At 37.9% G+C, this 137434-nt stretch overlaps 8 protein-coding genes across 13 annotated transcripts; 3 read left to right on the forward strand and 5 right to left on the reverse strand.

Moving 5' to 3' along the window:
* Window positions 1-3546: 3546 nt before the first annotated feature.
* On the reverse strand, window positions 3547-40716 carry LOC121652088. Its single transcript, XM_042004637.1, has 27 exons — window positions 40613-40716; window positions 40067-40083; window positions 36528-36610; window positions 18873-19070; window positions 16534-18736; window positions 16247-16453; window positions 15843-15963; window positions 15203-15296; window positions 14761-14847; window positions 14413-14529; window positions 14204-14302; window positions 13875-14026; window positions 13415-13553; window positions 12619-12741; window positions 12332-12529; window positions 11478-12199; window positions 10774-11220; window positions 8615-8864; window positions 8433-8522; window positions 7767-8087; window positions 7495-7665; window positions 7231-7408; window positions 7000-7116; window positions 5881-6159; window positions 5465-5697; window positions 5256-5314; window positions 3547-4703 (listed from the first exon to the last, which is right to left on the reverse strand). The coding sequence occupies exons 1-26, from the start codon at window positions 40714-40716 to the stop codon at window positions 5276-5278; spliced, it is 6789 nt and encodes a 2262-aa protein (XP_041860571.1). The 3' UTR covers window positions 3547-4703; window positions 5256-5275.
* Window positions 38216-59186, reverse strand: kif5aa (kinesin family member 5A, a). Its single transcript, XM_042004779.1, has 29 exons — window positions 58589-59186; window positions 54596-54683; window positions 54433-54506; window positions 53880-53984; window positions 53692-53740; window positions 53493-53548; window positions 53281-53368; window positions 49717-49841; window positions 49416-49520; window positions 48632-48780; window positions 46715-46863; window positions 46392-46570; window positions 46070-46138; window positions 45655-45861; window positions 44950-45096; window positions 44628-44816; window positions 44326-44443; window positions 44170-44231; window positions 43756-43865; window positions 43453-43554; window positions 43111-43171; window positions 42946-43017; window positions 42639-42743; window positions 42068-42284; window positions 41760-41934; window positions 41361-41440; window positions 41234-41273; window positions 40968-41053; window positions 38216-40719 (listed from the first exon to the last, which is right to left on the reverse strand). Exons 1-28 carry the CDS (start codon window positions 58715-58717, stop codon window positions 40975-40977), a joined length of 3129 nt encoding a protein of 1042 aa, XP_041860713.1. The 5' UTR covers window positions 58718-59186; the 3' UTR covers window positions 38216-40719; window positions 40968-40974.
* Window positions 59187-59912: 726 nt separating this feature from the next.
* mbd6 (methyl-CpG binding domain protein 6) lies at window positions 59913-80093 on the reverse strand. Of its 6 annotated transcripts, none has more exons than XM_042003412.1 (14): window positions 79840-80093; window positions 78841-78897; window positions 78690-78751; window positions 78201-78340; window positions 77143-77245; window positions 76547-76718; window positions 71158-73482; window positions 69288-70264; window positions 66809-66917; window positions 66521-66666; window positions 65637-66398; window positions 65504-65556; window positions 65253-65319; window positions 59913-61641 (listed from the first exon to the last, which is right to left on the reverse strand). In XM_042003412.1, the coding sequence occupies exons 4-14, from the start codon at window positions 78314-78316 to the stop codon at window positions 61570-61572; spliced, it is 4902 nt and encodes a 1633-aa protein (XP_041859346.1). In that variant the 5' UTR covers window positions 78317-78340; window positions 78690-78751; window positions 78841-78897; window positions 79840-80093; the 3' UTR covers window positions 59913-61569. The 6 variants fall into 6 exon arrangements, with proteins under 6 accessions (XP_041859346.1, XP_041859347.1, XP_041859348.1 ...); XM_042003413.1 differs by lacking the exon at window positions 79840-80093 and adding an exon at window positions 79689-79818; XM_042003414.1 differs by lacking the exon at window positions 79840-80093 and adding an exon at window positions 79689-79707 and having other exon boundaries at window positions 78825-78897.
* Window positions 80094-83534: 3441 nt separating this feature from the next.
* Window positions 83535-88769, forward strand: stac3 (SH3 and cysteine rich domain 3). Its single transcript, XM_042003415.1, has 13 exons — window positions 83535-83873; window positions 84578-84618; window positions 84904-84982; window positions 85406-85562; window positions 85705-85802; window positions 85993-86053; window positions 86280-86377; window positions 86569-86638; window positions 86811-86860; window positions 86980-87062; window positions 87199-87250; window positions 87343-87480; window positions 87684-88769. The coding sequence occupies exons 2-13, from the start codon at window positions 84611-84613 to the stop codon at window positions 87789-87791; spliced, it is 1002 nt and encodes a 333-aa protein (XP_041859349.1). The 5' UTR covers window positions 83535-83873; window positions 84578-84610; the 3' UTR covers window positions 87792-88769.
* A 3114-nt stretch (window positions 88770-91883) lies between these two features.
* On the forward strand, window positions 91884-96517 carry LOC121651474 (neurexophilin-2-like). Its single transcript, XM_042003709.1, has 2 exons — window positions 91884-92013; window positions 95288-96517. The coding sequence occupies exons 1-2, from the start codon at window positions 91936-91938 to the stop codon at window positions 96128-96130; spliced, it is 921 nt and encodes a 306-aa protein (XP_041859643.1). The 5' UTR covers window positions 91884-91935; the 3' UTR covers window positions 96131-96517.
* A 91-nt stretch (window positions 96518-96608) lies between these two features.
* LOC121651473 (serine hydroxymethyltransferase, mitochondrial-like) lies at window positions 96609-107645 on the forward strand. Its single transcript, XM_042003708.1, has 12 exons — window positions 96609-96805; window positions 97628-97813; window positions 99200-99279; window positions 103780-103980; window positions 104371-104452; window positions 104571-104693; window positions 105447-105586; window positions 105685-105847; window positions 106051-106150; window positions 106544-106699; window positions 106950-107057; window positions 107193-107645. Exons 1-12 carry the CDS (start codon window positions 96683-96685, stop codon window positions 107318-107320), a joined length of 1590 nt encoding a protein of 529 aa, XP_041859642.1. The 5' UTR covers window positions 96609-96682; the 3' UTR covers window positions 107321-107645.
* A 3819-nt stretch (window positions 107646-111464) lies between these two features.
* On the reverse strand, window positions 111465-119180 carry LOC121651053 (NADH dehydrogenase [ubiquinone] 1 alpha subcomplex subunit 4-like 2). Its single transcript, XM_042002906.1, has 4 exons — window positions 119000-119180; window positions 114143-114228; window positions 112293-112353; window positions 111465-112173 (listed from the first exon to the last, which is right to left on the reverse strand). Exons 1-4 carry the CDS (start codon window positions 119039-119041, stop codon window positions 112117-112119), a joined length of 246 nt encoding a protein of 81 aa, XP_041858840.1. The 5' UTR covers window positions 119042-119180; the 3' UTR covers window positions 111465-112116.
* Window positions 119181-124898: 5718 nt separating this feature from the next.
* On the reverse strand, window positions 124899-129698 carry actr5 (actin related protein 5). The gene is made up of 9 exons (XM_042005090.1): window positions 129285-129698; window positions 128701-128939; window positions 128354-128523; window positions 127934-128151; window positions 127551-127715; window positions 127002-127106; window positions 126668-126807; window positions 126381-126513; window positions 124899-125935 (listed from the first exon to the last, which is right to left on the reverse strand). Exons 1-9 carry the CDS (start codon window positions 129666-129668, stop codon window positions 125615-125617), a joined length of 1875 nt encoding a protein of 624 aa, XP_041861024.1. The 5' UTR covers window positions 129669-129698; the 3' UTR covers window positions 124899-125614.
* Between the last annotated feature and the right edge of the window lie 7736 nt (window positions 129699-137434).

Consider the following 137434-nt stretch of genomic DNA (forward strand, 5'->3'; position numbering starts at 1 on the left):
AAACATAATTGTAATGCTTAGGATATGATGATCATGTGGTTTTTTTATCATGTGGCCTCTTCACACTAAAAACGAAACTTAAAGACGCTGGCCAGATCTCTTGTAGCCTCCCCTTATTCTGTCTACTATCAGGGTGAAGTAAGGGACAAAAGATCATGAACTTACCCAAAGTGCGTCTAGTTTCATTTTATGTAAAACTCTCTCCAAATAGTTCCGTTTTACGAAGAACTCTTTCTAAAAGTTGCCCTAGCAACAGCTATTGATAGATATCTCCATCAAGTCATGATGATGATGATGACAGTTGGCGTGATCAGAAACCTATATAACTTTGTGACACTTCCTTGTTTGTCAGAGAGATCTCTCTGCATGCTTGACTGCATGGTTTTTTTATATTTCTCTTTGCTGAAATAAACTTGTAAAAGACAGTTTGACTCGGCATCATTTTTGATTCTCCCCACGAAGATTTTTTCCAGCACAAAAGTACATGGAGGTTTTAGAGCAACATGACGTTAGTTTGACAGGTTTTTATGAAAAGAAAATTTGAATCACAAATGTTAGGGGAGTAAAGTTGGGCAGATTTCCCAATCTGGACAAAATATGACTTAGACGTTTTGAGGCGAATGAGATTTTTTCGTCCACACAACATCTCTTTCAGGGATGGCCTTGCAAATTTTAGCAAGACAATGTTAAACCACTTATTTCATCCATTGCAACAGCATGGCTTCACAGGAGAAGAGTGGTGCTGAACTGGCCTGCCTGCAGTCCAGGCCATTCATCAATACAGGGTGTGCAGAATTATTAGGCAAGTTGTATTTTTGAGGATTAATTTTATTATTGAACAACAACTATGTTCACAATGAACACAAAAGACTCATAAATATCAAAGCTGAATATTTTTGGAAGTTGGAGTGGGGCCCTTTTTAGTTTTAGTGAGCATCCTATAGGCAAACTCTATGATTGGAGGACACAGGACTGAGGAATTTTCTTTGTTTAAACCCTATATAAGACAGAAGGACACATCAAGTCTTTAGGTCTTCGTTCTGGCTTTGGGACCTCCAGATTTTGCTGCAGAAATCTGTTTTGATGTCTGAACTTTTGTAATAAACTTCTTTTTATTATTCAAGTCAGCGTCCAGAGACGTTTTTGCCTGAAAGACAATTTTTCCACATCTGATCAAGACACATCAAATTTTAGGAGGATATCTGTGTGTGCAGGTGACTATTACTGTGCATAATTATTAGGCAACTTAACAAAAACCAAATATATACCCATTTCACTTATTTATTTTCACCAGGGAAACCAATATAACAACTCAAAATTTACAAATATGCATTTTATGGCATTCAAAAACAAAACAAAAACAAATCAGTGACCAATATAACCACCTTTCTTTGCGAGGACACTCAAAAGCCTGCCATCCATAGATTCTGTCAGTGTCTTGATCTGTTCACGATCAACATTGCGTGCAGCAGCAACCACAGCCTCCCAGACACTGTTCAGAGAGGCGTACTGTTTTTCCTCCCTGTAGATCTCACATTTGATGAGGGTCCACAGGTTCTCTGAGGGGTTAAGAGCAGGTGAACAAGGAGACCATGTCATTATTTTTTCTTCTTTTAGACCTTTTCTGGCCAGCCACGCAGTGGAGTACTTGGATGATTGTGATGGAGCATTGTCCTGCATGAAAATCATATTTTTCTTGAATGATGCTGACTTCTTCCTGTACCACTGCTTGAAGAAGGTGTCTTCCAGAAACTGGCAGTAGGACTGGGAGTTGAGCATGACTCCATCCTCAACCCGAAAAGGTCCCACAAGCTCATCTTTGATGATACCAGCCCATACCAGTACCCCACCTCCACCTTGCTGGCGTCTGAGTCGGAGTGGAGCTCTCTGCCCTGTACTGATCCAGCCACGGGCCCATCAATCTGGCCCATCAAGACTCACTCTCATTTCATCAGTCCATAAAACCTTAAAAAAAAAATCAGTCTTATGATATTTCTTGGCCCAGTCTTGAAGTTTTATCATGTGTGTCTTGTTCAGTGGTGGTCGTTTTTCAGCCTTCCTTACCTTGGCCATGTCCCTGAGTATTGCACACCTTGTGCTTCTTGGCACTCCAGTGATGTTGCAGCTCTGAAATATGGCAAAACTGCTGGCCAATGTCATTTTGGCAGCTTCACGCTTGATTTTCCTCAGTTCATGGCCAGTTATTTTGCGGCTTGTTTTTTCAACACACTTCTTGCGACCCTGTTGACTATTTTGAATGAAACGCTTGATTGTTCGATGATCACGCCTCAAAAGCTTGGCAATTTTAAGAGTGCTGCATCCCTCTGCAAGACATCGCACTATTTTTGACTTTTCAGAGTCCGTCAAATCTCTCTTCTGACCCATTTTGCCAAAGGAATGGAAGTTGCCTAATAATTATGCACACCTGATATAGGGTGTTGATGTCATTAGACCACACCCCTTCTCATTACAGAGATGCACATAACCTGATATGCTTAATTGGTAGTAGGCTTTCAAGCCTGTACTGGTTGGAGTAGAACAACATGCATAAAGAGGATAATGTGGTCAAAATACTCATTTGCCTAATAATTCTGCACACAGTGTAGAAAAAAAGTTGGTGCATCATGAAACCAAATTTTGGATCCTAAAGCCAATAGCCAACAGTCTTTTGGGTCTGATCTACAATGATTAGAATAGTATAAACAAAAGCCAAGTTTAAAAATGTCTGCTTTTTTTCTACTTCTTTCCATTAATAATAGGGATGCATTTTTTCTTTTTGTTTTACAATAGTTTACTACATCCTAACTAGTTTATAAATGGGTTGAAATGTTTAAAAAAAAAAAAAAAAAAAAAGAAGACCACAGCCAAAAGTGTTTGCATAAGTTTTTATATTATAAATTATGATTAAACAAAAAGAAAAAGGTTGAATTTCAGTTTATGATGCAAAACACATTCTCTGTCCTTTTCAATTTAAAGGCAGAAAAATTAATCAGTTTTCCTTCAGTCAACATGTAATATTTAAAGTTGGACTTTAGGTTATTGGAGGAAGGTGTGGGTACAGTCAGGACAAATTCTTATGTTTGGCTTATAGATGAAATTTAACAGTTACAGCCAAGCAGAAGAACTCAAACAAGAACAAATCAAGAAGTTACTGAAAATTCAGTAGAAAGAAGACGTGTGTATTGAACAATAAAAAAAGTGGAAATATCTGGAGAAAGAAATATAAAATAGGTTTTATCCTTCATGAATCACTATCCTCTCTGCTATCACGCTAGCTACTTTAACCATCTTGTTCTTTTTCTATTTCTATGTTGCTTCCTTTATTTCAAAGTTGTTGAGAAATGCTGACTTGTTTTAGTTCTACCAGAAACTTAAGCAAACAGTGTCATGTCATCAGTTGTGTGTGTAGGGGTGTGTGTGTGGGTGTGTGGGTGAGGGGTAGTTTAAGTTAAATGGTTGCAGTAATGCAAAAGCAAAAAGAATTTGGAATATAATGTTTTTTCTTTTGATCTTTACCAATTATAGTTGCTTATGGTGTTATATCTGACCTATATAATCCAGTTTTATTGTTCCATAACAACCTGGGCATGCTCTACAGACTCTTTTGCAATATGTGCCAAAAGCTGTGCCCCTGAGGAATCGTAAGAATTGTGTAAGAAGGAAATTGGGTCACCACCAGTCTGGAACCACATCCTCATATTACTGCAACCAATGCCTCTGAGTTCAGTGGAAAAAAAAAACAAAAAAAACAACACAAAACAAGATATGAAAATGACCTTACAGAGGCCACATGTAATAATCAAATACAATACATACAATAAAATATTGATAATAATAAATGACAAAGATTAGGAGCAAGAAAGCAATAACAGATGGAAATCAGAAAAATATGACTCTCCATGTCACAAAACGTTGGTGCCTTAAAAACAGACCACACCAAAGTGAACCTTGTGGGCTCAGATGTCCCTGCCAAACTTTACATTTTGCACATAAAATGAAACAATATCTTACAGCTTAAAAAAATGTAGTATTTTACACATTTAACCTTCAAGAAAACATAAACAAAACCATTTAAACAATCTGGAAAACACTTGAAATGGTCATTTTCAGTTAGTACCTTGATCAGTATGTGTGGACCCTAAATGAGAGCGAGCAGTTTTTGTCTGCAATCCTGTGTGTACTCATATAATGTGTGTCCATTAGCTTGTTGTGTTTTGTGTTGCTTCCTTGGAGATAATAATTATGTGTACAGCCCAGCCACTGAGGATCATATCTCTGTGTGAAATACAGAATAAGAGAAACTCAAACACACAGGTTAGTGGTCTGTCCCTTCATTAGGAAAACCACTGCAATGTGATAACCATAAGATAAAAATAAAAGGTAAAAAATTCCTAAGATGGTGTAAGACAAAACAGAAACACCTTTATAATGTATATAATTTTCCATATAATAATCATTACTCCTAAAAAAATGTTACCTTCCCTTTGATACAGTATCCAAAGGTTTTACCTTTTATGGGCAACCTCTTCAAGTCTTTGAGTCTTCAACTTGTCCTGGGCTCTTGGCCAGTGGATGATTCTTTTCTTGATGTTTTGGCCTTGTTATGAAAACAATATAGGTCTTCTGACATGAGAATGTTAACACAGCAGCTTCTTAGGCAATGCTTTCATTACTGTCCAACAGATTCTTGAAAGATGCTGGTCCTGGTAAAAAAGATTTAATGACAGTAATAAATAAATCTTCTGTTGTTTGATCCCTGCAAATCAAGAACTGTACAAGTTGTACAGAAAAGAAGATCCCATGATGCATAACACTAGTTCCTTCAGTAAGTCATTAAAATGAAAAAGAAGTCCTAATAATGAGAAAATAATGGGCTTAGTGAATGAAAAAGGATTTTATTCAGGTATTCCTTCCATCTGCAAGATGATGACAGCAGGACTTGCTCACCACTTATCTTCATTCATAATGATAATAATAATAAATCTTATTCTATTAGCATCATTACAAAATCAAAACTAGCTTCATGGTTGACCCAAATTCAACCAAATATTGATGCCAGTCTATAAAAGGACATTTAGTTAGTAATTGTTTAATATGGGTCTTTGTGTTGTGGCTTTTATTGATTTTTGAAAGTATTTTGAACAATGTCCCACATATTCTAATTAATCTCAACATACACTCAGATTTAACATTATGATAAAAATGTAATAAAATTAACATTCAGATCTTCGCTTTCACAGATTTTTATACTTTACCTTCTGCTGTGGATCCACTGTTAAACCTCTGTGGATTTTCCAAGTATAATTTTATTTCCCTGCAATGCAAATTAAAAATATTTATGTGACATTTCAAAGAAAATAGTAAACCAGCCCCATAATTTAAGCTTCTGTGCCCTAGTTAATGATGCCATATTGAAATTTGACTATTGATTCCACCAGGCTGTTTTATTACACTTTTACTGCACCTGAGCTGTAGCCGGCTGTGGAGGTTTTGGGGGGACACCTGGCTTCTTTTTGGTAACAGTAGGTGAGCCATTTCTCCTCAGGCTGGGGGTCCGACAAAGTTGGGGTTGATGCTGTGAACTCTGGGATAAAACCGAAGAGTTGTCCATTATCTCTCCACTGATGGCAGACAGGCAGCTGTGGTCTGAGCTGATGAATACATTTGTGCTTTCCCCAGATGACTCAGTGCTGTCCACTAAAATACAAACATATCAGTTTTAGTATCAATTAAGCCTGTTAGAGGAAATAGTCTTAAAAATGCATTTCCATATTTAAATGTAGCCCTGCCATGGGATAAATTCAGATACTTGTTCATGGAAAAAAATTCAACAGCTAACAAAAACAAAAATATTTGTCAAAAATACAGATACACACTCACTCAGAGGATGGAGGGTTTTCCACTTTTCACAGCGATAATGAAGATGATGCTGCTGATGATTGTTGGGCTTATTGTTAGTCACACTCTCAGGTGAAGAACAGACGGTCAGGTTGATGTCCATGCCCTGTGACAGGTTTCCAGGATAACCAGCGGGAGGCAGCGAGCCACGGCCGGATGAGGAGGATGACTGGCTGAGGGTGGTGGAGGCGGTGCTGCCGGAGCCAATGGAGTGCGGTCGGGGATATTCTAAACCCCTGTGTGAACAACATGCCACAGGGACTGACAACACACATAGACAGATGTCATCAATGAAAATATAAAAGGCTGGATTAGCGACAAATGAGGACTGTTGTGTTGACTTTGTGAGCTAGAACTGATTTAGCTTAAAATAATAACAAAATGTTGATGGGGAAAAAATGTAATTAATGGGTGTAAGAAATTCTACCAAATCATGGCAGTCAATTCTCTATTTAGTGAAAGCAATCTCGAGGAGCACACTGGTGCACTACCAGTCATGCAGCATTACAATCATTGAAGCTGCGCTGCTACACTTTGTATGAGGTGTTAATCTCAGAAAAAGTTCAAGCCATGGTCAAACATTAAGGGTTAAATTTACCCAATTAGGTGGCAGAAATAGTGGTGCAAAGATTAAAAGATGAGTAAATTCTGAATGGTCACGTAAAATCCTGCTGGACTGTGATACAGTCATACGATGATATTTGTAGGTTTGATGTCCCACCCACAATATTTAATTGAGTGGTACTAGTATTAATTTGAAGTTTAACAGATGCAACATTTGCCTGCTATTACCTTTCAAGTCTTTTTTCTGATGATAACTTTTTCAAGAGACATGAAAAATGTCCTATGATTTTCTAAATACTGTTAAACATAAGGGCTGAGTCAGTATTTTACAACAAAATATGAACACTTAACAACTAAACCATATTTTATCTAATACTTTTGTTCTTTTTTTAACATGACAAAATAAAAGAGGGCAATTTTTAAATGCTCAATTAAACCCTTGGGTCTTGGAGCATATATATATATATATATATATATTTATATGTTTTTTTAACAAGGCCTGTAATGAGTTAAAATTTTCTGTGTACAGATCCTTACTTTTCCCAGGCAGGACACAGCCAACGGCTCGATCACAAATTGCAGAATCACTGGGTTGAATATCCATGAAAAGTTTACGGCCCATTCCCATGAACACCCTCTCCTGCAAGCGCAGCTCTAGAAGGGAGTATATCAATAATTTGTCATGAAATCTGTAAGCATTTAATGAAATGTGTAGGTATGCGCTTAATAAAGAACAAATACACTATATGTTTTTGTTGTAGTGATAACCTCTACTGTGAGCAGCCTGATCCCACAGTAATCTTTCCAGGTCTGTAGTCCAGGCTTTCTTCACTTCTATGTTGGCAGCCTTTAAAGTGTATGTGTCTTCACTTTTCCTCCTGCGGAACCAGATCTCAAAACATAGGCCACTCACACCAGAGTTGTGGGTCATCCCAATATCATTTGTCTGGAAAACACAAAGAGACACACAAAAATTATAGGAATATAATAATAATAATAATAATAAAAATAAAAGAAATGGTGGATGCAGACCTTAAATGATTGCTTGTAGACATAAACATCATTTCCAACATCTGTCCTCCTGGTCTTGCTGAAAAGAATCAAATCTTCGAAAAGGAAGATGCGGCGGACACATTTCTTCTTCCTGAAAAAAACTGTGAATTCATCCTGGCGAATCAGCTGCCCCTGCTCTTTTAAATTAACCTGACAGAGAGGAGAGAGGAACAGAAAAAAAAGCAAGTCTGTTAACACGATCTAACTGCTGTGACTCAAGTAAAAGTGACCTTCCTTTTTTATTATCTTACATCGCAATCCTGGATAGCATCCATTGTGAGCAAATCGTTGCCATGACGCATCTGAAATCGAACCAGATCAGCAGCAGCCTGGATCTCAGCCCTCTCTCTCTCATTATTTGTCAAATCAGACTTGTAGGCAGCCATTCCACACAGGTTTTGTGTGCACACACTGGTTACTGATGTTGTATCCTGAATCACATCTTTTGGCCTGCATGATCTGGTCAAAGACAGCATGTCCTGAAGCAGGAGGCTGTATTTGCTGATCCTCTGGATGGGCCTCAGCAGGTAGGAGGACAGGTCCATCATGTCCCCCAGCTCCTGCTGCTTTTTCTGTAAGGCAAAACAAAGTTGGACTGTAAAGCTGAGATCATTTAAATGAAACATAATGCTGACACTTCTTAACCTCTGAGCACCCTCTGTGTTGTGTAGCTATAAATACTCACAAAATGTTCAGAGCTTTGATTTAAAGCTTAGTCATTATATAAAGATTGAAAGAAATTAAATATACTATGTCAAACAGAATAATAACATGCAACATTTACAAATCAGTGTATTTAATTTGAAAGGACTGCTTGGGTTTTTGATAAATAATATAGCGTGCAATTTGTGTGTTTTCTTTAATATTCAAGGCGAAATTCACACTGTAGACTGTGGTAGATATAAAGATAAACTGACCTTGAAGATGTCATGGCGACGGTGCAGGATCAGAGCATCTGACTGAGGTTTGTTCTTGCTGTACAAAGCATACAGGCCAAAACTTTCACTCTGTAAAAAGACAAATCAACGCACTAATGTCTCTGGAAATATTCTGGAAAACATGGTGAAGAAAAAGGTACAAATATGGAGTCAATACTTACATGTCTGAGAAAGCAGCGAGCCACCATGGCAGGGTTCCTCTCACAGGCCTCTAGCTCTGGAAGGAAATAGTGGCTGTGAAAGTCGTAAAGCTTTTCCAGGTTACCAAAGATGACTCCTCGTTTTCCCCTGAGCTCCTGGGGGATGTCTATCCTGTCCATCAAGGGCAGGTAGTGAGTCAGGATATAACCAAGTGAGCGCACATACTCCTTCTCTGTGAACACCAGCTCCTCCATGACACGCTGCAGCCTCCTGGTAACAAAAAGAGAGCATCCACTTTAGCAAAGTAATACTGGGCATCCATCAGAATACAAATACATTTTTACTGTATTCTTAATGGCATGCATGCATATACAGATAAATGCTTAATTTATTTTATTTACCACACTATTTCCAGAAATTTAACAGAAACAAGAACCTATTATCAGTGTGTTAACAGCTTCAGTGTATTTAGAAAATAGTTACAATAGTTATATAACGTAATAGTTATCAGGTACAATTCGATGTCAGCAACGGACTCAAAACCACTTGGATCAGAGGTGTGTTTATCATTGTTACACATCCCCCCTCTTTATAATTACACTTTTTGCAGTTCTTTGGTAAATAAGAATACTATTTTTTTCCAGCTTTAAAGGAGCAATCTGTGTTCACTCTTGCTGAACAAAAGATTTTTGCTGCTAAACAGTCAGTAGTGTGTGCTTTTGACTGCAGTTTAGCACACGTGAGGTCTGACATTGTTCAGCTGTAGTAAGCTCTTGGGAAAAGAAGTCACCTAAACGGTAGCATAAATCTTTCCAGTACTGCAATATACAGTACATTAATGGTATTTTATGCTCCCCGTGCCATCACAGACAATGGTCTTTCTTGTCTTTGGCATGAGGAGTCAGATGTCAGTTCTTTTCTAAAAAGACTCAAAGATTGAAATGTTGACTCATGACTTCAGAAAACATGTCCATTGTCTTTCTGCTTATCTTAGATGAACTTATGGCCAGAGAACCTGGCAGTGTTTCTGTGCTCCCTCTTTGAATACAGCTTCAAGTTCCATTTCTGAATGCAGCAGTGGAGTGTGCTAAGTTATAATAGTTTTCCAAAGTATTCCTGAGTAATACAGTCCAGCTGAGGAGCACACATACATGTGGCTACAATTCTAGCTTTTCTTGTTTACCTTTAACACTAATTTCTTCTTTAATTTTATTTTAATGGAATTCTAGTGGTGAGCCATAACCCATCCTTGTTTGGATTAGTGGATTCTCCCTTTACACCCAAACCTGACACCCTCACCCGTAACCATCTGATGACTGTAGAATCTTCCGGGTGTTTATTGTATATTATATAAACTTTTCTTTCTTTCTTTGCCTCTCTGCTACCTTTTTTAAGTGTATTGTTGGCATCAACTTTTTATTTTTTATTTTGCTTAAATCTAATGACATGAGGTTGGTCAGTTAAAACATTTAAATAATTTCCTTTGCACTTGTCTCAACTTGTCTGAGAAGAGTCTGATGATTTTATTTTTTCAAAACTCCTGTTTTGTAAAGGAACAAACTATTGGTCTTTAAGAAAATTTGAACTTTTGTGCGTTGTTCTTTTTTGGCATAAAAAGACAGCATTTTGTACTGTTCAATTCCTTGTAAGGCACACATAAAAGACATTTCAAAAGACAAGACAGTGATATGGCTTGTTGTTTTACCATCTACTTGCATTGTAATATGGAGGAAAGAAGTCAGGCATGGCTCTTGGGAGCAAGCTTACCTACAATTTGTCCCAGCTTTAAAACAAATTTCTATCTGCTTCGTTAAGCTTATTTTAGTCATGCTGTAGCCTCAGCAAAGCCTGGGAAACTGTTAAAGATACCACTAATTTTGCATGATCCCATTAACTTGATAGCTCAATGTCACTTAAACCTGCGGTGAAGGTGGTTGTTTTTTAATCCACCCATGATAAAAAAAAAAAATTTAAAGAAAGGAAAAGAAAAAAGACAATACCTGTAGTTCTTCATTGACAGCTTAGAGACAGAAAAGATTCATGAAATATGACTGATTAAAACTCAAAGGAATTGTAAAATTAATATCATAGCATCAATAACTTCATTGCAAAGCAAATCTTTAAAGATTTTTTAAATGAATAAAGCAAGCCAACCCTCAGCCTAATTTGTTACACTTACAGGGCACTGCTGGAGCTCTCCTGTGGTCTTGGCAAACAAAACTCTCCCTCATATCTTGTGATGGGCAGGCTGGAGTGTTTGCAACATACAGTCCTATTACCCCCTGCAGCCCCTTGGTCACTCATATAGGAGTCGTCCGAGCAGAAGCTCCCATGGCGGGAGATCTGAAACTTCTGAGCTTCCTGGAGGATTCGACATGAAGGCTGACCGTGGTGGGAACAAGATGACGGTGGCCGAGCCTGCTGCTCTGGAGGAGTGGACGACCCAGCTGTGGCAGCTCTTGTGGTGCATGAGTCCTGGCTCACTGACCTTCCTCCAAGACCCCGTCCCCATGAAAACCACTGGCAGCCGACAGTATGGGACTGAGACACAGCAGCAGCGTCTCTTTCGCTTCTGGCTCTGCTTGTTTGTCTCCTCCTCACCTCTCGTTCTGTTTTCTTTGGTGACCTATTCAAGAATGACACAAAGACACAAGGATTACAGCACAATGTGTTTCTGCAGCTTGGCAACTTAAATGGTCATAGAAAATCTTCTCAACCAAACTAACCATCTGGGGGTCAGACAGGTGAGTTTTTTTGGGTACCAACTCAAAAATGTTGTCAAAGTCACAGAACTTTATTTAAAATACTAGTGGAAGTTCACATAACATAAAATAATACAATATCTGTCAAAAGCTAAATAGATTAACAAAGAAGCTGCCTTACCTGTGAGGTGACTGTAGAAAGGCTTTTGACTCCTTGCTAGTTCCAGCATCACTGTTATCATCAGATTTGATGATAATGTTACAGCAGGCTACAGTTGTTGAATTAGGATTGTTACCACTAAGAACTGGCCTCTTCTTCCCTAAATCCACCACTCCTGATACAATACCCTCCCACTGAGGATGCCGAGGACCAGGGGTTGACTGTACCACCAAATTCTGTCCACCAGGAGATGCTATTTGAACATTGGTACTCAACACATCAACAAAATGCCCTTCACTCCAAATGCTGGAGTCTGCTTGTTGGTGGTAAACCTCATCCAGATCCTGCATCCTCTCCTGAAGCTGCTGACGTGCTTCCTGACATTTCAACCAGGCAACATTCCAGACTCGCATCCCTCGAGTGCCTCTCAGAGAACAGGCCTGGGCTTTTACTTCCTGGAATTTCTCTGGACTGAAGTGCAGGAATCTTTCGTGGAAAGCCTGGAGAATGAAGCTATCACTAGAAGCTGATGAAACCTTGGTGGTGATTGGGCCTGAGCAATGTGGTGCATGAATATCAGACTGACATGGAGAGGCAACATTCAGGTTGGAGTCTTGGTTTTGATGTTGAACTGGATGGTTACTTTTTTGATTGACTTGTGAGTCTCTGCCATGGTCTTGCTCTGTGTGGATTCTGGACTGACTGTTCAGGTAATCTGTACATTCACTGGCCAGTGTTGTAGCCTGTTTGTGAAGGAAATTTTGAATAAATAGAAAAATTTTCACGCTTAGACAAAAGTGCTGCAACTTAAGTCAAGTGCCACTCGAGTGGAAGCAAGATTGTACTTAAATGTGAATGTTTCATGTTTATCGTACCTGCTCACAAAAATCACACAAGTTGACCATGATTTGTAGCTCTCGACCACATGCCTCTGCCCTGCAAAGAAAATCATCCAGATCTGACTTGAAGGTGCAGACAAACGTCCTGAAAGTCTCCGTCTCTGGGTAGGAGAGCCCGCTCTGCTGGAGCCGCTCTGCCTCTGACACTAGTGACATGGCATGGTGTCTGCGGTCCTGGGGGAAAAAGGACAGAGAGATTCAAACAGCTTGAAAGCGGACACAAATACAGACAGAATTTGCAAATATGCAAACTTAAGACTCACATTAGCTTCAATTAGGAAACCAGTGAAACTGTTTAGGATCTGCTCCATTCTGTCTCCTGAGTCCTCAACTGATTCAGCCTCCAGCAGGTGGCGCTCTCCTTCAACAGTAAACCACTGCTGGATCTGCAAAGTGGGAAGAAAGAAAAAGTACTGAATTCAGTACTGTACGAAGTTTTATGTAATATGATTTTATTAGGTTCTTTTAAAGAAATGACACTTTAATGGTAAAGTAAACGGAACAACAATAGCACTTTAGTGGCAACATGAGAACGATTCTTCCTTTCCTTCATTTTGCTGTTGGTTTCTTTGTGATGTATTGTCTGCTTTGGTAATCTGCATACTTAATTTGAAAAAAATTTCATCTTTACCTTGACTTCTAAAATAAATATAATTTTAAAAGTTATATTTAGAGTAAACATAACTTAAGTGGATCAAGAGTAAGCCTACACTACACAGAAAGTACTGCAAATTTCCATCAGTACCCGACTAAGACATGTAATATTGGGACATAAAATGCAGTAACATTAAAGAAAGCCATTGAATACTATACTACTACACTACTGAAATGTATCAGTCCCCTAGCTTATGTTATAAACAGACAAAATGAAGAAAAAACAAAACAATACAAAAAAAATCATGATTTGGAAATTCTACCTTTCATTCAAACATGGTCAGATTGTTTTAAAGAAGTAAATGGCTTAAGATCATGAGCACAGGCTCAAAATGGACACCATAAAACAAATTATGAAAATAAAAAATACCTAATTTGATAATCACATAATTATGTATAATGCACCTGAGTGAAGTGCCCCTCCATTTCTCTGAGTTGCAGCAGGTATTCCAGGTGTTCCAGGGATATGTTGGTCCTTTGCACAAGGACATGTGCCTGCTCCTCCACATGGTTGTACAGGCTTGTCACTGAATCCACTGCATCACTGTATGGAGAAAAAAAGATTAAAAGCTCAGATTTCAGCCAGGTAAGTGTGACTTACCCAATAAAAGAAAAGTAATATGGATAAACACTAATGCTAACTCCAACAGAATAAAATACTTGGCTTCCTTCAGAAGTGTCTCATAGCAACTTAGTCATTAACTTTCATTATATGTGCTGTTGGTTCCACAGCTTCTATGCTGAATTAAAAGTGATGCTTTTTTAAAAACTCCATTTAGATTAATAAAAGTAAAATACTTAATATAGTCAAGTGGTGTTAGAGCAAAACACATAGGAATGTTAGAGGAGGATGTTTGTTGTTTACCTAAGGTCTTCACAGTGAGGGTATTTTAAGTCACTCTCCTTTCTTAGCCTTGCCAAGATGGCCCCGCCTTCCCTCTGCAGACTGACCAATCGGATATCCTCCAAGACATCCCTCATCAGAGTCTTCTGGTCAGTCATGCACATCCGCACAGTCTGCCAGATAAAATCTATTTCAGTCTGATACAGTAACCTCTGTGTATGTAACTGGGATTTTCTACTATCATTGGGCTATATAATCAGTGATGACACAGTTATTTACAATGGGATAAACTAAGTAATTCAACCCTAAATAGTAAGGTGAGAAATCACTGAGGGGAAGTGCTATGTTACCTGTACAGTGTCTGTCATCTGGGGTTCCTTTAATTTACTGGTGGCTCTCAGCAGCAGGCTGGATGCCTCATGGAGATCATTAACAAATGGGAAGAGTTTCTAAAGAAGAAAATATTTTTCATGTGTGTAAACTGCAAGCAATCAAGACCAGCTTGTGCATCACTGTTAGTCTTGCAGAAACAGGTAATCTATTCATTTTAGTGTCCCACCTGGTACAGCTCTATCCAGCTGCAGTGGCTGTGAGACGCTGTGCCATTTAGACGGGAGCTCAGGTTGTTCACCTCAACCAGTTTGAGGAAGGCTTTCATTGATGTCACCACATCAGTCTGCCTCAAGACAATATGCCAAATTAAAAGTGAAATCCCTCATTTAACTACTAACTACATTAACCATTTATTAAACAAAACAAATTAAAAATGGTTTATTACCTTCATGGCTCAACAACACTTTAATTTAAGAGAGTAGTAAAAATGATCCTGAATAACTCCTGTTTATATTAAAACACAAACAAAGATGCATTTGGATATAAAGTCACATGCATAAGTGAAAAAGTTCACCTGAATACCAGGACATTTTTCAGGACGAAGGGTGTTCTCTTTGTCCACCAGCAAAACCAAACTGTTCACTGCACTGGGACACCCCTCCTGGAACAGATTAACGCTACATAAATCCCACTAAGATTCATAAATACAGCTTCATTTTCAGTTTGTTGTTTTCAACTACAAATAAATCCATTCATATGTTACGAAAACGTAACAGTGATATTAACAACAGAAAACTGTACAATACTTGAAAATGTGCTACAAACTATTATGATACTTGAATAATAAGAAACATTTTCTTTTCATTATATACTTTTCAATACAAATAAACTGATTTGATAAACCACAGTGGAATACTTGCTTGTATTTCAGAGCTGATAGATAATTAAGGACAGTACCTTTAAAAAAACAACTCAGATCTGCTGTAGTTTGGTAAAATAGTTTGTGTACTTTTTACCTGGAAAGCCATCAAAGCCTTGTAGAGCTGTGGCTGAGGATTTGTCCTCCTAGCATCAAAAATTAGCGTCAACCCAGCTTCTCTGATCTCCTTTCTGAATACAGATAGAAACAATGTGGGCAAGGTTACTTTTAGAATACAGTCTTTTGCACATTATTAGTAGCCATGTACAAAATGCAATATAATTACTAATGTAATTATACAAATGACCTTATAAGGAACATAGCACATATAACTACAATTTTTATGACTCCTCTAATAAATGTTTCAGATTAAAGCAACCAAGCTTAAAAGTCCTCGCCTACTTTTCATTGTGCTGTACACAAAATTTGTTAATTTGTTAGCCAGCTTTGTCTAGAAATTTGTCAAAAGTAGACATTGCTGCATCATTACAAGAGGTGCAAAGCAATGAAAGAAATTTTACACAATGTTTAAACTTGTTTATCAAAGATAATTATGTTGTAAATCATTACAATTATATTTATTTGCTAATTTATAATACACAACTCCTGCTTTCAAACACTGGATGCAGAGGTTTAAAGTAGTGCATGAATGTATTGATGATGTAGCAGAAAGGACCACAGAAATGGAAAGAAATGTTCCATTCTTCATGTGGCCAACTTACTTACTCCTTCCTTACCTGGTGATGGAGTGGAAGAACAGCAGCATCTGGAAGAGCTCCTGGCTTGTTACAGCTGTTCGCCATCCTTGGTGGTCTCCATAGAGTTCAATAATTGCCCTGCCTGTTCTGTCTTTGCAGCCTGGATGAGTAAAAGAAAGCACAGATCATAAAGATTTACATTAACCTGAGGACCCACCCCCACATGTAAAATGGAAGAAAGCTTTAGTTGATTTGGGAGTAAATGGCTAACTGTCAATACTGTACCGAAACAGTAAAACTACCTGGTTCTAACACATAAAAGAATTCATACAAGTGGATTTCTTCTGTGTATTGTAAATGGTTTTGTAAGACAGTTTTTGAGTTGACAAACTTTGCAAAAGATTGACAATAAATGGTTGCTTATTCACTGAATCTAAAATTACCTGTTAGGCATGCTACTCCTAGATAAAGAGGATGGGCTCTGGGGTCTGGGGATCCCAGGGGCAAGTGGTCAGGTCTAGGACGAGCAGAGACACGCTGGGAAATCCTCTGTGTCTCTGGCATGGGAGGTGAATCTGTCTTTGACAGGCTCTGATGGTCATTGCCACTTGTTACAGATGTACTTCCAGGCTGCTCGCCAACTGTAGAAACTGTAATATTTGGTGAGAGTGAAGATAACGCAAACTGATTCAAATTTGATGGTAAACTCAAAACCAACATAACTCTGTACCTGTAATCTTCTTCCTGTTGATCTTGGGTGAAACCAGTCGGAAGGCTGTGCTATTTTTACATTTAACCACATGTAGCTGGGGGATCTCCGCACAAGAGTTGGTGTTTTCTTTTCTCCTGATATTTTTTCCTTCAACAATAACCAGTTCACACTTTTCTGAAGTATTCACCACCGCTGTGGAGAGGGATGAACATCTTCTATCTGATATGTCTTTTTTGTTTTGCTGTGCTGTTTGACTTGAAAGGTTTGAACACATCCCTGTAGAATTGGTTTGGTTTTCTGGCCTTTCAGGAGTCATGAAGGTCATGCGTGTTCCAGAAATATGACTTGAAATAAATGGTGATGCATGGTGTTTGGTAGAGACATCCAAATGTGTAAGACCATTTGCAATTGGCAGAGCATTAGTAGTGTTTGTCCTTACGTTGGCTACTGGAAGTGTTTCACTCGTGTTGTGTAAGCTGGCATAGGATTTGGCAGATTGTGAATCCTGGTAAATAAATGGTACTGTAGTCCTCTCAGACGTCTGTTTTCTTTGCTCAGAATATAGCAAAGAATTTATCTCCCTGTAATGGGAAGAAGGATCTGAATCTCCTGGTTTCCAGAGTGGAACTGTGTTTATTTCTCCAGACTCTTTACAAATATCTTCAGCAACAGAAGGAGGAGACTGGTTTTGTAATCTAGGATTGCTCTTTATTCCTTGAACATCACACCATGGATCTCCTGTTTCAGTCCCCAGTGGTCCCTGTCTTTTATCCATCTGTGAGAAATCCCCATCCTCTTCCACCACTGCTAACATCTTCTCTCTGTCTTTCTCTGTTTTAAAGGTGACAGGATTTTGGATAGCAGCCTGGTAAGAGTCCCTGTATCGACATCTCAGTTCTTGAGCTCTGGAAGCCATTCCACCCTGGCGTCTTTTCATGCATGGGGTGCAGGGCTTCTCTGCAAAGCGGACAGTACGGACACACTGAAGAGGTTCAAGGAGGTCAGAATAAGAGTGATGTGTTTGGAAATGCTGGGGATTGGATGGAGTTACTGTTTCTTCAGGAGCCACATATTTAGAATGACTTGGTGATTTTGTAGGTAACTGCACATGTCCTTGTGACTGTGTGCAAAGTGGTGACTGTGTGACTGCCTGACTTTGTCTATGTGGATATCTTTGCATTTGTGCTTCATATTGTATCTGTGGTTGGATTTGTGCATGTAATTGTTCTTCAGTAAAGGACTGATCTTTACCAAAAAGCATGCTGGCCTGTAGTATATCAATATATTCCCCTTCAGCAATAGTTTGGGCTGCTGGCCCACTTCTACTCATATCTTGTACCTTTTCTTGCAGTCTGTTTTCAGAAACAATTACACCTGTATTTTCAGCCTTGCATGCAGTTATATTGCCGTTTGTAGAAGTGCATATATCTGAAACAGTGTTTGTTTTTGATGTTGTATTTGCATTTGCCCCAGAAAAGCGGCTGTCCCATGTATTGGGGGACACCCAGCCTATTGGTTTAGTCTCTATTTCAGTTTCTTTAACTTTGACCAGTTGGGATGAAGAAGCAGTGCTTGCATCCACCAGACAAAGTGACACAGCAATGCCGTGTCTTGCTGGACAAATTCTAGTTTCCACAGAGAAGGCAGGTGGCTGTGAGGAAGATGTTAGATTAGAACTCTGAATGGTTTGAGGATACTGTTTTAGTGTAGATCCTTTAGAAGAAGTAGTTGATGAAGGAAAAGTTTTATTAGATGAACAATCCAGAGGTTTAGGAAGAGAAAGTGTAGGTGATAATGGAGGATAAGGCAGGGGAACAGAGGCCATACTACTCCCAGCACTTTGTGGCACGTCCACAAAATCAGGCAAGGCCACCCGTTCCCATGGTAGCCTCACCAAGCCTTGCTCAGTGGCAAGCAGACATTGCCTGAGAGCTGTCCCATGACGACCATGATTGATCTCATCTAGCCAGTCACAGCTAAATATACAAGGATATGATGTCTCAGGGATTGGGGTCTCCTCTGTTTCCACAGTAAACCCTTCCTCTTCCAAGAGGCTGCAGACCACAATGCGAGCTGATTGGTCACAGAATGGTGCTACCTGGAGATAAAAATCACCAGGCTGAAGTAGCAGGGCGTCGATGGGAGCAAGGTGGACAACAACTTGGTCATGTAAACACAGAGGCCAGCCTTCACAGAGGAAAAGACCATCGGAGTACTGAGCCTTAAGAGAACAAAGTCATGGACAACATATAATTTCAATAAAAATTCATGTTCTTTAAGTGTTTAATCAAAGATTCTCCATTTTTAAACAACATCTCTCACACAAGGTCAGAACACAACACAACATAATTACTTACACATGCAGCCTGCTGCACAGTGTCTAAGATGTGCTTGGCTGGAACCAAAAAGTCCAGAAAACACCGCAGGGCGTCTCCCTGGTAGTGACTGTCAATGATTTGGAAGAGCTGGCTAAGCAGAGTGGGAGCGGTTGCATCGAAGGGCGGGTATAGCACTGAAAGAAGGTTCTGGATGGAGCCTTCTACAGAATTAAGGTTCTACAAACAAAAGAGACAAAGGAAGAGTTAAACAAAACCTTTGTTTATAGTTATAATGCAGGAGAGTTGCCAATAATAAACAGATGTTACTTGCATAAAAACTTCATGATAAATCTCAAATTGCAAATTTTGCATAAAAATGATCTCAAATCTAATGTGCACACTAATGACCTATGGCACATCTTGGATTATGTCATTCGTATCCTTCTAAGTAATATACTGTATGTCATGCCATATGTTCATGTCCACCTGCTGGAAAAGGAAGACACAGACAAGGACCTCCAGCAGTCAAAATTTCATTTAAAAGAAGATGATGATAACTTTACCAGTTTGGCATTCAAACTAAATATCTATAGTAAGTCAGACAGTAAGGCCTATAAAATGTAAAAGAAATATTTAAGATCATGTCTTTTCATGGGTTTTCTTTTTTATGTTTAGTCTAAAACCTAAATATATCCTATATCTTATTTAATAAAGCCAATTTAAAAACAAGAAAAGCAGATTTCTCACATTCAGGATGCTGGAAAAACATTTTCAGTAAAAATCAAGGATCTATTTTTTTCCGTTCAGTTATCAAGTTATCAGGTATTAGTTATTAAGACTGACTTTTATGTGAACTACATAGGTAAACACAGGTTCATGAAACTCAGATTGTTTTTTTTTTTTTTTTTTGTACAATTCCTTTTCCAGCGATCCTACTCTTGTGTTCCATCCGAAATCAGGTTTTCTCATCGAGATAATGCCAAATTCAGATTTTTCCATTCATCACTGGAATACATTTACCTGTAAACTATTTAGTCTATTATTATTATTATCCTCTGCTTATTGTACTACAGAAGAAATGCCAGTAATTTTTTTGCTACCAATGTCTCATACTAAATTTTGTATTCCTTGTCTTCAAAGTCTCAATCTCCCAAGAGAATAGCTACACGAACACAAATAAACCTTGCTCATCTTAACATGTAGAAGCAGCTAACCTGACAACAAATATCAAAGTAAACATGGTGTGATGGCTGGTCCCAAGGCTAGCTAGACTTCTGGCTTATGGTTTCACATTCCCTTTGACCTGAACTTGTGGCCTCCTACCCACTTTTAGGCTTTGCTTTATTTAGCTCAGCAAAGGCCACAGCAGCAGACTTTAGATGCTTGATGTATGCATGCATGACTGAGGCTTTGCAAGGAGAATTATAGCTTCAGGAAAAGTAATGTGTGAATGTTAATGCATAGTGTGAACACTGTTGTTTTTTTTCTCCCTAGGTAGGTTTTCAGTGTAAGGTTTATGACAGAAACAGACATAATGTGCTTATTAACCAAGCTCAAACATGCTAGAAGATGGATTGTTTTTATCAGCCAGGATAGTCATTACTTCAAGTCATCATGCCAAGCTAAGCTAACTGTTGGCTAGCTGCAATGCAAACAGAAAGATGTGAGAGTTTTATGGCTGTGATAATTTTATTTATTTACCAGAAAGCAATTAAGCAAACACTATATTACAAGAAAATCAAAGTTTTCAAAGACATGAAAACAGGACAAAAATTGTATAATCTTTTTGAGATGATGTTAATTATAACATAAGTAAAAAATAATAAAACACAGCTCATTTGTTCCAAGCTGTAGTGAGAAAGAAACACAGACATGAACAAAAAGACAGAGAAGCAGGCATATGTGTCAGGTTGTGAATAATCTTCCCTTAAACCATCACTAGCTTCCTGCCTCCCCTGCTCTGCCATAATTCCCTCTGTGGCTCTAACATTAAAATGAAGCTTCCTTGCTCCACATAAAGCCTTAACACTTGTTAAAAAGGCAGCACTGTGCATTACGTCCTTCTAGGTTTGTTGTTTCTGTATTTGCGATAGCTCATTCTAATTTTTTCCTGCTCAACAACCTTCTTTGGAATCTCAAGCTCTTACATTATTATCTAAAAACCTTTTACTCAGTTTACAGTCCCGCACCTCCAGAAGCAACACTATGACTCAGAACATTTTGGTCAGTTCTGCCACCCCCCACTGGGGCAAAACTCAACAATGGTCATCATAATGACATTAAGGAGAAGGAAGCTAATTATGGAAACAGTGGTGGGGGCTTGTAGAATGGTTGGAGGGAGCCCAGAAGCACACAATGTAGTTAAGTAAACTTAGATCACAGCTCATGAATTTTAAATGAAATGTTTTCTTGAAGACATTGAACACCTGCTTCAGCAGCTCTTTAATACCATCAGTAAAAGTAGTTGTGGAAGATCTATATTTGGGCCTTTGGGTCTTGGCAAAGAGGAGCTGAAAATAGTGGAAATTTAAATCTTTGTAACCTTAAGAAGACAATTGAAAAGTGATATTGGTTCAGGTCATCTGGCAACAGCAATACACGCCAAGAGGAAATGTTAATCTTTAAAATTAAATTAAAATAGTATTTTTTCCGCACTACTGCTGATAGATAATCAGCCATTAGTCAGAAAAAAAAGAAACAAAAATGCTTTGTTGATGTCAGAGATTAAAATTTAAACAGGCAGACTTGTTGGAAATGATAGATAGGCAATAGTTAGTCAAATAACAACTGGTTACAACCAAGGTATGCCGAATACTTCTGAGTGCACAAAACCTTGAAGCAGACATGCTACAGGAGCATAAAACCACACCGTGTGTGGTCTTATGCTCCAGTGTGTGCTCTTCACTGGTCAACATACTGTTGCACATTCACATTCATTCGCTACACATTCACCAGGCTCTATATAAACACCTAGATCTTTCTCACTCAACCACTGAAATAAATGACGATGCTCACATAACTGTGGATAAGATGTCTCAGTGCTGCAGTTGAAGACAGTTTGAATATCTCTGTCCAGTATCATTATGACACAGAAATAGTCCTTAAACATTCTTAAAATAGGCTCCTGCCTGGGTAACAAAAAAAATCTTCAATAATAAAAACAAAAGAAAGCATACAGTGTATTATACTGTTGTGACATAGTGACATGACTTATTTTAGTATGTTTTAACTCTACTAGTCTTTTTTAGTTGATAATATCTGGTGGGGAGTGACAGGAAACATCGGAAGAGAAGATGGCATCCCTGGCCGGATATAAACAGAGATTCTGCAGTTACATGGTGTTTATTTAGGACCATTAAACTAGGCCACCAGGATCATTTCCAACCAAATTATTATATAGGAAATTATATTATTATTATTATTATTATTATTATAGAAGTAAAAATTTTGACAAATCAGAATGACAATATCAAGATTCTGTATTTAATTCATTATTTAAAATTTAGGAAAGACAAAACAAAAGAAGAACTGCTCAAATATTAAAGTTTTTGGTTTAAACAAAGTAGTCCTCATGAGTGCCCACTTCAAGAGCAAATGTGTTTTTCTACCCTATCTGTTATTTATATCACTACAGCCCCCCCTTCTTTTTTTGTGAGTCTAATGATGTATCCTTTCAAATATCCACCCCTGTAATACACATAAACAAAATGCCTGAGAAATATGTGACACAGTAAGCATAACTGTGCTGATTTGGCCAAACTTCAACATCTCAAAATTAAAATAAGCATTAGAAGCATCAGTTTCCTGTTTATGTCTGCTACTTTTCATCCAAGTTAATACACACACATTCCCTACTGGACTACACAAACTGCATAAAGAGGGGATGTGGAATCATGTCAGTTACACAGGAGGGAGCTCTGTCCTCTCTTCTTATTAAAACCACCTCCAAATGAAATTATGAGTAGATAAAAATTTGAAATTTTCCGGATATTCTATTGTTTTTAACTTAAAAAAAGTTCATACACTTAAATAAGGGTTTTTAGGGAACCTGTAAGACTGATTATGTATGTGAAAATTTCCCAATCAACTAAAAAATAAATTGGCCTAAATCAGAACATTTGTTTTTAGATGTTAATTTCCAAATGTTCTATAGGGAAGATCATGTTAAAACGCTCAACAGACCAATGGGTCTAGTCATGGCAAATGCTCTATTTTCTACTTTTTTTAATCTTTTCATAAAAGAAAAATACTCTCAAGATGCCACACTTCACATTTGAGGCTGCAAGCATCTTTATTCAACTCTTTTGGAGCCACCTGTCAATTCCAGGAGTCATTTCAGTAAGATGCCAATGGGTAAGGAACACTAATCATTAGCCATAAACACATGAATTAAAATTTAACAAGTTTTTAACAAGAATCTACAAATCTCACCAGAATGCATAAGTTACAGCTAACAACAGTGACAAACGTTATTAGTATGAAACTAAAACTTTTTTTTTTACCACTGCGTAATCTCTTGAAATACATTTAAAATACATTTATAAATAAATGTATTTCAAGACTGTTTTGCCACATATAAGCTGTGCTCCTGTGGAACTTAATATTTCTATCTTTCATTTCTTTTATTATGATTTTTTTCCACTATGTAAAACCTCAAAAACAAACCAAATATCAGGGCAACATGATAATGCACTCTTGTCTCTCCTGTCTGCTCCTCTGTAGAGACATTCATTGAAAACTGACACATTTCTGAATGACAACAGCTGTTGAAAACATGTGAGGCAACACTTATGGAGACACAACTGAATGAAATTCAATTTTAGTGACAAAAAACAGAACAATGAACAGACCACAGCAGAGTTTCATGCAACCCATGACACACAGGACATGAAATACTTTTCTCATTAAAACTTTGCATAAAAATTCAGATTATTTTAAGAGTGGAAGGAATGAGCTGAAAGTAGAGAATTTTTAAAATACATTCTTTAATTGTGCACCATCTTCAAATGTACTGAATGTGCTCACCCACCCACTCGAAGCTTTATTATCTTTCTGTGTCTTTTTAAAATCCAGTGAAATGTTAATATTAACTTATTTTTGTTGTTTTTATTTCTTTACTATTAGGAGAAAATGCTACAATGCACAATTACAAATAAATATGGGTCTGTCCCACTTTTTTTGTATTGCTTTAGTATGTGTACCTTAAACTTTTTCTTCCACAACACAGATACGTGATAAAAATACATTGCATGTCTCGCTAGCATTTTATGCATAAATAATTTACTATTCTGTGCTATTTACAGCTTTCAGCAGAAAGGAGATTACTCAGTGGGGTAAAGTACCAAATTCCATCCTTTTTCAGAATAGCACTATTTTTTCTGACTAAATGGATTTAGTAGATAAAACACTCTACCTTTTAGCCTAAAAGCTGCACTTCTGGGTTAAAAGGTACATATAGTGTCACAAAAGTTTCTTTTTCGCTTCAAGTCTTTCTTTTCTTGAGTTGTTCCTCCTTAAATCAACACATCTGGTGACACCTGAGCTCAAGCACAAACCAAATCAGAGTCGGGTCAGTTATAAACACTACGTAACCACAGAGGCACTGAGATGGCCAGACAGTATATTTAAAAGCTACACATGGTTTAGAAAATCGGAGCTTGTGGGAGGCAAATACCAATCATGGTGACCTTGATCAGCAAAGCAGTTTGAAAGTGGCTGTGAAGTGTCAGTCAGGAGGGAACGAAACCTGTGTTTAGGTCATTAAAAACACGTCAGGGGATTATGAATGAGCTGAGCCTTTGAGCGCATCTTTAATATCATCATGAGCAGTCTGACGTGTCTGTGCATGAGGTGTGTTATTATATGAAAGAGTGGCTTAGCTTTCACTGACATGCTCATCTCATCTGTAATTAGCCCACAGCTGTGCTTAATGTAACTAACACCAGCAGATTTCATGACAAACAACCAGAAACAACCACTTAGTTACAGGACAAACAGGTGAAAACACAGTTAATGATAACAAACTTTGAAACATGTAATCCTGACTCCTGAAAATGTTTTTATACACATTTAAATATAACTACATTGATTAGGACTATTTGTTGTTATTTTTTTATGATGAGAAGCATGGTAAATGTGGAAAAATGTTAACATGTTGGATCTTAGAACTAAGCAAGAAAGTGTGTTCTGCCAATAGAATAAAAATGAAAACTTAGCAGTTGTCCACCCTCATCAGAGTTAAACACTTTGAACAGCTGCCATAGAGCTATATCAGTTCAGTCAACACATCAACTCAAACTGACTGACTTCCTGTATCATCACAAATGTTTCAGTGTCCTCTAAATACAGATGGCACCTGAGCCAAAGCAACACATCAGTGAGTTATCCAGGTAAAAGGGAGGTGATGATTTGTAGTTTTGCAAGCGGAGTTGTTGACCTTGCTGTTGTGTATTTTCTATTGAATCATCTGGATGGGACAAGATGTCTTTTTACAGAGAAAAAAGATGCTCTGTGTAACCTGGTCAGCACAGGAACAAATACCAAAATATTGAGGTCACTCTGAAAACAGGAATAGTCATAGTTTAATGGACTCTGGTTTTGACGACATGGCAAATATGCAGGGAAGAGGGCGGGGAAATTTACACACACACATAAACAGAGAGTCCTGCCAAGTCAAACCTACGAGAGAGATGGGCGGGCAATTTTAAAATCCTAACCCAGTCAGTGCCAAACAAAATGGACTTTATGTACAAATGGGGCACACCCTCTCTGTAATGCACATAGGTGTAACAACACATAAAAAACACATTCATTCAGGATTTTACTCATCTGGATATGGAGGCTGAGACAAGAAAAAAAGGTGGAAATGCTGGTTAAATTTAAACTCAACTTTAAGGCAACACTAATATCCACCATCACCTCCCTGATGCTAAACGATGCCTTCTGCTTGGTCTCACATGACATTTTACATGCCAGTAACAGGAAAGTAGCAGATAAAGTACAGTGGCTGGTTTGTGAAACCTGCCTGAAAGCTTGGAAACCTAAGATCTTCACCTTGAGACAGAGCAGCAGCCAGTGTAAGCTATGGAAGAAATGCTGCATGTAGTATCCAGTCAGAACACATGGTTGTTACAGCATAAAGGGCCACTTGTCAGGACATAATAAATAAATGACTCTGTGGCACTATTTTAAAAAGCAGACAGGGCTGTAACTGTCATGTCCTCTACATGTTATGAGGTAAAACTACATGTATGAATATTTTAGGTATGTTAAACAGAGTCAGGTGTTTTTTACAAGACATGTAGGGATGAGAGGAATGATGTTCATGATTTTTATAGATCATTTAAATTTAGTTTGACATTACTGTGATATTTGTATATATTGTATATATATATTCAATTCAATTTAAAAATAGAGAAAATGAGAAAAGCAGAAACTTTACATGTTTTAGAAATTAAACCAGTTACTACAGTCATTTAGCAGTCCAGCCTCTGCAGGTCTCAGCATCTAAGCAGTTCAGGATTATTGTTGCCTATTGACAACCTGAAGACCTGTAGGAATTAGTAGTGTTTAAGTGCTGATGTGTCATGTGACAGAGGCAAATATAACAGGAATTTATATATTACAGTATTACTTTCAGAATGAAATAAACAACAACAACAACAAAAGAAATACCAGGATAAAAGAATGCTAGCAACATGGCACGAGTCAAAGATGCATTCATTCAACCTTTAATGCTACTTAAGAACAGCACATAATAAAGTTTAAATATGAGTCTAGTTTGGCAGATTTGCTAAAAACCACTGGATATGAAAGAGAAGGTATCTTGCATTCACTCTGGACAAGCACTGAAAGAAAGTTAACACATCTCACAGAAAAAAATGACAGATTGTCACATTACCATCTTCTCTTCTGTTTGCTGTCTTTCCAGTTCATCACAACAGCTGCATTTTCTGAAATAATCCAAAAGGAGTGACAATCATCCAAAGAGCTGCTGCTCCCGCTCAGTGGCTGCTGGACCAAAATAAAATCCATTCTGTTCAGCCACTCGTTCACAGCTGAGTCACGGAGGGCTGATGAGCATTCGTCAAGTCTTCAGCCAGTCCACAAAGACTCTCTCTCTCTCTCTCTCTCTCTCTCTCTCTGTGGTTTACTAGTGAGTTGACTGCTTTCTGTTTTTCTGTCTCTGTTTGTTGTTTCCCTCTCTGAGCACCTCAAGTGCTGGGTGCTATGTTTGTCTGAGAGAGGCAGTGAGACCAAACATGAGGAGAGCTGACAGGGAGGGAGGTAGACCCCTACACTCAGTCCAAGTAGGTACATGCAGTATGGGTGGTAACTAATTCCAAATGAACAAGCACTTCAGATCACTTACTGCTCTAGCAAGTAACACAATATAGTTTTACAATTAATCATCTATTTTTGTTACCTTTACAAAGAAACATCTTCTGTTAAATTGTTAAAAATATTTATAATATCCATTCTTGTTGTTTCTATAACTCCAGCAGCCTGAGTATGTAAATCTTTTCCAAGGCTGGATTTAATTTTTTTATAAATATATAATCATTTTATACATGCATCCAGACTGACATTAAAAATGAATCACTTCTAAATCTGGCTACATGCCACCTCTGATGAAATTATCACATAAAACCAACCAGAAGTTTTTAAATCATCCTGCTAGAATTACATAACAACATGCTTGGCAGAGATGGAAATAACCAGGAAGAGAAAACCTCCAATGTATTCATATTGAATGATTAATGATAAATCTTCCATTTACCATTATTGGTAAACATGAGAAACAGTTGTCTCTGTTTCTCATGGTAAGTAGCTTTATTCTGGTATATAGTATCCAATCATAGGTTTTATCAGTGAGCAAGTTAGTTGGCAAAGACATCAGATTTGGTGGTTTCATGATCTTGAGTTTGTAGGTGAAAGTAAAACCACAACAAAGTGTGGGTCATGCCTGTGAGACCACCTCCAGCACCTAAGTTATGTACAGCTGCTCTCACTGTTGGCAAGGTCTGTTGTGGAGCAGAATGGCTTTTTGATTTCACAGCTAAAAATTAATAAAAATTAAAAAAAAAGAAAAAAAAACTGTCTAAACTGGCTTTGACCTCCATTCAGGGGTAAATTAACAATAATGTAGCTGGTTTTCTGGAAGCCTCAATGCCGCCCTCTTAATTAACTTAAAATACCATCAAGGAACTTGATCCTCGATCCGATCAAGCCACTGGTAACTGGAGCAATATGATATCAATTCTGACTTTGTGTATCCCTTTCTATAGCTCACCCTGTATGCACAAGACATTTTGTCAAACTATACTGTACAGATACTCACAGGGATATCAGAAGCTGGCGTCCTCAAAGTTAAAGCACTAAACTGCAACTAGATGCTTTGACTTTAGCTTAAAAGTGGGGCTGATTAAACATGGAGCATGTATCATTAAGATAAGACCACAGCTCCAAAAAAGTGAAGAGATATCAGGCAAAAAAAAGATGCAAAAACAAGAAACATTAATTAAATTAATTAAAAAATGTACATTGTAAGTATGTATGTAATGTGTCTGCATATTTTAACGAGGGGCAGATGTTCTTGTTGACAGTTTCCGATATTGTTTTCATTTGGGAATTCACAATAGCTTTAAATTCATGCAGATTACATTTTAATAATTCTAAAATTCAAAGAAATCTTATAACACGATGATGGCATCATTCGCATCAACAAAGCTACAACTACAGACTGATACCTGTGCAGAGGGAGTGTCTCCAACATCTTGTGACAGAAAGAGCAATGCTGTGCTTTTGCTGAGTCATTAAGAGAAGTTGAACAACAAATGAAAGGAGGTGAAGACGTGCCAGAAGGAGAAAATATGTTTAAATGGAAGAGGTGATGCTGTTTAGCGAAACATTATATAGATGGCAGCAGCAAGAATATCTCTTCTGTATCTTTGACCTGGTCATGTCAAAGAGTGACAGAGAGCGAGAAAGAGTGATATTGAGTTCTCACTCCAACCCAGACTATGGCAGACAGAATCCATGCAACACATTCCTCCACAGTTTTTTTTAGTGCGGGGTTAACCTCAACCTGGCTGACTGTACTGAGCATAAAGCATGGGCATAACAATCTGAGTTTCATTTCTTTAGGATATACTCTAGTGGTGGTGATTATTCTGAAAAGCAGTGTTTACCAATTTTAAACTTTTAGCAATTAAGATTCATAATTGTCAGTATAAATTTGTCCTAAAATTACATTTGCATGTCATCACATACGATGAACACATCATATTGTTTGTATGCATATGCACCAAACATTGGCTTACAACTTGTGTGTTGCACCAATTACATAAGGAAAGGAAATAGCAGCATCTTACCCTGCAAGAGAAAAACTTGCTCATCTTAACGATATGCAAGAGTTGCGTGCTCTCTGCCTCAACTTAGCTGAAAACAAGCCTGGGGAAAAGCACTTTTTTTTTTTTGTATATTATTATTTCTGTTGTCATATACTGGAGCGATAATTGTTATAATCTGCTTCTTGTTCTTTCTCCCTTACAGTGGTCCTCCTTCAGGCTCTGTTAATGCAGTGAATCTACTGGGTAACAAGGCAAATGGGAAGTCACAAAGGGACATAGAAAGACAGAGAGAGGGAGGATGGGAGTAAAAAGCAGTAGGGAGGGGGGATGAGGAACAAAAAGAAATGTGTGTGTGTGACAGCATGTCTGTGGTATTATGCTTGAGCTGAGCGAGTATGTCCTAGCCAGAGGAGAGAAGCTGTTGATTCAACTGGTCGCAGCCAAGGCCTTGTTGTCCTTGTCCTTATCTCTCTGTCACTCTCTCGCTTTCAACATACACACACACACACATACACCCTTGGTCAGATTGTCATTGTGAATTATAATCTGAAGAGAAGCAGCTTGCCTGATTAAAAAAAAAAAACATATACAGAAGCAGTGTGCATGATTTAGACACATCTAGAGGTGATGTTGCAGATTGTAAGCAACTGAATACCCCTGTTTTAACACATGAATACTACAGATGCAAAGCAGAAAGAAAAGTAAAAGAAAAAAGGCTTGTATTGGGGCAATATTTGTTTTTTTTATTTCCAATCTGGGCAGTTGTAGTAACATGGTGTTGCAACCTGACATCGATTCACACAATCAGAGGTGTATTTTTAATTTATTTGTAAGTTTCAAAGCAACATATAGAAACAAGCAACACTGAGAGAAGGGACATAACAGACTTTTTCAACACATTTGTTGGTCATTTGCTGCAGACATTTGTCTCTTTTGTGATATTTTCCCTTTTCAAAAGGGTTTTGTAGATTGTGAGAAGGTGGTCACTTAAATTCTATGAGACAGATAAATTAAAGAAAGCTCTGTAAATTTGAAAAGGGGTCTGCAATTTGTGTATTGTGTGATTTCATATGAAATAACCAATTCCCGTTTAATATAACTATTACAAACCATTTAATTTATATTTCCTTAAATTATTGGTCTCATATTCAAAGGTATCAGCGTAGTTGTTAAAGTGGATGCAGAAACTTAAGAGAATGCACTTAGAGAAAGATTTTATTGTTATAAACTTTGCACACAGTCAACATCTACCTGTATCTATAACGACACATCACTACTATTTAACCCTTTTTATGCCACGTATATCATATTTGATATATACAGTTTCTGAGACCTTTTACATCCCTTTATGTTAAAAACTGCTCAAAATGCTGCTGCGTAGTCTGATACTTGTCTTCTGCCCCCTAGTGGATGCCTTTTTGCACCACAACAGTTTTTACATATCACACAGTAACAAACAGTAAATAATTTAAAAGATGTCTTAATTTTTTTATTTTTTATTTTTGTTAAAGGACCAAATAATGACTTCCGATTAAAACAATTTGAATTTTCTCCCCATTCTTGCTTGCGTTTTAAAGAGTGCAGCTAAAAAAAGCTCTTATACAAGGTTCAAGTAGCACATTCATTTTGCCCTCCCAAAAAGAATTAGCCCAAAGAGCTTTGCCTCACACATGATAGAGGGGTAGGAATAAGAGTTATAAACAAGCATTCGACTGGGCCAAAATCTTCAAATGTTCACATTAAACAGGAGCTGGAGTTTCAAGTGCCAATATGCTGAAGTATTTGATGCGCACATCATTCTAAAAATCTTGATCTGTTGGACATTTTCCTGACAGAAATCTTTTACATATTACATAAGAGCAATTCTTAGACTTTATACTAAGCCTGCAAAGTGTCACCTGGATTTTCAAAGCTTGTCTGACATCTCCTGCAGGATACGACATCATAAAGAGTTTTTGTGGGTTGTATCTTGTCTATGCAATTCACCCTGTCAAGTTTTTTTTTATATCCCCACCGAGAAAGTCTGTGCAATATTATCAACTGCACAACAACCGAAGACAACCAATAAAACAAGCTCATGTTCTGAAAGTCAGCACAGACATTTCTGTATTTGGAAGCAGTGTTGTCAATGTAAAACTGTGTCAGCACATTTTATGAAAAGGTATGTGTGTTTATGAATATGTGCACTTTGCTGCAACAGTCTAATGGAATGGGGTGTTTAGAAGCTGCTAATCCCAGACAGTGATGGAAACAAATGCACCTCCAGATTTGGCCTTCTATTTTTACCCCCAGTATCCTCAGCACTCTGAGCATGCATCGTCCCAAACTCTAGCTTAGACACCTAGCACCTCATTACCATTCTGCAGAGCAGTTAGCATAGCAAGATGCATTTCCTCCAATGAGTAATTGGGGGTCAGAAGTTCACATTACAGACAGCTTTATGACCAACTGGCGGCTTCAGTGTTTCTTCAGCTTTTTTTTGTTTTTTATTAAACTCTACATCAACTACATAGCTACAAATTGGAGAATCAATATACATTTTTAATTGGACAAGACTTCAGAGACTAAACCTATTAAGTATTTTAAAAAATTATTATTTGTTTCCCTCTTTTTATTTTTTATTGAATGAAACTGCGATGAATATCATGGTCTTACTGTATATTAATTGGCATTCAATGGCTTACTTGTAGTTAATCTGAGTAAAATATCATACAATATTTTAGTCTTTGATCAGATGCAATAGATACTCTATCTATATATTTATGTACCCTCTCCTAAGCAGACTACACAGCCTTTGATTAAGTGTATAAAGGAGAAATTCAAACAATAACAAGCTTTTTTCATTTTCTGGCTGTCCACAATGAAGAGGCCTACAACAGTGGTCTGAGGCCCATCATTATACCTTCCCTGTTGGAAAATTATGTCAAAGGTTTCCACCTAAGAACTGTATGTGACTAGCTGAGTGAGAAGAGCTTGGGTATTGTAATCAGAAAAGATAGTGGCAATGACTGTGAATACTGGAAGAAAAATGAGAAGAAAAGGAAAGTAAGACAGAGGAAAAGACAATACAAAAAAAGACAATAAAGGAAAAATACTAACTCCAAAACTACCCTGTGTTTTCATTCCTGACTCTGTGTGTGCCTCTGTCTGTAATCTGTGGTAAGAGGACAAGGATGTTACTGGCAAGAAACCCTGTTGTTTTTCTGCTGCAAATTCACTTCGCTTTCACAACATTTCATTCTTGAATCCAAATGGGAAGGAAGCTCAAGCTTCCGTAGCTATATTATAAACTATTAGAGAGATGTTTTTTCTGACATGTTTATTCTTATTGACAAGTTTGTGGGTATTTCTGCATCTCACTGCTTAGCTTTCTTTGTTATACCCTTTCTACACAGGTTTAGGGTACTGTTGTGTCTAAGTCCATATGGTAAACCGATACTGTGAACTTATATAAACTGGCCCACGTTGCAAAGGTGTAGACAAGCTTGGAAAATGTCTTCATTACAGTCACAACACCCGTGTGACACAAAACTTTTCGCTATTCCACTACATGCAACATAGCACAACAAAAGTGCTGTGCTACAGAAAAACTCACACAGGGTCAAACTTGGTGATCTACCCTGTGTGATTCACCACATGGTTTACAGTGACAGCTCTGAAACAAATTGACCCCGTGGGGGGAGAAGGGGAGGTGTCTATTTTGGCCATCCAACTGACTGTGTGACCCTCTTGCAGCCTCCTCTGGAGCTGACCCTACCAGTCCCCAGTCAATGCCATCAATCATTATAGGGTGTTTGGGTTCCTCACAATGAGCTGCCTGGATGTTTTTTTTAAATGTATTGTTGTAATAAAGTTGTTTATGTGTTTTTGAGTGTTTGCATTTGAGACTGAAATGGACGGGACAAGGATGGTAGTAGACATGTGGACAAACAAAATAGGCAGCAATGCAGATCAAAAGCTTAGATATTATCTAAAGAGAAGACACACTGTACATTATTAACAAACTATTATTTCAGCTCAGTCTTGACCAGTTCTGCTCCACTGGCGAGGTCTCATGGTCCTTTATGCTGACTCATTCAGTACATGTTCTTTAGCCTGAATCAAATGCTGACTTCAATGTGATTCACATACAACCCTGACCTTGAGAGTCAAGACACATCAGACCTGAAGTTCTTGATCCAATCACCAATGAACACCAGCAGAGGTTCAGACACTATTTTTCCCTGTTTTATATACAGGTTTTACAGTAAAATGGCACTATCATACCTAGAGAGGACAAGGTTATATTCTGGTTCAGTCTTTATCCTAAAATATATTAAACGTCTACTAACAAGTATGTAGATTTATCATTCGCTCCAAATCTTCTACTTTTCTTTACTGTTTGAATTACAAGTTAAGCATTTTATTAACTTTGATATGACTCATAGCCTGCCCTTAAAAATGGATTTAACTACCATGATGTCACCCACAGCTTTATTTAATGTCATTTGGAAGTGTCAAATTCTGCATTCTGCCTTTGCTATCTTCATCGTGGTAATGCTCACTAACAATAAATAAAAAGACTACTTTTTATATGATAGAAATAAATGGTTTTTTTTTAGACAACATGCAATCACATGCTATGTTATGATTTAATCTTAAAAGAGCACTATCTCCAGTTACTCTCAAAGCATGCAGTAACAGTGACAAAGTTCTGTATGTTTTAAGATCTGTTAGATACCGTTTAAAGTACTGTATATGGAACGCAACTGAGAACAGAGACCCTACTTAGTCTAAGTAACCGTCTGTAATAGTTACTGACATCTTGTGGCCAAGCTGGAGTTGGGTGCCATCTCAAGTGCCATCCACCCACTATCTAACAAAATGTATTCAAACTGAATTTCCTTTCAAAGAGAAAACAGAAACTTTGGTGTCACACCAAACACCTTTGTTCTTCATCATACATCTATTTTTTTTTTAAGTGTCTCCTGTGTTTTTTCTGGTTGGCTGCCTGCCTATATTGCAAATTTGCTTCCCCAATCCTGTTTTCACTTCTCTGACAAGGTCAACTGATTTTCCCTTATTTATTCTTCCATGACATAATTATTGTGGCTCTCCACAACCAAATATCTACCTTACAACCCAATTTTCCTCATCACTGTCTTTGATGGCAATAGGCATCCCAAATGGTGCAACATTGCGGTGCAAATATGGCTGTTCTCCTGTGTACACACATGTAAAAGGTGTAATTTGTCTGCTCAAAGATCAAAACAAAAACTTCTAAATATGAGTTCCTAGATTTGTCTCTGTTGTGAGTAATTTCAGTACATTTTCTCAATGGATCCAGCTCATAGTCTGGAGTAAGTCATTGCAAACCCAAACTTTCTGACTTTCATATTTCATCTTAAAAAAAATATATATTTACAGCAAATACAACGATTTGATTTTACATCACAAATCAAAGCATGTGTCTTGTTTTCTCAGTCTTGTGGCTATTTCTGCTTTACTTGCAAGTGTTTTGAAAATTAAACACTAAAATGTCAGGAAGGAGACAGGTGAAGCTGACGCAACACAAACAAACTGACACACTTGAGGTAAAATCTGGGTGGTAAGTGCTGGCAGGCAGTGAACAGGTCCGAGGACAGCATCTATAGGCCATGAAGTACACCTGCACTCAGACGAGGCAAACAAGCCTCCCCAGCAGCTGATTAAACAACACACACACACACACGCAAAAAGCTTCCAACCTCTTATTTATATCCTCGCCCACACAGCAAAGAAGACCCCGAGCAGAGAGGAAGCTGCACAGACAGACAGTAACAGCTGGCTACAGGACGGTAGCCGCAGCATTCAGGTCACATGGGTGGAAGGTTAAAAATCAGGCTCAGAATGAAACAGAAAGAGCCACTTACACTGTTTTTTTTTTTGTTTGTTTGTTTAAAATCAAAAGACAAAATACTTTAAAGTACACTGTAAAATTGAAAGATTATTTCTTTTAAAAAATTTTTTTTTAGCATAAAGAACTTAAACAACCATTTATTTAGTTAATTTAGGCTGATACATGACTGAAGCAATTGGTGAATACTGACAACCATCAACCGTCTATAATTAATTATTAAACTCTGTATTAATTTTCTTAACTTTATTTAATCTATTAATATTTTTACAGCTTAAAAATAAAACTATAAACCTAATTTTAAAGGAAGATAATTATACAAATTGATGGAAAACCAAATTAACTGAAGATATGTTAAAAACATATTAGTTTCACTGGAAGCTTCTCTTTCAGTCTCAAACTAACAGCTACATAACTTTTATTATTCATGTTAAAGTTATAGCACCTGTATAGTTTTGACATGACTTATCAAAGAAGTGACAAGTAATAGTAATCTCATGTATGTATGTCCCCTAAGATAAAAAATAAGTAGTGAAATCTAAAATAAAGAAATGTTGGACAATAAGTATCAAATTTTCAATCATGATAATTTGGATTCATATATCACACCTAGCTACACTTCCCTGGATGTGTGAGTGTGTCTGCATGCATGTCATCACATCATCTGTCTTACGTTTATGTAACTGACCCAACTGACCAGAGTAAATAGCTGGAAAGATTATCACTGGCTCCTTGGCTCTTGATAAAAAAAGAAAAATAGCTTCATGTCAATCATTTTAATACTGACTTTATAAAGGTAAAATGCTATTGCCAGAGTGCTGCTGTGTGACAATAAATAATGATATATGTTTTAGCACGCACACAGTGAAGGTATATAACTCCGGTACTACTACTAATATACTGAAAACGATCTGCTTTCTGTGCTTAAATGTCATGTCACAATAATCATCAAAGATCAATTATACCAACGTCCAGCCGCTGTGTTTTCACTTAACTTTATGTTTGACAAAATACCCATTTCATCATGGGGGATCTGCAGCAACATAAGTCTTCTGAAACACATGCGGAAAGTATATCCATTTTCCTCTCCATTAAATGCAGGGAGCCTCTCGAGTTGAAGCACTCTGTCCAAATAAACCAGCAGCACCCATTTTCTTACATTTCTAGAGATACGCAGATCAGTGCCCAGGGGTGGGATTTTCAAAGCGCTTAAGTAAAAGAAATTAACGTGTGACCAGAAGTTTAATAACCAATTAAGAAATACGATGTTTGTGACTCACCAAATGCCAAATTGTTTGCTCAGCTTGACATCATCATGCGGCATGTCCATCACCAATTTTCTGCTGCATCAGTTTAACTACACTGTTGTTGCTATTTAGAATTTGGGTTAACACATTAGAGGAAAAAAGGGAAAATACACTTGCCCTGTCTTGTACAGAACTAGTCATTAGCTCATCAGTAACTAACCTGCAGCTGGTCTCTCTTCGTCTGGTGGAGTGTGCGTGTTGGAGTTGCAACAGCAACGCGCCGCAGTAGCGCCGTCAGATAACCTACCAGAGGCTATAAAAACTCTGCCTGTCCGTGTCTGTGTCCACCTGGAAAAGTGAAGGGTCTCCCGTCGATTGCTCAGGTCCGCAGAGCAGCGTCCCCGACTTGCGCCTAATCAGTCCTACAGAGGTGCGGCGGCGCGCAGCGGGGATGCGCAGAGTTCAAATCGATTAGTTTTAGTGAGGGAGTGAAAATAAACACCGGAAAATCGTTTTCTGGAATACTGCGCGTAACCACGCCAGTCTAGGACGTACTAGAACTTATTTGTGAAATAATTAATTTAATTTTTTTGGTCAAAATTTGGAGTGATATGATCATTTTGATTTGCCATGTGAAATATATTGATATTGTAAATTAAATTTTAAATGTCACCATAACGTCGTTTGTAAATGTTAACTTTAGAAGTTGTCCACCCCCTCAACCCCACCCTCATTTTTATGACAAAGTCCACGTTCAAAATTGTTCACACCCTTTCTCAGTAATCAGTGGTGAAGACTCTCCTCGCTATCACACTAATCAAAGAATTCACATAATCTCATAATTGCGTTTTATGGGTGTTAACCAGGTTTTGGATCTCTCCTCTTATGCAATTCCAGGTCTTTGAGGCTGGAATTTTACTTGTCAAAAACCTCAAATGGAATCATTTCTAAACTCTGGTTGAACCTTTGTAAATGGCTTGATCACCTGAAATTAACTGGTTTGATATACAGAAAGTACATCACGGATACAGTACACACACACACACACACACACACACACACACACACACACACACACACACACACACACACACACACACACACAAAGGTCTGAAGATGCTTCACACGCCTCTGCTGTTTACATCACTGCTTCCTTTCTCGTGGGAAAGATAAAGAGCAGCTTATTATAAGAGGACGAAAAGGAAGTTCCTCTGCAGAGTAGCTGCCATCACTTTTACAGAATTTAAGGAATGTTAGTGATTGCTGAGTTTATACATAGAAAAAAACAAAAAAACAAAACAGTGTTATTAATGTGTCAGTCCGATACATGTACAGTTACAGTAAAGATTCAGTGCATGACTTTACTTTCCACATCCTATAATTATTGGTAATGAATGTAGATGAGTTCAGAGATTTTCTCTGTCGACCATCTGAATCTTGCTGCTTCCCACAGCTTTTCTACAGCCAACTTAATTTTCATGTCATAAATTTTTTTTCTGCCAAAGGTCTTTCATAGAAATTTTTCTAAATCAATTTCCTGTTTAGGTCAGAGGTTGTAACAACACTGCCTGCAGCATTCTCTCTAGCACTCACTGAAACCAGTTCACTTTATTCCCTTAACAGTTTAATATTACAGTTGTGAGATGTGGCATATGTTTTTTTTTATTTATTTATTTTTTAATTCGATCTCTTGGCATAGTTGATGGCAGCTGTTTTATCTCAGAGGCAGCTCTGCATGGGTTGCAGTCAGCTGATAAGGACACTATTAACTTATTTCCCTTTCACTAGATGGAGACATTTTCACATGCCAGCATCATTATTGCTCTTTCTGTCATTTTTCTTTTAAGTCAAACCCTATGTAAGATCTTTATATACATTTATGAACCCAAATGATTCTCTGAAGCAAGCTTAATTTTACAAGTTTATTGGGCTTTTTACTACAACACAGAGGTTCACATACAGTACAGCATAATGAGTCTATATATACAGATATTCTGCAAGGTGATTCTTCACATAATCATCTTAACGCTACAGTATAGCCATACAGAAATAAATAAAAGAAGCATTTCTTTGAACAAAGTTAGCGTGCATCTTACTATGTCATGACACGCCATTTTACTTACAAGATTAACAATATATAGCACATGTATTTTGATATGTTGAAACCAGATAGTGTAACAGCAGGTGACAACATAGTACACACTTCTTAATTTAGAGTTTTTACAATTAAAACATGATGTCAAATAGAGGGTCTGCTTGGGCATACAGTAGGGTTTGACCAGGTGCTGCTAATGGGTTGCTTCATTTTACATGTCATATATTAGAATGGAGATGTTACAGTATGTGCATGTACTTTTTTTTTTAAAATATCACATTAGTCATCCCATTCACTTGCTTAGCCATAAAGAGGACACACTGATCTGATTGTTCATAAGCAATCACATAGTTTAGGAGGAAGACAATGGTGATGATGCAGAGTTGCAATGATTGTGAATATCAAGCCCTGAGATGTTGTTAATGTCTGTAAGAGCATGAGGTGATGTAATGAACAAGGATGTTAGGAGTCACACCTTACATGCCCATAAGGTCCCATGTGGGCTACTTTACACACAAAGCAAATCTGGTAAAGCAATATAACATACCAAGCTTTACATACTGTTAATAATCAATTTAAAACCTGAAATTAAGGATTTAACTGTTTAAAAATAGCGACAGATGTTTAACATAGTCTCAGTAGCCAGTGGAGCTTTCTCTTTATAGCACTTAAAATGTGCAGACAAAATATGGCTGTTTTAATCCATAATTCTGCTCTAATTTGTCCTTTGAGTCAGTGATTCAGTACAAAGACATGTATGTATTCTATGCCCATGTTTGACATGCTGTTTTCTTCTATCCTGACTGGTTGATCAGGATTTCTCTTAGAAGAGAAACAGCACAACCGAACAAGAAAATAGAACCTTTTTAAGGTGTCCCAGACTGGTGGCTGCTCAGCTGGGGAACCTGCAAACACCCTGAATCAGTGGACTCATGAAGGATCCAGACAAAAACACCAAACCACAACATGGTATCCATGCAACCTCAGAAAGATAAAGAGCCAGGGAAGTGTCCAACTTTAAATTTGGTGACAGGGCATAAAAGTTTAAGAGCTGGTGTCACTCTGGTTCCTGTATGATTGAGAATAGACATATGTATGAATGAACCTCCAGGAGAATATAACTATAAATGTGTTTAGAGCACTGAAATCTACTGAAATGTATAAGTAATCTAAAGTTGCAACTGTCTATAGAAATTCTAGGATCATCTCTTATTTGAAATGATGGTGTATGAGTATACTGTAAGAAGCGTATACAATAAGCTGCTCTAGAGGTAGTAATCACAAATGTACGCAAAGGACAGCATGTTATATTGATTGTGAGATATCATTTCATGTTAAGGCTTGGTAAGAAGATTCACAAGCTATATGTGCAATGCAGGGAATGTACAGTGACATCATATCAAAGCAATTACAAAAGGTTTCCTCAACATAACTGCAAGCCTAAGCTGAGATTTTCCAATTTATGTTACATCTTCTGAAGTTAAAAGGAAATCCAGTTGTTGCTGTTTTTTTTTTATTTCTGCATTAAAATCAGTAACTTATATTTGCACTCAAATTTACTTTAAAAGAGAAGTTTTACAGCACTGAGACAAGGATTATGAAAAGGGGAAACCAGCTCTCTCACTGTTTCTGACAAATGTTGAAGTCGATCAGGCTTCACTCACAGCTTTCCAGCTCCAGACTGGAATCATGACACATGCAAAGGTTTGAAAGCTTATCCGCTAAGCAACATGCATGAAGGGTGTGGGGCTTCACTTACAAGCTGCCGTTGCACACTATACACTCTTATTTATGACAGAGATAAAGGTCATGACTGTCTACAGTATGTCACCCACACGATGCCCTTAAGAAAATATGTGCAGGAGATGGAAGAAGCTGTGCATTCACACAAACAGTTGCTGGTCAAAAACCTCTACTGGAGTATACAGCGCTATTATGTACAACATGTGTATACCAAGCAATCAGGAATGGGGTCAGCCCTTTTTCAGTTCAACCATCTTGGACCTAATATTTGATATCTGGTGATCAAATGATTGATTGAGGGATACATAAGTTCATTTTATTAGTGTTGGATTATTCAAATAAAATAAAGATTAATCTCACTTTCAGGAATGAATGAACTGGAAAGGACTGAAGCCCGGACTTGAGAGCAAGACTGGTCACCAAATGAGCAGGATGGGTTTTGTCTAACTAGAAGACTTGGGAGCTACAGATCTTCATCGTCATCTTCATTGGTGATGCAGTGGAGGGATGAGGACAAAGGCTGCATGCAAGTGGAAGGGTAGGGTCCTTGAAGGGTACAGTGTTTGGTCATCTTCTGCAAACAGTAAAAGAAGGAGATAGAAATAGTCACTGATAGAAAATCTTTTTCTTTTTTTTGTCTTGATTGAACGATTATGACTTAACTTTCAAATTTTTGTCATAAAAGGGGGGAAATTAGAAAATGTAGCTGAATCCCTATATCTATGAGGACTAGCTTTGAAGCAAATATATATTTAGCTAAATATTATTTTGGAAGTTCCTTTGTGTGTGTGGGTATATGTATTTGTAGAATTTGTTTATTACCATCTTATTAACTTGCAGCAGTCTCCTGCTGAATGATGTACTGCCTGTTTGAATCATCCACCTCACTGCCACAATGCACGTCACTCCTATTAATGCAGAGACACACACAGTTAGCTACTTCATTCTTTTTACCACTTTTGTTTCCTACCAGACACATTACAGAAACTAAAATGATTTGAGAAATGTATCATACAAAGTAGTTCAAAGCTAGTTTTCAGTCTAATAATATTTTGCTTTTTGCTTTTAATTGTACACAACATCCTCACCTGTTATCATTTATGTCTCTGGTTTCACTGTTGCTGTTACCTGTTGGAGATAATAAACAGTAGTTTAACAAGCTCTCACACATGCAAACATAATTATGAGAGGTCATTCTCAAAACAGATAATTTACCATTATCAATGTTGAGTGGGTAGGACTCCAATATGTCTCCATTATATCTTCCTGCTCTGTAGCCCAGTGCTGTGGAAACTCTATGTAAAACACCACAGAAGAAATCATACAGGTAAATACCAAACTTACATGTGACAGTGCAAGTGATGACAACTTATAGAGTCCTATATTGTAGATTTTAATCCAATTGATTTATGAACATTTACATTTACACATGCAGTCCATAATACAGCATATGTACAGTACATTATATATAATATATACTATAAATAATAACATGTATAGACTGTATTACCATGCAATAAATACTGCATACAGGTGTTGAAAGCTTAGCAGACTCTCTATAATCTGGAACATCTGTCTGTCTCTGGAAATCTAAAAGAAAATATTTAAACTCACGTGTTATTCTGGACAGAGCTGGGGTTGCAGCTTATGCTGGAGGAGTTCTGCTGTGTCATGTTGCTCTGGAAGAGGGCGTTGCTGTAAGCATTCGCTTGTTCAGTGGCACGAATGAAAGTGTAGAATGGGTTTGTTGGAGAGCAAACAGGCAGCTGCTTTGGTCTCACTGGTTTTGCTGACAGAATCAAAAAGGGATGTAAGGTACAAGGGCATTATTCTTGCAGATCAGTTTACACAAATTCTCCATATTCCTCCATTCTCCAAAAACAACACAATCTAAAGCTGTAATCCAAAGATTCTGTGCTTACCAATTTGTGCTGCATGTGGGCGCCTTAAAGCATTCTTTGCCTTCATTGCCTCTTTGATGCGGTCAACCTCCTGCTGGTAGCGGCGGCGGTCCATCATAGCGCCCTCTTTGGCATCTCTCAGTGCAGTCTCCAGGGCCTTAACTCTCTCAGCAGTAGACCGAAGACGTTTCTCCAGCTTTGGAAGCTCACAACGCAGATCTGCATTGTCACGAACCAGCTAGAGCGAAGAGAGAAGAGGAAGAAAACAAGGTGAAAAAATATGGGGCCAAAGCTACGCTAAATAATTCTTAAATGTACACAAAACCAAGACCAGTTAATCTTTTGTGACCACTAACTATAAAGAAAAAATAAATTCACTGTCTTGCTAAGAAATTCAAAGATTACTCATGTAATAAATTTAGTGTTTTCAACTAATTATAGCAATGGAACCTACAGTGGCCACAAAGGTAAATGTAAATTATGCTCCCCCCACAATCCGTGTCCCTGACAAAAATATCTGCTTAACTTCACACAACAGCAAACCCTGTTCACATAATCAATTGTTCCAGCTAATCTCATTTCTGTTTCTCACCTGTTTGTGAACCTTTGTAAGTTGGTCCAAGTTATTCTCAAGAAAGGAAATCTTCTGCTTCTGGGTGCTAGACCCCCCGCTATCATCAGGTTCCATTTCGGAACTCTGCAGAAAAGAACAATAAGGAAGAAAATTAAAGAGACATCACTCTCTAATAAATTTTTGTGACTAGTATACAGAAATGTGGGATTTGTTTTTATACTTGAGATCCAAAAATTAAGACAAAAAGAGTTAATGAGGATAATGTTGCTATTGCTTTGAGTTTTGCCAGGTCATATTCAGGTCACATAAAAACAGAATTCCTTACTTTTTTAACCCGCGACGTGAGGTCTTGAACGAACAGCTTGCGCAGGTTGTGGAGGGTCTGGAGTTCGCGGGCCTGGAAGATAAATAGTTGGGAAGGAAGTTAAAGAAACAACTCTGGATTATGTAAAGCACAAGGAGGATGATTGGTAGCGCCTGTTTTACTCACGACAGTCTCCTCCAGACCCTTCAAGTCCTGTTTGGTCTGCTCATGGCGCTCATGCAGGAATCTAAAAATAAAATATAAAATAAAACAGCAAAAGCCTGATTATAAACGTGAAAATATGTGTGCAGAACATTTATATATCTGTGGTTTTAGCGCCCTCTGCTGGAATATAAAGAAAGCATAATGAAGTCTAACCTGAAATATTTCATACTAATATATATTATTAACTTAACAACAAACCACTACCTAAAAAATTTTTAATCAAACACATAACACACTAAATATAAAAATTTTTGTTTGAGTCATTCTGTCCAGTGAATAAAACTGGACTTCCTCAACACTTACGAGAGCTCCTCCAGGCGTTCACTCTTGGTGCTGTCCTGACTCTTCAGGCGTTCAAAGTCTGCTCGTACCTGAGCCAGCTCCAGCTCCAACTTGGAGTTACGACTTATAGATAAAATAAAAACACACATGTTCAGGAAAAAAGAAAAAACTACATTAAAACAGAATCAAATTTAATTACATGTACAAAACAACATTTTCAAGCACATTTAAAATATTGTCAACAATGAAACTAATAACTAATTAATTAATTATCATATCGATGGCATTTATGTATATAAAAAACTACAAATGGTGATCACTGACTCTGTGAGTTCATCAATGATCCTCTGCTTCTCATTGATCTCATCCCGCAGGCGGGCCAGCTGCTTGTGATGGAGGCCGCGGTGAGACTCCCCCTGCTGACGAGGAGCCCCCTGGAAGTGAGAAACACAAATCTCTTACAAGATCTCCATATGTATAAAAAATATAGATAATGAACAGTTAAAGTAAAATAAAAGCTCACTCATCATTGTTTATATCATCAGAGGCTGAGGAGCCCTCTTTTAAACAGAAACATTTCAGAATCTGAGGAACAATGCTTTTTATCAGGTACCACCACACAGGGATGATTTAACAAAAACTCAAGGCTTGAAACAGTAGAAACCAGTCACATGTAAATAAAAATATTTGAAGAGACAGGATGTACAAGTCCTCCCACAACATTAAAAATCATCTCACCTTTACATTTCCATTCTCAGTCTCGCCCTTTTCTCCATCCTTCTCCTCAAGCACGGAGTTATCTGGTAGGAGTAAAAGAACGACAGAGCAAGGCTTTTCTCACAGGCCGCTGTATTACCATCAGTGTATTTTGGGAATATATGTAGTGTGCGCTACCTTGGTCTTGCAGCTTAGCCAGCTCTTCGCTCAGGGAGTCGTGACTCTCCTCCAGCTGCCTCTTCTTCTGCTCCACGCTCTGCATGTACTCCGTCAGAGAGCGGATCTTAGCCTCATGCTGTTCAAACACCCACATATCATATCAGAGGGACAGATTAGTTTAAACATAACCAGTCAAACCTAAAAGATGCTTCATTCATCTGTTCACATTTCCTTTGCTTGGTGTATCTTTTAAAAATACACCCCCTCATCTAATTTCACAGTGCTCCATCCTTTGTCACACTTCCCCCCATATGCCTCACCTGAGAGATGAGGAGCTGGCAGGAGGACAGCTCCCTCCCGGTCTCCTCCATCTTGCGGTGGCACTCCAGCTGCAGGTTCTCTAGCTGGCGACAACGCTTAACCATGCTCTTCACCTCCGACTTGATCTTGCTGATGTAGAGGCGAGCCACAGTGAACTCCTCCTCAATTGCACCGCTGATCTCCACTGGCTGCACCGGGATAAAACATTTACAATATTACAATATTATTTTATCCAGGGCTTTTCTACCAGTCATACAGCACAACAGGGCACAAGATAACTGTGTGTCCTCTAAAATTCTTCAACTCTATGGTCCTGCTCACCAGTTTTATCTCTCCATTGCCCACAATGGTACTAAACTCGCTGAGGTCCCTCATGAGCCCATTGAGGACATCGGCGATGCGTTTTCTCTGCTGACCGCTCACCTCCTGCATACGAGACAGCTCTGCCTCCAGCTCCATCAGACTCGCCTGTAAAATGGAGGAAACGTAAAAAGCAATGTTTGAGCATTAATACAGAAATGACAGTTTTGGGTAGGATGAAATATTCCAAATATCAAGAGTCCAACAATCGCGGAGTTAGGGTCAATTTCTATATCATATTGCTGTAGTGCAATCCATTGGTAGCAACACATTCTGCAGGATTACTCAGGAATACTACATATGTAATAAGTAGTTTTTTTGTGGTTAATTTTTAATAAAAATAATAATAATATGACAGTTGTACAGCAATTGTAGCAACATTGTAAGCTATACTGAAAAAAACTGAGTTCTAACAGTCAAACAAAGATGACTGATGAAATCATCTGCATATCACAAAATAATAGTGTAACTTTTATATTTAAGAAAAACATTGTTTTCATTCAGGATTTCTTTTTAAAACAATTTCAACACCATTATCCTCTCATGGAAAATGTGTTTCTACAACAGTTGCTTGTCTCTGTGGAGCCACAGGCAGGCAACAGCATCCTTCTGTTCAACCTTCTGTCTCTGATTTTAGCAAATATTCCATTTCATTCAATATACTACCATTTTCTGGGCCAGTTGGTCGGCCAGCAGCTGGTTCTGCAAACCCTTCTCCTCCACCTCTTGGCTCTTCTGGTCATAGTTGATAGCCAGTTCTTCCAGAGCCTGAAGGACCTCCTTCACCTCAGCCTTGGCACAGTCGCTTTCTACCTGCAGCCTGCCAAGCTCAGCTTGGACCTTGTCCCCATCACCACGGGAAGAGGCGAGGAGCTGATGGAAGGAAGGGGAAGAAAAGAGAAGGGAACAGCCAGAGAGATACAAACAGCAATGGATGATCAATTGAGACACTGCTGAGTGACAGGATGAAACAAGTCAAAGTGTAGTAATAGCATTCAAGCAAACACAGTGTGTTTGTGTGTGTGTGTGTGTGTGCATGCAGTGTAAATTTGTATCTGTGAATGAGCTTGTGATTTCACACCTCATCCTGATCCAGCATCTGCTGCTTCAGTTTCTCCACCAGCTGGCACTGCAAGTTGATCTCATCATCCTGAATAAACACAATGTTATCATAAACGTCAAAAATCATTATGTCCTCATTTATCACGTTAATTTGGCGTGTGAATGATAGAGAAGAGAAAAAAACCTTTCCTTCATCTTATTTATACATTCATTATTAGCCATTAAACACTACTGAGAATGACCCAAAACTACTCTTTGACTTGACATGATCATGAAATTAACATCTGATCATAGAGGAGGATCTCCTTTGATAATGAGTAATTTTGTTTGTGTGTTTCAACCTTGTCATCCAGCTGCTTGTACAGCTTGCGGATCTCCTCCTCATACTTCTGCCGCTCCTCCTCTGAAATACGGACCACAATGGAAGAAGTGTCATTGTCTAAAATGGGGCGCTCCTCCACAGACTCAATTCGGGTCACAACTTCTGATGTGGTCCGCTCTGTCTCAGGCACGTCTTCTCCTAAGGGGAGGAATGAACATAAATATAAGAGAGAAGAACAACTCTACGAGAGAACTGCTCTTTTACTTCTAAGGGTTCCAAAGGAACTAGAGTTCTAAAGTGAAAACAATGTTTTCTGATAGACATGACAATGTTAAATCTCACCATTTCTCCAGCGTTTGAGTTCAGCCTCCAACTTCTGAATGGTGTCCTTCATGGTCTTGTTCTTCTCCTTTTCCTTCTCATACTTTCTCTTCCACTGCTCTGCCGTCAGCTCCAGGTTGATGGAAGCGGTGTTCCTGATAGTCTTAGCACTGTTACACAGAAATCCAAAGCCAGATGGGGAGAGGGTCAAGATATGAATCAGTTTTAAGTGATTAAGACAGGCTGACAGGCGGCTTGGGAGGGGAAGCAGTTCGCCATCAACACTGTGTACAGTGGGGATGGGCAGCTGCTGACCTCGACTTGGGACATTGTGGGTCTGTGAAAGGAATATTTTGAAGACCTCCTCAATCCAACTGACATGTCTTCTGATGAACCAGCACAGTCGGGAGACCCAGGGGTCGGCCCTCCTATCTCTGGGACTGAGATGGTTGGTTAAGATAGTTAAAAAAAAAGCTCCTCGGTGGCAGGGCTCCAGAGCTAGATGAGAACCTTACGGCTCTGGAAGCTGTTAGGCCATCTTGATTGAAACACCTCTGCAAAATTGCGTTGACATCAGGGACAGTGTATCTGGACTAGCAGATTGGGATGGTGGGCCCCTTCTTCAAGAAGGAGGATGGGAGGGTGTGCTCCAACTACAGGGGAATCACATTCCTCAGCTTCTCTGGTAAGGTCTATTCAGGGGTCTAGAGTGGAGGGTCCATCAGATAGTCAAATCTTGGATTGAGGATGAGCAGTGTGGTTTTTGTCCCGGTCATGGAACAGTGAGTGGACCAAGTCTACACCCTCTTCAGGGTCTTGAATGGGGCCAGGGAGTTTGCCTAGTCTAGTCTACATGTGCTTTGTGGACTTGGAGAACCCATTCGACTGTGTCCCCTTTGGGGACTCCTGTGGGGTGTGCTCCGGGAGAATGGTGTACCAGACCCCCTTGTACGCCCGGTGCTAAAGCTTGTTCCACATTGCCAGCATTAAGTCAGATTCCTTTCCAGTGAGGCTGCCCTTTCTTACAAATTCTGTTTACAACTTGATGGACAGAATTTCTAGGTGCAGCCATGGTGTTGAGGGGAACCGGTTTGGTGGCCTCACCCAACCAGATGCTGATGATGTGGTTCATCAGGCCGTGACCGCTTGCTCTCGCAGCCAAGTGTGGTGATGAGAATCAGCACCTCCAAATTCAAGACCATGGTCCTCAGCTGGAAAAGGATGGAGTGTTCTCTCCAGATCAGGAATGAGGTCCTGCCTCAAACGGAGGAGTTCAAGTACATCAGGGAAAGATGGAACGGAAGATCAACAGGTTTATCAGTGCGGTATCTGCAATGATGTGGACTCTGCATCAGCCTGTTGAGGTAAAGAAGGAAGGAGCTGAGCCAAATGGCAAAGCTCATGATTTACCAGTCTAAATTCTCATCTTCACCCATGGTCACGAGCTGTGGGTAAAAACCGAAAGAATGAGATTGTGAATATAAGCGGCCGAAATTTGTTTCCTCTGCAGGGCTCTCCTTTAGAGATAGGGTGAGAAGCCAGATGAGGTGGCTCAGGCATCTGATTGGATGCCTCCTGGATGCTTCCCTGGTGAGGTGATCTGGGCATGTCCCACTAGAATGAGACCCCAGGGAAGACCTAGGACTCGCTGGAAGGACTACATCTCTCGGCTAGTCTGGGAACGACTTTGGATCCCCCTGAATGAGCTGGCAAACGTGGCCAGGGAGAGGGAAGGCTGGTCTTCCCTGCTTACTTGCTTTTCATCTTCCCCAATTTCAAAATTATTTTATCCACAAAGCAATGCAAAGTAAATGTAGTGCAGTGAGGTGGGTGATATGATTAAGTTGAAATTTGCTCAGCATGTGATAAAAGCTGTATATATTTAGTAAATTTCTTGTTCCATTTAGAGGTGAATATCTCGATCAAAAATAAATCTACCGTTGTCCAAACATCAGAGTTGATTTGGTCTCTGCATCATTGTAGCTGGAGGGAGAGCAGCAGATAAACATGGTGGTGCGACAGTTCCCCCCAAGGGAGTCCTGCAGGATACGGGTCATTTTGCTGTCACGGTATGGGACATGAGTTTTCTGCAGGGAAAACAGAATGAGACAAGAGGATTCATAGTCAAGGAAGATGGTAATGATGGTCATCAATGAAGAAGAGTAATTAAGATAAAAACAGCAGATGCAAACGACAGGAAAATATTATTACAATAATATAGAAAGCAATGAGGAAAAAAAGCCAGAAAAAGAAAAAAAAAGAAGTAAAGAAGAAGTGCTTGTGGTTTATCAGCAGCTTCTAATCAGAAAACCTATAAATGTTTGAAGTCTGGACTTCTAACAGAGCCTGGAACTGTAGTGAAAAGTAACAGACTGAGTGTACTGCAGCCAGCTACTTCGACATGGTGAGGATGGTTGAATCTGTTTAGTTGGAAATAAATGAAGGTTGTGGGTTCTGCACAAGTCGGCAAGTGTGACAGCTTTTTGTGTGAAAGTGCTGAACGTGGTAGAGTTGGTTAGTTAGTGTCTGAACATGGAAACAAAAGGGATGCCTTCAATTAGGTTTTAAATCATTTTGAGGCTTGAAATTCTACATTGAAAATAAGCTAAATATGTAACTCATCTTAAAATTAAATATTTTTCAGATGCTCAAATAACATAGGTTTAAAAGTGCATATTGTACAGGAAATTCAGTAAAATAAACCTTTTGCTGTGACACTTACCGTTCCCTCAGCCAAAGCAGAGATGACGTTCCCAAGAGCAGAAAGAGACTTATTGATGTTTTTAGCCTCATCCAGGACAGAACCTGCAGCTCCGGTCTTACTGACCTGGAATAAAGAAGGAGCAAACGTTACAGATGATAAGCACGAAAAAAACACAGTAGAATAAAAAAAAAACAAACATCTCCATGAACTTAAATGTGACGATAGAGAAATGTTAAGTAAAACCACATTACTCATGAGTTATTGTTTTAAAGCAGCTGAATTGCTCATTTTCAAGCAATCTGTCCCAATCCGTTCCTACCTTCTCACTGCCAGCCAGATCCACCAGGTAGAGTTTTCCACACAACTTCTGCTCAGTCTCCACATGCTCCTGTTTGATGTTGATCAGGAAGATGCTGTGGCTGCGAGAGCTGTGCTCGTTCATGTCTGCACAAAATCATGGACATCAAAACAGTCAGAGAAGTGAAACTGATATGGATTACATTAGTGACTACATTTTTGTTTATTAAACTTTAGACTAAGAGTAGTTTTCAAACTTAAACTTTAAACTAAACCCAGCTGGACACACGAGTTAAGAAGCAATTGGGAGACTTGTGAAATGTAGTAAATCTCCTTAATCTTAATACACACCAGAACAACTCCAGCAAAAAATAAAAAGAAAGAGCGATTCAAGGGCAGTCTGCTCCTCTCAAAAGCCATTGTTTACTTTTCTATTCTCCTTCATCCTCAGTTTGACTTAATTTTTAAACCCTACCCACTCAAGCCTCATCTTATTCTATTGTTTCTACTTATTTTTTCTCTTTACTGAGAAAAAAGAGAAATACAGTAAATCTCCCTGATTTCGCTTTACTAAACTTTCATCATATTCTTCCATTGATCCCTTTCTTTGACCCCTTTTAGATACAGTGTATAAGTTCAGGTTGCACAAAAGAATATTATTATTAGATTTTGATGTGACCCTAAAAGAGAACATCAAATTAAACATTAAACGTTGTCTAACTAAAACTATTTTTCATACAGCCTGAAATTCTTCATTTTTAAAAAGATAAAATGTTAAAAATGTTCCAGATCTTTTTTTTTTTTATCAACCAAACAAGGCGATACTGCAGCAGAATGATGCAACCACTTCACATGGTGCAAATAATAGCCCACTAAATTGCTCCTCTCAGACAGAAAGTTCAGGTTTCTCTGCAGATGATATCGGAGGGCATCAGCTCAGTGTCTGCAGAGTGGAGCTCCATTAGACTGCTATCAGCACACCATTCTGCAGTACAGTGAGTCAGCAGGCATCGACTGGAATTAGACAACACCGTGCTGTTCAGGAACGCAGCTTTCAGCAAATCTGCCTCACTGCTGCTGGAATGATTTGCAAAAAAATGTTATCAAACTGTTATATTTGAAAGACTATTTCTGCTTTACTGAGCACACCAGCTTGTGTAATTACTAAAGCTTCCTCCATAAGAGATACCATCTATCTAATTTGTTTGGTAGGGGAATTTGCCTTGGCATCCAATTAACATGAAAGAGACATCCATCATCTCCACAAGTATTGGATATTCATTCACTACACTTCTGGCACATTTTTCATAGCTTTAGTTGAGATTGTAACACAATAGTAAAATCACTCATTGTGGTGATTTTGCACTGAGGGACTATGAATGCTCAGCCGGAGCACAATTTGAGCAAGTCTGCATTTTAATGACCTACCTGATAAGAGACTGTTCATAAGCTCAGGGGAAGACTGTTTCAAAACACCCCTGTTCTTTGACAACATTACACATCAGACCATCTGAGCTTTAACATTTATGATGTGTCGTAGAGCCAATAAAACTTTGTAGCTCGCGTAATGTAACACTGACTTAGTGTTTATGTCTGCATAGAATTTAGTTATCATGGAGGAATAGTTTACAACAACACTGACTAAAGAAAAACATATTTTATTAATAATAAAATTCTTAGATCTGTTTTATGCTTTTCAAAAGCTGTTTGGAAGATTTTCAAAGGGACAGAACACAGACTGTCCTCGGGTATGCACTTTTCATTATCAGCTCTAATGGTGTTTTAATATAAAACTTCATTTCTAGATGTTTGACACGTTTATGTTTGACTTGTCACAACTGCGTTTCATTTACTTCTAAAAAGCAAATGATTCAATGATCTTTCTTTTTAAAATGTAAAGTATTGAAAGATTCTTGGACTGTGTGTTTTTCTTCCATTTATTTTCCTTTCGATTGGTCCATTTTATCTACCTGTAATTGTATGAGACAGTGAAACATCAGTATTCTTAGATAAGTTGACTGCAGAGGCTTATGAATTCCCACTAAAAATACAGGATGTTTGTGTATGAACCATTACATATGAAGATGTAATGAATGGAATTTACATTTTATCTTGATGTGATACATTAAATAAAATTAATACTGGATAAATGTCTGTATTAATTACTGATGTGCCTTTGGTAAGAACAATAAGGACTCACAACATCCTAGTCTTTTGCTTTACAAGTGATTTAGTGTCTTCGGCTGCATTAATTATTTCTTTTGGCAATAACAAAAAAATTCTTTCTAAAGATGACTTCTGTTATCCTTCTAATACACATCTTGTAGGTCATTTGGATTAGAAAACACACTCGCCTCATTTATCTTGATAACTTGATTCATATGAAAAAGCTCCAAAGCTGGAGAACTGATGATTAACATTTTCTCACAATAAAGAAAAACTGTAATCATTCACTTTGTAGAACAAGCCCACAAGATGTAATAGAAAGTTTTACATTAGGACAAGCAAATATGTTGCAGAGTAACAGAAAAAATTCAACACCAAAAGAAGAAATGCCTGTGCAGGTCTTGATTTCCGACAGTAAAGTAAAACCCCAAAGCTCATCCGATCATGCTCTTATTATTTCAGTCTGCTTTCGATTTAATCACAGTGAGTCAGCACAAAGCTCACAAAAAGCCACACCAATAAGTAAATGTACTGTACTGGTTGTTATTCGGACAATTCTCAGAGGAGTTTTTATTTATTCATTTTTTCAAAACAATTAAAAAAAATCCGTTTTGATATCATGTCTGTCTCAACAATAGTCATTAAAACCTACTCAGTGATACCAAAGTTGGGCAAGGCTGGCAAGCATATTACAAGATTAAATAACTATAAGTTCATTAAATCAAGTATTAATGCAAAGTATTAATGTAAAAGTATCCCCATGATCTGGAAACCTGCAGTATTAGAGCCCTCAGTTACATAAACTGAACTTAGGCTAACACAAAATGCAGGAATGATTTGGAGGTTTTCTGACAACAATGACAGCACAGTGGAACCAGTGTACTATAATCCTGGCTGTCTCAAACTGACCTATTGGGAGAACAATAAGCAACTATTTTTTATGTCTGCTACTTGGTAGGATTCTACTGAAATAATAAATTTAGGCAGAGATGTTGTTCTGCTTTATTATTTTCTCCCACTCCTCTTTATTCTTGCAAATTACATTAGGGCCAACATCCCCCTTCTGGATCATCTTTTATAAGAATAAATGGAAATACAGTAAAGAGCCGACTACATAACAAGATAATAAGCTACATGAACTCATCATTTCATGCATCAGTAACAAGTCACAAGTGCTAATATTGGCAACAGTGAAAAAACTGGAGCTGCTGCTCTGATGTGGAGGAGGAGCCGCCAGAGGGCTTAAACTCTTCATTCACAAGAAAACACAATGTTACACTGTAAGAATTTGTCTTTTGCACTGTATTATTGATATTTGTTTCACATTACTATATTAATATTTGTTATTAATTGTAATATCTATGTTTTTTATTGCATGTTTGTCATGATGTAAAATTAACACTCAAAGATAGAAACTCACTGGTCACAGCAACATGGCGGTTGGATTTGCCCTCATCAATCACATCCATGACTTCATCAGGGCTGGAGACAAAGCGCTCAGTGCATCCCTGAGGGAGGGATAGAAAAGAAGAATATAAGAAAGGGATAATGCCACTAACATAATCCGTCTCATGTTAAGAATTTCATCCAAAAGAAAAAAAAAATTCTGTATAAAACACTTCTTATACAAACCTTGACAAATGGCACCCTGTTCTTATCCTCGTGGACAGACAAGTTGGTCTTTGTAACTAAGAAAAATTAGAAACATCAACATAAATTATGTAGTACTGAAGAACAAAGTCCAAAGCATGAACCATGTATACTGGTGCTTCATTGGTTTGTATATTACAGTGGAATATCAAATGAATGTGTGTGTGTGTTTAGCACAAACCGTCCAGGAGATCACGGATTTTGTCCATGTAGATTTCAAAGTAGGAAACCTGTAAGAGGACAGCAATGAATACATATTTTACACACCCTCTGCCCTGAAGCAGAGTGGCATCTCTGCACATACATGGAACACAAAAAGACTTAATAAAACACTATAAATCAACCCATGTAACTCATCACATGTTTTACCTTGATGTGGAATTCAAGGTTTTCATCCATGGCAAAGATATGGTTGAAAATATCCTCAGCAATGCGGGGAATGATGCCCATCTGGTGAGGGTCATGCAGCTTACCCTGCAACAGGATTTTACAGATATAAAGTATAAAATGGTTTAATACCTACCCAGAGTTGAAGGGTAATGTATTCTGTAATGAAATGATGCATTTAAAATCCCATAAAATGTCCATGGAATCAATTCTAAAGATAGTAAGAGCCTGACAAAAAAGAGGAAATGTTATCTTTGTGGGCAAAACAAAAAATATAGACCTAAAAGTGTAAAAAAAAAAACGCTAAGGTCAGAAAAAACTTTCCACCAGCTTTTAACAGTTGGAGAAAGAATAACACTTTTATTGAGTTGTAAAGAAATTGTGTAATGTTAATTCATTGTCTTCATTTTAACAAGGGCCCTAAATTTATCTTTTCAAATGAGAGAAAAAAAGCCCCCGAGACACAAAAAAACCCTTCACAGTTTTTCTGAACTAACTGGGTGGATAAAATGAAGTTCTGTTGTGGAAACTGTACCTCCATGGTGTGGGTCTTTCCAGAGGAGGTTTGTCCATAAGCAAAGATGGTGCCATTGTATCCAGACAACACATCTGTGGGGAAATAACAATAAATAAATAAATAAATGTTTCCCAAACTACACATGGTAATTTACAGTAAGTATTTTTTATATTTATTGTACCCTTGACAATTTGCTTGGCGCAGGTGTTGTAAACTTGCTCCTGGGTGGTGTTGGTTGGAAACACACGATCAAAAGCATAGGACCTCCCCTGTGAAGATGATCAACAACAAACCATGAAAATGCTATGTGAGAAAAAGGGTTAAATTTTTATTTTTTTCCCCTATAATAATTTAAAAGACACCAATCAGTCATAAAATGAAAACCTTCCTGCTGGATGTAGATCCTCCTCCCGCTACCAGAAGAGCTCTGGCCAATCAGGACATGGACATAGAACACCTGAAGGAGTGTGTCGTGTCCTGGGTTGTTCAGGGTATGTGGTGTGGTCTTAGTGAACTAGGCTTGCTTTCATCAGATTGCATCAGACTGGTATTGTGAGGAGTTTGGAGGCAGGATGAGTAGGCAGTAGTAGGCTGCCGCTTTGGGGATGGTTGTGGACCCCATGTCCTGCATGTTTTAATTGTTTCCAACTCCAGCACATCTAATCAGTCATTAAGTTTTTTGCAATCCTTCTAATGAGTCATTGATTTGATTTAGGTATATGTACCTCTATAACATGAGGGCAGTAGTCCCTGAGGACCAGATTGAGAACACTGCAATGAGATGCTGGAGGTGGAGCTGTGACGGCTCAACAGAAATAGGAAGGCTGGTGGAAAGTAATGATGCAAATTTTCCCAGAAAATCACTGCATTGTAGCTGATAAGCAAAGCAACTTACTTTACCTGTGAGTGGTCGCAGTGTTATGGAGCATTAGTGTTAAGACAATATTCATTTTAAAATCTTTTAATAAATCTTAGCATAAAGGAAGATGGGGAATAGTAATGACCATCTATCAAATAATGCATTTCAGTCATTAATACTAATCAACGCCACAAGCATTCTGTATAAAAACATTTTTTAAAAAGGCAACTCATCACTGTACAGTTTGGGAAATGATGTCAGCCCTATGATGCAGTCTGTAGTAGGTTAACTGACTCATCCTCATACCCTAAACAAGATATGTACTTAGTAAAAATGTGTCAGGTTTAAATGTAATCTGCCTTTGATAAAGATATTTATTCTAGTTCACAACAGAAACTACTGCTGTTATTAAGTCAAAATCCCACAACACTGATTTTCATGATATGGATTCAAGGTCAGAAGATATTGTAAGCTATGTAGATTTAAAGCTTCTGAGCCAAATTCCTCATGTTTAAATCTTGAACTGAACTCAAATAGATTGAAAAGGAAATATGAACAGTACTGTAACTGTTTCAGAAAATATCACAGTTTCATGGTGTACCTTTATCACTATCCCTCTAACATAAATGATGAATTATCTTCAAGATAAAAGAAAAAAGTCACTGCCTTCTGCCTAAGCACTAACAGTATAAGATTATCGATAATATAAAGAACTAATTTAATTATGGGTGCATAAAATTCTTCAGGGTAAGCATTTTTGTGGAGGTAACACTGCTTTTATATTCTTGACAGTCAGTACAACAAAGAAAGATGATAGCAGAGTGAGACAGGCAGGTTCTATTGTGTGTGTGTGTGTGTGTGTTTTTTTTCCCAGACAAGAGTCATATCTCATTTAGGACATGGAAACCTCAACAGCCAGCAAAGGTTATTAAAATGCTCTTTTTTTTTATTACAAGCTTTATATCTAACGGGGGAGCAGTCATATAAAAGCCGGGCCTTTTATTAATGACCATGTATCCAGTGAGGTTCTGTTAAATGACTTGTATGCCTCCAGATGTGGCTTGCCACCCCAAGCGAGCTCCTATTACTCCAGCATCTGTGACTTAGTGGATTGTGGATGCTGTACTTTCATCTGGATTTCTGTAAAATGAAAATACATTTCCACAGCATATTTTGTACATATTTTAAGATTGAACTCCGTCTTATCAAGACTTGCTATAGTTGATGTACAAAAAAGAAACAATCTAAACTATAACCATAGCTTAGCTAAAGCAAAATACAGACACTGTGTAGCATGTCAGGCAGCCTTCACACAAGGCAACGTTTTAATGTTTATAATCTTGCAGTAAAGAGACAAACATAAATAATGAAAATGTGAATTTAAAGGAATTGTATGTTGGACGATTTCTAGGACAAACACAGTGACTGATGGAGTATCGGGATCTTCAGAAATGTTTGGTAAGATCCAGGCAAGCAGTTTCCATTGCTCTCAAACACAGTTGCTGTGGGCTTAACTCTGACAGCAAAGGTACCAAAAACCCTGAACGATTCCTATGAAAGATAGATGTTAAAATATATGTACAGTATAAGAAGTACGCCTTCTCTCAAAGAATAAAGTAACACTATAAATGAGCACATTTTATCAGAATTGTTATCTATACTTGTAATAAAAGAACAGGTGACTGTAAAGTGGCATACTGATGATACATAGCCCACATATTGTAGGCACCAGTACACTAACCCCTGAATGTCGCAGTCCCATCTGATACAGAGGACACAACACACCATAATGTTGGCTGCCAGAACATGAGCTGTATTAAATGTCATTATCAAACTGAGTCATCTGCAGAACACCCTCATGTTAGAGTGATTTACCAAAGAGAAACAGTCCGTACTGGAATGAGGGAGGGAATAAGGAGAGTACGACCTCATAGACTATGATAAAGAGATAAATGAGGACAAAAATTGATTGGGATGAGAGTTAAAAAAGCAGGAACAAATATGAAGAGAATCATCACAACAATACAGGAAATGGCATGAAATTGTGTCTCTGAAAGGGAGACAGCCAGGTGGAGCCAGAGAGAAGAGAAAGCAGGTCAGACAATGATGCTCGAGCTCACTGAATGATTATTGATCTTCTCTTTAGGCAATTAGAGAGATCAGCTTCTGACTGTACTGTCCCACATCGTGCTGAGAGAGGAGAAGAAGGTCAGGATGAGATATTTGCATCATCACTGAAGACAGTTTTAATATTATTATCTACAAGTTATATTTAACACCCAGAGAATAATCTAACTATTCCAATCATTTTATTTATCTGTATAATCCTAATGAACTCTGTTTTCTTGTTTGTGCAAATCATTTTCAAACTTGAGATAGCAAACCAAAGTTAAAACACCTAAAGATGGAGATCCACCTATGTATGAGCTTCGTTTGTTCATTTCTAGCTTTTAAAGTCATGTTAGAGAGCTGTTTCTCTAGGTTAATGTGCAGGCTAATGAAGTTGATCTATCAGCCAACGACATGTCATTTGGCATCATTTACTGTAACGAAAATATTCAAGTGAAATGATAGGTGAACCACTCAGTGACTGAATTATTATTTTAATATCAATTTACACACTCACACACTGATTTGTGATCTCTTTGCATATTATTAAAACCATCCCAACAAACATGTGAACAAGACTCCATCCCTTATTATTCGGTGGGTGCCACCCTGCTTACCAACCTCCTCCCATCTCCAAATCTCAACATCTCAGTACCCTTCACTTCATCAGCACCAGTTTATATATGTTACTAATATCTGCTGAGTAATAACCCCACAGCAGAGACGAAGTGAATAGAATATAGTATCTTAAAATTTTCAATGAAATTAGCCTCCATAATTAATACTTTGGTTTACATTAGTTCAAATATACAGTTACATCGCCTTTCAAAGGTTTGTGTTCAAAAGGCCATAAGCTTAGGCTATTTAAAGATAAAGATTTCTATTTGAAATCAATTATTATACATTTTTGTCTCTTCATCAAACTGTTTTGTTTTAACTGTTGTTGCTGTGCAAGCTTCATAGAAAATACCCAGTGCAGGCCTCAGTCAGCTGATAATGAAGGCCAGTGTATACATTTTCATAATATGCAGCTTATTTTGGCTTTATGCTATCAAGGATTACAACCGGGTTGGGATGAAAGCTATTTTGTTGTGGTACTTAATGTTTTCCTCTAAATCTATAACCCAGTCGGATGGGTTATAGACTGGGTGATGATTTATTTATGAAGGGCCTGTGTGGCACAACAAAGCGGATCCCTTTACTCACCCCGACAACGACAGTGTCGTCCCCTTGAAATTTGGGCAGAAACTGGTCCCCTCGTACAATCTCCGACTGGTTCAGAGGACGAAAGCGACACAGCACTTTTATGTTGCACTCCGCTGGGGTATCGGCCATTGCGCAGATTCAAGGATGATGATGATGCTTTCTGCTGAGAGGAAAAATGCTGCTGGGGCTGGAGACGATGGCTGGGGCCTGATCGGACTTGTCAATCTAAATGACGGAAGATGCGCAGAGATTTTGTCCTTTTTCGTCGAGAGGACGGTGAAGAGATTGGACGATTTTAGCTTGACAAGCTGAGACAAGGTGCAATTAATTTGTGCACAGCTGGACGGTGCTTCTGTGTCGCAGTGAGGCAGACAGGCTCAATCGGATATCAGTTCGCAAAAACAAACCCCTACATAATTAACGCAGTCGGTTCTGAATGTGATACTATTTCTCCAGTTTGTTTATCAGACGCCGTCCGTCTCTCGTGCGCTCCCTTTTTCCCTTCTTTCGTGGACGAAGGCGGATGCGCGTGTGGCCGGTTGAAGGTGAGATGCTGCTGGAAGGGCAGTGAGGTAAAGCTGCGGTTCATAGGCCTGATTTCGGTTGCAACAGCGCCCTCTATTGGTGTCTCACAGAAGGGCGTGGTCTACATCATTTTTTAAAGTGGTACCCACAGACATCATCAGCATCATCATCAGTCTGATTTTCTCAGAGGCGGAAGCCAAAGCACAACCATGTAACGTCACAACCACTCTGAATTAATAAAAATCTCATTAATTTCTATGAATCGTCATACCAGAGCCACTCTTGGGCCCTTATCTGATGCCTTGCTAAATTTCTTGGGAAGGTCAAGATTAATTACCATCTCTCTTTAAAAGAGCATTACGTTGTTTGATGAGGCAAGATGATGCAGCACAATGTCAAGACTGAAAACCTACTTCCCTGTCTCTTTAAGTTGTTTACCATCCTGTAAATACTATAAGGAAAACATTTTGTCTAATTAAAAAATGCTTTGAAAACTACTTGGATATCTATTTATCTTATAATCTAATTAATATATAAATAAAAATGAAATACTCCAATTTATTTACTAAAATTAAATGGATTTATATTTTTAAAAATCTTCTACATCTTAATGCTGCTAATAATCTACATTTCTACCAGTGAGCATGACTTAAAAATGATGCAACTAACACTACTTTGAAGATGTGAATTTAAAAAAGCTCTAAAAAATTCATAGTTCACTCATCTGAGAATATTTAAATGTCAGTGAAGTGCATCATGAATTGTTTACATGCATTCAGAAAAGAAAACAAAAGTTGCATTTTGTGTAAATAGTTTAATATTAAATAAAAAATGACTCCCATATAAAAAAGAAAGCTACAGTCCACATTTAAATTGTCTTTTTCAACATAAGTATTGAAAGCAAAGGGTAGAATGAGAAAAATAATTACAATTCCAAGAAAAATTCACAATTGTTTTCTCTCGTCTCTCTCCGACAATATAAAATCAAACACATTAACTGTACATATATACAAATTTCCAAGTGTAGAAATTGCATAATCTGCTTTCTTTTTTCAGTTTTCATGATTTTATGTTTTAATTTTAAATACAGCTAGAGATGCCAGTACTCCTGGGGAAGGGCAGTGAGTGGAGAAGAGCTCAAACAGTGATATAAGGAGATAGAGGGAGGATATCACTCCAAATCCACTATAATGCACGGACTCTACAGATCCACATAAGACATCATAACTCTGTGTGTACAAGTATCCCCACCATCCGTTCCACCAACCAACAGGACATACAGTACTCCCTTTAAACTCAAGGTTCCTGCAAATGTTCTAATTCAAAGTCAAATGCTTTCTCTAGATTTCATCTTGTGGCTGGAGGGTGAGGAGTAAGGGTGTAGGTCTTATTGTTTTTTTAAATATTCTCCATCACACCATAGCAACACATAACTCTTTACAGAGACAAATAACACACTTTGTGAAATGTAACTGGGTTGTCAAAAATGCCACAAATGATGCTCAACATTTCACGAGATGCTCCAAATTTGTTGGATCTGAAATTTTGTCAGTCACTTCAGAAAGATGTTACAGATCTGTTTTAAACCCTGGAATAGTGTAACATGAATCAAAGAGTTGTACGAAAGGACTTCCAAGTTCATGTTTTTCTAAAAACTAGCAAAACACTTTTCACAAGACATGAGGAATCATATCCAATGAAAAACTTATTTTCTGTGTGATTAGTTGTTGATGTAAACTGCCAAAGAAACCTGATTGTATAAACCAGATTATTTTCTTGGCTTGTCCAATTTTGAGGTTATTTCATTCTTAAAGAAAAATAAAAATAAAAACATACCTTCTCCTCATACCTTCTTTCAGCACTTTCTGAAAACCTTACAAATGTCTCTTTGAAATACAACCATTGTCTGAAAAGTACAATGGCAAAGACACTGAGTTCTCCTTTTATAAAAGAAAAAAAAAGACCCTCAGACAATAGGGGCTCAGCAACAGCACTGTTGTCCAACACACACTCAAACACACTAAAGGCCCCCCCCCCCCAAAAAAAAAGGTCAGACACACTTTCAACAGAGATCGTCGTTCAAGTAGACGGGCTTTATCCTGACTCACAGTAACACAATGAGAGGAAAACAGTACTTGTTTGTTATTCTTGTTTTTCATTTATATAATTCTAAAACCTAATTGAAAGATCTTTGATCACAATTTCCAGACATTATTTTGTGACCTAAGAAAACCTAGTGAAAAAGTATCCACAAAAATGTCTTTTTCCCCACTTATTTTTAAAAAATAAAGTCATCAGACTATACTTCTCCTATGCTTTTATTTCTCCACAGTGGCTGCCATGTTGACATAACAGCGTTATATTAGTGCAGTTGATTTTCTTTCAAAGGTATAAACAGTAGTGATGAGGATGGAGGGATGGTACAGAGAGGTGTCTGGCCACCAATCCTCCACCAATCACTGCCTCTGAGACCTGGTGCCTCGTCGCCGCCTGCCTCGCACTGACCTCTCAGGCTTCAGGAGTGCTGTCTGCAAACAAGAGAGAGAACTTACAGTCACATGACGCTCATCTTTTCCCACCCTAATTTTACCACTTTCCCAGATCCCCACATGAAGTAAAATCATTCCTCTTCTTTCCTTTAAAATATATTGTATTTGTATCTGTATTTGAAAGATTAAAAGTCAATATAAGTCTCCCTGCCAAAATTCAAAAGGTACTTAAAGTCTGAGTTATTGCTCAGAAGAAACTGAAATTTGAGGATTTAAAATTTCTGGAACCGTGCAGCTCAATCAGCTGCTGTTTTTTGTCTTTTTTTTCATTTACATCTTTTTTCAAGCTACACCATGATGGTGGTTGTTGTTGTTTCTGTATTGTATTTCTTAAAGCTTCATAGATATACAATTCTTCCACAAAAAAACTGCCAAGTCGGTACCCAGGACGGTTTTCTGACACTCACATATACAGTATATTTTAAATTGGACCTATGGCTTAAAATATCCATCAAGTAACTTGGATTAGTCAATAAAAAATAAATCCTTGACGCGTTTTGTTTCAATGCTTTTCTTGTTAGTTTGCTCAATGTAAAGCTAAATTAGCCTACAACAAAAGCATAGTAAAATAGCACATTATCAGTGGCTCAGCATCTCAGCAGAAGGCAGCCAGTTTATGCAGCCAGTTCACAGGGCACAACCAACACCAGCTAGCATGTACTTTCAGCACTGTAAGTAAAACAGTATGATACAGGTCGAGTTGTTGAGGTTATGATTGCACATCCTTTTGTGGAGAAAGCTTTTAACACGGTTGAATGGGAGTATTTATTTTACACCTTGAAGACATTTGGGCGTATGCCAACAATATATTATTATATAAATCCTGTGGCCTCCATTTTGTGTGACAGCTTTGTACAGTATCTTCTCCTTTTTCTTTACACAGAGGCACAAAACAGGACTGTCTGTGATCATCTCTCATCTTTGCAATCACCCTTGAACCCTTAGCCATCACAATACAAAGTAACTCAGACATGTTTTATATGCAGATATTTTACTGGTCTCTTGTAATCCCCAGGTTGCTGTTCCAGTAATTGAGTCCTTGATCGATAGATTTTCATTTTTATCTGGTTACAAAATTAATTGGGCCAAATCTGAAATTATTATATCTAAAACAATTACAGAATCACTTTGGAGTGGCTGGCAGTTCAGGTTGGTCCCGTCGGGCATGACTTATCTGGGAATTTAACTTACACTTAACATTAGGGATATGATCGAGATTAACCTGATGCCTGTCATCCAAAACACTGAATCATTACTACAGAACTGGAGCAAACTGAATATATATCTAATCTGTCAGATAAACCAAAATAAAACTTATCATATGATTTTAATTTAATAATCATAATACCCAAAGTCAATTATTTAATATACATGTTGCCACTTTCCCTCTTGGTACAGCTAAATAAGAAATATAACAAATGTATTGAATTATTCCTTTGGAAAGGGGAAAAATCCCTTTTCATTGCGGCAAATTATATTTTTCAAAAGAGGATGGTGGGCTCTCCTTTTTATACTTGGGGGATTTATATGAAATTAGTCATAAGGTAACATTCAATCACCTTAAAATTAAGGCAGCTTAGACACTGCCTCTTTTCTATACAGAAATCTGGTCCTCACCCAAATACTGAAGTACAAAAGTTAACACTCAAGGAATCCACACATAAAAAACCCCAAATAATCAGTTTTTATAATCTCTTCAGGAAGGCTAATGCACCTAAAGGCCCATTTATCCTCGATGCAGAGGACAGATACACAGACGGACACTTTTGTTGTTTACATGCGTAATTTGCTCCGTTTTTCGGGGCCTTGCAGATTCCTCACTTGATGCAGGAAACGGAGCAATAACACCAGAAACTGCTGGGGCAGCAAAAGAAACAAACCAGAAAGGAAGAGGAAGAAGAGAAAGATGAAGAAGCAGAAAAACTAGAGATGGTGGGTGGCCCTATGGTGGGATCTTTTGCAGAAAGGCTGTGTGAATGTGTCGGGCGTGTTAAGTAGTTGCAAACAACTTCACAGTGGTGCATTGCCGCCACCACATGGTGTCTGAAACCAACCTCAGAACTGGAAGTGAACTATTAACTCAGCAACACCCACTAGTGGATGAACTAACTTAACAACCATAGCAACGTAAAAGATAAGTGAAGTACGAGGGCAGCGACGTATAACATTTGAAACAGACGTACCTATCTATTTACGTATGTAAGGGAGCATAAATAGCCCTTAAATCTGAGGGACTCAAACTGGCATAGGAAAGAGATACTGAGGAGATCAATGCAGAAAAACAATGCTAGGAAGTTATATCTGGTTGGCACACTTAAAAATGATAAAATCCTCAATCAATGTTACTGGACACCAAGCAGAATGGCTCACCTAAAACAGAAATAATGATCTATGCTGGTTTTGTTGAAATAAATAATCTGGAGCAATGCTACACATGTTGTATGAGTGTGATATGGTTAAAGGCTTATGGGAGAAAGCTCAGTCTCTTTTAAATGAACTCTTTAATACTTCATTACAACAACATTACTACATTGCAAGATATGAGGAAACTACATTCTGACTGTCAGGAAGACCAGACTCAACCCTCAAAACGTGGAGACCGTTTCTGGATTACATCAGTAATCCTGATTACTGTTAATCCTGTTTAGTATGTCCAACCCATTACGTCATCAAATGCAGTCCAAGGCTATATGCAATCGCATATGTGTATGTTTATATTTGTATATTACCTTTAGCTCATCCTCTCTCTTACAGTGTATTGGCCACAATAACATCTGATGGTCATATTATGTTGTACCATCTGCTTTAGTTGGCTGAAGGATGAGATATATGGGGTTGGTTGGGGTTGGAGGACCAATGTTACGTTCAAAAGTTTCAGAAAATGTCCTACAATGTTACTCAAACTTTTTTAATTGTTTTATAAAATTGTTGGACACAAAAATGTAACAAAAAAAGATAATAAATACATCTGATGAATTTTCTGAAAAGGAAACAGATGAGTGGATCATTTTCATGAGACTAGTCTTTTTTCCTCTGTTAAGTCATAGAAATAGTTCAGCTTTTAGCTATAAGATTAGTCAGTGTTTTGTCAGTATTGCCCTGATATTGTTGCAACAACACAGGCCAACATGAATAATTTGAATATTAAGTGATATACAGGTGGTTGAATTAAGTCAACCAGTATGTTTGAATGGCTGCATGATATTGGAAAAAATGCCAATTGAAAGAGTTATTAAATATCTTTCAGTGGATTACTTAAAAGAATTTATATGGAAACAATTAGTTATTTCACAGTGATTGAGTTGATTTTCTATGGAAGCATGGCTCTAATGTTATATATGTATCAATGATTTAAACACCAGATAAAAAGCCCCACTATTCAGTAGGACCAAGATGCTAAGTGGTCTATGTGGTCCACATTGGCAGTCTTAGTTTGCATGTTATCAAGTCAACTTTTACGAAGAGGTAAAGAAAAATCTCATTGCTGAGACATGTTGACCAAAACCACAAATGTGAGGGTCATGGGGGGCTAGAGAAAACTTAAAACAAAGATGATCAAAAATCAGTGCTGCTGATATTAAAAAACTTACTGTAGCCTTGGTTTCCTCTAGTGCTGTAGCATCCATGTCTCTGAAGTCTTCTAACACATTCTGTAGCCTAATGAAGTAAGAAACATATTCATAATCAATAATACTGTTAAATCAAATAATCCTCATGGGGTCTGGCCGTGAAACATGATTGAAGTTCTGCTTGGTGACAGATTTTTATTGTACATGTTTTCATCAAAGAGAAATTTTAGTTCAGGTTAGTTCAGAAATTGAGCGTTGAGAAGGCGGCTTACGTTTGTTTTCTTTTTCTTCCTCTTCTGGCTCCTCCTGCTGGTCCTGCTTGATCCTTAGGAAGTAAAGCCATAAGTTAGACCCACTTCTTCATATAAAACATTGCTTCTTAAAACAGACTATCCAGGTACTCACCAGTAACTGTCTGCTGTGCAGCAATGTTTCTGTCTCCTCACTGGGCCTTCCGCTGCATTTATCCCCAGGACTGAGGTATCCTGCATGGGGAAGATGCCCCTGCCTGTCCACCCCTGCTTTCAGAAAGGGACACACAGCAGTAGCAGGACCACTGTAGTCTGTCTTTGCCTCCTCCAAGTATATCGGTGGCAAAGGAGGCTCTAGGTGGGTATGTCCCTCTGTAACTGGTTTTTGTTGTAAGGGTGACATAGGCCCATCCTCTGTAGGTTTGGGAGTTCCCTGAGCAGGGGAATGGGCTGCTGCTTCCAAGCAAAGTCTAGACAAGTCAGGGTTACGGAGGGAACAAGCTCGACGTGGGCTCAGTGACACTGGGGCATTTGCCTGGGGCAAAGTTGGGACACTAGTGGATGGGGTATGATGCTCTATGGGGAAAGAAACTGGCGGTAAGGCACAGAAGGGTGAAGAAGGGTCAGATGGCCCCAGCTGAGCCCCATCTTCGTGCTCTTTAGCACTGACTTGGAGGAACGAGGTATAAATGGTGTCCATGAAAGAAGTGTAGGGATCGATGACAGACTTGCCCTCAAATCCTCTGTTAGTGGGTGGAGCTGATTCTTGGGCAGGAGATTGAGCTGGAGCTGAAAAAGGACTTGGGACTACTTCGGGAGCAACTTCACTAGATGGTATGTCTTCCTGTGAAGCAGGGCTTTGTGTTTCCTGTAATGACTCTGGCTTCTCTCCATCTGAAGGTGGTGCAAGATTTAGCTAGAGAAAAAAGGAAAAAGTATTTATATGTTCAGAGACAAAAATTTGAAAAAAAAACAAAACAAAACAGAGTACACTATTGGAATGATGAGCTTTATACTGAGTAGATGCCAGTTACCTACCTGTATGTTGTTAAGTAGGTTGATGTGGCCATCAGGGCCTTGGAGGAGAGACATTCCCAAAGCAGAAGCCTGGACTGGGGATAGGAGAATAGAACCTGCACCAATTCCTACCATGTTATGGAGGCCTGCGACGCCAGGAAGATCTCCTATAAAAGACATGGGCCATTAATAAATATGATAATGATAAAATGGCTTACTCGCAATTCTTAAATATGTAAAACTCCAATCTCTAAATACATTTAATTGTATCAAAGAAAAATGCATTTTAAAAGGTGGGAACTAACTTACCTAATATAGAAGGGTTAAGCAAAGTGGGCAGTAACTGCTGAAGTATGTGGTTGTCCTTGCCTTGAATAGATACAGGGATGAGGGTGTCAACACCAGCATCAGTGTGTACCTGAAGTATAAAACAGAGTAGAGGACAGGAGTAGTTTTTATACTTTCAGTCAAACAAATTTTAAAACTGTCAAATAAACAAACAAAAAACAACTAGGGCAGAAAACTAGAGACTGAATTTCTTTACATGTTTTTAAGACCCACTAAGTAATTCTTGACCTTAAAACTAGGGCTGTCAAATAATTTTTTTAATTAAATTAATTAATCGTGATCACTCACCATTCGCGACTATGTCTGAAATATTCATGTTACTGTATTGTATCAACAGAAAGAGCCAATGCTCACAAATATTTAATGTTAACTGACCTTCACCTAGGTTTTTCTTTGCTTTTTTACATTAGATCATAACTTTAATGGTAATAATCAGTTCAATATTACATAAAATCAAGACATTAAAAAAATATATATCTGATTTGTGCCCCCCTTTTCCTGGTCAGTCCCCCTGCCTGGCCCCTTCTAGACCTGCCCTTGCATAGCTCAAATATAAATCCTTTCTACTACCTGCCAACTACTTTGTTAGTGTATCTCAGAACCTGTTCATACTTTCTCTCACCATATTCATGACTCCTAAATGATTAGACCTGTCTCTCCAACATACGGTGGCCGGGAAGTGCAAAACAATATTACATCCAGTGAAACATGTTTACATTTTTGCAATACACATTTACATCCAGTAAAACACTTTTACAAGTTTACGGAAACACAATTACAAAGAAAGGTGTTTCACCAAAATCTGTGATCCATCAGAATTTGTGACTGCATGGAGCTCTCTGCACGTACGTCTTAGCAAAGTCTTGAAAACACTTTCATTGAAGCCTGAGTTCATTATAATGCAGGTACAGTAAAGTAACACATTCTGATAGCTATCAGAAATGCGTTTTCAATAAAAGTTCAAGACTTTGCTCGTGTTTTAAGACGTACATGCAAAGAAACGTACACTATCGCCCCCCGTGGTCACAGACTGATGGATCACAGATTTTGGTGCAACACCTATTTCTGTAACTGTGTTTTGGCAAGCTTCACTGGATGTAATATTGTTTTGCACTTCCTGGCCACCGTACCAACATCTGCACAGTACCAGTGATTTAGAGAAAGCATCCCCTTGCTTCCTTATGCTTTTCACTCTTACTAGATATCAGAACCTGATCTATCTTCATAGATGTGTGCATGGCAGTCTGATGACTAGTAGATTTTACAGCTGTGTCATTAGCAAAAATCGTTAATACTGAAAAGTAATATGAAATAAAGGCAAACAATATCTAATTGAAATAGGCTGCCGCCATCAAGATTTTTAACTTTTCATCTTCATGTGACACTAACATGGGTCTGATTGACATTAAACTAATAAATATTGCCTACTTTAGCTAGCGCATCCAAAAAAACAATACATTTGGGTAAATATGTGTCACTATGAAGCATGAACCACTAGTTTCGTCCTTCTCAACTGAACGATAAACAAATGCAAAGAGAGACGGTACGAGCGACAGAAAAGCCGATCAGCTGATCACAACAGCCGACATGATTCACAACAGGAGAGGGAGGGGGAGTGGAGGAGGTACCGTGCTGCGCTGGGCAGACACAGAGAGGACCAGAATAGTGACATTTATGCAAAACTTCAAGAATTAAAAAAAAAAAAAAAAAAAAAAGTGGGAAAAGTACAGCTTTTGAACCCTCTCACCAGGAAAAGCATGGGTGTTGAAACACCCTGATCCCCCACAGGTGTGACACCCTCAAATCCATCCATACAGCCACCTTGTTCCATCTTGCTTCTATACAGCTCCATGTTTCAGTCATAAATGACAGTTGTTGCGCATGAAGAATGCGTTAAAAAATTTAACGCAATTGATTACATAAATTAGTTATGGCTGTTAACCCGTTATTTTTGACAGCCTTAAAAAATTCTAAATATTCCAACTGCTAGCTCTCCACTCAAATTAAAACAATTAATATAACTGATGTCCTTCTTTGAAAGATTCTTATTCTACATGTGGTGCAAAGGTGGCAAATCTAGAGGTATTGAAAGTATGAAAGTACAGCACGTTGCATATGTGATTATAGCATTGAAATTAATCTATTTTTAAACTGTAAAATGCTATAACAATAAGGTTCCCAAAGATAATACAAGAATATTTATTTTTTAATTCCACATCAGGTCTTGTGGCAACTTACACAAAAATAATTTGAGGAAGGTTTAATTTAAAATAGTTTAGGGAAAAACATATCATAATAGTGTAGGATTATAATTATTGGGCTTTTGAGGAAATAGAGAAACAGATGCAGAGAAAACAATGGAGCAGTTAAGGAAATGAGATTTTTCTAGGGAAATAATGATTAACTCAAAGGAAAGAGGTATGGAAGACAGGAAGCCTACCTGAGGTTGGGTATGTTGGGTTTGCTGTGCAGGAGCTAACTGGGTGTTGGGAGGAGGGTGGAGCTCTGCAGAGCTCAGGGCAGCAGTGAGCAAGGCAGGGCTGAGGGGCAGGAAAGCTGCGGGGGGAGGAGGAAGAGTGGTGGGAAGAAGCAGAGACTGTAGTGCTTGGAGAGGGCCCTCAGCTCCTGCAGTAATGGGAAGAAGACCCTGGGCGATTTCTAAGAGCCCTGGGCCAGTGAGGTTGGATGGATCCAAGAGACCAGAGGTCTTATCCAGAGTAAGGCCCTCCAAAGTGGTTGGGATCTGTTGTGACTGGGGAATAGGAACTTCCAAGCTGACTTGACCAAGCGAAGACAGAGGTAACAGTGAGGCTTGCTGTTGCCCAACTAACACAGAGGCCATAAGCAAAGACTGAAGACTTGTTTTTTCTGTTAAATCAGGTTCCTGTCCTGCAGAAGACGGAAGCAGATTCAACAGACCCAAGAGGTTCAGGGGTAGCTCTCCTTGAGCACCACTCAGCAGGGGCAACAAGGGAAATAGAGGATTGTTGTTAATCTGTTGCTTCTGTTGTTGATCTTGGTTTTGTTGCTGTGTGTCTTGTATCAGTAACTGCGGCTCTGACTGGTGCTGCTCTGCAAGATTCTGTGGTGGTTGTGGTGTAACTGAGGCAGGAAGCATAGGTGCTTGTTGGCCTCCCAACCAAAGCCCCCCTAAGGGCAGTGAAGCCAAGACTGTGGGGTCCAGGAGAGATGGTAGACCTCCTGTGGATGACAGCAGCTGAAGCAGTTGCTCTTGGTTCATGAAGGGGAAGGCCTCTGCCAGAGGTAAAGGAGAAGTTGAGTCACCCACAACTGAAGGGGCATGATGGCTGTGATTCTCTTCATGGTGGGAGGAGACAGGAATTGTGGGATTAGAGACTGCCGGAGGTTTGGTCAGTGTTGAGACCTTCAGGTCCAAATATCCAGGCTCCTCGGCTCCTATGGAAAGAGATCAACCATTTACTTTTACTTCTACATCAACCATCAAACAAATATTCTGGAAGGTATTAAATTAAAAGGTAGTTGTTTTTAATGGTAAATGACTGGAACAGGAACAGTTCACTTTAAAACATTCAATTCACAATTCATTTAACGTGGACTCTCACATCACAACAACAATGAAGTTAGCAATGATTAGAAAAATATCCAAACTTATGTCCTGAAATAGGCTTATTGTTACCTATAATATAGGGATGAATGATATATCGGCGTTAATATAGGTGTCGGCAGATGTTAGTAATTTTTTAACATATTGACATTGGTCCGATAAGTAAAATTGGGCCAATTTTAACAACAGATATTTATTTCTGGTTGTTTTCTGACTGCTTCTGTCTGCGTGTCAGGAGGATGAATGTGGTTTGGCCATGATGTATTTGTTTGGGCATGAGAAAGAGATAGTGATGCAGCATTGTGGGGCGTTTAACTGAAGAGTAGCAGCAATGCCAGTGATGTGGTCCTTTTTACCCGGTGTGGCAAGAAGATACTGGAAAAGTGGTATGCAACACTTGCAAAGTTGAAGTAATGCAAGGAGGATGCCACATCCAATCATTCAACACCACCATCCAGAGATTCACAAACAATAGGGGGTAGCTGACACAGATAACCTAAAGTTAACCAATACTGATATTGGTTATTGGCTATAACAACAATATTAAATTTGAATATCGATATTGACCAAAATTTTAATATTGGTGCACCCCTATTATAAATCCTTATATAAATGAAAACCTCAGGCTTTAGCGAACAGTCCAAAGCCCTACTAATCAATTAAGTTAAGATTATTTAAGCATATTGAAGACAAAATTATACTTTAGACTGAGAATTATCCTTACCTGTTGTTTGATTTTCTGGGGAAGACATCTCAACATCAGTGGCATGGTTAGTGGAGTTACCCTCCCCCTGGGTCACAGTGGAGGATGTTGCAATAAGGGCCAGGACATGGTTGCTAAGATCCAGAGGCTTTGGAGAAGAGGGTATCCCTATAGAAACGCTGCCTTGAGAATGACTGAGGTCTACAGACAAAGATGTGTTGTTACTACCACTCTCCACTACCACAGTTCTCTGTGGAGAGGTTACCTGTAAAGACATCTGGGACACAGAGTCCATTGTAGGAATGTGATTATCAGTTGGTTGATGTTGCACTGTAAAAGGAGAATCTCTTTTAAGTGAACTTGATTTAGTAGACTGAGGGGGAGACTGCAACTGTAACGATGTGAAATGAGAGGAGTTGGGAGGGGAAGAAAGTGGGTGTTGGACCAAAGGCTGAGGATTAGTGTTATCTGTTCGGCATAGACTCTGAGTCTGTGGGTGCCTGTCATTAGAACAAGGGGCCAGAGAAGACGGTGGCTGTTTATTAGTGTGTCCACCACCTTCAACAAACGATGTTCTGGTCTGAGCTAAGGCTGAGGCAGTGGCCTGCGCATTTTGCACACTGAGCAGGTGTAACAGAGCAGACAGAGGCTGGGTTGGGGGATCCAATCCAAGAAGTGTGGGTGTCAGACCTGTAGTGAAATCTAGAGCCTCATTTGGCCGAGGAGGCCTTGAAAGGTGTGCTGTTGGTCGAGGAGCGGGGAGTCTGAGCATCTGCGTGGGAAGGTTTTGATGATGGTTTTCCAATGTGATAGTGCTCTGGTTCTGCACAGCTGAGGTAGAGGAGCATTGTGAGGAAGAGGGGAATGAAGAGGAGAAGTTGATAACTGCAGCAGAAATAGCTTCTTCTGGTGGGGTCTTTCGTGAACCATTAGCCAGCTGTTGAGTGTCTCTTAGCATGCTGAGGACTGTGGGAGATCGTCGTTGTCTCTTCCTGTGCAATGCACTGCGTTCTGCTGTGGGAGGCAGGTGAGGCGAGGAGGAAACCAGGGACTTGGCCAGAGTGTGGGATGAAGGGAAAAGAACACCAGAAGCTGCTGGAAGGGAAGGATGGGGAAGCCTAGCAGAAGTGATGGAGGAGGGAGAGTGGCTGTTACGTAAAGTGCTGTTTGTTACCTTTTGTTGCTGCTGTGCCTCTTTCAAGATATTCAGAGAAGAGGGCAAGCTCCCTGTGTTGCTGGTCACATTTGAGCTCTGGCCTTGATCTGTCTGGTTAGCCAGCTGAGCCTTGGCAGCTGCAGAGAGCAGACTACTAGCAGGGAAAGAAGTTGGGTGTGGCAGCTTGCCCTGATGGCTATAATGGTGGTTCAGCAATGGCCCCAGAGGTAAACTAGAAGACCCAGCAGAGTTCAACCCAAAACCTGGTGGCCCTGCACTGACATTTGGAGTCATGATGCTCTTTGAGGGCTTTGAGGAAACAGCATAAGGGTTACTACTGCTTTGGTTGGTCAGTGAGGAGGGATTTTTAGGGTTTAGGAGATGGTGATTATTAGTGCTGCTGTTGCCTGAGTTCTTAAACTGCTCCAAGATGTCTTCCAGCTTGTACTTGGGGAAGTGGGGGCTGGGGTTCGGGGAACCACCAGGGACTGGGGAGTGTGGAGAGGAAGAAGCAGACTTCCTCCTCTGAGGCAAGCTACTTCCCATCAGTCCTCCTCCTTCTGCTGTTGAGCCTCCTCCATGCTCAGATATAGAGGAGGGAGAGGCTGACGGGTGGCGAGACTGCTGGTGAGGAGACACACACATGTTGTGGACAGAGGGAGAGAGGGAGGGAGATGGAGAAAGAGGAGGGGCTCCCACAACACCATGAGGATAATGTGTATGAGTCTGTGCTCCTCTTGCTCCTCCACCAAGGGTCATTGGGGAAGAGGGAGGAGGTGATGACAAGGGTCCTAGCCGAGGAGAACTGGGAGTCTCTGGGGTTTTGGGTGTTCTTTGACCTTGACTGATGTTCTGAGGTGTGGGGGTGCGAGGAGATCTCTGGGCAGTGCTGTGGGCTGGAAATGAGGAGCTGCAGGAAGAGGTGGAAGATGTTGGGGGAGGTGGATGATGAAGTCTTCTTAAAGCATCTAGGGGATGGTGGGAGTTTGTGCCAGTGTGGAGCACAGGTGAGGAACCATTGTAAGGATAAATAAACTGGTGGGAGGATTTGGGGCTGACACAGGGGTTTGGTTGGAGATTGTTGTGGAGTCGAGCTGGAACTGGATGGAATTTTGGATAACAAATTCCACGTTCCTCTTCTTTATGCTCCACAGGTTCCCCTTTTGGATCTCTGTCCCCACGACTCACATCTGAAAGACACATGCATATATGTTAATCTTATTTAATATTTTTTATATTCATAAAAGGGCTATTATGTGGATTAGAAAACAATCACTGAATGAAATTTCTGCCACAGTTCAATGACCATTTATGGACATTCTATGAATCTGACCTGTACATAAGCACAGGAATTCATAAAGCCTCACTGGTGCAGCAGGAACACACTAAGTCAACAAATACTCATGCAGATTCTGTCATCATCATAAGGGCTGTATCCATCTATCCAGTACTCTGGACTGGGAGGATGTTTGTGTTCTAAGTAGTTTTAGCCTCTTGGATAGTTCATACACTTTCTAAACCCACACATAAAAAGAGCGATAACACCCTATTATTTTTTTTCCAGTGTTGTAAGGTGGAACAGTGTTCAAACTTTATTTTATAAAGCCCTTTCATACCAAGGTGTTAACTACATCCACATCAGCAAGAGCAGAAAATAAAAGAAAACAAATAAAAAATGCATATAAACTTTAGAATAACAACACAATAGAGGAGATAAGGCATCAGGTAACTCCATAAAATTTTTGCCAAATGTCTCATATGTAGAAAATCACAAAGAAAAATAAACTGCTTTATGTCTGTTCAATTCATAACCGCATGCATCTTTAATATCCCTCAATTTTTACAAACCAGCTAAATGCAAAACAGCAGCAGTCAAGTTGGTAATCTTCCTTCTTCTAGCTGAACTAAGAAAAAGGTTTCTTAAAAGCGAGAGTCTTGCATCTTAAAATGAACAACACTCAGTTACACTGGGTGTAAAGGATCCTTCCATAAGTCTTTTTAAGGGAATACTGCATATCTATTGTACAACAAAGCAATGCATAAATATTATATAGCTAAGCGCACACCCATTTTTGAAACTGTTTAAAGTGAATTTTGTCCATTAAGTCCTCTAGACATAAAATGTCAGTCTGGAACAGAACATTTAAGTGTACAGTACATTGGTTTTACCTCAATAAGGATGACATTTTTTTTCAAACCTAAAATTGGCTGTTCCCACAGGAATCCTGTCTGCTTATGCAGACACCCTAATCCACTCGCTTGTGTATTTTACAATCGCAAACATCTTAAAAATGCTTCTAATTAAAACAAGGTCTTGTCATCCTAACAGGTAAAGGTGCATTCTGAGCTTTTCTAAGGGATTTACTCAATTGAAAAGAAATTAAAGTATTTTGTAAATATTGCAGATTTGGCTACAGTTTCTCTGATTTCTAATCAAATTTGGGAACATTTTTACAAGACTATGTTTGGCATCTTGTAAATCTGTAGAAGTATGCCTCTGTTTTGGACAAAGAATAAGGAAAGACTGATGTTTTTATTTTAAAACATCTTTGACTTGTTTCATCACCAAAGCATTTATCAGTGGTAGATTTGTTATATAATGTCTGAAACTACACAAATACAATTGTACATTATATACAGGGGGAAAAAAATATTAGAATATCGTGCAAAACTTTATTTATTCATTTCAGTAGATCAACTTAAAAGGGTAAACTAATATATTATATACTCATGTGTAAAGTGAGATATTTAAGCATTTATTTATGATTGTGATGATTATGGCTTACGGCTTATGAAAACCCAAAAATCAAAATCTCAGAAAAGTAGAATAGTGTGAAAAGGTTCAATGTTGTAGCCTCTAAGTGCCACACTCTAATCAGCTAATTAGTCCAAAACACCAGCAAAGGAATCATGAGCATTTAAATGGTCTCTCAGTCTATTTCAGTAAAATTAACACTCATGGGGAAGGTTGCTGACCTGACAGTTGTACAGAAAACAATCAGTGACACCCTCCACAAGGAGGGAAAACCTCAAAAGGTAATTATAAAAGAAGTTGGATGCTTTCAAAGTGCTGCATCAAAGCACATCAATAAAAAGTTGAGTGGAAAGGAAAAGTGCGGAAAAAAAAGGTGCAAAACCAGGAGGGAAGACCACAGCCTGGAGAGGATCGTCAGAAAAAGGCCATTTAAAAATGTGGGTGAGCTTCACAAGGAGTGGACTGAGGCTGGAGTTAGTGCTCTGAGAGCCACAACACACAGACGGATTCTGGACATGGGCTTCAAATGTTGTATTCCTCTTGTTAAGCTGCTCCTGAACAAAACACGTCAGAAGCACCTTACCTGGGCTAAAGAAAAAAATTAACTGGTCTGTTGAGCAGTGGTCCAAAGCGCTCTTTTCTGATGAGCAAATTTGCATCTCATTTGGAAATCAATGTCCCAGAGTCTGGGGGAAGAATGGAGAGGCAACAATCCAAGACACTTAAAGTGCAGCGTGAAGTTTCTACAGTCTGTGTTGATTTGGGGAGCCATGCCATCTGCTGGTGTTGGTCCACTTTGCTTTACTGAGTCCAGAGTCAATGCAACCGTCTACCAAGAGATTTTAGAGCACTTCATGTTTAGTTGAGCAGAAAAGCTTTTTGGAGATGCTGACTTTATTTTCCTGCAGGACTTGGCACCTGCCCACACTGCCAAAAGAACCAAAACCTGGTTTAATGACCAAGGGAATACTGTGCTTGATTGGCCAGAAAACTCTCCTGACATGAACCCCACAGAAAATCTATGGGGCGTTGCCAAGAAAAAGATGAGACCGAGAATGCAGAAGAGTTAAAAGCTGCTATTAAAGCATCCTGGTCTTCATTACACCCCAGCAGAGCCACAGGCTGATAACATCCATGCCATGCCACAGTGAGGCAGTAATTCATGCAAAAGGGGCTCAAACCAAGTACTGAGTTCATACGCATGACTATAACCTTCAGATGGTTAAGATTTCTGTATTAAAATCCTTTTTTTTTATTGATTTCATGTAATATTATAATTTCCTGAGATTTAGATCTTTGGGGTTTCATAAGATGTAAGCCATAATCATCAAAATTATAACAAACAAATCCTTGAAATATCTCACTTTGCATGTAATGAGTCTATATAATATGTTAGTTTACCTTTATAAGTTGAATTACTAAAATAGATCATGTTTCGTGCAATCTTGTAATTTATGGAGTTTCACCTGTATAGTGTGTCTCAGTGCTTTAAATTTTACCTGGATGATGAAAGTTGGCAAATGGAAGGTGTGAGGCCTGCATACTCCGGCAAAGAGCGGCCATTGCCACCACTTTCCTGCGGTGATTGCACAGTTTGGTCATGTCCTGCTCTGTTTTACCCAACAGCTGACTGTATTGTTCCACCCTAACACCCACACTGAAGTTGAAAACCTGAATAACACAAGATGAAAGAGGATTAGACACAATTCAGAAAGAGCATCAAATGTAACATTTCATCAACGCTGAGTGCACATGTGCTGGTATTTTTCACACCTGTATACACACTCACTGAATGAGAAAAAAAATCAGCTAAACTACCTCAACACATTGGTCAAGTGATAAAAAAAGGAGCTGTTTTGTGTTCTTTAATTATGTGCACTTAAACAAATGCAAATTTGTCAAAAAGGTGTCCTACTTGTAGACCCTGAATCTAGCAGTTGGAGTGTTTTAATGTTAAAAAATTCAAGAATGAAACAAAGCATCACTGAGCCCATTAAGCTTTTAAACTCAGCATGGCAAAGATCATAGGGCAGGAGCCCACTTCAGGTCCTCTCTCCATGCTCCATCAGATCAGTATAGTATAGAATAATTTTACCTTATGGATGATCAGCGGGCATTCCAGACCACATTTGCAGGTACCATCAGTCAACAGATAGGTCTTGACCTCATCCAGTGTGGACAGGGCAGTGCCACTGGGACTGCAGGGAGAGGACAAGGAGATTTTGTAATCAAAGTGGAAAACTGAAGCACTTCAGGGCATCTGTAAGACGACACTTACAAATGGATAGATGTTGTGTTTTCATTTGGTACATTTTAGTAAAATGACAACAGTTTGGAAGTCAGAAATGCAGATTGCAGATGTGCACCACAGAAACTATAACTGATATAAAAATTCAATGAAACAGTACCAAAACATTAAACTTGCATTACCTGCAACAAGAAAAACACTGTATCAAATTTTGATGAGCAACTCAGGTAATAAGAGCAGATCTTGTAATGCCACAGGAGGTTTACTGGAATGTGATCCCTGCTAATTGTGTCCTGCTTTGTCCCAGTTTAAGGAGATTCACATAACCCCCCAAGTGGGGTTATGTATAATACTTAGTTGGTGTTTTTACGTGCAGTAGACAGCTGCCAGAGCGCTCTCAGTTTGGACAATCAAGCAGAAATTATAGTGAGCAAATTCTTCTTAATCCAACTATTCTAACCTAAAAAAAAAAAAAAAATTCTAAAAAACTAATTATTTTACTGCAGATTTTTGTATATTTTCACTTAAGGTTCTTATATTTATTTGCTTTTCCACTACATTTATTAAATTACAGAACATCCATCTTGCAAAGTATTCCACATTCTATTTAATACGGTCCATGCCGGAACATTGTGTCACATGTCGTCTCACACGGACCTAGCCCGTGTAACTGTTCAATGCAAAAGGGATGCATTGGGAAAAACCCAAAGAAAATACACAGTATGAGGTTTGCTCAAACCATTATACAACTTTAGGGTTTCAGTTATTATTGGTGGTTAAATAAGTAGCTGTTAGCTTAGCTCCCACTTCAGAAATATTTTCTGCTTCTCCAAACTGCGTCTCTACAGAACGCAAGACACTAACTACTGCAAAGTAGAAATACAGCCCAAGTAAAAACAACATACCTGACGTAGATCACCTGCCCTCCTTCCACTCTCCTCTGCCAGCCAATAGGGACATGTATTGCAGCATTGTGGACCCCATCCTTGTCCCCACTGACAGTATCACTGCCTCCCATCATTTTGTTGCTGTGGCCTGCCAGCACCTTGTAAAAGCAGCAAAATGTAAACATATCTTTCAAAAAATATCTATATCTCTATGTTTTTACATTTTTTCATCTATTTTGATAGGAGGTGATTGAAAAAGCAAGGCTAGAGCAGTAGAATGACACCCAGAAAAAATCTGGATGGGCAGAAAAACTAAACAAGCAAACAAAAAACTTTGCATCAATGATTTCTTGACACACATAGGATACACCCCTACAAATATTGTTTTTAAACCTGTAAAATTAAGTCTGATAACTAAAGTTAAATATTGTTTCCAAAAACATTCTGCAATTAGCTGGGTGTGACCACAACAAAAGAAATAATTCATATGAATAACATGCTAGATACCTTGTCATCTTTGGGAAGCCAGGATCCGTTTTGGCTAGGGTATCCACTGTCCAATGTACATGCTGGTGGGTTAGAAGCACACAGACTGCCGGTAAAACCTGACTGAATTTCTCCCAGTATGAGGCAGATCCTTAACTTTCAAGGTGACTACCACAGATTTATTTGTGTCGAACACATCGGAGTAGGGGTTTAGCTGAAGATGGAGAGCCTGCAAAGAAAGGTGGAGGTGGATTATGTAATCTGGCAGGGGAAAGCAGGGTGAATGACTCGTACAATAAATCTTTCTTCGCAACTGATCTCATTCCATCGCGCTTTAAAATCATTACATCAGATGCACTGCTCCTTCTGAAAGAGTACAACTTCAGCGCAAACTGGCTAAATTGAAGTAGGAGGGTGTGTTTGGTTAGGCCCGTAGTTTACTGAACGTTCAGCTACAATGTGAGCAGTGGTCTTACCAACAACGACGTCAGAGGATAACAAGCAATCAGCATGGACATGAGTTAAAATTAAATGAACATTACGACATATATGTAGTATGCATCCGTTACACAACATTCCACTGACAACACAGAAGCTAACGTCTAGGCTAACAGCTAAGCTAGCAAGCTAAATCCACTTTGTACTATGTTGTCGTGACAGCTGTCAGGCGCACAAAACACTCCGATGCAAACTCTTGAGTGTTAGCAACGGTTTAACGAAACGACCCATGCACAATATGGCTTCGCAAAGAAAGCTAAATGAATTTAATCACCACATTGCACTTTCTTACAGATATCAGTTAAATAACGTCAATATCTACTGAACCACCATTCACTGCGTCGAGCTCTGTGTTGGCCAAGTTTTGAAGTCTTCGCTTGTTTGGCTCGCGGGAGAATCAAGAGTTAGCTGCCTAGCAAGAGGACTAACCAGGGAATGTTTTGAAAACGATTGATACTTTGATAAATGCCCGTAACATAAAATGTTACGTAATCAAAATCACGCTTTGACGTGGAGAATCACCTCGGAATTACCACGGAGAAGCTTTAATGAAGTGTTTGCCAGGCCGATTAAAATAACAAAGAGCAATAACGCTTCATTTTACTGCGCTTGGGTTATGGTGGGAAATGCTACCAGCTAGGCTAGCTAGCAGAGCTAACTGATTGAAATTTACTTGATTCTGGAGTGTCCCAGCAAAACTGAGGGATGTCCCGCTCCAGGTCCACAGCTATCCAGCCGTTGCTTTGGTCTCTGTTCTGCTAAACCCTGTAGCATTCAAGCGTATTCCGACAACCATAACGACCCATGTAATCCCAATTCACAGTTGCTCACTGTTTTTCTTTTTTTCTCTTCTTCTTTTTTTTCTCTCTCTCTCTCTCTCTTTTTTTTTTTTTTTTTTTTTTTTTTACAAATTCCGAGCAAAAAATAATGGAGTTTTCTTTTGAGCATGCGCATTCAGCCCTTAAGGAATATTGTACCCAACATGCAACGGGACCTTTGTATAGTGTACCAGACAGACATGAGTGCAGTATGGAGCTCCTTGATAGAGGACATGATAATGGCTATAATAATAGGCCAGGAAAGGCTGTTAAAAAAAAAAAAAAAATCAGGTTAGATGTCCAATTGATTGACTGTATCTTAAGTAACGCAACAAGTCTTTGAAATAAAATAAAATAAAATAATATAAAACGTGTGAAATTAACATTTAAAAAATAATCATTTATTAAAACTAATTTAGCTGAATCCTATAAGGACATTTAAGCTGCAAATGTATCTTTTGGCAGATATTTAAATCTTGAACATGCTGGTCTAGTTATTTAGCCCAATTCTCCTATTTTATTACCTCTTACTGTCAAGCATCAGCAAACAGGCTAAAAGAAACATGGTTTTCTAAAAGAAGTCATTTAAATCACATTATCATTTCTACTTTTTTCAGTATTCATAAAGATGATAGCAACAACTTTAAACCACTTTTTAAAATCTCTTGATTTAATATTTCACTCTGCCCAGTCAAATAAATGGTAATGAAGATGACCATAGCTTAACAATGTGGTTTCAGATTTAGTCATTTCCAATGAATGAAAAGAGACATAATTTAAAAAAATATTACTTAATAAATCATTAAATAAAATGATAATTAATTAATAGAAAGTTAAAGTTAATAGAAGACCACAAATTTATCTTTGTCTAAACAGACAAAAACAGCTATATATATATATATATCTTAAAAAGAAGACAATATCTATTGTGCCATAAAGTAATGTCATATTGGAGACTGTGTCACATGCCATGTGTTAAGTCATCAATAATGTTACCATTATACCTGTTAGAATTGTTACCATTTTGTAGAATAAAAAAGCACCTTGTAGAAAAAAATAACACTAAGTAATGCAAAACAAAACAATGGTAAGAAATGCCAGGAAATTTATTCAGACATAATAAACCTTTAAGTGCTTTAATAGCAAAACAAATAAATAAATGAAGTCCACAAGACAAGCCAACAATTTTCAGTTGAATTAATAAAAAGGTTACTGAGGCACTCAAGAAGATGGAAGATAAAAAGCCTTTATTAACTCATGGCTAATCTATTAAAAAACACATCCACGCCAACGCGTTTCAGCCTAAGGGGCCTTCATCAGGGCGAGTGGCAAAAAGTTTGTCTGGTAGCTTAATTCTTGAATATATAGAGACAATCACCAGCAGCTGCTCTGTGTGGGCAGGTAAATGGTCACATGGTACCTGTGGCCTGCCAATGACAATCACAGTCAGATTCTTTAAACAACAGGTTAACACAGCATAATATAACAAGATTTAACAGATATGTATAGAAACATCATATATCAACTAAAAAATAAATAAATATTGGTTATTTCTTCTTTAAGGAACCACAGATTAATCAATTACATTACAGGACCATTACAAAAAAGGAGAAAAATCCAGTTCCCCATTCAAACCTGGGTACTGTGTCGCTTTTAATGTGTACATCCAAAATGCCTCTCTTTGTAAGAGTTTTTTAAGTCTGTCTCCACCTCTGATTGGGTTTTCTATATGCTCTATTCCAGATACCTTCAATGAATTGCAATTACCATGGTTAGCATCAAGATAGTGAACAGCCATAGGATATTGTAGGTTACCAGTTCTAATTGCATGTTTATGTTCAGCCAACCTTGCTTTTAATTTGCTCTTTGTTCTTCCGATGTAGAAGCAACCACATGGACATTCTAGTCTGTATACTACATATGAAGTATTGCAATTAATAAATGATTTAATGTCAAACTTACGACTGGATGATACGTCTGTAAAGTAGTTAGCATTAATCATGTTGCTACAATGGTTGCAATGTCCACACTTGTAGTTACCTTTAATGTTAGGCAGCCAAGTTTTTTGTTTTAAAGGGGCAAGGTGACTTTTAACCAGCTTATCATTTAAGCTTTTCTGAAACTTATCGTTGGAGAGTCTGGAAGAGCTTCTCTTAGGACACTGTCACTTTTCAATATATCCCAATTTCTTTTAACAATTTGTTTAATTTGATTAGCTTCATTGCTGTATTGAGTCACAAAGTATACTTGATTAGAGTTCAATTGATCTTTTTGTTTAGGGACCAGCAGCTGTTCTCTAGGGAGACTTTTAGCTTTATTGAAAGCTTTGAGTATAGTTTGTTGTTTATAACCTCTATTTTTAAATCTTTGGCTCATGTCTTGTGCATTGCTTTCAAACTCTTCTTCTGTATCGCACATACGTTTCAGCCTCTGAAACTGACCAAACGGAATATTATCAATTAGCCAAGGAGGATGGAAGCTGTCTGCTCTAAGAATGGTATTGCGATCTGTCGGTTTCCTAAAAATAGAAGTGTGTAAATCACCGTTGATATCTTTAGAGATTTTAAGATCTAGGAAGTTAATTACAGATGAGGAGAAATCTAAGCTGAGCTTTAGATTCTTATTAGTATTGTTCAGATATGAATGGAATTGAAGTAATTCGGCTTCCGAACCAGACCAAAGTAGGATGATATCATCAATATATCTACCCCACCATATAATATTGTTTAGATAGGTATTGAGGTCAGAGTAAATAAATTTTTCTTCCCATGCTCCCATAAACAGGTTAGAATAATTAGGTGCGAAACAAGCACCCATTGCTGTAACAATTTTCAGTTCTTTACACGTGTTGAATTTATAATATAACATAAAGTACATTATATAACTGCCTTTAAAACCCTTTATTAATGCACAATGCACTTGGTATCTGATATCACAGAACATCTCTGTCTTGCTCACTGTCTATAACAAGTCAGGCTCTTAGATCTTGTAGCTGAATCCAGAATTAGATCCAAGTTTGTTGCTGGTGCTCCTTTAGTTACAGAGACCCTGAACTCTGGCACAAGTTCCCTACTGACCTTAAACCCATCACAACTGTGTCCACATTAATAATCTTACTCAAAACTTCCTCCTCCACTCAAGCCTATAATTTCCATGTGTTTTTCATGTGTTTGAGATACACTTAGCTTTGAGTGAGATTCTCTATTTTATCTATGCCATGTCTATGCCTCCACAGTAGCACATTCATATATCTACATGTTTGACCCAATGTGAACAGTAAAATATCAAACTTTTCTTCAACAAAGATGACATTTTGTGAACATTTGTTGTTTTTTGTTGTGGCTCCAAGGTATAAAAGGACAAATGACAATGGGTTGAATTAATTTCTGAGTGTGTCTTTGTGTTTATGTTTGTTGCCTATGACCAAGTGGGACAAGAGGAAAGATGTGTGTGTATAAAAACTGAGGGGAGAGAAGGTATCTGATTTCCTCTCGTCACTGGTGCTCGGTCCAAGTTCCTCAGCTGTCGCAAACTGTCAGCTCAACATAGCAGTCCTCAGCCTGCCGTGCACTTAAATACACACAAATTTATAGATAGACTATTACAAAGAATTTCAAAACCCTAGAAGAGTTTGGGTAACACTCAAAACCAGCAATCAACATAATCAGTTGAGGAAAACATAGAGGGACCACAAAGAAGGGACCCGACTACTTCCAAAGATCCTGGAAGTGAGGTGAAAATTTGGTCAGCTGCTTTGTTAGACTGAGCTATACTGACCATATAGCGCTGAATTCATTGCCAACAGGTGAAGAACTCAGTTCAGAGAAGTTTTCCCAACACATTGGATTTGTAAATTCCTCTGTGTGATCTGTACAAATTTGGACAAGAGGTAAGTTGTTGCGCAATAAGAATCTGTTTTTATATGACACATGTTTTTGATATCAGGCAGCTTATTTGTGTTAATTTCACTAAGGAAATCGTATTAGTTTAAAACTCACCACACTAACTATTTGGCTATTTTACAGAAGCATTTGTTTTGATTTGGTTTTTCATTTTGTAGTATTTCCCAGAGATTTTCTTATTTTTTTTTTTCTTACTGACAGCAGCTCCCTAATTTAGGTGTAATGAGATAGAATTTCACAACCTAAGAATAGGTCAAGTTGACAAATGCACTCAAACACTGTATGGATTTGTGTGAATGTGTTTGGAAATGCATAGCTACATGAAACTTCATACAAACAGCAAAAAACTTGTGCTTATCTGCTCTGAGCTCATGTTTGTGTTTGTAATAAAAAAAAAATCACTCATATTTAGATACTATCATGTTCTCTTGTAAAAGATAATATGTAGATAAAACACTGCTTTTCATATATTTTAGCAAATATCATATCAGATTTTTAAATTACTGTCCAGGATTTTTTTAAAAATATGTATGTGACTTATGAAATATTCAGGATTTACAAACTTATAATAATAATAATAATAATAATAACAATAAACTACAATCTTAGCATTTACCAAGTGGATTTGGTTTCTCTGAGTCTTTTGAGACAATTAAAAAAAAAAATAGAACTTACTCTGATTTCTTTCCAGGCTGGGCAGTATTGACATTTTCTATATTGGACCATGGATCAGTGAGTACAATTCTTGAAATCAGTACAGTCACCTGCCACACCCTGCCTTTCTGAAGAGCTCTCATGTACTGTCCTGAAACCAACAATTGCCTCTGATGTATCATTAGTGTGTGTGAACAAGCGACATCCTATGTATAAGTGAATTCAGGTTTTCATCTGTGTATTTGCTTTTTAACACACACAGGTAAAAGTCAACACTTTGTAGTGATACAACTTAGATACATAACTTCACCAGCTGATCTCCCTCATGGTTTAATCTTTGCTTTTTTTCTTTTTCTGTGTTAGGGAGGATGATAAAAACTCAGTGGACATCCATGACAATCCTCCAGCCCCTGACAATGTAGTTAGGGAAGAGGGAGACACTGTGAGTGGCAGCACCATGTCAACCACCCACTATTAGCAGTGTCATTGCCAGGCTGTTTAAAATAGCCACCAGCTGGGACAGAACTGTAGACCAACGTTGACTCTATGAACTACGGTGCCTCTTTTCTGCCCCTGTGGGATGAAAGCTATAATAGTCTGCTGTGTAGATAAAGTCTGAAATATAATTTGTTATATGCTAAATAGATAAATTCAGTAATAAGTAGCCTTTCTCTATTAACTTTCATAGTAAATATGGGCAATTATGACTTTGAAAAAAAGAGGCTTTCTTCCAGTATGACTATTCACATAAACTTTTCACACATTAATTATTTCTTTCTTATTTTTTGGGAGTGTTTTGGGTGACATATGATGACATTGTCACACGTTTTATTAATTATCTGAGGTCTGTCGCTTGTGTTTCAAGGTCTACTTCATATATGAGGAGGAGGTTGAGGTGGAGGAGAAGGAACCAGAAACTCCTCCAGAACCTGTTATTCGGGTCAATGACAAACCTCACAAGTTTAAGGACCACTACTGCAAGAAGCCCAAGTTCTGTGACGTCTGTGCTCGCATGATAGTTTGTATGTATTGCTGCAAAAGAAACTGATACACAATGAAATGTATTACATTGGATATTCTTATTTGATTTTTTTACATGCAACACTTTGATATTGCCACATGGTCTCTCATTACCTCCCTTGTGTTAATTTCCCCATCTTTTAGTGAACAACAAATTTTGTCTGAGGTGTAAAAACTGCAAGACCAACATCCACCATTCATGTCAGTCCTATGTTGAATTCCAGAGGTGCTTTGGCAAGATTGTGAGTTTGCTGCCATTTAGTTGTGTTAAACTTTTTAAAGCCAACACACTGTATGTAATTTTATGGCATACCACTAAAATATCTGTAGATTACAATTATTTTGCCCTAGAAAGGGAAATATTTAATATTTGTTGACAATTCTCAAACATGGTTCTGTTTTTTTTTTTTTTTTTTTTTTTTTTTTTTTTAGCCACCTGGCTTTCGAAGGGCCTACAGTTCTCCCCTCTATGGCAGTGACCAACCAGATCCAAGTGAGCCTCCAAAAGTAGAAAGATGATATAAGTTTATCTATCTATCTATCTATCTATCTATCTATCTATCTATCTATCTATCTATCTATCTATCTATCTATCTATCTATCTATCTATCTATCTATCTATCTATCTATCTATCCATCCATCCATCCATCCATCCATCCATCCATCCATCCATCCATCCATCCATTTTTCTGGGTCTCATAACTCTGTCCTTCATTAGACAACCCAAACCGGAATGACCCAGTCTTTGACACCCTGAGGGTTGGGGTCATCATGGCAAACAAGGAACGCAAGAAGAATGAAAATGACAAGAAAAATGTGCGTGTTTGATATAAATTAAGTCCAAACATAAAAACTATTGATTTCAGAAATAAAAGCCCTGCTGAGTTGGAAAAATTCACCAAGCATGAATTTAGTAGATATGTCAGCAAGCGCATACGGTGTAGGAGGTTTAACTATCATATGAATGAAAATAAAGTGCTGATTTTAACAGTGCTATGTCCTACTAGATGATGATGATGATGGAAGAAGAAGAGGAGGAGAACCAACAACCCAAAGAAAATGAGGAGGGAGGAGAAGGTAATAAATAAATAAATAAATAACCAATGGGTTGGCTAGTTTTAGCTGTAAACATGATTGTAGCATGAATTGGTATACAGCATTCAAATCTGAAGACTCTTATTTTTCTGATGGTGTATAACGTGCTGCTAAATTCTAAAAAATTAAGTTGTTGATCTTGATGCACTTGTAGGGAAACCTGATGATAAAAAAGACAAAGGAGGTGACAAGGCAGATGATAAGGTGAGAACAAACAAGACAGTTTATGCAGCAAGTGGATGCAAGTAATGCCTTGTTTCCAAGAAGCAACACGCGTTTACATTAATTCATACAGAGTTGCATTCATGCTGTTCTGCCAACAGAGTAAGGGTACTTTCACTGGGTCCCACTACTACCTGGCTCTCTACCGCTTCAAGGCTATTGAGAAAGACGATCTTGACTTCCAGTGAGTTTGTGAAATGGAAACAACTCTTCACGCTAACAGCATGGATTATAGAGCTTTTATTTATTGATTTATTCATCCAAACAAACAAAAAAACAACAAAAAAACCCAAATCAAACTGCATGTGTTTGTGTACTAGCCCTGGTGATCGGATCATTGTACTGGATGACTCCAATGAAGAGTGGTGGAGGGTGAGTTTAATTTCTTGAACTTTAAAACTGTAAATATGTCATTTCCGTCTTCATTACTGCTGAGGGTTAAATGTGTTTTCCTGTTTAAACAGGGAAAAATGGGGGAGAAGACAGGATACTTCCCCACTAACTACATAATAAAAGTACGTGCATCAGAGAGAGTTTACAAGGTGACCCGCTCCTTTGTAGGGAACAGAGAAATGGGACAAATTACACTCAAGAAAGACCAGGTACCCTTCCTAATATAGAATGTGTGTATAACCAAACAACATGCATCAACCCAAGTATTGCAGCAAATGAATGTATACTGTCAGGCTGATGTTTAATTAAGCAACTGACATCTAACATTCTCTGTATGTGCCCACTAAAATGCTGTCTGAGGCCTTGATGACGTTAACATTTTTACTATGCTACTCTGCTGTCTGTGTTTCAGATTGTGGTGAAGAAAGGAGATGAGAAAGGGGGCTACTTGAAGGTCAGCACCGGACGCAAATTGGGCTACTTCCCTGCTGATCTGTTGCAGGAGATCACTGTGACATAAACACCATGATATGCAACAAAATTGGCTGCAACACACTTAAGATATAAGCAATTGGATACGTGTTTGTTTGACAAATTAATTAGATTTTTTTAATTACATGCATTGCCTGAGGAAAATCTAGTATTGTTGGTCTTGTGTCTGCACAGAAAATGTTTGCTGTGTAGTTTTTGACACAGAGATAATGTTGAAAAAGTCTTTTATGTTTAATTTCATATCTAGGCTATAATAATAACTTGGTAAGTGTTCTTTCTTGTAATTAGCATAGCAATAAAAATGGTCTAATACTTCAAGTACTACTTGCTGATTTTAGTTTGGATAGATCTGGAGGGCAGATGAAGAAAACATGGAGCCTATTCAATCATCATTAAGTCACTTAGTTTACTAATAAAAGCTCAAATATGATACTAAACAAACATACCTTTATATTATTTCCTGCAAAAGAAGAGGACATGTTAATTCTCATAGCAGATCAACCATTAATGTTCTAGCTGTATTACTGAAAACTTTGACTTGATGCTTAGTAAAATAAACAAGGAGAATCAGCATTTAGTTTTTATCTGGAATATTTGGAATGAACTACTGGAAAACTCTGCCCCAAACCAAACTTTAAATCAGTCCTAGAAACTCTTTTATTTGCCAGTGCTTTTCATTTAGAAAGTATTTCTTTTTTCTATATTTTCTCGCACGTGTACGTTGATAGTGATGGTGATGATTTATACTCCATCAATGTCTGTTATTATCATATGTAACCTACTATATGTATTCTGTTTCTATTTATTTGTTTTAGTTTTTAATTATCTTTTATTGTACTTTTTAATGTTTCTTTTGCACCTTGCTTTTAATGTAATGCTATTGATGTTTTATGTAGAACACTGAGTTGTCTTAAATGTGCTACACAAATAAACCTGCCTCGAGTTGCCTGAATCTAAAATCATACATGGTATTGACTATAAATTAAAATAATATATTCTGACAATATAATTGCCTAACAATGTCTATTTACATATTTGTTATCAAGCTCAAGGCTCCGCAGGTCCCGTATACCTGCATAAAACCTAACAACCTCTAACAAAAACTATTAAATGACCACACCTGAAAGATGTTTAGCCTTTTTTATTATTTAGTAACAAAAAAAGTAAATGAAAACAAATATTGGGCTGTTTAATTAAAATACAAATGATGAACAATATTCATTCTCAATCAGGTTCCAACTTTCTTGCAAAGCAGCTTTTCAGTTTGAAGCCTCACTGGGGACTAATTTTCTCATTTCAACCATAAATCTGTAGATGCGATGAGATCCGGACAGTTTTTGGTCATGGCAAGAAGTTATATTTTGTCTCTCCTGGGAAAAAAAAAAGTTTGAACGCTCTTTTTTCTGTTACAAGTTAACAATAATTATAATAAAAAATCCACTTCGTCCACCGAAAACTCGCATGTTTGCTGGTAATCAGCAAGGTAAAACAGGTCTTGGAGTTCTGCGAGTACTTTTCTTTTAACTAAAACTTATTTACATTTTAGACTTGAGCAGGCATTTCAATAAAATGACAAATAAAGTGATATTCTCTCTACTTTATCCGAAAGAGTATAAAAATACAGAGATTTTATTATAGTTATTACAGTATCGGTGGTACAAATATACGCTCAGCCTAAACCTAGGCTGTTACTGTTCAATCCACGGTTAATCTGTACTGAGAGATTTACTCACTAAAAACCCGTGACTGTTTTATTATTACTATGTGTGCAGACGAGTCTCTTCAGGCGCTGATGTAATGGGAAATGCTGACGGCAAAAGACACCAGTCTCACGAATGGAGGTGGACATTTTGTTTTTCTCTTTCTTCTTCGTGGTACTTTGCTGGATGTTGGCATTAAGCCTACTCGTTCATTAGCACCACCTACTGGACGGGAATGTAAATGGTCATAACTATCATTTACTCACTGCCTTATTCCAAACCCCGAAAGCTTCAGTCTGCTCCACTGAGTGGACAAACTGCACATAATGCAGTGAGTTAACAGTTCTGTCTCATATTTTTTCTCTGTCCTCTTTTTAAGTTAAAACAAGCAGCATCAAGTATTGAAACTGACAGAAAGTGCATAATGGTGGAGCCAGTAATGCGTTTTAACCTGTTGGCTGGTCTGCGCGCATGTTGCATGTATTCAGAATATATCCAGAGAGAATTGTAGTTATTCGACTATCATCTAATATGTTGGTGCAAATGAACAACAGTTAACAAAAATAGCTACAACCACCTTTGCATTTTTTATTTCTTTTTGCGCTGCAATGAAAAAGTAAACACAGTAACAAAAACATAGCTAATTCCGCCGTCATTTTATTCGTCTAAAATGTAAATGTATTTTCGAGTTATCCTAAATCTAATGCAAGGCTTTCTTAGACTAAAAATTAAATGGATCTTCTACATTTAAGCTTAGCAAGAACAGGCCTGTTGTGTATCACAAATAAATAAATTCTCTTTACTGTAGCTTTTCAGTATCTGATTAGGAATCTCTTATCATGAGCGCTTGAACTTTAGAATTTTTGGTTTTCAATAAATTGTTGGGTTGTTTTGTGCGCCCTCTAGTGGTAGAAAGGCTGCCACTGCTGCTGCTGCATGACCTGCCTTTCCCTCCCACGGTTTTATTTCTTTGTAGTCTACTATCTAAATAACATTAGTTTTCTTTGCTGATCATTCACTTACAGTTTTGTTTAAAGACAGATAACAAAGAGTTATTTAAAAAAAAATTGGGCTTCATTTGCTGTCAACTGCATGGCATGATCTTGCAACAATATGGATCACCAACACAAAACTCACACCTCAGTCAAATGACAGACGTTAAGTCCTTGTTATTCAGTAAAATTACCAGAGATTTAACACCAAAAAATACCGAAAAACTGGTTCATTAGTAAGGCATACCTATTTCCAACTACAGATGATACAATTAATGGCAATGTAGTTGTTTACACTCAAGAACCCTGTGGCATGCATGATTGAAGTTAACAGATTTGACACTGCTTCATTGTTTCCATCAGCAGTGAGGAGCCTCTGTTGATTTTAGAAACATTAATGGATTCCAACAAAAACCACAAATTACATTTTGTGAGATTTTCAGAGCTTTTAGAGAACTACTAGGGATTGTTATATAAAGAGCTTCATGAAACTTTGAAAGGGTTTTCAGGGACACTCCTTAAATGTTGTTTTTATTGAGCAATTTAGGAACCAGTCTGGGAAAGACATGGTAATTAATCCATTCTATGTAAGTATTTTAAAACATGGTTGAATATATATATGTATATATATATATATAGACACGAATCTGGAATAGTTTATTTTATCATTTTTTTATATTACTAGGCATGAGTCTGTATCCCGTGTATCCTTGCATGTCCAAAGAATCCAATTGGCAAAGGTTTTTTTTTTTTTTCGTCAGGCACAAATATACTGAACTTCACATAAACATTTATATTATAAACAATTTCATCATCAGTCAATCTTTATCTCATTGTGATTCTTTATTTAATTTAGTTCCTTGCCTTGGTTAGTACTTGAGGTGATTTGTTGGCTTGAAATTCTACTGAAAGATACAGTGAAGCTCCCCAGTTGTCAGTAATTTTATTTTCCTGCAGAGAACCCTTGTCATTTTGTCAGCCTCCCTGTGGCTAAAGTATGTGGGGACAGCAGGGAGGGCTGTCAAACTGTGCCTGTCTGAGAGCGCCTTTCTCCGGGTTGATGAGTCATAATAAGGCCCGGCCAGGTGGTGAAAATGAGCACAGAGGCAAGTGAAGGGTATGTGTCCGTGTGCATATATACACTAGTGTTTTTATTATCAATTAGTCTACAACAAATTTGATTTGTCTTCCCCTGGGTTTTTACTTAATAAGACTAATATTCCTGAGAAGATGCTTTCTAAGAAATTTTTGCCTATGTGGAGTTGAGTTTTGTATGAGTGTGTGTGTGTGTGTCTGTGTGTGTGTGTGGAAGAGGAAAGAAAAAAAGAAAAAACGGCAGGAGAGAGACATGGGGAGGGAGGGAGAGAGCTAAGCCCAGTATTAACTTAAATTCTGAGGGATTTTTGAGTCTTTTGCTGGAGACGAGTAAGAGTAAGCTTCAACTTGGTGAATCACTAGGGTGGACAGAACAGCTCCGTGGATGGAGAATCGCTGCTGCAACATGAGGTCTTTGTGTTTGAACTTTGCCATCACCTGTCTGTGGATCCTTCCTTCAGCGGTGAGTCAGCTCTGCTACTGAGACTTTTACACAGTGCTGCAATAGTTTCACCACAGAGTCACCACTGGTCATGTATGTATTTCTGATTAATCAAAAGTGTATGTCGTCAAAGAATTTCTCTAATATTTTCTCCTGCATTTTCTCTGCCACTGTTTATGATGCTGCACTACAATCCAGTTATTATATCAGTTGTTCTTTTATCATTCACATTTTTTTTAATTTCTTGAAGTATCTCCCAATTGAGCCAATGTGAGCAGCTGAAATTATACCTATTGAAAAAAAGATAATACATAACTAATATAATAGAAATGATCAGATTGAACAGAGGAGATTTTGATTTGTCACAGAGGTGAGAATCTAACTGGTTGTCTCCCTTAAGAAATTGAACTTAGACTTAAAAAAATTTATTTTATTTTTATTGTAATTATTTTTTATCATAAGATGATCTCAGGATTCAACCAAAGTTGATTTTTCTAATAGAAGCTGAAGTTTAATTCTAACACTTATAAATTGTTCCAGTCCTGTAGTCGGTGATTCTCTTCCATTTAATCTGCTTTCCAGTTATTGCTTCAACTTTCTTAATGCACAGACATCTGACTATAACATGTAACCTTAACACTGAGGATCTCAAGTGAAAACCACATTTTATGCTTAATGAATTTAACTAAATGACTATACAGGCTTTGTCTATTTAAAAAAAGTTTGATCTTCTCAGGGTTTGGGGAATATTTCTGTTTTATTGTTTTTGTAAAGTCTTAAAAACTGACACATTTCGGATCTTCTGTGCCTGTGGCAGGTTCTTGTCCTTAAAATAAAAAATAAAGCAAATGCTCATCTCAGGTTTTTCAGTATTGTTTTTCTTCCCTTTTTTTTTGCCTCTGCAGGTGGTTTCTTATGTATTGTGCTTGCATCCCCTCCTCCACTGTTGCTCAGTTGCAGTCACTGTGTTGGCATCTTGACACTGAGCCAGTGACATGGCTGTCACATTGTGAGCTCCAATTAGGGTAGGTGAGAACAGCACATAGCTGGAGGTTTTAGGATTGTAACAATAGGCACAGTTGGAGCTCACTTAGTTTTAGGAGAAGGCCAAGATTGGCACACAGAGATGGGGTGGTTAGCTGTGCTGAGGATCCTGCTTGTCTGTGAGAACTGATCATGCCTAAGAGATGTATTCTGCGATTCCAGTGAGAATAACCCTAAACATCCATGTGCCTTTGACATGTTGTGATAAAAACAAACGAACAAAAAACCAAAACACTTCCCATCTTTCAGCATTAATGCATAATTACACTATCACTGTTTTCAGTGAAAGAAGATCTAACATCTGTCCAATTAGTTTTCACCTGTACATTTTCTTACTGTACATTTGACATTCAAACATACCACAGCTTCACATGTCAACTGTAGAGTGAACGTGGGGAATATTCCTCACACTAACATCCTTGTTTAAAACTTTGTTTTATTAGGATTGGTATATTTTATTAGGTACAGCAGCAGGCAATGTCACGGCTTGAGATACAAGAGTTCATCAGTGTCGTTTCATCTTTTTCAGTATTAGCCAATCTATCAACCGAGAGGGAAAGCTGGGAGAGGTTAATCATCTACCTCTGTGTAACTGATGTCTTCTTCTCTGTGGTGGCAATAAACCATGTAATTATCATGAAAAACAACTAGAATTTCTAAAGCATTTTATGATTTTAGAAAGGTAACACAGCTAATTGGGTTTTTTGCTGCAAAAGCCTCACATAAGCTAACAGATGGGCATCAAGACTTTCTCGTGTTATTTCATTTCAAGTAATGACAAAGAAATTTTATATAAGCATGCGTGTGACAGAGTGAGACAGAGAGAGAGAGGGAAAGAGAGATACCTGAAAGCATGTCGAAATAGCACATTCACCAAAAAAAGATCCTAAAACAGTAACAAAGCAGAAGAAGATGAAGAAATACGACAATGCAATACTTCATCCTTTGTTTATTTCCAGTGTGCAATCCAAATGCATACAACACTTAAAACTGGGTTATTTAAGAGGAGGATGAAGAGGAGAGTTTTTTTTTTTTTTTTTTTTTTTGAGACAACTGAGGCATGTTTGATAGAGGAGCTCAATATGGAAATTATGCTTGAAGCACTTTCAATATTCTGGTCCTTTTCATACACTGTGTACTTAAAATGTCTTTTATCTAATTGATTCTTCAGAGACCTGTCATATACTTTTCAATTCCAAGTATATTGATTAATAAGCCTGAAGACTCAGTCCTTTTTCAAGGTTGCACTGATAAGATAATTGGCCATTTTAACAAGGGAATGGGAGAGTGTTTGAAGACGGACAGTCAAATTAAAAAGCATTACTGACAGTGTGGATGTGACTGTACATCCTTGCCTAAAGGAAATAACCTATTGATCACAGCCAATTTCAAGTCAGCCTCATTGTGAGGACTTGAAACACTGAAGAATAATTATTTTAATCGATTATCTGCTATAATGTAGCTGCAGTGAAACTGTCCTTCAGTTGTGGTAGCCTTGATGGTCAAAGCTATTTTATCTCATCTTTTTATCACTTTGTGCTGATTTCTAACACAAGCTGCTTTTGTAACCCATCTTGTACAGATACCTAAATAATACTCTTTTCCTAACTTTAACCAGGTAGTTTCAGTACTAATAAATAAAATAGTTGTGATGTGCAAAGAGTGACTGAACTTACTTATGCCTAACAATGAAGTGGATAAAACTGCTGTAATGTGCCACAACCTGTCCCACAGTTTAAAAGCTTTGCATGTTTGCATGTTGGGGCCACCTGCCCTCATAAGGATTTAGTGGTTTGTTAAAATAATCATGTAATAGTAATGTTGTTCAATCAGTATAAATGGGTTTAAACAACTGGCCATTGTGTTTTTTGTTTTGTTTTTTCAAATGTTTTGCACATCAGAGCAGTATCTTATGATCCAATTCAAATGCTTTCTTTTGCTTTGTCTTTTATTTCTATCTTTGTTCAAAAGTGGCTCAACTGAGAATTATTATCCATAATATTAGGGAAATAGTTCTGCAAAATTAAATTTGATGTGAAGTTTAAAATATTGCTTTCAGTACTTTGACTAGCTTCAGAACATTTAGTGATTTGAGGTTTGGTCTTAAATCTTTTTAATATTTTAAGATTGGAGAGTAAAATGTCAAAATTAGAAGGATATATCATCTCTGTGGATACATTTAATTAAGGAAGTCTTTCTTTTGCTAACAGAGCTTTGAATTTTCTATAATGAAGACCTTTGCTGTCCTCAGGTCCAAGACACACCCAAGCCTCTAGTCTTTAAGAATGCACAGTGGGGACATGAGGAGGTGGGAGGAGAAGATGCTGAAGGAGCAGCTCTGAAGGTTAAACATGCTTCCAAAGATTTACAGATCATCTCCACCAAACACAAAACCCCTGCTTATGGCTCGCTCAGCCCCTATGGATGGCCTCAGAACTTTTCACAAGCCCCTGACCAGTATCTGTACCGCCCTCCTCCAAAATCCAAACCTCCTGCTAAAACATCTACAAAGGCCAAGAAGATCCTGGGCTGGGGAGATTTTTACTTCAACGTGAAAACAGTGAAGTTCAGCCTCCTTGTTACAGGAAAAATTGTGGATCACATCAATGGAACATTTAGTGTCTACTTTCGCCACAACTCATCCCGTCTGGGGAATATATCAGTCAGCATTGTTCCTCCTTCCAAAGCTGTAGGATGGGAGATTCTGGATCCTGCATCTGAGAAGAGTCACACCAAAAACTCTGTCCTGTTTCCAGATCTGACATCCCAGCTTCAAAGCCCTCCTCAGTCCACCAGCTCCACTCCTTCAGAACAGCAGAAACATCAGCGGGACATGATGATGGTGACTGAACTTAACTGCCGCATTGAGTACCAGAGAACCAACCGGTCCAAGAAGACCAAACCTTGCATGTATGACCCAGGCCAGACCTGCTACTCAGAAAACACCCAGTCCCAAGCAGCTTGGATCTGTGCCAAACCCTTTAAGGTTATATGCATATTCATTGCCTTCACTGGCACGGATTACCGGCTGGTGCAGAAGGTTTGTCCAGATCGCAACTTTCAGACTGAACCAAACCAACAGCACCTTGGATGATGCATTCAGGGATCCTGGGACTGAGCAAGTGAACTGTTCATTCATCCTTCATACAGGCTTCAAAATGATTAATTCACTTTTCAATATAGATTAAAGATTGACTGCTTTAAGCACATTTTTAACTTAGAAACTAGTTTTTATCTGGTTTGTAGTTGCAGTTTGAGCTGGAACTGTGGTAATAGCAGTGTTTTAAAGCATGAGCTTTATGTTGTCTGTAGCTGCTCTCATTGGTGAAAACGTGACACGTCTTATTTTCTGTAGTGCTTTTTACTTTGTGGGTTTTCAAACAAAATTTGATAAGATATACTGTCGATTTCTATAGTCAGTGATAATTTCTTAGCTTAGCAATATAACTAAATACTGTACATATTTAGACATAAAATGTAGGTTTTTTTCATTATTGATTTTTTATTTACGATAAAATGAATTCCTTGTTTGATTGTTCTGTAACTATCATCAATCAGCTATTTCATTTCCAGAGAACTGATACAGAGTGGGATGAAACAGATGATGTAGTCTAGTGGTCATTTTAAGCGGTGACACAAAGTACGCATGTCCCTGGCTTTTTTCCAGAATATTCTTACCTTTACCCTTTGTACCTTGCAAGTTTTCAGTTCTCCCAAGGCCTTAGCTGCCACAGATATGCTTTCTCTGTCACTGCGGCAGACATTACGGGTAAGTTTATTTCTTTAATTATTCATAACATACAAGATTGCTTGTTTTTTTACCCCCATTTCATGCAAAAGCAGCTGTTACTTATTCACTTATTACTGCAACTAGGTTATCTTATCACCTCAGTTTAGCTTAACCTTAATTTGAATTGCCTGCTTTGAAGATGTATGATTTTTTTATAACTGTACAAAATTGATAAGTGTGTTTGTTAAAATTTTTTATTTTATTAGAATAACACCTTCATGTGCAGTTCAGACTTTATGGAAGCTCAGACAAAAGTGACTATTAAACATAAAAGAAGACTCACTTCAACATATATTTATGCTGCAACAACAATCTGTCTAATATGCCAAAATAACACTCAGTTACATAACTATCATGCAACTACAAACCAGTTGTAACAAACAAGACCTTGGCTAACCCCCATACAGTTTTCAAGTTCAAGGTTTTCCGTAACTGCTCCGCTAAATGTTTGTTTTTCACTGCCTTTCATTTAATGGCTTGTTTAGAACATCAAAAAACACATTATTCTAGCACCCTTGTTTCCAAACCCCTTCTGAAAAGTATTATAATTCTGAGTGATGAAAGTGTTTTTCAAGCAAGTTTGCTCTTCATGATGGTTTCAAAGGACAGCAAAGGAGCAACAACAACAAAAGAGACACCCGAAACGTTTTTTTTTTTCTTTCTTTCTGCTTTGACCATTAAAATCGCGATGGAAATTTTTGAAATGTAGCACAACAATCTCATGAGCATGATAATGATTATTTATGAGGTTTACATTGCAATTAAAATTCTTCTGTGTTCACCCACTATTCCATGCAAAAGCCCCTCTTCCTCAGGCGTTTTGGATGTGTAGGGCAGATTACAGCAGAGTCATGCAAACGAACCCTCAGCAGCAGAAGTGGGTGGACGGGACAGGAGAGCCTGGCCCAGGACGATTCAGAAATGTGGAGCCTCCTGCAGCAGGAGAAGGACAGGCAATGTCGGGGACTAGAGCTCATTGCATCAGAGGTGAGACCTGAATATATGAGTTACAGAAAGAAACATGATCAGTGCATCATACGGTGATCAAAGAAAGAAGAAAAACAACAACCAAGTACTAAATTTGAAGACTTCCTCTGTGTAGGTTTTATGTAAACTGTGATGACAGCCAGTCTGCTGTGAAACTTCAGAAATAAATGTTTAAATATTTGCTCAGTGGTTTGCATCACATATAGAGTTTATGTGTGAAAGTAGCGCTGGAACAACAGGTGTGTTTTGGCAGGTCAACTTAAAAAATGTGTTTACTATTATCTGCTCCTCAGGTAAATTCCCTCCTTTCTTCTTGCAGAACATTTTTTTTCCATATTGTTGATAAAGTTTTAGCAGCTAAAGAAGACAAACAGCAGCCAGATCACTCTATTACTTTTGTTTCAAGTTCTTAGGATTTGAATAAAGTGGATGACAAGGTGTTGCTATGTATATATCCCCTGAGCGCTCCTTTGCTCACAGTTGGTAAATATATAGGAAGCAAGAAAAAACACCTTTTACAAAAGATGGTCCTTAAAGCACAAGTCACTGTTGTTGTTTTGTTTTAACTTGTGTCTGACTCTGTAGATTTTATTATTTTATTCTTCAGCAATTATAAATCCACAGCTTTATCTGTCACAATGACATCTGAAAGATTTTCTACTTCATGTGCATGTGCTGTCAGTCATTCACCGCTGCAGGCTGACTCCCAGTAGAGATCCATGTTTTTTTAATTCAGGAATGCAGTCTAATGATCTCATTAGCTTCTACTCTGATGTTTTCTCACTAATCTTCACATTTTGAGTTGAGACAGGGGAGAAAGGGCAATCATGTATATAGGTTTGTCTTTGTGTGTCAAGAAATGTTTGTTGGAAATGTCATAAAAAGAGTTGTCAGGGGGACTATTTCTAAACCTCTCTACAATGATTGAGGGATTCCAGAACAGTGACAGGTTTAGTACCATAACAAGATAGAGGGGCGGCTGAAGAAGATAGAGTGAAAGAATAAAGAATAAATAAGCTGAAGTGACAGCAAAGAAGCGACTGAGACAAAGAGGAAAATTAATTTGCATTCATTTTGTTTTTTGAAGCTCTCTCTGTTCCCACACAGAAAGCAATTGCGAATACTTTATAAGATTTATAAAACATTTTTAACAGATTCAAACACATCATGTTTTTTTTTATTGTATATGTGTTATTTGCAATACAATATGCACAAAACTGAACTAAAAACAAACTTGATAATTAAAGTTTATACTATGATTAAACTTTCTGGGGCTTGCTGAAATAGAGTAGGGGTGTTCAGTCACCCTTCACTGTATAAAGAAAAATTTGGAAATGGATAATGACTGTGTCCTGATTATAAAAGTGTACTTTTTTATTCTTTCAGAACTTCTGCAGCCGTGCAGCATTGGAGGCACAGGGCTCCTGTCTTAACAATAAATACTCTGAGGGATACCCTGGACAAAGGTAAACACACAGATAACACACTTCAGTTCAATTCAGTTAAATTCAAATAACTTTTTTTGTCCCCAGGGGACAATTTAAGCAATAGTGATTATTATATTATATCATTATAAAATCACACTATATATACAGTATTTACTATATATATATAAATATATATATAGTGCATATAGTGTGGGACAGTGCAATCGCTGCACCAAGGGGAGCAACTCAAATGCAGGGTGGAGAGCATGTGAAGGGTCCTGCATGACCGTGTTGGTCAGCCTGGAAGTTTGTTATTCATAGATGGAGGAGACAGTTCTTGTCTGCTGTCAGTGATCTTAGAGCAGACTCTGGCTGTGCTTTCTAGGTGGTTTCTGTTCTGGAGACTGATGGAGTGAAACATGTAAGTTAAGGAGAAGGTGGTGATGCTTTCAATGAAACAGTTATAGAAAGTTAACATGATTTTTTTGTTGACTCCAAAGGAATTGAGGTTCCTTAGGAGATTCTGACGCTGGTGACATTTCCCGAGATTGTCCTCTGTTTTGGAGGAAAATTTCAGCAGGTTGTCAAAGGTAGTCCCCAGGCATTTGTATTTTTCCACCAGCTCCACAGACTTCCCATAGATTGTGGTGATGGATGCAGCAGCCAGCTCTCTTTACTGTTAGATCACTGAAAATATTTTTATATGCATGTAATTTTATGATATAAAAAAACAGCTTGCTAATTTTACTTCCCTAGAATGTTAACTCGAGTGGGTTGTATATGATGCACCTCAAATACTATTTAAACTTGCACTCGTGGCACACCATTATGCAATACAATGCAACACACTGTAACTCAAAATTGAATGTTACAGAATGATGCAACATAATATGAAATAGGCAGAACTTATTTGTAATGCCCAATTCAACAACAGGATGATTCAAAGTACATTACAAAGAGATCAAAACATCAGAAAATAAGAAGTATAATTTAAAATCAAAAACAAAAGATACAGGAAAAAAAGAACTTTGGATGGTGACAGTATTATTTAAAACGTGATCAAGTTTTAAAATTCAAGCCTAAAAGAAACAAATTTGTTCTTTCAAAGTAAAAACTTTTCAAATGCAACAGAGAACAGGTGGGTCTTTAACCTTAACTTAAATAAACTGAGTGTTTCAGCTGATCTGAGGCTTTCTGGGAGTTTGTTCCAGACATGTGGAACATAGAAGCTGAATGCAGCTTCTCCATGTCTGGTTCTGACACTGAGAACTGATAAAAAAAAATTCAGATCCAGATGACCTGAGGGGTCTGGCAGGTTCATACTGGATCAAGAGGTCACTGTTGTACTATATTTTGGTCCTATACCATTCAGAACTTTATAGACCAGCAACAGAACTTCAAAGTCTATTCTCTGATGGACTGGCAACCAGTGTAAAGACCTCAGAGCTGGACTGATGTGGTTCACTTTTATGGTCCTAGTTAGGACTTGAGCAGCAGAGTTCTGAACAAGCTGCAGGTTTAATTGATTTTTTATGTAGACCTGTAAAGACACTGTTAAAAAAATTACACCGACTAAAGGTGAAAGTATAGACTAGTTTTTCCAGGTCCTGCTGAAACAGACATTTTATCCTTGATAAATTCTTTTGGTTATAGTAGGCAGACTTTGTGATTCCCTTAAGGTGTTTTTAAAATTAATGTCTGATTTCATTGCTACACTCAGATTGGTGGTTTTTAGGTGAATAGAATGAAGCTCTGTGGTGACCTTTAATCATTTCTCTTTGGCTCCAAATCACCTCAGTTTTGTTTTTGTTTAACTGAAGAAAGTTCAGGTGCATCATTAATAGCCTTAATATGTTTAACAAGAGCCTATACAGGGCCTCTGTCTCCTGGTGACATTGTAATGTAAATCTGCGTGTCATCTGCATAGCTATGTGTGGCATTATGAGGTTTCTGCTGGGTTTTGAGTGACCAGCAAATGGTCACGAAGGATCTTTTGTCTGACAACGCCACCCAGAGGCAACACCGCCTCTGGGAACTTCTTCTCGACACACTATTATGCACGCTGGTTTGTTATTGCACCACAGGGCAGAGACAGTTCAGAATATAAACACAGTTTATTGGGCACCAAACAAATAAAACCCCCCTATTAAAAGTGTGGGGCTGGGACCAGCAGCAGCATCAAACCAAACACCCCGTGCTCTACACGCTGAAGAAAAGCCACCACCAGGATATGGGGGGCTTCCTCGGGTCCCAGCGCCTGCATACAAATAAAATGTTAAAACCCACAATAAACAATATAAACTTTATAAAACAATTAAAAATGCCCACAAGATAATAAATAAAAAACTGCATGTTTGCAATAATTGAGAGGAATACAGGAGGCCCAGATGGTACAATGTGCTGGACCTATACCTGGACAATCCGGAGACCAAACATATGCACGAGCGCTGGACTGCTTGTGCAAAGTCTCTTAAAACCAAAACATAATCTTGTAGAGCCAAAACATGAGTTGTCATAGAGCCAACACATGGGTCATCATAGAGCCAGAACAGCAGGCCGCCACGGCTTAATGAGTCTGACAGAGGATCTGTCCTATCCAGCACCCTAAAACCAAAACAGTAATTTTAACATAATATGCATGATGCTGGTTCATGTTTGTGTAGCCTGCCGACTCACCACCGGTGCAACGTCAGTGAATCCCAGAGGGGACGGAGGGCAACCAACGGCACTCTCCCTCTGCAGCATATAGAAAGCCATGAGCAGGGAACTACACTACATGCAAAAGGCATTCCAATCAAACAGACTTACCACGTACTGGTGGTACTGCACCTGAGCGCCCCGCACCACAAACATCTCCCCCACACAGGCGATCACCGTGATACTTCCAAATACTTGTGGCCAAGGCTGCCACGCCAACCTAGGACACAGTCACGCTGCCTGGAAGGCAGGGGGAAAAGAGTGTGAGTGTAATGTGCTACACCTGGGCTTAAATACTCAGCACCACTACGGCGTCAGTGTGCCGTGAACTCAATTGCCCAACGCCCCACAGTGGCCTGGAGGGAAACACCTCCTGTCACATATGGTAACTAATTTTGTTGTTCTTTATGACCTGTGCCAGTGGGAGCATGTATATGTTAAACAGAAGAGGCCCCAGGATGGAATCTTGCGTCTTGAGTCGTTTGCGTAATATGTTGTGGTCAATTGTATTAAATGCAGCACTGAGGTCCAGTAAAACTAAGACTGACATTTTTCCATCGTCTGTATTTAAACATATGTCATTAATCACTTTGGTCAGAGCAGTCTCAGTGCTGTGGTGCTGTTTAAGACCTGATCGGTTGTTTTTGTTTGTTAAAAAGTCTTTTAGCCTTTTCAGTGATCTTAAAAATGGAAGATTTGAGATCAGCCTGTAGTTGTTCATTTGTGTTTTGTCTAGAGTGACCTTTTTAACCCTCTGGTGCATCAATTATTACAAAACAGTACCACATTTTTTTAAATAAAACATTTTACTTCGAGCAACATGCACATTGATGTTTTTCTGCTTTTTAATCTTATTTTAATTTTTACTCAGTGTATTGATTTTTCCATTTGATCTATGAAAATATTTATTAAATAACATCTTGTCATATTAATATAATACAAATCGTCTATAAAAACACCTGGACCATTTTCTTGTCCTGTTTATTACTGAGGCAAACTTGGTAATTACAAACTATATCAAATGTAGTTATTCTTTATACGTGGCAGAGTATTGGTGACTCACTACTGTCCAATGAAGTTGCTAATGTATGATCCACACCCATGTACGGATTTAAAAACAGCCTTTAAATATGTGTCCGCTGTAGTGGACACTATGCATCAAAGGGTTAAGAGCAAAGGCTTGTTTATAGCTGTTTTCAGCAGCTCTGAGAAGAAAAGTTAAAGACAAGTTCACAGTCTGTAACAGATCTGGCTCGTGAGTCTTTGAGAATTTTTTGAAAAAGAAAAAAAAAGAACAAAGGACTGTGGGCATGATGTTCAAACAGCAAGAGGAGTTCAGGTGATGTAAGATGTCCCCCAGATCTTTGTTGTTAATGGAATAAAACTGTGTCATGGTGTTTACACTGGTTTTCAATGGACACAGTATATTTCCCAAATCTGCTGTTGATGAAGAAAATGCTTATCTGATATTTTGGATTTCGTCTGTGAAAAAATTGGCAAACTCCTTTGCTACTGATACAGGAGGGTTTGTTAGCTTATCGACTGTAGCAAATAAGGCCCGAGCATTTTGACAGTTTATGGTAATAATGTCAGAGAAATAGGACTTCCTTGCATTCCTCAGTTGTAAATAGTAAAATAGTAAGAAATGATCTAATGAAAAAAGATATGATGCAGCGTGATACAATATGACATATTATGACATGATGCTAAGTTATATAATACGATCCAACAGAATTTTATACATGGATGTATGTGTGATATGATGTTATTCAATACAGTGTGATTTTAAAGTTTATAAAATAATACTCATATGTCATACTCAGTGTGGTTGGGTTTTCTTAGGTACTATGGAGGTGCTGAGGTTGTTGACCAGATTGAGCTGTTGTGTCAGAGGCGAGCACTAACTGCCTTTGGTCTGGACCAGAATCTTTGGGGTGTTAATGTCCAGCCCTACTCAGGATCTCCCGCCAACTTTGCAGCCTACACATCTGTGCTACAGCCTCATGACCGCATCATGGGTCTGGATCTACCTGATGGTGGACAGTGAGTGTACTAGTTTAAGCCAGAGGCACACACACATAATAACTATCTGTGAAAACATGATCGTAAATACAATCAAACTCAAAAAGTAATAAACAAGTTTCAAAGTCCTGTAAAGAACAAAATGATCTTCTTTTGTTAAATAATCCAACTTTTCTGAATGATAATAACAATCAGTAGGACATGTTATCAAGTCAAATTTTAGATAGTTTTTAACATTTTTTTTATATTTAAAGTCAAACTGGTTCTGACATTATTTGTCATTATTTGTTTTATTAAACGTTAGATTTTAGTTAAATTACTCAGTATGTGTGCTGTTCTACTGTATACTCTTTTACTAATAAATAAATGTTAATAATAATGAATGTTATTTTCTTGCCCACCACATTTTAGTCTTACACATGGCTACATGACAGACAACAAGAGAATCTCAGCCACCTCCATTTACTTTGAATCCATGCCTTACAAGCTGGATGTAAGTAGTCTGTGAATACAAATAATGGTCCAGATCAAACTTTCAGCAAACCTAAAGAGTACAGAAAACATATGAGGCAACTATTTTTCTCTCTTCTTGGCTTTCTGCATTATTACAGCCTCAAACAGGTCTGATCAATTATGACCAGTTGGAGAAGACAGCCCGCCTTTTCAGACCCAAGCTCATCATTGCAGGAACCAGTGCCTATGCTCGCCTCATAGACTACCCTCGCATGAAAAAGGTTCCTCTCATATTGTATTCTAATGTATATGCTGTTGTAAAAGAATTGTAATAGAAAAACAAAAACAACAACAACAGTGCAATCTTATTAGAAAATGTGTAGTAGTTACAATTGTCAAAATGTCCAAAGCACTATAGACTCATAATCCAGGGGAGTAAACCTTGAATGTTTCCATAGGTGAAGTATTATTGTGTGAGGAAAGAATGACACCAAAGATTAGAGGAAATAATCTTTTTTTACTGTCTTCCCCTTAAGTGAATCTTATACAGACAGTTACAGCAGTAGTGGTGGAGGTGGCTATAAAACCACTTCACATAGCGCACTATATACATTCATGTAAGACATATTACAACAGTAGGCTGCTGTTTTCTGTTAGACAGGGTTCACATGACATGAAAAAAATATGCAGGCCATGGGGAGAATGGAAAGAAGCTTGGACTGTGGAAAACAAACAAGTCTCAAACTACTCTTTTTTTGTCGGAAAGTTGGTGGAGAAGCATCTTCTACTATGCCTTCCTTTCATCTTACAATCATTTGTGGCAAAGAGTGGTGACAAGTGGAAGGTTGTCCTCATGGTAAAAATACTGAAGGGTGAATGTCATCATTTCAGCAGATAAACAGGCACATTTGATGTTGACTCTAAGCTGTGCTTGTGTGGAGATTAAGAGAACTTCTGTAATTTTTTTAACTTATATTGATTCTCTCCTGAGATTGTGTTGAGAACAATGATAAATGAGCGTAAATGTTCCTCAGCTGTGTGAGGAGCTGAATGCCTACCTGCTGGCAGACATGGCTCATATCAGTGGCCTGGTGGCAGCTGGAGCTGTTCCCTCTCCTTTTCAACACGCTGACCTCGTCACCACCACCACCCATAAGTCCCTGCGTGGAGCAAGGTGGGAACCATCTTTTGATTGCAGCTCTATGTTTATGCAGTTCATTACTGACACACATGAAGAAAAGCAGTTGTCTGGTTTCCTGTCTATCTCCTTAGGGCCGGTCTGATCTTCTACCGAAAAGGTGTGCGGTCCGTAAATGCTAAAGGTCAGGAGGTACTCTATGACCTCCAGAACAGAGTGAATTTTGCTGTGTTCCCATCACTTCAGGGTGGACCGCACAACCATGCCATTGCTGGAGTGGCTGTCGCACTCAAACAGGTCCATACTAATTTTACACACCAATATCCGACATAATCCTGTACAATCTAATAAAAGAGAAAAACCTTCAGGGAAAACAGACTAAAGAAACAGCTTAATTTCAGTAGCTCATGTATTAAACATATGAGTCCTACAGTGGTTGTCATCTGAAGTATTCTGATATAGTCTTTCTATTTCACACAGCATAATTTCTATCTCTGCAGGCTTCCACTCCCATGTTTAAACAGTATATTGCTCAAGTGCTGCTGAATGCCAATACAATGGCTAATGCTCTGCTGAAGAAAGGCTACACCCTGGTGTCAGGTACATATTTCATACAAATTAAAATCTAGAAAAAAAGTTTCTGTCTTCTTTTTCCAACTATGAAGTTAGAGTCAGCTTTTCTACTATTGTTGCATTTCTGCCTCTTAAGGTGCCTGATGCAATTGCTTTTTTCCCCCCTCTAACCTAATTTGCATTCTGTTTTTATAACTTTGGAAAAGTTCACCTAAGCTGAATGGGAAGAATGCATTATTAGGGGAATTTTAAAGAAGCAATGATAACTTTTGTCTGTGTCAGCATGAAGCTTTAATAGGAGCATGAAGGGAACTGGCAGTGTTCTTCACCATTATACACAGTTGAGCTTAAGATGAACTGAATTTAAATTTAACTTTAAAACTTAAATATTCTCTCCCACCTTCTTTCTCTTCTCCTCAGGTGGGACAGACAACCACCTGGTTTTAGTTGACCTTCGACCTCGTGGGATGGATGGCGCCCGCGCTGAAAGGGTTTTGGAGCTGGTGTCCATCACTACCAACAAGAACACCTGTCCTGGTGACAAGAGCGCCCTCACTCCTGGAGGACTCCGGCTTGGTACGCAAGTGTGTAAATGTACAGTTTGAACAGAGGATGTTGTAAATGTTAGTATTCTGTGTATAGCTTCAGTCTGAGCATGGATCAGTCATTCAGACCACCTTTTGTTTTATACCTTTGTGATTGTTTTTGTAGTTGTGTTAGTCCCTTTTCAGCCCTGTTTCTCAGCTGCACCGGTCTTATCCTCCACATCAACTTCATTAGCAGTGATAAAGTATCTATTTGTGTTTATGTCTTATTTTTCTGATAGGAGCACCAGCTCTGACCTCACGACAGCTTAAGGAAGCAGACTTTAAAAAGGTTGTGGACTTCATTGATGAAGGGATTCAGATTGCACTGAATGTGAAGAAGAAAACTGGTAAGATGGGTTTTCACTTTTGTGTAGGCTTATGACCGAGATGCACTCTTGTTAATGTACTTTAAAAAGACAGTATGATAATCATTATTTTGCTTTCACCAAATACCAAACTTAATTCTTTCTGTCTCCAAACAGGAAATCTTGCCAGCTTCAAGACCTTCCTGCTGAAGGACCCGGACACCGTTTCACACATTGCAGAGCTCCGCCAACGGGTGGAGCTATTTGCAAGGCCCTTCCCCATGCCAGGATTCACTGACCATTGAACATAAATAAAAAGACAGGGAGCTTTTTATCAGTCACATAATGGCAATATTCTGCACAAAATGTCTTTTATTTTAAATGTCTTATATTTGCTCATAATGTTTGCATTTATCACTGCCACATTTCTGTGTGGCATCATTTTAACCAAATAATAAGTGTAAGAGTCATATCATACAAGGTCACTGCTCAAAAGACACATTATAATATGATAATATAATCTGACATGTAGCTGCTTTGTTATTAGCGTATAATAAAATTTTAGGTTTTTTTCTTTTGCTAATTTGTAATTTAAGGTTTTATCAATAAAATATAAGTTTAGTACAATAATCCAAGGACATTTGTGTGTAGTTAATTATTTCGCCCCTTTAATACTAGTATTAAACATGTATTATACATGTTTGGAAAGCCTGATTATTTACCTTTACAATGAGGTATAACTTTTAGCGCATTACCTGATAAGTATAAGAATGGTGGTTCTATGAAATGATGAACTCAGGTAAATGTGGGAGCAGTGCCCTAAAAAAAGCTGTCAAAATCCCCTGAAACTTTTGGCTCTGGATCCAGTACGTCATTCCGATCTGTAAATCAGTTAGGTGCCCGGTGCTAGCCAAACATCTGTTTCTGGCACACACCTGGACGCATTTAAATCTCAAGCAAATAGTGAATGCTGACAGGGGATTTTGGTACATGTTGTGGGGGCCATTACGTTATATTTATAAATGCTAATAGCAAATACCTTAATCCCCCATAGAAGTAAAATGATCATATTTTTTCATTTGTATCAACAGGTTTTGTTATATGATCATCATGTTTAAAGATGATTTGCTTTGCACAGATTAGATTGATAACGGAAATAATTCTCATAAAGATGGAACTAAATAAGAAGTGCCAATGCAACACTGTATTTCAACATTAATTTTCCCTTAAATAAAGAGGACAGCTGTTTCTTACCCAAAGATGAAAAATACTTTTTGGTAATTTTAGCAGTCATTCAATAAACCTTTTTTTCTTAAAGCCCTCAGCAATGTCAGGTTTCATCCCACAGCCCAAGACACTCACAGCAGTTATGTTTGGAATTAAACTCAGGGTCCCTTTAGTTTCTCAAAGCCTCAAATGCACCATGACAACATGGTTTAACAGCACACTCATTTTCACTCTGTACTTTTAGGATTTATGCCTTGTGTGCCACATAACAGCAGCTTTGATTTTTCATAGTCATATTTCAAGAAGAATAGGAAATTAAACACAACATATTTTCAAAACTGAAAATGTTTATATGTGGCATGAATACCTGCTGCCATATCGCAGATGTGATGAGGATCATTTACGTTTGCAGTTAAATGAGGGAGGAGCCCCTGCAGATTTTCTAAACACCGATACATTTGAAGCTGCTGGAATTTCCTCCAGCCATTTCCTCTCAGTGTCAACTTTAGGGAACAGTTGAGAAAAAGAAAATAACAGCTTATCCCTCGACAGTGACAGAGTTTTGACAGGAAGACAGTTAGACCCAGGGATAGAAGCACTAAACAAGTTTTGATGTATCTGCTTCATATGGTTTATACAGTACTTTAAACACTGGATTTATTCAGTTTTATTTCTTGCAGTTACTGTCAGCCAGCCTTTTATATTACTGTATAAAGAATATCTTCACAATTAATTGCAAATAAACAAATTAAGTAAAATCATTCTTAATAAATATCAAAGTAAGCATTATAGTTGTATCCGTAGTTGCTGTAAAACAGTAAATGCTTGAATAATATGAAACAAAATGCGCTATATATTTCTCATTCGATTGAGCTACTCTTGTTATTAGCAAATAAACACAAGAGGTTGATGTAATGGTAATCTATATTTCAGTGAGCCTCTTCATGTCAACCCAAATTACAATAAACAGATATTATAGGCCATAGGTTACATGAGAAGATGAGCATCTTATGACACAGTCCTGCACTGTCTTCAGTAAACTTCTGTTTATTTAAACACGTCCTCTCCCACTGTTCTTCAGACTGCTGCAGTGAAACCTTCCCAGAAACATGAAAAGATCTAGCCTCTTCTGTCACTGTCTGTGACGAAACTTTGTGGTTATCGCTTTTCGATGTCTTTATTCATGATTCAGAGAAAAGATTTCCCTCTATGCGACAGAGTGCTTCACAAAGCAGCTATAAATGAGCCTGGAACAGCAAGCGCTGCACATTGGAGCACCAAATATTAATTTCACATAAGAACTGACTGGACTTTTGTTTTCAGGCGTCTTTTGTTTTTGCTCAGCATTTTGCTCTGTTCTCACATCAGTTTATCAGATGATGAGTATTGCTTCTGTTCCTGCCAGAGGAATGTGTCCCCTCTATAGAGACGAGGCAGCTGAATCCCAGGTCAGAGGACAGGAACACTGTCGTCAGAAAACACACACTGACAGAGACACAGGAAGCATCACAATACAAATAATGACTAATCTGCTTCATCTCTGTGAGACTTTCTCATGACCTGACAACTCTTCTGTGTGTGATATTTAAGGCTTTTTAAACTCCTTGAGGAAAACTATTTGACCCCTTTGGGTCACTGGACAACTCACTGCCACAGCAACCCTTGCAGTCCAGAAGGATTTATATAATTTTGCTAATGCACAAAGCAAAAATAAATGTTTGTGGCCATAATCTCTTAACAATCTATTAACAGATATGTTAAGAAATATTATAAAAAATATTAACAAATATTCTGTTAATAAATATTTGACAACATACTGATTTTTATAGAATGCACACTAAATAAAGAAAAGAAACTGCAGCAAAGTATGTTTTTTCTTAGTGAACTGTATAATTTGAGATTAGATAGCTGCATTCTGCATGTTGTTTAAGGCTCTCCTGAAAAGAGTTCTGTCTTTTGGTCTCAGCTGTACTTTTGGAAACATGAATGTTTAAGATTAGAAAAAAATGCAACAAACCCGTGATGAATGTAGCTGGTGGAATCATCTGAATTGATCAGGCATCTGCTGCTCATCTGAATAATGAGCTAATGTAATGTGACCTAATTCATTCTCCCTTTCTAATTATTGTGAGAAACGACTGAATGGCAGAATTCTGCAGCAGGTGATTAAAACAGTGAGGAGTCCTATGTGTCTGCAGCAAACAGTTCAAACAACAACTGACCTGAAATACATAGCACCATGATCAATTCCCAGCAGTTTTACTTTTAACTGGATTGTAGATTACTTTGTTCTATTTTTTTTTATCTTGTTTTTACCCATATTTATTCACTGTTCTTTTTTATGTTATGTGTAGTGTTCTTTCTGCGACACTATATGTTGTGAGATGTGCAATAATCACATGAATTTCCCTAGGTGGGATAAAAAAAAACATTTTACTTTGACCTTGACCTTGAATGATTTCAAAAATAAATGTATGGACTGTGTTTTTGTTTTTTTGTTTTGTTTCTCTCTCTCTCTCTCTCTCTCTCTCTCTCTCTCTCTCTCTCTCTCTCTCTCTCTCTCTCTCTCTCTCTCTCTCTCTCTCTGTGTCTGTGTGTGTGTGTGTGTGTTTAAGGCAGGGAATAAAAGCAGGGATAAGTTATGTCTATAATTCATTGATGCAGACACAAATAGTTTCCTAATTTAACAACAAACAGATTATTATCTCATAAAAAAAGATGGTAAGATCACTTTGTGTCTGATGTTTCTAGGAAATCAGTGTAAACCATTACAATATACTCTAAATATTGGAAAAATTATTTTCGGTGTGGTGTGTCCTCAGGTTTTACAAATAGTATTCTGCTGTCAGATATCAACACCACCCTGTTGAGACTCCTGTCACTACTGATCCTGACCAAATACACTGGGCTGCTCTCACATGTCATGTGCAACACAACCTCTGGTACACACACATGGAAACTGTAGCTGTACTGAATAAGCATCAGCTAATCAGGTTGCAAAGTGACAGCTGCACTGCCAACAGATGGGTCTGCTCAATCAGTCACTGTATGGAAAAAGATCTGTATCTGACTCTCTTTCATGCAGGTGGCTGAGAAAAGTCACGTCTTATGCATGTTTGTGGTAAAGAAAAAAAGAAGAAAAACAACAACTAAAAAAAAAAAAAAAACGAAAAAAAAACAGCCTCCTTAGGCATGAATCAAAAGGTTTGTTATTATTATTATTATTATTGAGAGATTCCAGTCTAGTTAATGCACCTCAGGATTTTCCATAACTGACAATGTAAATGTAGAATTTAGTGGCAGTTAAACTTATAGTCTGTATCAGTTATGGAAAACATGAAATCTTTTGCAGAATAATTTTATTTTTCAGTGTATTGTGTTACAAATGTTTCATTTTACAAAATACTCATAAACTTTAACACATTAGGGAGATTTAAGCTACACTAGACAATATTGGGCTCCGTGTAACAGCATGTCTTATTGATTAAGCTCTTTAGATACATATTAGATATCCTAAACACTTAACCACAACTAAACACATGCTTATGAACATTTTAGATATATTGATGTGTTTGTTTCTAGCTTTCTTACTGTCAGGATGCACAACTAAGTGAGCATCTCTCATAAAGAAGTATTTGAGCATGTAAAAATGCTGCTTTGTCCACTATGTTTACATGACCGGGTCAGTCACATTAACCAAATAAATAGCAGCTTTTTGCAAAATCATACAGGCTTAGATACAATAAAATCACATCCCGATCTGGGGTACATTTCACCAACCACCTGCATTGTTGAGGTCAAGGGGGACAGACAAAGTGAATCTGACCCCATATGAGGATCTTCTTGGATTTCAATTCATTCTGGTTTGTGAGATTTAAAAGTCAGGTCCCTCCTTCTTCAGGTTTTTATAGTCTGTGGTGATGGCCACAAACTGTGGAAGAAGCAGAAAAACATCAAATTTAATAGATGCTTAATGCTGCAAAGAAATTATTTACAGGACAGTTTTCACATGTCAGATACAAACTACAACTTGTATGTGTGTTATATTACCTTATACTGGTACGTTGGGTCCAGTTTATTCCAAGGCTCAGGGTCACTGGTCTTGTTCCAGCTAAATACACCAACAGATATACAGAATTGAGGCGTGTTAGTCCCCGAAGAATCTGATATCAAACTCAGCAGATTGTCAGACTGTTGCACTTTCAACTTTTCCATCAACCTTGTGAATAGTTGCAAAAACATGATTAAATGCAGATGGGGAAGACATTACAATACCTTGTGTTTGTTAGCTATATCTACTGTTACTGAAATTTAATAACTGCTCAGTTTATGTAGCAGCAGGAGGAGAAGAAGCCCAAACAAGAGGTTTAAGTGGGACATAGAATAAATATGATCTCTACTTTTTATCAAAACACAAACTATCTCCATGCTACGTGTCTTTCAATATACACAAGCTGCTTTTCAAGATTAAATTAAAACATACAAAGCAAAAAAGTTTCGAGGGGAACTTGAGCTGCATTCAAGATGGATACTTGATACAGAGGCTCTGCACAACTGTGCACAAACTTTACTAAAAACTTGGTAGAAGTTTGCCAACCAACTTGAAATCATGTCAAAAACAATTACGACTAAGGATTGCGATAATTTCATGTGAAAAAGGTGTTCTCAGAAGTCAGGTGAAAAAGGCAAACAATGCAACGGGTCTGGCGGAGCTAACTGCGGTGTTAGCTGAACTAAAGGAGCTTTGATTTGAGTTTGGTTCAAAAGTGGACAATATAGATAACCGTCTGGGTAAAGTGGCAAGCTTAGTCATCACTTTGGAAAACAGCTTTGCAGCAGTGAAGCACAACGTGGCCACAAATACCACACGGAAGAGGTGGAGGGTCGGGAAATGTGTACCGCATAAAGAATACACTGAAGCCTAGCACCTCCAAAACTGACCCAACACAGTGATTCTGGTTCATAATGATCAGAATAGCTTTGTACAAAAACATCAGAGAATTCACAACATAAGAGGAGTCCTCAATTTCACCCATGAAAAATTTGATGCCAAAGACAATAATATCTTTAGACGCTCAACAAGCATTTAATAGAACGGTCATACTTATTCATTGTTTCATCTAGATTTGGCCTGACTTTTCTTAAATGGATTAAAATTTTGTACACAAGCCCAATGGCATGTATCTCAATAAATACTATGGTCATTCTAGATCAACTCACCAGATGTGCCCCCTTTCACCAATGTTGTTCATATTGGCCATCGAACCCTCGGCTATGACAGTTAGATCACATTAAGGCATATCGGGAATGCACTTGGGACAAATTGAACACAGGCAATCGTTGTATGCTGAAGATGTGATTCTCTTCTAAAACAGACTTGTAACTATACTAATTTAATGCAGCAGATCAAAACATTTGGACAATTTTCTGGCTATATTATAAACAATTTCCAAATCATCAGTAGTCCTTTTAAATTAAGAAGAAAGAGAAAGTCCTGCAATAAAGAACCCTTGTAATATTTCAAAGGGAGGATTCACTTATCTTGGTGTCAAAATTACTCCAGGAATCAAAACAGCTGTGTCAGTGAATTACCCCAAGTTACACCAAAATGGTTTACAAGTAACGTGTTACACATACAAGTACCCAAAGTTACACACAGATTAGTTTACAGTTTACATATATTACACACGCACAATCATACTGAGTTGATTTTCTCTCCATATCAAACACCCACTGTCATACTAATGAGCGGTTTTTGTGTGCAAGGTACATTGCTTGATTCTTCATACAGTGAAATCCTGAACAGCAGCTCAGCATGGCAACTAAAAGCAGGTTATCACCTCATGCATCATTGTTATTGCATTTTATCAAAGGCAAGAGTGAAAATTTAACATCCTTACGTAACATGGGGTCCTCTGGCCAACCGGATAAGATATAAGGACGCTCCACCCATTCCTAGGCAGATAAAGAAGAACTGGGGGATGAGCTGAAAAGAGAAATAGATAACTAAATAATCGGACTTTTGTTATTGTGCAAAAGTGTTTCTTCATTTTGCCAAAAATAAAAAAGGTTCTTTGTCCAGTTTTCTGAAATGTGTTAGCCCTTGAGTTTGGTACTTTTTGAATGATCATAGGTTACATTTAAGTGGCTTCAAACAAACAATCAAAGAATATTCCTCTGAATATGGTCATGAATAAGGACTGGGCTGAAAATAAGTGAAAAAAGCACCAATAAACAAAAAAAAAAAAAAAAAAAAACTTGGAACACCTTCAGAAACCTGCAAACTGTTGCCCAAGGCTACTTTTGATTACAATGACTTCTAAGTAAAGTACAAAGAATTAAGAAGCAGCTTTTGAGAAGACTTCTGTACAGGACTGCATTTTAATGCTGGGGTCTCTGAAACACAGCTGGTATGCAGTTTTTATTTGATAATATAAAATTAGATTTGATTTTGTAAAGAAGCGTAGGGCTGCCATCCTAATAACAAGAAATGCCGACCATATCACGTTATAACGAGAAAGTTCTAATGCAAAAATGTGAAACTTATTACGTTATAACGTGGACTATAAACCATATTCGTCTTTGAATGAAGAAACTGTGCATGCAATTGATCAGAGAAATGTGTCGTTTACCAAATGGTATTAAGCTAAACTTAGGAGCCACACGGTTTGGACATTTTAACAAACTCATAACAACTATCTGTTTAGAAAGTTAGTCAGAAATGGGACAGTTATTCAAATGACCTTGATGCCTAAATTAGATGCCCGTTCTCTTTTAGAGTTGAAGAGTAGTGGTCACCTAGCCATCCAAATGGCCTCCAAAGCCTGAGTAGATGGCCTCTACTCATTGATGCAGGGGTATCTTACCTCAGAAAACTGAATGGGTAGGACCACGTAGTAGCACCAAGGGGATAAAATGGGAATAGACCATAAAGCTGAACTGTAATCAATAAACTCTAAAAATAATTTTACACTTTGCTTAATCTTTGCATGTGGTAGACTACAGTGTAACTCACTCACAAGTGCTCCAACTCTTTGTCCTTGTTCGCTTGATAAAGACTTGCTGTGTTTATAACAGTCATAGTTCACCAACAGTGCATAAAAAAGAAAGAAAAATATACCTAAAAAATATCTGTCTGAAAAGTTATGTCTGCATGGTATGTTAAACAGGTCTTATCAGCCTCAGTGGCAGTAAATAAGAAAAACACATTCTCAAATTTAAAGGCAGGTACAGCATTTTTAAAGAAGTAAAAGAAGTTATCAAACTCATTTAGCTACAAGAAAATACTGTGAATAATTCATTAGCCATAAAAACAACAACATCAAGAGAATACTGTAGCTAGTCATTAAAACCAGCTTTTTAATGCCTTTGAATTATTTTCTCCACCTGGTGTACCAGATAATCAGGACGTTGTTCAGCCCTTTACAGTTTAAAGCTTCTGTAAGTAACTCAATCTGGGCAGCCGCCCAACAGCAGCTCTGAGGATTAATTAGTGTCCCGCTTGTTTTCTACTACCGCTCACCATCCAGTTGAACCTGCTGACACGCAGTACTGTGGCAACAGGAGCAGAAAGGCCATTCGTTTAAAGAAAAGATTCTCAGGTACTGAAGCACTTCATGGTTGCTACTTCTAAATAACATTTTAGAAGAAAAGATTGTAATTTGACTCAAATAATCTGACAGTTTTTTTCTGTTTATCTTGTATCAATATTCAACATTATTTATTTATTTATTAAAAATATATATTATGGGAATTAACATTTCTAATAACTGGGGTTTTTAAGAGAAATTCACATTGAGTGTTTTTTCTAAAATGTTTAAATTATTAAATTAAAAATAGAAAGTTTAACAAAAACCCAAACATTAGTAAGAAAAAATGTTTTCATTTCCATCTTTGTGAGCCATATCTTATGGATTTAACTACATGCATCTTCACAAATCGATGGTCTGTTTCCCTGAATTGTTAGCTTCTTTCTTGTTGATGCAGCCAAGCAAAACCATCATTAGATATCACCAATTAATCATCAAAATAAATGTTTATAATTATAGAAAACTATATACTAAAAAAACAGCCTTGATTATGGAAATCTCATTCTTTGCTAAGCCATTTTTACAGACTGTTCTTTTGGTTTGGGATTATTTGATTATTTTCCTGTGGGAAATGTTCTCTTTTGTTAATCTTTTGAGACCAGTAATCATCTTGTCATTCTGTATTTAGATATACACTTCCAGCCAAAAGTTTGGACACGCTTTTTCATTAAATCCAATGGGAAAATGTGTCCAAACTTTTGACTGGTAGTGTATAAACTTGCAATTATAATGTTGCCAAAATGTCATCTTCCCTCTTGTATTTCAATACAATACACCCCAAAATGCAAGTGTATGGTCATGCTGAACTCCATGTAATCTGGACATTATAATTATATTTCATCAGACAAAAACATGCACTGCCCAAATTCCTCAATTTCAATTTTTTTTGTGTAGAATTCTTAGTAATTCTGAATTAATTTGACTTATTTCCTGGTTCCTGAAGGCACTTATCTTCACATCAAGAAGCTTTCTCTGTTATATAGTAACTGTCACACACATTCAACCTTTTGTCAGGTCATTGGCACCTTAAGGATCATGGAGGTCATGTGCCTTTTTTGACACACAAAGCCATCCCTTAAGTAGATAAGAATGAAAATGCAGATAATAAAAGTGAGTGGGACTGTACTGCATGCTGCTGATAGCTGCTGCAGGACACAGCCCATGTTTAGTGATGGTTTGTCCAGATAGAGACAGATGGCTTTCTTCCCTCTTCTCTCATAATATTTGTGATCTCTTTCCAGAATCTAGACAGACCACAGCTGGTGACACTGCAGCCAATTTCTACAGAGTAGAAAATGGGAATTCTCAAGAGTCCTTCTCCATCAAAATGATAAAGTACACTGTTAAAGGCATGAATGTGCACATATAGTACTGGACAATGATACTAAATGAGGTTTTAATATCTCTTTCTAGGAAGTTTCACCACCAGATGCATGTAGATTCATGTCATTTCAAAATCTCACATGATGGCCTTGTGTGTAAATGACCCATATGTGGTCTAAGCAGTCATAATGGCCCCACAAGGTGTTTAAAGCATGACTATGTTCCAGTCATAGTGATGAAAAAACCATTTGGATGAAAGGTGAAATGCTTATTTAAGAAACTAACAGGAGTCCATTTGCTTTTTGAGGACTCTTCAGACTTTTTCACTTACCCTTTAAAAAGTATGTTGATAGTTATTGTGAGCATGAGTCTATTTCTATTTTTTAACACATTGTCTTTATGTGACTTTCTTCACTCTACCTGAGCCATCACTGAATCATCACATCCACACTTAATCTTTGTCATGTCAGAAGCATTCAACCATTTGTTTTTGCCTGTTTGTTTATTTTTTTATTTAAGGAAAGTCTTAAATCTTTTTTTTCTTTTTAACCCTCCTAACCACTGGTTAAGAGGGGTTATTTACCTGGGAGTGATGCATCACCCCCAGGTGCATGATGTGATTAGGTGTTGGTTAGTGATAATCAGTTTTATTTTTACATGGCATTTATGAGGCAGCTCAATTTAATAACTTGTTAAAGTTCAGACACTTAGTAAATTTTCTGGGCATAGCATGACTGTAACTTTACAGGCTTCCACTGTTTCTCCAGCACTTTATCTGCCTGATTATCTGCTCCTATGTGTCTTTCTGCTAGACTCAAACTTTCGGACCGTCTCTGTCTCTCAATCTGTCTCTCTGCTGTAACTTGATAAGGAAGTTTGTTGGATCTCAGGGATTTTCTCCTGCAGCTTCTCTTGCTCTCTTTTTCTGTCTTTCTCTCAGCTTCTCTACCTGTCAGGAATCAGGATGACAGACCACACTATGGTCCTCTGGTAGAGTCTCATTGGGATTTCCTCCCTTCAGCTTCTCTCTCTTTCTCCAGGGAGACCAGTGACAAGAAGTTTAAGCTTTGTCACTTCTTTCTGTGACAGCAGAGCAAGTTAAAATGCAGCAATAATCCCTTGCCCTGTGGGGATAACTCATATTCTAAACCAGCAGCTCTTTTCCTAACTTCTTAAATATAGTCAGTTTAGAGTTTGGGGGGTTGTTAGAAGATGCTGATATGTTATTAAAGTCCTAAGCCGCTCTCAGTTTGGCTTGATTTTAAAACGAGCCACTGGAGCAACTTAACTGACTGAATTAGAACTGAGAAAAGATTAGATGAGACCAAAGTAGAGTTCTGATAATGGCTCCTGTTTTGACCTATTAATTAACCAACATCCTACAAACACTCCAGGGAATCATTAAGACTAAATGTGTGAATGGACAAAAACTTCATCCGCTGCCAGATGCAGTATTTTGATACAGATGTGGTTATGTATTTATGGTGGGAATAATTTCTTAAGAACTGTATAGTAAATTAATAAATGCATTTTGACTGTTTGATTATACAATTTGCACTCAACTGACAACAGAAAACCAAAACAATGACTTGGTCATTAGTAAACTCAAGTTATTTTCATAATCTAACTCATTATTACAGAAATTTTTATTTCACAAAAGCTGACTTTATACACTAAAGCAATTTTAAATAACTTCCATCTACCCTCATTAATTTATTATAAAAGACACATAGACACTGCTGTCATCCAACAAGCATTCAATCATGAAATACTTTTAAATATACTGGACATGAAGTCCAGCTTTCAAAACACGAAATCAAACAGGAAATAATAAAGTGCACTTACACCAGGGTGCTTCTTGGCATGCTCTACTGCTGTCCGGAACATCACTGCTCTACTTTATAAAAATTTATGCACAGTGAATGAAATAAACTTAGTTAGTCTGTGTTTTAGGCCTTCCTCATCAACAACCACAAGCTTTACACTGACGTGCACCGACAGGATTTGGACCTGTTGCTTTTTGCTTGTGGAGCAAGGAAAGGGGGAGGAGGCGGAGGAGGAGAAAGAGGTCATTTACATCCAATTGCAGCTCCTGCTGCTCTCTTGTTGGGTGATTATGCTGTGCTGGACACCATGAAGCAGTTTAGATTTAGAAGATTTAATCTTTTTAAAAGCTCATTTAATATCCAGATATAGCTGATGCTCACATCAGGGTGTTTAGTCAGAAGAAGCAGAGGAGCCTCTTGAAGAGAGCTGACAGGTCTTTTTTCCACCATTTCCTTCACTGTGTTTGAGGCCTTGTGGGAGCTGAGTTGAGGAAATGGAAAAGCACACAAACATTGTGTCTTTTTAAGGGCCCTGGGGATATCTGTGGATATGGACCCGTACCAGTTACACAAAGATGAAAACCCATAGAAGACTGAGCATTTAAACTTTATTTTTTTTGTAAACATGTCTAAGAAAAAAAGTATGTTCAATTATATTGCATTTTCATTAAAGCACTAATTATAATTAATGCTGTATTTTACTGACTTGATTACGTTTTCAGTTGTAGCCATAAATACTCAGTAAGCATTTTTGCTTCTATTCAGATTTTTCTGAAGGCCAATCTGCAATGCCAAAGACCCACTCAGTGTTTTAGTATGGCAACTTGGCCTTGCAGTGGGGTTTTATGAAAGGGAAGCTCACATTTGAAAGTTAAATTGTCCCAGCAGGTGCTTCACATGTGGTTCAACCATGTAGAGTTTAGCACAGGAAAATGATCAGTCCTTGACCCATTTGCACATCTGAAAAAGGCAAATGGAAAGAAAATATATGAAGCAGATGAGCAAAACTAACCAAGTTAAAATCAAAGACAAAACCTTTAACCAGTAGAGATAAACGAAGCGAAACATTGACATGAAAACACACTGAGCTTAATAAAACATTTTTTTTTTGTATGTGGGCCAGTGCATCTGATTTACTACAAACCAGTTAAACTGGATCTAAATTCAAATACAATTCAATTTGGCACTTTAGGGCTTTTCTTTCAACTTTAGAAATAATCATCCCAGGCCATAACATCCCTGCCACCACAGATGTCTGCTCTGGATAACAAAGCAGCACTGTTGGTCACGTGAAGGTTATTCTTGGAAATACATGTATTTTTATGGCTGAGAGTGACATAATTTTTTCAGAGCATCATCAGATATGTTGTCTAAATGAAACATAGCAGACAGCATACATCGGCAGGGTAGCAAATGAAAACAGTGATCTTCTGCAGAACTGAATTTTTTAAAAGAGCAGAAATTCATTGTAATGACATCATCTGCTTCTCACAAGGCGTCTGCTTTTGGTAATAAGTCTCAGAGAGAGATAAAGTCATTTGTCTTGTCAAAATGTAGTGTATTCATGTAATGAAAGGAAGTGCTTCCATATGTTCCAGGCATGCTTTAATACAGTTCAAAGTGTTACACAGGTTACACTTCTCTAAAGTCAAACTACAGAATATTTCCAAACTTAGACCCATTGTGCTACAGATGTAAACAATTGCCCGCTACCTCCTATCACATGTTCTGGTCTTCTCTGAAACCTCCTTGTTCTAATAATAAGTAATCTGTAAGGCATAGGCTTATAACTTTTCACCTTCTCCCTTGGTTGCTATCTTTGGTTGTTTTTATGTTCCAGTGGGATCTGCCCCTCCGGCATGTTACACAGTGTCATTAAATGAAATTAAAATTAGAATGTTGTAAAACTGTAATGTAGTTTTTTTTTTATTATTATATGTTTATATTATATGATTGCAATTTTTAGTAATTCATGGTCAGGTTTTGTGTAGGAGCCATGTTTGTTTTCATTGTGTTAAATTTTCCTCTCAACCACTAGAGGGTTGTGTTTCACTTCTTGTATTCTACTTTTGGTGGATGGTGGCCTGGGGTTATTGAGGTCAACTGTCTTGTCACTGAGATGTTGTTAACTGGAAGACGCCAGACTGTTTTTACACTGTGCTCAGTGAAAGGGTTTTGTTTTTGGCTTAATAAAAATGTTGTTTAAGTTAAACGGAAAGGAACTGACTTTGGAAATACTAAAAATAAGTGTTAAACTGATTTTAAACCTTCTAGGAAGAGTGAGCATTAATCCTAATTAACACCAGTAGCAACCAGTGGCGTCATAGTTGGACTTAGATGCTACATCTTGTTCCAGAGGGCGATGGCTCTCACCAAACACACTGCTGTTTCCTCATCTGTGTTGTGTAGAAGAATTATCCTTCATGTTCAGCACCCTGTGCAGCATAGTTTTGCAAACAATCGGCTCCAGCGACTCCAGCGTTATCCACAGCACAGAACCAGCCTCCTTGATCAGTTTCTTCAGTTTCTTTCGGCCTCTGGCTCTGATGCTGCTGCCCCAACAGACGGTTCCAAAGCAGACTGTACTTTTCACACAGACATATAGAAGATATGTAACACTTTGGTACAGACAATAGAAGATCTCCGTTTCCTCAAGATGACTTTGTTGTAAATTGTTCCTATAGAAATGTTAAGGAGTCATATTTGCAAAGAGTCACAATTTAAGTTTCATTTGATTTCAGGGAGAAATTTGGTTTAAGGTTAGGATATGATTGAATATAGGAAAAGCTTGGATTAAGTTCAGCATTAAGGACACAGTAGCCATGAATTAATTGACTGGAAATCAATTAAATATTCTTGTTGCCTGATTAAGATAATGATTTGAATAAAATAACAATAATCTGAGTATATTTAACTAGTCAGTCAGAGCTGATTTAAAATGACAGATATCCTTTCAGAGTGAAACACTACCTGCTGTTGCTTTGACAGGTGGCTCTGAGTTCGTAGTTTGGTTCAAAGGAGTCAAACAGTGACAGGTTTTCACTGTGGTAAGAAAGTATTATGACATGTGGAAACTTCTAAAAGTGCTCCTGCAGCACCAGTCAGCTTCCAGCTATTAAAACACATCGTGTTGCAAGCGTTGTGGGGAAAAGCTGCTATTGTTTCACAATACTGCCTGGAACATGTGGTTAATATTGGAGGAACAACAGAGAAGGAATTTATACGGCTGGGAAAATTTAATGGTTTATGTTTCTTTAGGTAATTTTTTTAAACTACGCAGTCTTTTGGAGTCCTTTTTCCACAATATGAATACACACATGCTATATCCTCTGCCCTGTTAGAGTAACTACAAAATAAGACAAAGAATTTCATGCAAATGTATTAACAGAAATCTGACAGAAAAGACGACCAAATTAACTGACACTTTTCTCTTTTTTTCCTTTTCTCTATCCAAGCAGAAAATATCTGCTCTGTAGGGGTCATTCAACTCATAATGTTGATGTTGCTCCTGTTCATCTAAGAGCCTGTCACTAAGAAAAACAGAAAGTCCTTCTGAGCTGGATAGCAACCAATATTTCAGTTTAAAGACAAGCTATTTGACAGTTTATTAAAAAACCCAGCTAAGAGTAAAAAGACTATATAATGTGAGGGTTTTAAAACCCAACCAACCTCACATTTGCATATTTTTGCCAACTATTATACCTAAATGCTTTTGAATTTACTGTCAGTGCAGTTTTGCATGATAAAAAAATAATGTGTCTTTTGAATGAAATTATTATTCAATTTATCTGCTGAAGACATCTCAGAGTTTAATTGATAGCTACGGGCAGGGAAGTGACAAACATAATACTTGTCCAGTAGTTTATTTTATTCTTTTTATAGAAGTAATGTTTATTTTTTCTTTGTTAAAGTTTTAGAAGAATAAACTCAGCATTTGTTATGCAACACCAGTAAAGGATTATTCATTGTATAGGTGAAAGCAACAAACCCACATCCATTCTATTTTTATTTCTGCAGCTCTCCCTTAAAATCCTGTCCTAGACTGAAGTATCAGACTTAATTACATGGCCAGCAACGTCTGTAACCATGCAAACCTGCAAACAGCTTTGGCTTATGTTTCTCTTGTTGCTGGCAAAAACCAGGCCATGCCATTGTACATGCAAGTTATTTGGAATGTGACAGTGACAAGACTGTCCAACCATCTAAATAAAATAAATAAAAAAAAGATATTTCTTGTGGATGTGTCACATCTGTAACTGTGGGTCATTATTTTTCTTCTCATCCAACACAGGTCTGTGTGACAGTAACTCAGCCCTGTCTGGTGCTCCTGCTGACCTACAACACTGCAGCTCACAAATAATCCTCCTGAATGGACACTGGCCAACATCATCGCACAACCTGGGCCAAATACAATGCAGGCTAATTTGAAAATATGCAATATCTACATGGTTCATCATCCCTTCGGCTGTTAGGTGGTATGTGGAAAAAGGTGAAAGCACATATGACCAAAAAGCAATCACTGTGACTGTGTTTGGATTATTTTGTTCAATTTATCAAACTATGAAAAATCAATATAAATCACGACCTCAAAACACTGAAGATTTTTTTTTTCTCAGAATCATTCACCTGCCTGTTTGTTACACAGACCTAAAGTAGGACAGATGGCATCCTTTAGCTGTTGTATGGAAATAAAGTAGAAAAATTCATGTTTGTTTTGTCTTAAACATCATTAGGAGTTTGTTAAACACAATGTAACCATAGAAATAAATCCTGCTTATTTGCTTTTACACATAAAAGTTGTTTTGTTTTTCATTTTTAATCCCTCTTGTTAAATTTAAGCCAATTACCTTGAAGTCGCAGGCCTGCGGTGGATCTGATTAGTGCCATTCAGGCTCTGCTTTGGAAACTGAGCTTTTCTGTCTCTGTGTGCGTTTCTGTGCGTGTGCAGTTGCCACACTGCAATGTGAAGAAAAGCAGAACAAGCCGGGTCCCAAACTGAACCTTGAGCCCCAGTACAGTTTACTGCATAACAGTATTAGACCACAGAGGTCTGCTGGGTTAATAATGACCAAAGAACAATAAAGTACACACACCTGTGAGACAGCTGACAGCTTCCCAGACATGTTTACATTAAATGACTGAATTAAAGGTGGTATGACCAGACAGGAATGTATCTATAATCAAAAGCTGGCACTCTGTCGCATGGCCATATGAGCAATGAACTGATAAAATGGTGGTAAATTTGATTTAAAAAGTACATTTTCATTGGATGTCATTCTTACAAAAAGAGTTTTAATGAGAGACCAAAGTGAGGGTGTGTTTCAGAACTTTTCATTTTATATAAAGACAAATACAGAAGATAATACTGTATAACAGAGTATACAATAATGAAGACAATCATTATTTTGTATATATTGTGCCATCTAGTGGTGCAACAGTATAGTGCAGCTGCCTATTAGCTTTTTGTCCTCATCTGTTCACCCAATTACAGACAAAATTGTTTATCAATCAATATTAATTATCTAAAACGAACATAAAAATAAGGGCTAAATGCTTTCTAGATTATACAGATTGGTGCACAAATTAATTACCAATATTAATTAATGGCAAATAATTAGCAAAACATTCTCATTCTTCAGTGTAAGGAGTCATTGTTTTTTATATTTTATAGAAGTACAGCTTTATTAATTGAATGCCTAACAATTCAGGGGAACTCATTTGGTGTGATGGAAGAGGAAGGGTGCTGATACGTGTCTGAACTTTTTATTTCTTTATTAACATACTTGAGTAAGATAAAAATAACAAATAATTTGATTATTTTTTATGTTGAAATCATGAATAACAGACTGGGAAGTCAGAAGAGTCCTTAATTCTGAGAAGGACTGTTTAGTGTATAAATATGTGCGAATAAATACAAATGAAACAAACCATTTAATTAATTTAAGAAATTAACTGTACAGAGACAAAAAGTGGAAGTAGCAAAGTAAAATAAAACAAGGTTATGGCTGGTTTTAAGGAAACAGTTTTAATTCACATTTATATCTTCAACAGTGGAAATATATTCTTAATAAAAAACACAAAATGTAGCAAATTCTAATTAAAAAGTGAACCAAAATAATTGTTGCTACTAAACTGACTGTTCAATGTGAACAGTCACGCATGGTTTTTGCCAGCAAAATGAAAAATGTTAAGCATTTTGTAGCAATCACAGTAATAAATACACAGAAGTTTTAGGATTCACAGTAACTCCATAAACCTCCAAACTGCTGAGTATGACTAAATGGTCTCAAAGCAAAAAATTAATATTTTAACACTGTTCAAAAAAGAAAAAAGGGCTACTGCTAAAGTATATTGTTTTTCTCATGTTTGGTAACAGAAGAACATTTTCTAACAATTTTTTAACAATGTGCATCGATGAAAACATACTTTCATTTTAATCTTTTTCTGAATATAAGTGTAAGTTTTCAGTAAAGTTCACCTTTGACCGAATGCAACAGGTTGACACCTGCTCTCTGCAGTTTGCTGAACAGCATGATGGGAATAAAAATGCCTGAACAAGACTACCAAACAGAGCAAACTCCTCCCTTCAGCCCTTAATAATTTCTTGAATTCAGTGAATATCAGAAACCTAATTTCAGGAAGCAACCATGGTAACATCAGCAGTAGCAGAGGAGGAGGAAGCTGAGGCAGACGTTACCGTGGTGATGACACCAGATGCACCTGTTGATATGTGTGCAGTGACAGACGGCTCAGCAGGACGAACAGGAACTGGTTTGGCAATCTTCATGGGGATGAAGGCGTTGGAGGCACAGTGCTCGCTCAGATACTCGCCTCCTTTCTCCTCATAGTCCTGCCTGCTGATCCATCCCTCTGCTCCTGCTTCAGGTGGATGCTCCAAAGCCCAGTCCCGCGCTCCATACCAGGCATCTAGGGCTGGCCGTGATGCCATGGTGACCTGCGAAGGTGTCAGTTAAATATCAGCTGTTAGTGTACCTCCAAATGATCTGAGCCTCTTCTACTCCAGTAAACAATATTGGAGTACATTAGGCAGGATTTCTCTAAATTTCAGTTTTTCTTTCATTTCACATTTTAACTTAATTTCTTCTTTATGAGCTGGGCCTCCCCTATATTTCTCTTGCTCATATCGATTATATACATTTGTAGATTATTTAGATTTTGTTTGTATGTTAAAATGATTGAATTGCTGTTGCTAACTGAATATATGCATCTTCTCATTTTGCACACTGAACCAATGTTTGAGTTACCTGTATTTAATCCATTCTGTTAATTAACAAAACTGCTACTAAAACACTTTAAGGTAAAAATGTATATATCTTTGTCTACTCTGAAATAAAAATATATAAATAAAAAAAAGAAATTTAAGACGATGTTGGCCATACCTTAAAGTTAGACTGGAAAGGCCTCATGGCCAGCAGCTCTCTCTCCACCCGCTCCTTCATCCCAGGATACTGCACGTTTCCTCCTGTCAAGAACACATTGCTCACCAGCGCCTCCTGCTGCTCTGGGGAGTATCTGTTTATGTTACACAGAATGTTAAACTATTATTAATACATCAATGTTACATAATGCCATCTAAAAAGATGTTTTGATAATAAAATGCAATTATTGTTTTATTAGTACAAGCGAATAAATGAGCATAGAGCATGCTGGCATGTTGTGTCATTACCTGGCCAGGACATACTGCAGCGTCTCCATCAGTCCCATCTGGTCCTCTCCAGTCAGTGTGGGCTGGAACACGATCTCTGGACATCGCAGACGTTCCGTCCCCACAAACATCTGGTGGTACTCCGCCATGTTGAATGCAGGCTAAACAAAAGCTCAAACTTATTCTTCAAGTACTGAAAGGACACCGATCAAATGTTACTCAAGAAAAGTTAAAGAGAAAAACAAGACTGGACTAAAGTTTTTCTTACTCATTCTGGCTGATATTTTCCTCTTGGGTCCCTGCGCAGCATTAATGAGACTCTGTGAATTTGTCTAAGAATTTATAGTGTCACTACCTGAACCATATTAGCAGATTTTTCTGGCAGCATGTCCTCGGGGAAGTCTGAATCCATCAGCACCCCTCCATCTCCTTCATCCATCGGCTGCTCCAACTCTGACACCTGGCAGAGAGCGACAGAACAGCCTCAGGCTTTATGTCAGCTGCAGTAAATTTGCAGCAAGCAGAGACAAATCCCGTTGAGCCCTGCAGGACCTTCATATTGACACAACCTGCTAATTAATCATTGGATCATTTGGAATTTGATTACAGCTCATATCTGGACCGGGTGCTGTCTGTTTTTTCTAGAGAATTAAGAGATATTCCCTGAATTGACCATGGTTACCCTTTAGTGTTACCAACTCATGCATTTGCATAAATATCTACAGTCAAGTACAGAACTATAACACCATAAATGATCAAATAAAAAAAAAATATATATATAATGATTATGATTAATACACTGTAGTTTTACTATCAAATCTCACTTGAGCAGCAATTTGAGCTTAAACTTTGTTCTGTGCTTTGCTGGGAGGCTTTTTTAAGGATTTGTAGGAACAATGCTTACTTCCATCTTTCCCTCTGCTCCATCACTGTGCAGCAGTTTCTGCCGGCCCTGCTCTACAGCGAGCTGCAGCTTGTTGATGTATGACTGAAGCTCCTCAGCTGAGTCCATGTTCAGTTCCACCAGACTCTTGTGAAACTGATCCAGCAGGCCATCTTCCAACAGCTCCTGCACACACAAAACATAAACTAATCATACAGTTACAGCTAGTTTAATTTGTTTGGTTTTTTTTTATTTTTTTTTTTTTATATATAATTAATCTCACAAAAAATAACAAAATGTCAACATTCCCAGATAAATAATTGGTCATTTTTTTTTCTTTGGTATGTTGGAAAGTAAAATGGAGAAACTCTAAAAAGAATTAAATTACAAAACAAGTTCTATACCTGTACAGCCATAAGTCTGTCCAGCCTCTCCTGGTCTTGCAGCAGTTTCTCTTCCCTCCGGCGAGCATTAATCTCCTGAAGTCTTCGAAGCTGCTGAGCTCGCCGTTCCTGCTGCTCCTCCACACTTGCACCACCACCAGGCAACTTCCCCGAAAAAGGAAGCTGCATGCGGTGAACTTCCCGCTCGTAAAACTCAGGGCTACGCCACTTTTCCAGCTCTGTGGAAAACAGCCCAAAATGCAAGGCAATGTGAAGACGTAAATAGAGAAGTGTACTACCATTCACATGGCAATATTCATGCATTTTAGCTTTTAAATTTGAGGTCCTTATAAGGCTAAACTGAACTTATGACTAGTAAACGAAACGTGCCGATAGATGTGTATCACCATATACGGGTTTCTATTAACATATGCACTATACCTTCATGATAATCCACAGCAGTGTAACTGTGCTCATGAAGAAGTTCCTCCATGCGGCTCAGTGTGATAGCAGCCAGGTGACCTGGGTATTTCAGCTGCATGAGGCGCTGCAGGTAGGATGCTGCCTGGCTTCCAGCCACGTTCACACGTTTACAATTCACACCATCCAACCTAAAATCAATGCACCAGAAAAACTGGACTGAATACAGAATCAGCTGTGAGTTTATGTGTTTGGGAGTGAAAGCGATCAGGAACGCACAGACTAAAAAAATTACAAAAAATGAGCTCCGAAAGGGTAAATATAAAATACAGAAAATACTGAACTCTTCTGTGTTTATTGAGGCTCACCTGCCGTTGATAACTGGCAGGATGTGCGAGCAGTGATATCCTGATGACAAAACAATGCCCGTGTGAGGTGACTGGAGCTTCTGTTGAGTGTTATTGTAATAGAAACTGTACAAGCCATCCACGCCATAGGACACAAACGGGACACGGTAGCACTCAAACAGCAACTCTGACATCATCTGGCGGCAGTGGAGCGGGTTGCAGGGCGCCTCTGTCAGCACCACAGGGTGTCCCACACCACCCTGCACAAGCACAGTAAAATAACGTTAACTGATCATCTGCTTTGTTACATATATTTAAATAAAAATAAAGAAATAAAAAAACATATAAAAACAGTATTGTTAAAGGTATTATCAAAGTTCATTACTTCACTAAACCTTTTAACTCACCAAGATGTTTTTGTTGTGTCATTAAGTTGTAGGTCAGTTATAATCAGGGAATAAAGATGAATAAATTATGCTATAAATGACATCCATCAATTATCATTCTCTGAAAAATTAGGAACGTATATGTGTAGGTTGTTTTTTAGTGTAAAAGTTTAACTACTGAACACAAAACGTCGTTCATCACACACCGTCTCAACTAACCTCTGAAGTGATGCCCAGATGTGTGAACACATAATCAAAGATGAGCTCCTGGATCTCGAAATTAACAACCACGTTTCGGTCGAACTGGCTCTTCAGCAACCACCGCAGAGGCTCCAGGTTTGGGATGTCGTTGCCGATCTGGGTCTCGCTGCGGGCAGCACCTCTGCTGCGCGCCGCCACCGACCTAAAAATCAGCCGCGGAGATTCAGACTCAGCTGCTGAAGTTGCCCAACCGGCCCGAGTCTGGAAGGAACCGTTATCTATCACTATTGGAACCGGTGTGGGTTGCACACACTGCTCGGGGGGCTCAAAAATTGGGTCTGGTGACGTTTTGCAATCATGAAACGAGAAAATTTGACAAACCGGTCTGTCTTTTGAAGCCATTTGGAAAATGCGTTACAACATTTTAGGGCCGAGTCGAACCATAGTGTCGACACGTTAAGGTTCCTAGCTGTTGTCTTGTTTCAGCACAGAAGAAAATACGATTAATGTGAAGAAAGCGCAGTTAAAACACTTGAAAAAAAAGAAAAAAAAAAAGAAAAAACAGCTGAATACATATATAATGCTAATGAACCTAATAATGCAAAATATATATTTTTGATTTTTAAAAGCCTGAACCAAGTTACAACATTTCATAACAATAACCTTTTGACAACCCCCTCAGCATTAATAAAACACGAGAGCAACACTGCACATGTAAAAATAATGAGAGAAAAAATAACAAAAGCATTTAATACAAAGAAAGAAACGAAAACATATAATAAAAATAACCATGCAAATTTTATTAATTATTTTGTGTTTTGTCGTGTTTTATGACTGTAAATTCTATTTAGCCTTTTTTGTCATAGCTGTAATTTTGTATATTCTGTTTATTTATTTGTATTTAGCAAAATGTTGGTTTGTGTTTTTCCTTATTTGTTCCATTCCCTTGAAGTTTTTGAAAGAAAAAAAAGAAAAAAAAAGATGATAATAAAACATTCCAAAACAATGTTCACAAATGTTCACAAAACAAAACAGAAATACAAAACGGACAAACATAAACAAAATAATACATGTAAAGTCAGTATTAGGCATGTAAAGTCTAATACTGACAGCCGTCATTTGTTATATGATTAGAAAAAAGATAAAAATGTTACTAGGATCCTTTTTCATTTGCTAGTGTCTGGAGATTTAGCTACTTTCTAGAAATAATATTTAAAAATATATATATAGAATTGGGCAATAAAATAATATTTATATCCAAGTTTCACCAGCAGAGGTCACACTGCACTGCTGTGGATGAGACTGGCAAGAGCTCTCCCTCCTCAGAAGTTCATTTGTTCTTTTATTCATGAGATTAGTTTTATTGTTGCGTTTATCAACCATAGGGATTCACTTTGTTTGATTAATGTATCACTTCATTTTATTATATTCAGTTAAGCAGTTTTTTTTTTCCAAGGTCCACTTGCTAATTGAGAATGGTGTTGAAATGAAGGAGCATATATGATTGCCCCTTGTTCCACCAGGAAAGGACAATGTGGACTGTACCAAGTGAGGTTTGGAATTGCAAGAGGAAAGTAATTTGTTTTATTTATATATTTTGTTTGTTTAACAGTCATTGTAAAAATTCTAATAGAGAATATATTGTTAAAGTGAATTAAATTGAATACCAGTCATTAATTACTAGTCCACCACTTTGTAATTTTCACACACCACCTAGAAAGTCAGCCAGCTATTCCAGATGAAACATGCAGTAACTGAAACAATACATACAGCCATTTTCCCTCCACTCCTGGTATCTCTTGTTGTCCTTTGTCTGCAGTCCTGTTTCTTTTAGCTGATTGGACAAAACATCAGCTAGATTTCTGTGACACCTTCACACCCGAACTACTGTAAATCCCAGTCAACTTCTTGGTCAGTTCTTTGTCAGTGTACATGCTGGTCTCACTCTTTTGATTTCTGTCATCTTGAGCTCCATGATCTGAATAGAAGCTGAACACAATCCTTCACCCTTTGTCTACCCATCAGTGTAGTCAGCTAATGAAGAAAATTTCCAACTTTTATAATTTTTTAGAACTAAATCATTTAAACAATAGTAAAAAAATATCTGGGTAGGTTTATTTCCTGGATAGCACAGATATTTAGAAGCAGGAGATAAAAAGGAAGAAGGAAGAGAAGTGTGTGTTGGGGGGGGGTTACAGTATGAAGCATGATGGTGTGTCACTGAAGCACGAGCACAGTTCACTGCTCAGGCACAAAGCTCTAAGTGACTGCCGCCCCCCTCCTCCTGATGCTAATAAGCAGATCTGGGTCACCTCACCCTCTCAAATGCACACACACACACACACACACACACACACACACACACACACACACACACACACACACACACACACACACACACACACACACACACACACACAATTATAAGACACTTGCACAATCAAAGCCATGTTATCCACACATCCCTAGCCACCCACACATTTGTGCACATGCATCCCCAAACTTAAACAAACACACACATTTACTCTTCAAACACACACACACACACACACACACAAACATTGGCATCCATTCCTCCTAGGAGTCAAGACGTGACATCCTGCTGATGTCCGTGTACAATGCTTGCAGCCCTCTGCTTGTTGTGCTTGTCATCCAGGCAGCGGTAATGATGAGGCACAGGGTAACTAATAGGCTACAAGCACTATGGGACTGCCACGCGTGATGCCAAGCAGCCTCCATTTTGTGGAGGACTGAACAAGCTGTTGGTTTCTCCTGACGGGGAGGGAAAGGAGGAGGAAATATATTAGAGGCTGATATTGCCCAGATATTTGAAATATTCAATATTCTTTGTCTTTATTTTATTCTCAGTGATTAAGTATGTTGGTATATATTTATTTGAATTTAATGTTTTTATGGTTAAAAAAAGTAGTGTTTTTATTTATTTATTTCAACCCTTCAGATCTTGTTTGTGGAGGCAGAGAAGAACCGTGACTTCACAGTGGCATTATGCTGTTTTCTGCACAATGCTTTGAGGGGTAGAACATCTGTCAGTGACGATTATGTGTGTGATTATGAGTCACAGCACTACGGAGTGAATTCCATTATGTTGTCATGACAACGCAGAACTTTCATTTGCAACATCAGTATACCGTATGTGCCATTAAAATGCCAGTAGTGACATCCAATGTGTACATTTTATTGGCATAAGAAAGTGCAGTGTTGTCAAAGCAAGTCAGTCCTTCTTTGTTCACTTCCTAATCATGAATGTGGGTGCAACAAATGAAAAAAAAGAGAGAAGAAAAAGAAAAAGTCTGCTAATGTACAGTACCTTTTATTTATTTATATGTTACTCCATATTCCCCATGAAGTTATTAAATCATCTAAACAGTTTAAATTTTTAACTGCCATCTGCTTTAAATAAATATAGCACGTTGCTGCATTTGTAGGAAAACATGATTATTTGTTGTATGGCTGTTTGTCATTTGTTACCATGTGTAAGTATGTGAATCTTCTCATGCAGTCAAATGATAGGAGATTCACCTCCTTTTTGGGCACAAAAAGCAAATGCCAACATTTAAACTGTTCCCTTCCTGGTGAAGACTCAGCTTAAGATTAAGTTAAGGTGGCTAAGAAATTGAACCGTGACTATTCAGGGGTATAAATCTCCAGGAAATTCCAGGATAGTGTTGCAACCAATACTAAGTTTCTGTGAGCCTAAAAGAATGAATAAAGGAGTGAGACTTAATGCAACAACCCTGACTCTGAGCACTTCTGATATATGAGAGCCACACTGTAGGCAAAACCCCCTGCAACCTCTATGACTCTCCTCTGCACCCTATCACGCTTTGAGCCACATACACTGCAAACTCCATCTCTTTATCTTTTTTTTCTTGCATCACATACAGAAACACACACTCATACAGATGCATACACACTCTCCACACAGTCACAGCGTCTGTCACTTCTGCTCAATTCAGTGTCTGGCTCTGTAAGCCCAGCAGATCTTTTGGACCACAGAGTGATAGATGTGTTTGTGCACCTGCCACTTGTCATGCATTCACTGAATGGCAAAGTATGCATGTGAAACGAATTTCTAAAAACCTAAATATAATTTTAGTATTAGTAACTGATGCGTCTCTGTGTGTATTTCTGGCCCTGTGATGGACTGGTGACCTGTCCAGGGTGTGCCTTGTCTCTTGCCTAGAAGCTGCTGGGATGGGCCCAAGTCCTCCATAACCCTGCATTGGAACATTGGAATAACTATAGAAAATAGATGGATGGATGGATGGATGGATGGATGGATGGATGGATGGATGGATGGATGGATGGATGGATGGATGGATGGATGGATGGATGGATGGATGGATGGATGGATGGATTGTCTTTGTCTTTGTCTTGTTTCGTTTATAAACTTAACTTGTCTGAACAATACAAGTGCATTCATTCACATATATCATAAAAATTTTAGTAAAATAGCCGTACAGTAGGGGTGCATGTGTAAATAAGGTCAAATCTGTGCAGTTTCAGAATAGTTCTGGGAGAACATAATCCAAGATTTCAATTTCGTAATCTAATGATACAATTTCGTACTACAAAACAAAAAACTTTTTCATTTATATGTTCTCAACATGGAGGCACCTCAAGTTGAGTCAGCATGTCATTGTTCCAAATTTGCATACATATTCCAACATTATGGTATAACCAAGGCTACTCCTGTGAGGGCCACAGTCCTGCAGATTTTCAGTGTATCCCTACTTCAACATACCTCAGCTTAAATTCAATTGATTCAACAGCTTATAAAGTTCTGCACAATGACTTATTAATTTGAGATTGATGTCTTAGACCAGGGACACTAAAAACCTGCAGGACTGCAGTCCTCTTAGGACCAAATTAAGTGGCCCTGGTGTAAACTTTCTACATGTTTCTTGAAGTTATATGGACACAAACTCTCATGAGCAGGAAGGAGGGGACAGTGGAAGGTGTTAAATTATGAAATGTACATGTTCAGGGTTAAATGTTACACAATTTGTAGCAAGAAAGCATTAACAACATTAATATGTTACAGAAAACAACAACATAAGGACACTTTACTATCTTACAAACACACAGGAAAGAATACTTTTCTGTATACTTAGTTGGTTTTGAAAATATTTTGCATGTTTGCTGTTGGGTTTTTTGTTGTTGTTGTTGTTTGTTTGTTTTTTGTTGTTGTTTGTTTTGTTTTGTTTTTTTGTTGTTTGTTTTGTTTATTTATGTTTATTTATGCTGTTTTAAGTGCATAATAATTTGACAATTCCACTAGAGAAGAGGCTTGTGATTTTTTGTATGTATCGATATTGACAAGTCAAGACAAGTTTAGTTAGAAAATAGCTGCATATTGAATAGAAACTAAAATGTGACTCATTGCATTCCAGCCACAAAGTTATTTGAACAGACAGCCAAAGATTTTATCAGGTTATGCACCTGGAGCCACCAGAATTACACATCAAAGGCCTATCTTTTAGTTTCTACATTAGATTATATAAAATATATGGATGCAGCCAGTGATTTTATAGATTTCATAACAACTTTGATGTTGCTTATAGGTCTGAAAAGGGAAGTCTGTGCAAACTTATCTGATAGCTGTCATAAAACTTCCCTCTGATAGGGATGTGAAAAGAGGAGTAATTATATAAAGGTTTATAGGAAATGGCAATGCTTCTCATGTGATTCCTAACCTCAATTAACATTTTCCTCAGGAGGTCTTAATTGCCAGTTCCAAGTCTTTTTTAATAAAGAATAATGTTTATTTTGCAAATTAGCCTTACTTATAATAATACAGATGTTATGAAGTAGGTGCAGTCAAGTTGTAGAAGTGCTAAGCTGGTTGGTCTCCCAGCACAATCACTGGAGTCAATCACTTAATTTAACGTTCTCTGGGGTCCTGCACAGTATCTTAGCAGTTTCTGGATGGAGATGTCTGATGTTTCTCCAGTTATCTGTTGGAGCCATTTCTCCACAGACACAGCCTCCATATTTAAAATATTATTATTGAGCCGTCTTCACTCCTTAGAAGGATAACCAACTCAGGATCTCCTTGGCCAGCGTCCTGCAGATTTTAGATGTTTCCGTGCTGCAACACACCTGGTTGAAATGAAAAGGTTCTCCAACAGCTTGTTGTTAAATTCTGCACAAGTCTCTTAATGACCCATTAAAACACATATGTTGCAGCAGGGAAACATAAAACATCTGCAGGACCCTGGCTCAAGAGGCAAGAGTTGGTGAGCCCTACAAACATTTTGGAGCATTCTAATAGTGGTACAAAAGCACTTTGGTGGTTTAATGTATAGGCTAAATGAAAGAAAGTTTGAAGCAGCATGTAACCTTATAGGAACATTGGAAAATGTTTTTTGAATGTTTTTCACAATTTGTTGTTGATGGAAAAATCTTGTAGATTGATTATTGATGATATTGTGACTATCTGAGAGAGACACAGCTGTCATTTAATGATGTTCCCAGAACTGTTTACACAGGACACTGTTATTTTAAGTGCCCCTCTGTCCCATCCAGTGGATGAGACATAACAGTTCCCAGATGGTGGCGGGGTATATAAAGAAAGTATTCAGAACTGGAAGCCAGTTTAGCAATTTTTGTCAACCTGTGTGTTCAAACTCTGTGTGAACTCCTGCAATTGTAGTAAACAGCTATGTCTTCTCTCTGATCTGAGAGTCTGTCACCACTGAGTTTTTTTTCATAACAGTTGTTAAACTGGAGGCATTTATGAATGAAAATTAGATATCAGGAGTGACGGTGCATATGATAAGGCTAAATGGAAGTATTATTTACTTATCACTCTTTAGTTTATAATTTATTATTTTAAAATGAAAAGTTAAAACATAATATCAAATGCTGAAGATTTGTGGATGTTTTTCTCCATCTTGTTTATCAAGGGATAAATTCTCTGCATGTTAGTGCATTCATATGGGTTTTTTTCTTTATCTTTTATGTTTGTTTTGCACATTTTGGATATATTTTTTGGTGTGTGTGTGTGTGTGTGTGTGTGTGTGTGTTCTCTTTTTCTCCCAGTTAAATTATGCTACTGAGAAAAAACACAAGATTAAAAAAAAAATAATAATTTCAAATAACCTGCTAAGTGAAAATCTCTTTTCTCCCAAATCTCGACCTCACACATAGGCACAGCATACACACACCCCATCCAATGTCTGTGGCCATGGCAACTATCAGAGATTATTGCTCCCAGTCAGCACTGCACGGCAGTTAGACGAGGCTTTAAGCCTCTCTCTATTTTAGGCCTTCACACACACACGCACAAACGCGTGCGTGTATACTCATGCAAAAGCGTTAAAAACGCGCACAGATTGAAACGGCTATGCTACAAGCATCTCCCTTACTGCCCCCCACCCCCCACCAGCGCCACTATCACCAAACACACACGCGCAAACTAATCCTTCCCTTTGTAGCCTCAGAAGCTGAACTCGTCGCCCCAGCAACCTATCTTAAATTCCTCTGACAGAAAAAACTAAAAAAGATGGTGTTAATTTTCTGAGGTAGAATCTAAAAATCTGGAAAGTCGGAAACGAATTAATGTTAAAATTATTTTTTTTCTTTATCTTTATCTTTTTTCTTTCTTTTTTTTGTTTTTTTTTTGTTTAAATGCTAACAAAGACAGGTAGACTATAACTGATTAACTTAATATTTATTTCAGCTGGCATAAATATTTCTAACCTTGTTTAGCTATGTATATTCATTTAGCGTGTCTTTTTTCTTAGCTACCTCATCTTGAAGTCGCCTGTTTTTATTTCAATTTTGCACATTAAAGATGGGGCTGCACAATGTGATTTTTCCTCCTCCTCCGTCTTCTTCTTCTTTTTTTTCTTTTTTTAATTTTTTAATTTTTTTTTTTTTTTTTTTTTTTTTGCGAGCTTGCATTTGTTTTCGTGTGTGTGACATTTCCACTGTCCCAGCGTTTGCCCGAGGACTGTGCATGTGCTGGGGGAGGGAGAAATGCCTCAAGGACTCTCCCTGGTTCCTCGCCGTCCTACACACCCCATACACACACAAATATCCTCAGACATAGATGACACACACTAAATAACAAACATCGTGCTGGCCTGAACACAAATAGCAGCTGCCGAAGCAACCCAAGCCAAGCATGAAAATATGCGGAA

This window comes from Melanotaenia boesemani, chromosome 13 (genome assembly GCF_017639745.1).
Source record: "Melanotaenia boesemani isolate fMelBoe1 chromosome 13, fMelBoe1.pri, whole genome shotgun sequence".
Lineage (NCBI taxonomy): Eukaryota > Metazoa > Chordata > Actinopteri > Atheriniformes > Melanotaeniidae > Melanotaenia > Melanotaenia boesemani.

Excerpts from the sequence above, each read along its gene's own strand:
- actr5 (XM_042005090.1), bottom strand. The coding sequence starts at position 129,668 with ATGGCTTCAAAAGACAGACCGGTTTGTCAAATTTTCTCGTTTCATGAT. Across the intron at positions 126,808-127,001 it reads AATCTGCTAATATGGTTCAG|CCTGCATTCAACATGGCGGA; the intron begins GTAGTGACACTA and ends GCTTTTGTTTAG. Across the intron at positions 125,936-126,380 it reads CTTTCCAGTCTAACTTTAAG|GTCACCATGGCATCACGGCC; the intron begins GTATGGCCAACA and ends ACACCTTCGCAG.
- LOC121652088 (XM_042004637.1), bottom strand. The coding sequence starts at position 40,716 with ATGACCAAACACTGTACCCTTCAAGGACCCTACCCTTCCACTTGCATG. Across the intron at positions 7,409-7,494 it reads TCTACAAGCAATCATTTAAG|ACAAATGATATTGGGATGAC; the intron begins GTCTGCATCCAC and ends TGTGTTTTCCAG. Across the intron at positions 6,160-6,999 it reads CTGTGTCCTGCCTGGGAAAA|TCCCTGTGGCATGTTGTTCA; the intron begins GTAAGGATCTGT and ends GTGTGTTGTCAG.
- kif5aa (XM_042004779.1), bottom strand. The coding sequence starts at position 58,717 with ATGGCCGATACCCCAGCGGAGTGCAACATAAAAGTGCTGTGTCGCTTT. Across the intron at positions 42,744-42,945 it reads TCACGTCGCGGGTTAAAAAA|AGTTCCGAAATGGAACCTGA; the intron begins GTAAGGAATTCT and ends TCTTTTCTGCAG. Across the intron at positions 41,935-42,067 it reads CCCACATGCAGCACAAATTG|CAAAACCAGTGAGACCAAAG; the intron begins GTAAGCACAGAA and ends TGATTCTGTCAG.
- LOC121651053 (XM_042002906.1), bottom strand. The coding sequence starts at position 119,041 with ATGTTCCGGACAGCAGTAGAGCATGCCAAGAAGCACCCTGGT. Across the intron at positions 112,354-114,142 it reads GCCAGAGGACCCCATGTTAC|CTGGAACAAGACCAGTGACC; the intron begins GTAAGGATGTTA and ends TGGTGTATTTAG. Across the intron at positions 112,174-112,292 it reads ACCCAACGTACCAGTATAAG|TTTGTGGCCATCACCACAGA; the intron begins GTAATATAACAC and ends CTTCTTCCACAG.
- LOC121651473 (XM_042003708.1), top strand. The coding sequence starts at position 96,683 with ATGTCCCTGGCTTTTTTCCAGAATATTCTTACCTTTACCCTTTGTACC. Across the intron at positions 103,981-104,370 it reads GATCTACCTGATGGTGGACA|TCTTACACATGGCTACATGA; the intron begins GTGAGTGTACTA and ends ACCACATTTTAG. Across the intron at positions 105,848-106,050 it reads TGGCTGTCGCACTCAAACAG|GCTTCCACTCCCATGTTTAA; the intron begins GTCCATACTAAT and ends CTATCTCTGCAG.
- LOC121651474 (XM_042003709.1), top strand. The coding sequence starts at position 91,936 with ATGGAGAATCGCTGCTGCAACATGAGGTCTTTGTGTTTGAACTTTGCC. Across the intron at positions 92,014-95,287 it reads TGTGGATCCTTCCTTCAGCG|GTCCAAGACACACCCAAGCC; the intron begins GTGAGTCAGCTC and ends TGCTGTCCTCAG.
- stac3 (XM_042003415.1), top strand. Across the intron at positions 85,803-85,992 it reads AGAGGTGCTTTGGCAAGATT|CCACCTGGCTTTCGAAGGGC; the intron begins GTGAGTTTGCTG and ends TTTTTTTTTTAG. Across the intron at positions 87,251-87,342 it reads CCAATGAAGAGTGGTGGAGG|GGAAAAATGGGGGAGAAGAC; the intron begins GTGAGTTTAATT and ends CTGTTTAAACAG.
- mbd6 (XM_042003409.1), bottom strand. Across the intron at positions 76,719-77,142 it reads GCCCGCTGATCATCCATAAG|GTTTTCAACTTCAGTGTGGG; the intron begins GTAAAATTATTC and ends TGTGTTATTCAG. Across the intron at positions 73,483-76,546 it reads TGCCAACTTTCATCATCCAG|ATGTGAGTCGTGGGGACAGA; the intron begins GTAAAATTTAAA and ends TGTGTCTTTCAG.